General features: G+C 41.9%; 3 protein-coding genes across 10 annotated transcripts; 1 reads left to right on the forward strand and 2 right to left on the reverse strand.

Annotated features, from left to right (window-relative positions):
- The first annotated feature begins 373 nt into the window (after nt 1-373).
- On the forward strand, nt 374-86,081 carry LOC114938928 (uncharacterized). Of its 7 annotated transcripts, none has more exons than XM_029313087.1 (10): nt 374-1,026; nt 30,809-30,907; nt 31,015-31,310; nt 31,462-31,503; nt 71,923-72,701; nt 72,843-73,073; nt 77,461-77,586; nt 81,562-81,756; nt 83,856-84,149; nt 84,531-86,081. In XM_029313087.1, exons 5-10 carry the CDS (start codon nt 72,383-72,385, stop codon nt 84,875-84,877), a joined length of 1,512 nt encoding a protein of 503 aa, XP_029168920.1. In that variant the 5' UTR covers nt 374-1,026; nt 30,809-30,907; nt 31,015-31,310; nt 31,462-31,503; nt 71,923-72,382; the 3' UTR covers nt 84,878-86,081. The 7 variants fall into 7 exon arrangements, with proteins under 7 accessions (XP_029168920.1, XP_029168919.1, XP_029168921.1 ...); XM_029313086.1 differs by lacking the exon at nt 374-1,026 and adding an exon at nt 4,970-5,327; XM_029313088.2 differs by lacking the exons at nt 374-1,026; nt 30,809-30,907; nt 31,015-31,310; nt 31,462-31,503 and adding an exon at nt 66,455-67,353.
- On the reverse strand, nt 38,972-43,409 carry LOC114938930 (uncharacterized). Of its 2 annotated transcripts, none has more exons than XM_029313093.2 (4): nt 42,078-43,409; nt 41,877-42,008; nt 40,439-40,549; nt 38,972-40,046 (listed from the first exon to the last, which is right to left on the reverse strand). In XM_029313093.2, the coding sequence occupies exons 1-4, from the start codon at nt 42,397-42,399 to the stop codon at nt 39,595-39,597; spliced, it is 1,017 nt and encodes a 338-aa protein (XP_029168926.1). In that variant the 5' UTR covers nt 42,400-43,409; the 3' UTR covers nt 38,972-39,594. The 2 variants fall into 2 exon arrangements, with proteins under 2 accessions (XP_029168926.1, XP_029168927.1); XM_029313094.2 differs by having other exon boundaries at nt 41,877-41,990; nt 42,078-43,404.
- Nucleotides 86,082-118,337: 32,256 nt separating the features above from the next.
- On the reverse strand, nt 118,338-139,757 carry LOC114939013 (uncharacterized). The gene is made up of 7 exons (XM_029313232.2): nt 136,419-139,757; nt 135,905-136,135; nt 128,142-128,255; nt 127,845-127,931; nt 120,587-120,790; nt 120,258-120,440; nt 118,338-120,165 (listed from the first exon to the last, which is right to left on the reverse strand). Exons 1-7 carry the CDS (start codon nt 136,726-136,728, stop codon nt 119,438-119,440), a joined length of 1,857 nt encoding a protein of 618 aa, XP_029169065.1. The 5' UTR covers nt 136,729-139,757; the 3' UTR covers nt 118,338-119,437.
- Between the last annotated feature and the right edge of the window lie 4,422 nt (nt 139,758-144,179).

Consider the following 144,179-nt stretch of genomic DNA (forward strand, 5'->3'; position numbering starts at 1 on the left):
TAAAATTATGTATATAATATGAAAAATGAAAAATTAAAATTAAAATGTGCAGAAAGTAATAGAAAGTCGGCGAATTAAAATTATGTATATAATATGAAAAATGAAAAATTAAAATTAAAATGTGCAGAAAGTAATAGAAAGTCGGCGAATTAAAATTATGTACATAATAGAAATTCGGGAATTAAAATTATGTACATAATTAAAATTCGGCGAATTAATATTATGTACACTTGCTGATTATATTATTTAGGTACTATTTACGCGTGGAAAATTCCCGCGCGTAGTAATACGAAATCGGCCGATTCTGACGTGACGTCACGACGCGACGTACTTCAGCCAGCGCCGCCACCGATTAGTGCCAGTCCAGCGGCAGAGGAGTGAAGTGCGCGTCGCGAAGCTCCGCGTCTCATCTGGATTTCGTGCGCGAGTAACGCAAATAAACGGGAGTGCAAGTTCGGGAGTGTCGTTTCGACGCGATGGATTGAATAATCTTCTCGAAGAGCATCCGGGCGTCGACGGGGACCCGGGAGCCTTGGAAGCATCGCGAAGTGATGGGCGAGGGAAGGGGGAGAAAGATGTTTTTCGCTTGAGATACTGTTCCGCCGTGATTTTCGCGTATATTTCGACGTTCTTCGCTGACCTCGCGAGTATTCTTCATCGTCTTGAAGGGTATCCCGGCGTCGACGGGGACCCAGGAGAATTGTGGGGAAGTGGCGGCCGTTGGGGGCTTGAGATATTGTGGTACCGAGTGTCGCCGCGCAGATCTGTCCGCCATGACACTTCCGTTCACTCGTCGCGATGTCACGAAATGCATTCGCGAGTGATCTTATTTTTTTCGTATCGGCCGTTCATTTCGAAGTGCATCTGTGTGTAGTGAAATGCGATAAATAATTATTGCAAATATAAAATAATAGAAAAAACAGTGCAGTGATCAGTGCCAAACCATATGGGATTATAGCAGAGTAGCAGCGGAACGTTAAAGCGGATATATTAACGCAGAGATTTAGATAATCGACTCAACGCAATGTGAGTTTATTTTTTGTTTACATTGTTAGGAAAATAATGATTTACTGTTATTATTAGGAACATAATAAAAAATTATAATTCGTGTACATGTTTGTAATTTAAAAATATAAAAACATTTTTGACACATTAAAAATTAAATTATAAATTTTTGTCACTAATGAATTTAAGAAAATATTAATAAAATAAGAAAACGTAATTTCAACTGAAGAAAATAAAATTAATATTAATTTGAAATAAAGAAATTTAGAATAGATAACGCAAATAAAATAATGATAAAAATAAAAAGTTTTAGCAACAAACAACAAATTAATTTTTTTTATTATTTTCCGAACAATCAAGTTCACGTAACTTTTAATTAAGTTTTGCCGATGTTTAAAATTTGATTAATTTGTCTCTTTTCACGTTTCTGTCGAATTTATACGATACATTTACAGTACAGCTATTTACTTAAAGAGCGAATGGAAATATGTTTTAAATTTGACTTGTGTATTTAACAATATTTATGCTATATACCGATGCATTTAATGTGGCTATTAAAATGTTGTCTCTCTCTATAATTATATATCATACCTCTTATTGAGTTTTCTAAAATAATTTATCGATGCAGATTACACATTATCAAAATAATATTTGAAATATAAGATGTACAGCATTGTTGCTATAAGAATATTTAAATTAGAAAATACTAATTTTAACGTATAAGACGGGCAACAAGAGCCAAATCGCGGATGACAATGCGTTATCCTAACGAAACTAAATAATTTTCCGTTAGAATTAAATACCGGTGCACAAGGCACCAAATTTTACTTGGACACGGCCAAGATTTTAAAATATGAAATAATCTCATATTTGAGATTTAATTTCAATACCCCCTTTAACCCCCCCCCCCCCCCCACGGAAAATAAATAAATGAATGCAAGAGAAAAATATAGATCCGAAAATCGCTGAATCGGGAATCGAACCCGAGACCTTTCGCTTGCCGGGCGACTGCTCTTCCAGCTGAGCTATTCAGATCCTTTCGATTCTATACTTTTCTCTGTTATATATATTAATGTTGGTAAACAAACGCATTTTTAAGCCAGCGTGTATCAATATAAGAGTTTTAACAAGGCTCCGTAATATAAATATAAATTTAACGTATAAGACGGGCAACAATTGTCATCCGCGATTAGAAAATACTATTCATTATTTTATAATCTGAATTAAATTTCAAAATTATTTATACATTATAAAATAGAAAAATTATTTATTCTATCTATTTAAAAAAATGTGAAATAAAAAAAAATAAAATTTTTAGAGAAAATTTTATATTTAAAATATATTATTGTAATATTCTGAAAAATATATATATATAGAGAGAGAAGCATCTATACAATTCTCTTCGACTAATTACCTACGTATACAATGTAACATTTCTGCCATTCTCATTCGCAACATTTCATTTTTATTTATTCGAGACACCGTGTAGGTGTCGAAAAAGAAAATCTCCATTGTCAGAATAGCAGATGAAGAGAATTGACGTCGTTTGAATTTTTCGATACTCGTTAGAGTAGTTGCTCGAATACTGCGTTATTAAAAATTAAAATTTAAACTATATTTACAGAATAAATTATATATTGCAAATTCGAGAGAAATTGGAAAAAGACAAATTAAAGAAGTTTTGAATTTGATCTTATTTCAATTTTTTTTAATTGCGATTGTCTTGCAATCACGAACTAAATCTTTATTGGAAAATATCTGATTTATAATATAATATTGCATAATGACACTTTTGAATAAATATAATTAATGAATATATATTATGTAAAAAAAACTTTATAATTATTTAAATGCTTAAATGCACTAAATTTTTTTTATTTTTTGGGAGGGAGTTACTGCAGTGACTCTTTTTTCAATTAACTAATATTAAAAACTATAATATCAGGAAAAATAAAACTAACCTGAGGAAAAATAATATTAGGAAAAATTTTAATATTATGAAAAATAACCCTAATCTCTTAGAAAAAATAATACTAATCTTAGGAAACATAATACATTATGAGAAATAAAACTAATATTAGGAAAAATAATATTAATATTAGGAAAAATGTAATTTTGGCGAGTTCTAAAATATTTAAAGTTAATATATAAAATTGAGAAATGCCGCGCGCGTTTTTGTTGTTCTAATTTCTCAAATTAAAAAAACTGAATAAACTAATAAAAATTTGTGTGTCAATTTTTTTATCAAATATTTTTTCAATACTTAAATGTTTGTTGAAAAAAAAGTAAAGTTTATTTTTCAAACAATCATTTATAGAAATTAAGAATTTTAATTAGCATTAATAGCGCGTCAATTTACATAAGAAAAAAAAGGAACTAATATATTTCAGATTATTTATAATTAACTTGTTATCTTGGACAACATATTAAAATATTAACAGTTATTGCATTCGAAGTATAATAGTAATTTAATTTTTGGTAGGCAGAGGAAAAAAATCTGGTCGAAAAACGCGAGAAATAAAATACATCGCACTTTAAAAATCGTATTTCTATCCTTCAGAAATCTCAGACGCTCGTCTCGGTTAAAGAAAAAAAAAAGAAAGACCGCCAAGTACTTTTTATTTCCAAACTCACACATCATTCAAGTGTATACGCAATTTTACTCGTGTTTTTACACACACACACACAAATACATAAAGTAGGAAATTCAGTATCGAGTTTCTTTTTCTTCCCCACCTCCCGTCCTTTTTCAGGATCGAGCGCTTATCGCAATTCAAAGAAATTGTCGAAGCCGAGCTTAGTGAACACGTGCACACTCTTACCTCCCATATAAGGAGACAGCCGAGCTCGACTCGAAACTCCCCATCCCCCTCCCTCCCCTCGCTTCTTTTCGTCTTTCCTTATCTATATAACTTGGTTAACAATTTGTTTTCTTCCTCGAGCCACTTGCACAGTCTTATTCAGTCCCGTCCCGGGTGCCATCGTGGTAAGATGTTCCTGCGATTTTTAACTCGGCGATAATCTTCGTAATATTTTCTTTGCATTCGACGTACACGTCGCGTTAATATTACGTGTTAATAATTGCTGAAAAGCTCGTGTGACTCACCTTGCAACGGCGGCGAAGTACAAACGCGCGATGGCGGTTCAAGGTGACAGTTTTTTCTGCCAACGAAGAGTCGAAAATACAAAGCAGATATCGCGACGGAATCCCGCGAGTGTCGAAGGACCGGATTAATTAATCAACTATGCTGGCTACCCGGAAGTGAACCTCGCCCCGCATAGACATACCGGAAGTGCTCGATCGAACGGAGATCCCGACGATTCTCGCGATACGATTTATATCTTGCGCGGTATAATTTGTACGACATAACCAGACGCATTTTCGTAATATAGTAGACTTTCGGAAAACCGCGTGCTTTCCGCGGCGCGATTTATTTGCGGCATCTTCGCTCGAACCCTGTAAGCGCATGATATTATTTAATATTTAAGCAATATTCTAGACGTATTTTTAGAATATTTAATATTCTAAGAATACGCCTAGAATATTAAATAATATCACGCGCTTGTAGAGAAAGTGTATACGCGCGTGTCGGAAGTACGCGAAGTGATCGCGGAAGTCAAGCGGATGGTTTCGGACGATGGAAATTCAAATGTTTTCGTCAAATATTATATATGAATATTTCGGAGACGGTCTTCCGCGCAGCCTCCTGCGCAGGGCAGCGGCGACCATTTTATCTCGCGTTTCAAGTCGCCGCTCCGCTTCTTCGCGGAATTTTTACGTTTTACTCGAAAGTGTACGCGAGTCTCGAAAGTACGCGGAAGTCAAATAGATTTCGGGCGATATATTCGCGACACGCTGTTCGTCGTGCGGAGCAATAAAAATCGTTTCACCTGCCGTGTCGTTTCGTGTTGCCACTTGTTGCAACGACCGTATATACATATGTATATATGTATGTACATATATTGCGTTGCTCGTTTTTTATTCGGAGTGTATCAGGAACGTCGGGTGCAGCATCATTGTCGACGGCATGCGATAATTTATCGCTCGCGCGTGAAATTTCGATCGAATAAAGATGCAGCCAGTGCATTTTCGCCGCGCCGCGCCGTCTCGTTCGAAATCGAAGTGAAATTCTCGGCAGTTTTCGGAAGTATTCGGGAGTGCTCGGAAGTGTTTACGAATGTCGAGAGTGTCGCGAGCGTCCAGAGAGAATATTGTGAAATTATTGAGAAATATATTAATGTGTGATTTTCGTGGTGCCTTTTCTCTTGGATTACTCAAGACCTTTGGATTACACGAATTGCTGAGCACTTTATTCGACATGGTGAATAATATAATAGTAAATTTTTTTAATATATTTGCATAATGATACATTTTGTAGAATAGATAAAATTGAAAGATCGTTTATTATTGGTTATATTTTAATGGAACCGGTGAATAATATAATAGTAAATTTTTTAAATATATTTGCATAATGATACATTTTGTAGAATAGATAAAATTGAAAGATCGTTTATTATTTGTTATATTTTAATGGAAGATTTGAAATTATTTCAAAATTTATTAACAAATTTTATTATGCTCTACGATATTTTAATTGCAATCGACGATGGATAAAAATCTAACATACTGGAAAATTTTCTTGTTAGTTTATCGGCTGGTGGCTGTTAATTATTTTTCATTTACAGTAAGTTGATAAAATAGTTCTCTAAAATTGTACACGACTTGAAGGTTTCGATGTTACCTACTCTACAAAATGTTTACTTCGTGTTTGCATTCTCCGTAGTCGTTTGATGGCGCCACTTCTCTATATGCCGTGATAAATACTTCCGGTCGGAAGTTCCGACAAAAAAATATTCGATAATGCATTGTGATAAAAAATTGTAATATTTGTTGATCCCATAAAACGCTATTGATATAATCAACATACAATTTAAAAAATTCTGATTTTTTTTTTCGGGTAATTTACATGTTTAATTCTCATTTTATATACGTATAAAAAGAAAATTTTTTATTGCTTTCTTTTTGTCGGAATTGCAGTCTGAATTTCGCGTTAATCGCCGATAATTAGTCTCAAAAACGTAGCCCAAAAAAATCGCAGTTCGCGACATCATAGGTCGTTATTTTTTGCGAGAATCTTTTCTAGTTCGCCGGTCAGTGAGTTTTTCGATCGAAAAGCACGTGTCGTTATTAAGAGCTTGATTGTACCCCAGACCGACACTCGCGTTTCGCTCAAAAGTTTTTGTTCATTATTTTTTTTGTCGTCTCCTTCGGTCGGCGGCGAGCCGCAGGGATTTTACAATCCTAATAAAAATCTCCGCAAAAGGAAAATTTTACTTTGGTCAGTGTACATAGCGCGTGCGCGCCCAGGTTTGCTTTTTAACCTGAAAATCTCATAAAAATTAAAAGCATTTGCCCGGGCCGGTGTATCGAGAAACCATTGTCCCAAGCGGTCCCTGCGTTTCTCTTTCCTTTGACCTTTTTTTCTACACCAAGAAATCAAACCTCAGCCATCATAAAGATGTAAAGTTCAGACGAACGGCAAAAAATCTTGTTCTAGACGTCGTAGTCGATGAAAGAAAGATTTAGCCGAACGAAGCGGCACGAACATAAAAGAAACGTGCGAAACGTTTCGGAATGTTTTTTCTTTTTTTTTCTTTTTTTTTTTACAACGACTGTGTAAAAACGAAGCAATCGTCAGTCGACGCTGCAATTCTGTAAATCGTCGCTCGGTCGTATATCATCCAGTTAAAAAATAATATCGACGCTACATCCGCGTTTTTTTTGCATCCTACCTTCGTCGCATCGCGCTTCGTTGCATCCTTCTCGTCGGCATCCTTTTTCTTTTCGAGAGGCACGGGAGATCCGCGCTGTATCGCGCGACGCTTGAAATTCTAATTCGTGCAAATTTACTGTCTAACGGGGTAGAGATATTTCACCGCGCGTCCTAATGAAACTGCCTCGACGCGCGTTTTTGCGGCGCGTCGCAACGCTTCGAAGACGTATTTTTATCCGTAGTTGAATTAAATTATACGTGGGAAAATGGATTCTTGTAATTCCGCAGGAGGATACGTTCACGGATTACACTTAGCAAAAAAAAAAAAAAAAGTATCTTGTGCAGAACATACACTCGATGCGGCCGCGCTACAACTTTCTCTCTCTTTCTTTTTCGGTATTCTAAATCGCCGGATCTCGCTGCATTATCCCCTTCCTATCATCCCCCGGCTAGGCGTAAGCCACATTATACGACACCCGAGAAAATCGGGAGCACATCCTGTGCACCGAATGCACCCCGGTCGACAACAATGGGCCGGGTTTTGCGCCATTATGTTGCTGGGGGATCGCATTACTGACCGATACGATCTGGCGCGCTTTCAACGCGGCTCTGAGATTTTATCGCGTACGCGCATGAATGGACCGATCTTTTTCCTCTTCGGCGACCGCGCGCGCAACCCTCGCGAAACTACTGAATTCTCGCGACCCCGCAATTACGCAAGGTAATTACGCAGTTGCATGGCATTTTTTTCGTCGCGCCCGTGTATATATAAGCTAATGGGGCAAGAGAGTAGAGGAGGCAGAATTATCGGAAAGTTTCGGGCGACTCGTTCGGTCATCGGAATTATTTTCGTGTTTCATCCTCTGTGGAAAAATGCAGCGAAGAAATGTAGAATAACGTGTTTGACCGAAATTTTTCGTATATATATATATATTTGACGAGATTTGTGCTTTCGCGAATGAAAACATCCGGTACTTATATGTTTATATATATGTGCGAGTCTTCTTGTGGTAAAAGCGAATACGCCAGACATCCGCTGTATTTGTCGTTGTAAAAACTACATTACGATACGATCTCGCGTTCTCTCGACAGCGGAATAGATTTTATCGTGTGCCATGAATGAATGGTCGATTTTTTATACCCTTATCTCTAGTTCGCTTTCGCGCGATCTGCCGCGATCACTAGTACCTACTTTGAACGTTCGTTTTGAAAAATTCTTTGATATTTATCAAAAATTCGAAAATTGTGAGAGTCAAAATTAATTTAATGCTAGCTGCGCAATCGCGGATGCAAAGAATAAAAATATTGTTTTAGAGATCCTCTAAAAATACTTAATTCTAAAAAATAAGAAGAGATAGATTAGGTTTTAGTTTCTTAAAGAGAACATTTTTTTATATTATTCTTCACTTTGACGATTTTTGCCGTAAAAAATTAATAATTAAAAAAATAAAATTTAATTTAATTCTGAGAATGCGTGAATCAATAGCATTCATTTATACACACACACACACACACACACACACACACACACACACACACACACACGAATATACATACATTTTTATTTTTTTCCGGTATTATTTTAAATATATAATTTGAAATTATCTCATGTTATATATATTCACGATGTAAATCTGGGCGTGCTTCACTAGATTTTTGCTACATACATGCTGAAGATTTTATAGATTTTATTTTGACGTAAAATAAATCTGCGAGAGGAAATTTCGCGTTGTGTCAAATTCCTTCGGATTTCGATTCCCTCAAGACTATACGCAAATGAAAAGTCTGCTCGTACGGATCGATATTTTCTTGGAGGCTGTCTCGGCTCGTTTGCTCCTTTACTGTCTGACAAGCATAAATCGATCGGGCACGGCGTTTTCAAGGTAGCGTATAGTTTACTGTGCGTGTTTCAGAAACGTACGAGGAGGAATCGGGTGATCTACTGCTTTTAGGTTGTGTTTACGTGGCGATCACCGCCACCAATATTCCTCTCTCTTTTCCCTTTTCTCTCTTTCTCCTTCTCGCGGAGTTTTCCGCGGGGAAAGCTCTGAAATGGACGTGCAACAGCTGTTACCGTCACTCCCGATGGAAACTGGCACGCGTTGCCCGCCTATATAACGTTCGCGAGCACGTACGACTTATGCCAGTTACAAACGACGGATATTGATTGTTCTCTGGGGCTTTTCAGCCAGCTTCGAGTAATTCGTCACGGTCTTTTTCGTACGTTTCGGTTATCGGATAATGTCAATGTTCGCATCCGGAGACTGAGAGACTCGCGTCAGATTTTATTCGATATACATATCACGTGTTTCGTGTCGGAATGCTATAGCTGGATCAGCGTTCCGAAACTCTGTTTGCCGAGTGCTTCCTTCTGAATTATCTGTATCTTTTCTGAGAAATATATAAAGATTTTTTTTAACAGAAATACTTTATCGAACGATCAAATTAATTGATATTTGAAAAAGTGAAGTTGAAAAATAATAATTAAAGAAAATGAAAAATAAGAATTAATGAGAAAATCTTTCGATTAAACAAGCCAGAAGATTTTAAGAAGGATAAAAATGATTTAAAAATGAATATATTAAAGCCTTTTTGCTTTATTATATTTTAAAAGTGATAAATCTGTTCGGTAATTTGATATGCGTATTCACAGAAAAATGATTTTCTGCTACCGCAAATGATTTTCTTTATTGAAATAAATGTGAAATCGTTGACAGATCATAGGGTACCTTAAGTGGTCGGCGACGTATCGTTTAAAAGGCCGGATGTTGTCGGCGCGAGATCTTATGCTGACGATTCGCAGACGTTCTCGAGAGTGTCGTGGGGCCAACTGTTTCGGAGCGCGACAGTTGCAACAACATAGGCACGCGCGTGTAATGCGAACCGGAAAGGTCCCCTGCGATCTTTCTCTGTTTTATCGTCTACATGACTTTAGCCGAAAGAGAGTCTGCTATTTATCTCGTCAGTTTAATTATACGTGCTATCGGAAATAATTGCTTTATTGTATTGGCTTACGTTCTACGAGACTATTATTTCATTTTTTTACGTAATTTTCTTTGCGATCTAATACATTATTTTTAAAAAAACATTTTACAAAACACAGACAAAATTTTCTCTTAGAATTTACCCTGAAAATTATAGTAATCGTGGGACAATATGGTATTGGAAGAATTTTATATAAGTTTTACTGATTAATATTTACCACAACAAACATATTAATATCTACCTATTAATATTCTTTATTGTGGTAAATATTAATCAGAGAAACTCTTATAAAATTCTTCCAACAACATATTATCCTACGATTACCATGATTTTTAGGGTAAATTCTAAGAGAAAATTCTCTCCGCGTATACAATTGATCAGAGAGAAGGCTCAAAAAGAAGCCTCGTGGCTTTCTTCGCGATTCGATTCGATGGTTTTACGATGACTGGCTCCAGTTATATACAGGTATCGAGAGAATTCCGTATTGTTGTTCTCGCGGTATGAGTAGCGATCGGGATGCGCCAATGGCGATGTTTGCAGACAGAACCCGAACAGGCCCCTCGACGATATCGCGAGCTCTTTATTCCGCTCTCTTTATTTCCCTTCTCGCTCTCACGAGTGTGCCGGTAGCCCGACGTTGACACGCGGGGTGACAACATAAATATAATGTCACGCTTCCGCGCTTGCCAATGGCAGCGCCTCACCGACATCTTTCTCTTCTTCGGGGCTTGCTGAAAGGTTTGGGGGTCCTATTCAGACCGGCCATACACGTACGACGATTTTTATGGGCCATATGAAAAATGAGGTTAGCCTACTATTTATCGCTCTCCTTCTCGACGTTTCTTCTTCGGCGAGTTACGTGGAGAAGCTATAAGGCCCCTCTCAATATTTTGGCACTCCACGGGGTCGCCTTTGCAGTCATTCAGAATTATGCGCATTGTTATACAAGTCGACTCTGACAATGAGCCAGTTCTTTACTCTATGTTAAATTAGCGTGCATATTTTTAAAATTTCGATATAATTAATAGAATTCAGACTCTTTCTCTCAAAATTTTAAAGCTCTTTATACGTTTTAAAAAGTTCTGTCAATTAATAAAAAATTAGTAGGTCTGAAGATGTAAGGTATTTATTTGATATTTTTGCAATACAAAAATCATAATTTAGTCATAACTTTTTTGTTTCAATTAGAATAGATTTAACTTTACATATTTTTTCAAAAAGAGAATTTTTTGATCGAAAAATCTTAATTCTAAAAATAAGAAATTATGAATGAGAACTTATTAATTTCAATTTTATCAAATCAAATCTTAAGAATAATTAATTAGAGTTTGGGAAAGAATCTAGAAGAAACTAATAATAAGTAATTAAACTTTTTTTAGCAGTAAAATGATATTTTATTGTGTACTTCCAAGGGCGAAGGAGTATGATCGCGTAACGATTATTAATCATAAACTATTGCTCTTGTATTTAAATATTTCCAGCGTTTAATATCGAAAGAAATAACTTTGTAAATGTCAAATTGCTTATTAATATAACGCTTGTTTTATCTCACATTAAATTTTCACACAATTTGATACAAACTTTAATAAAATATCAGCATCATATTTGATGTCAACAAAAATGAAATTCTCGCGCGCAACGTGTTATAACATACATCTTTGTTGGATTCCATTGATTGTGCGAGCACTCGAGGCATGTTACTGTAAACGAATCTCGCGAGAACCATTTTCAATATGTAGGTCAGAGGCCCAATTATGCATTAGAGCAATTTAGAATCGGGCGAGCGAAAAGTTCAGATCGTTTTTTGAGAACTTTGTTGATTTTACACAGGATTTCGATTCTGCCGACAGTACAATACTAGAGATCGACATGGTTTATGTTCAACTTCCGCGGTCCACCACAAATGTAGTCCATGTGGTACGGAAAAAAACTTGAAGTTGACACTTAAGCTATGAAATCATAGTTCTATGGTAAGAGTTCTGGTTCTGAGTTTTTTAGAACAAAAGAAAGAATTTTTGATAATATTTAAAAATATTTTCGTTTATTATAACAACAAAAATAAACTTTGACTGAGAATGCCAACACCTACTTCACGATTTTTTTTATATACAAGATGAATAGTTCTGAGCATAATTTGATGTTGTTTTTTATTAGTTAGATTTTGATAGTTCCTGATATTTTTTGCAAGAGTTCCGCGGTTTGTAGTTTAAAAAACTTATTTCCAATATTAAAAATATTTTGGAAATAACGAATTCAGATATAAAAAATATTGAAGTTTTGAATTACATTCGATAAGTATAATCGCGAAAACCGACTTGGCGTTGCATTTTAAATATTAAATATTAGTAACATTGTACTTTATTTGTATTGCATTTTCCTTTGCTTGTTTCTTTGTTTCTTAAAGGATAAAAAATATAAACTGATCATAAAATAGTAAAAGTTATATTTCATCTTAAAAAATGGTCATACTACGGTAAATAAAATACGTGTATTGAAGTGTTTTTTGGTTTTTACAAATTTACAACTATTAGTTTTTCCATTCCTTTACAGCCATTAGTTTTTCTATTCCATATATATATATATACACACAATATATAAAATCACAACTTTTGGTAAAAAATGATTTGAGTTTCGATTACTCAGTAAAAGAAGAAAAGGAATGGAAAAACTAATGGTAAAGGAATGGAAAAACTAATGGTTGTAAATTTTTAAAAACCAGAAAATTTTACTTTTACACGTATTTTATTTATCGTAGTATGACCATTTTTTAAGATGGAATATAACTTTTGCTATTTTATGATCAGTTTATATTTTTTATCCTTTAATCCTTAATAAGAATCGCAAAGTTGATATTCTTATTTCTCAAAGTCTACTTTGATTTTTATATTGAGCGGAATAATTTTTAAAAATGATTAAGAATTCTTTTTGTGTTAAACTTTCGTATGTACTTTTGAACTATGATTTTGTAGTATATAGGCATGTTAATTTCACACAACTCAACAGAAGTATAGGTAAAAAAAATTTCGTTCAAAGTTATTTCACAAGTCAAGATAAAACATAATCATGCCATGAAATCTCTTGTCTCTTGTGCTTGCCAACTGATAAACCAAAGTGCTTAAAAATACAAATTCAGCAATCAAAAAAGATATGCGCTATCGTCTCTACGGGACTCTTGGACTACTCCATCGATTCTGGCAATCGGACCATTGTCACGTATATACGGGAAAAGACATTGTACACACGCGCACGCTCGCACACGTATACAAAAAGGGACTATATTACACAAAAAAAATATTCTTGAAAAACCGTCGCCTCATTATATACTAACCCCCCGCTGTACTGACCTCGAGAGTTACATGGTGACCGTTTTGCAATCTGTCTCCTGATTCCTATTTCTTTTTAAACGTCGCTTTATGGTTTAATATGAATTGTTCTGCTCTACATTTTTGTGATTAGTTTTTCTAGCCAATTGTAGCTCATCACACAGTAGCGATATAATATGTACCTATAGTTATATGAAAGCTACGAGTTAAACTAACAAACATTGCATTTGTAAATCTACGCGTGATCAAATAAAAAATTTCAATTTAAAGTTATAAATTTTTCCATCAAATAATTTTGTACCAAGTAGTAAATTTCTACATAATTTTCTATTTATATAAAAAATATTAAAACTATAATTTTACGACTAAAATTATCCCTCCAAGATTATTAGTATGTTAACGAGATATGAAATACTATTAAAAATTTAGAAAAATATAATTATTTTTGCATATAAATATATTAATCGCGAATATATTGTAATATGCGTTATACTGCAGTTTAAATGCAATTTAGTTATAATCTTTCGAAACAAGCCTTTGCGTTGGTGCATTCTGGGCCATCGGTCATCCGCAATAGAGAGATTCCACGATGCGGCATGGAGGTTGGGTTTTGCGGGTGTTTATGGAACCAACAGCACGCCCATTCTGATCCCTCTCTTACCCATCTCCCGAAACCTCAATTGAATTCTCTTAGGACTTTGACTCTTATATTTTCGTCGCGTATGAGTAATATTCCAACGATCATGTTAGCAAGTTTTTAATTTTTTTATTTTTTTTTCCTCAAATGATAACATGAAAAGAAAATGGAAAATATTCATAATATTTGAAGGCATTATTTTAATTTGAATGTACATTTATGCTAGAATATTTTTAATATATACTCTATAAAATGTTTAAATTTTTCACAATCAATATCAATCATTGAATAAGTGGGAAAATTCAAGAGAATCTTTTCTCTACATTATCTTAATAACATACATGTAATCTTTTAAATCAGTTCTTCTATTTATGGAGTGTACGTTATTTCTTCCGCGCAGCTCGGTATTCAGAATACTACAGATGAATCAAGGGTTAAGTGGGAAATGAGAGAGGGTCGTAGGGCGCGATCGGCGCGGAAGATAGGGCTTGCTGAAACGAGCGAGAAAAAGATACAGAGGAAGCGTAAGAGAAAGAGAGATGGTTAAAGGCGACGGAGTATTCGTGGTGCGGCGCCTTAGTGGCCACGAGTGCGGTACGAGTCCCTCCCGTAACGAGGGCCAGTCTTTATGACCCGTAAAGATACGTACCGTCCAGTTTACGTTCCCAATTCTCCTTCCTTCGCCGCGACCGTCATGCCGTCGTTCCCCCATATGGGGTGCCATTGTCTCGGACAACGTGTCCCCGCCATCGCCATACGTAGTTGTAGTTACGTAGTAGCCGTTCGCGTATATACGCTGCCGGACACATTATGGATCCCCTCGAGATGACGAGATCTCGAACGGAGAACCCGCCGCGCGATCCAACCTTTCCCGTTAACCATATACCCGCGCGTTTCCACTCTTTGACCTTCCCCGTCATCTTCGTACAGTGCCCGAGTACGAGAACTCTCCCTCGGGGACAGTTTTATAATACGGGCCGTGATTGCGCGTGATTGCTCGGGCAGTTCTTGCGGAACAAGGGCCGCCGATCGCGGTTCCTTTTGATCCTCTCTTTTAGAGAGGATGGAAACGGGGGAGAAATTGCGGTCTTTTTCAATAAGGCGGTCACGTAAAATAGCTTTTTCAACTATGACCCAAAGATTTTCAGATTATACATGTCACATTTGGGAAAATTAAGTTATACATGCACTGTATACATTATTATACGCGTGTGTGTGAAGTTGACGTCTCATTTTGTGGAAACTCAGAAATAATTAAAAGTTCTAACTTATTCGCACAATTATTCTAGAATTTTTGATAGTTTAAACAAATAAGTAGTTCTAGCTATTAAAGCTAACTTCACGCAGCGTTTCGCTTTGTCCCATGACAATTATTTTATTAGTAATTATCAGAATTGAAAAGATATATAGTTCTATATGAGTTATAAGAAAAATATTGATTAATTAAAAATAAGATATCTTAAAGTTAATTTTTTTTTATTTTTACATTGACTGAGAAACGAATTACTATCATTTTCTGTATTAAGAAATTAATTTTTTGACAGTTAGATATCAGATTCATATAAATGAACGCGCGACATTTCTACGTTCGAATAAGTCTTTAAAGATCGATGTCGATCTTAAAGCAAAGAAATTTTAAAGTGACCACACTTTAAGATATTTCAAATCCGCATGCGCAGTTTTTTTAGAATTGTTTGTAGTTTGTATGTAGTGATTTTCGTTTCAGTGGTTGTTGTAGGGTTTCATATTTTCAATTGTTTAAAAAAATGGTCATTAGTGAAATTTGTCAATCTTAAAAATTTTTCAAATCTGCTTTTTCGAGGTTATTTAGACTCGTTTGTAGTTGTTTGTGACAATTGCTATCGAAATTTATATTTATGGAAAATGCAGCTTTGAAAAATCTTTGAGATTGACAAAAATTACTTTTGATAATTTGTTTAAACAATTGCAATTTCTAAACCGTGCAAGTACAGAAATCATTTTAAAAACGTCTGCGCAAGTAAATTTGAGAGGCATATCTTATTGTTAAAGTCGGCTACTGGTTATATTTGTAATTTTTTTTAAATTGACTACATACGTTATTATTATTACTATACAAACATCTACGTATTACTATCATTTTTTTAATTAAAAAATTAATTTTTCAATAGTCGCCAGATTTACATAACTGCATGAAGTTAGTGTTTGAATTTTGTTAAGGCATTTTTGTTACTTTAATCGCTAGACCTATTTGTTTAAATTATCAGGAACTCCAGAACTACTCTAAATAAAGTCAGAACGTTTAGTTATTTGAGTTTCCATAAAATTAAATTCCAATTTTACACTTATCATATTTGTCATCACCTATTGAAATGAATAAGTTAGTTACTTTTTCGTTCGATCAAAGATTGTTATAATTTTCAATGAGTTCGCAGTATGTAAGATTTTATTTTATTATTTTCTCTGTAATTTCTTTTTCCCAATGTCGTCGCATATTTGTTATCGCATTCAAAAGAAGGTGTTGTGCATTGTTTTTGCTGGGATTAAGTGGTTTTTTTATATTTGTTTTACAAAAATGATAGAAGACTACATTCCAGTTGTTCCTCTCTCTCTCTCTTTCTTTTTTACACTTTTGTATTATATAAATAATTTTTATTATTAATCTGCGATGCTGTGAAATTATATAGAATTATAGGAACGAACAATTATTAAAAAATCCGAGTTTAAGAAGTGACTGAATAATTAAATTACTTATCGCATCGTATGGATGGGTTCATTGTCAGTTGTGAGCGAAAATAAAATCTCGTGGAGAAATGAAACCGAATATTGAAGCAAGACGTATTAATCAAAGGATATCGGGCTCGTACATTACAGTGTGCTTCTTGCATAGAAATGCATCCCCTTTTCCGCTTTTTCATTATCTTTCCTTACGCTCGTCTCCCCCTCCTCCACCTATTTATATTATATATATATATATATATATATATATATACCCTTCGGCGTCAAATACATTTAGATAGTTGTACGCGCACACGCACGTCACGCGAGCGAAACAATCCACCCCGACACGTACGCAGGCTCTGTCGCGCTCGTATCGCGCATATACACATATACACAAAGGCCGCGGGGTGGTTGGAGTTCGGAGGCCACGTGCATACATACACGGAGCCTATCTAGCACGGATGTATAGGTGACGGTATCGGGAGGGGAGGGAAAGAGGAAGGGGGAGAAAGGGGGGTTTGGCAGGGAGGTATTGAAATTAGCCGACCAGTCGGTCGGTGCTCTACGTGTATGCTCCAAGCGCGACCGATAGAGTAGGGATAGAGATTGGTTCGGCGCGGGGCTTGCATATATTCACACCGAATTAAGTCACCAACACATCGTGGACCGCCTGGCCACACTCTTTGTGCAGCCACGAGCCCTTTCACGCATACCACACACTCGCAACTACGCGCTCGCGCGCGCTCTTCGAGATTGTACGTGTGTATAGAAACGCTAGCGGAGAGGAGGGATGTTTGAATTTGGATGGCGGTAGACCTATGATGAGAGTGAGAGAAAGAGAGAGGAAGACAGAGACAGAGAGATATAGAGGTGGTTGGGAAAGAAGTTAACGCGCGTTGCGTGGTGTATTCTAAAACGTGTGCATTAGGTGCGAGATTTTTCCCAAAACGGAAGCCGGAAAATGCCGGTATAAAAAATTGGCGTTCGGATACTCGATATGTTCTTTTAATTTTATTTAACATTTATACTGGAATAAAATTCGTGCATTCTTTAGAGTCCGTATTCTGGTTGAAACAATTGTGTATTTATTTTGTTTCTCTTTCTCATTACATAAAATATATTTTTATGTTCTATACACATATTCAAACTTGATTTTCTTAAGTTCTTAGAAGGATTTAATATATATTTTTTTAATAATGTTAACAATGTTGGTATGAATAAAAATTTGACATAATTACGTGTCTCGCAGCATGCGTTAATACAATCTGTATCTTTGGTCCCGTTCAACATCGTTAGCTTCGCACGTGCATGTATGATATCTCCGCTTTAAATAGGAGCGTTAGAGCCCCGATGTGGCATGTTTGACTTTGGTCGGCGGTGCGCTGGTCTCGAAGAGGTTAAACGTTGCGACTACCGACAGCTGCGATGCAACATGCATCACGTCGTGAATCTTAAAATGCGTATTAGGGCAGATTATTTCTCGATTTAAAGTCGTGGTGATCATCGCTCTTTGAATCGTTCCATCTAGAATATGATACATTCGAGGTTCGAAAAGATAAATCGTGATATGAAAACCGTTAATACATTTCCATTTCAATATGTTTAAAATGTTTTCCTTGTTTCTTTTTTTGAGTATTTTTTGAAATATTTATGAGGAACAAATGGTCACACATTAAATCGTAAAAAAATTGTGTTGCAGTGTTTCCCAATGAAGATATAAATAGATTTAAATTTATTCGTAAATCATTTAACGCATTGTAGAGCATATTGAATTTTCACCTTTTATTGTGAAAAATAATGTTTCAGAGATTAGATGAAATCGGTCTCACAAAATACTGCCTCGCTCTGGTTAACGAGAGTTTATTTCTTTATTGCGTGTTAAAAAAAATGTTTCACAGATTCAGCAAGGTCAGGCCTAAAAACCTGCACTGTTTTAGTTAAAAATTAACACGGTGTGCACGCGTAAAAAGCCTGTGTGCTGCGTGGTTGAAATAGAGAGGCGGAAAAAAGCGAAGCATCCTATAAAAATATACGACACTATGTTACCGTTGTTTAAAAAAATGGAACAAGACGAAAGTTTTACTAGAGAATTATAGAAAACGGGATTTCATTTTTTGTATACCGCTTTTGACCTCGCTGTTCATTGTCCAGCCGTAAAGATTACCATAATATACGATAATGTTGACTGAAACTAGGTTATATCGTTTTCTTGAAATTTTTCACGCAAAGAAATGGTCTTTGGGAAAAAATATAGAATTCTTGACACTTTTTCTTATTTTCTGCTGCGGAAACAATTGTTTTATCATACTTTACTTGAATGTTTTTTTTTTTTTGGAAAAAATTATCTCTTTTAAATATATTTTTTTCCTATCTGGATCAATCAATAAATAACTTTTTTTGTACTGATGTCTATTTAATAATGTTGGCAGTTTTCAATAATATTCTAATTTGAATAATATTGTAATTTAAATCATATTCTTATATTTTATTTTTATTTCTGAGTAGTTTGTAAAAAAAGGATGCAAATAAATAATGTAAAAATTTTACTTTTGTGTTTAATTCTTGTTATAGAACAAAAGTTAGGCGAAGGATAAGAAACGGCAAAAAATGTTTTGTGTCCGTTATATGACGACTGATCCATATAAAATATATAAAATATTACCTTTCTCGACCGTTTCTTTAAAAAATCATAAAATTTCAGAAAGGGTTATAGATCGCTGCATCGCATATCTTTCGTTTCTTTTGAATAACGGAAAATTGAAAGAAAAGGGTTAAAAAACTCTCCTTGTAAATAAAGTTAATCTTTTACCGGAGAAAGCAAAAAAAAAACAATAATAAAAAGGACGAGACAGTTAATATCGCACGGGTTCACCAATATTGGGGAATGCTCTGGTACCACTGCAATATAACCCTTAAAGTTAAAACCGAGGACGGATTGCCGCATAGTAAAAAAAGTCTCGGGGAAAAGTAACTTCGCATAAATTCATAAAAAGAATCTCGCTGTGCGCGACCGAGCAAGTTGTCGCTCGTAAAATGTACTTCGCCATTTTTACGTTGCCGACGTTCCCATGCTAAAAATAATATTTCGGTACGGTACGTGCAAACGGTAAAATTTTATGGAAAAACAACTTGCAAAAAGAGGCCGAAAAAAAATTAACGGCACCACGCCTTGACCGATAGTTTTTTTTCACGGCGAACCATTTTTTTCAAGACGATTCATAAATTTTCGACATCGGAAAAGAGAAAATCGCGCGATTTTCGCTCAACTGTGCAAGCAGGATCGTTTGCTGCACTTCTCGCGAATCTATTTTCCGATCAGACCTATGCTTTCGATCGAAGTGCTTTCGCGAAGCGCGTAGCGAGTTTTTCGAACGTGATACTCCGTATCGAGAAATAATTTTTCACGAGGCTCTCGCTAGAAAGTGTCTCTGGTCGAAACTAAAAATTGAAGCTTTCGAAAATATTGTCTTTGGAATCGAGGTTTAGAAAAAAACATAAGCATTTAAATAGTAAGTATATGTCTTGGTAAACTTTGATGCTTTTGCTATTATTGTTATTATTGCGAATCTAACTGATTTCGATTCGCGCGAAGTTATTTATGGAAACTAATTGTTTTCTAAAACTACGTACCGTATAAAAAAAAAAATTAAACGCAGGGATTGTTTGAGATAAGCACCTTCTAATTAACGAAATAACTATTGACCTATTATCGGGGTTTGCGAGTCTTCCACATTTTCGAAAATTCTGTCTCTATAATTTCTGGATTTAACAATAAAATTATGCAGCGAAGCATTACATCATTTATTGCAATAGAATTGATGCAACGAATATTATTTTATCGCATTTATTTGATTAAAGTTTTTCAGTTATTCTAATAAAAATTATTACTTAAATATTATGATAATATAAGAAAAGCAAAATTAGATTTATACTGACACTATTCACACTATAGTATATAGCTAAAAAAAACTTTTCATGCGGCAGTGTAAATTTTCGAGGAGCTTTACAGTTATATAGATCACTGGCCTGTTTTGTGCCCATTACGAAATAACTTTATTGCAGTTTTAATAGATTTTCTTTGGACACTTTCAAGTTTATGACCAGACTAATGTTCTCACAATTCAATTTGGTCAGAAACAATTACCATAATTTTCTTATTCCATTTATTTGTATCGTCTTTAAGAAAAGAAACGTTTCTTTCTTTAATACCTGTTACAGTTATTCCTTTGTATTTCACATAACGTTTATTTCACAGTATATATATCTCAATTTTAAAAAGCTATTTGCTAAAGAACGTTTTTATACATTAAACGAATATTTCAAAATTAAAAAAAAATTATTCTAAAAGCTATTAAAAAATTGAATTGTTATCAACACAGCGCAAATATTCCTAGCGATAAATTATATCAAGTATCAAAACCTAACAAAGTCTCAGTATAGATCGGTCGTAAAATAGGTTTACTGACGTCGCGAAAAATTTTCATCGGATTATAGTGTAGTTTCGATATTTCGTGAAAGACCCGCGATCATCGTTCTCCGACTACTTCTAAATTGGAGCGGATATGTCGGGGGTTGCGAATACCCGGCCGATGGTTTTATTTGAAGTCAGGTTAAATTACGAGACCGATGGACGACGCAGCCGGCGGGCGTGAGCGGCAAGGTGAAAAGCACGGCTCGAAGGAGATTTAATACGATCACCGCGCGAATATCACACCCCGACCGATCCTCCCACCACGAGAGAGAGAGAGAAAGAGGGAGAGAGAGAGAGAGAGAGAGAGAGAGAGAGAGAGAGAGCGTCCCCGACTTCATCGGCCCAGGTGCTCGTTGTCATGCACTCCCGTGTACTATATATCGCCGTGGGGGTGAGTGAGAGGGAGAGGAGTGGGAGGGCTGGTGGTTGTCGCAGCTCGCGCGCGGGCGTTCATTAGCGGCTGCACAGGGTGGATCTCGGAATTCGCGCAGCAAGGCTTTCCGCGAGGGGTAGGAGAGGAACGACGGTCGGATGGAAGCGCGGACGAGGAAGGAACGAGAGGAAGCCGGAGGACGAGGAGGAAGGAAGTTAAGCGCACTCCACTCGCCGGAGAGTTAATCCACGTGTGAAATTCGAGTGACCTCTGACCCCTGACAAAGTGCCTGCCTTTCTCCCTTCCGTCCTCCCGTGCGCCGTGCCGCGTTTCTCGCATCTCGCTCGGCGCTGCGTGCATCGGGCTTCAGCTACCGTGATCTGATCGGAATGAAGGAATGCTACCGGACACAAATGTCGTTTGTCTCGTATTGTATAGTTGTGCATCGCAGACATTCCGCGTACACGATTTTCTCGAAATACTAGGTGAAAAAAAGAAATCTTTGTATACGGTAATTAATTAAGAATTCAATTTCATATACATTAGGTATATGTATGTACAGTGTTGTGCTTGAATGATTTTTTTAAATTAGTTACATAAAGATGAGATCGAAATAAAAACATAAAGATCAAAAATATTTAGATAAAAGATGAAATTATATAGCGATTCATCTAGATAATTTTTAAAACTGCTCATGTAAACACAGTTATAAAAGAAAATTATAAAATTTACACGATTTTCTCGAAATACTAGGTGAAAAAAGGGAATCTTTGTACGGTAATTAATTAAGAATTCAATTTCATATACATTAGGTATATGTATGTACAGTGTTGTGCTTGGATGATTTTTTTAAATTAGTTACATAAAGATGAGATCGAAATAAAAACATAAAGATCAAAAATATTTAGATAAAAGATGAAATTATATAGCGATTTATCTAGATAATTTTTAAAGCTGCTCATGTAAACACAGTTATAAAAGAAAATTATAAAAGGGATAAATATATATGTATTTTCTCCTATTTAAACATTTTTATGTGCTATGATTCTAAACCAAAATTATCTGAAAATTATTTCAGATAACGTAGTAAAGATAATACTTTTTTTCATCTAAGATACAGATCTGATGATAATACATATTTTTATTATTTATATAAAAATAAGATGACGCCAAAGTTACATCTAGATGATTATCTATAATTTTATTTAGATAACAGCAAATACTGATTACGTACGTACATATATCATAGTTTACATCAGTCAAAAAAAAAAAAAAAAAAAAAAAAAAAAAAATTGATGCACTAATGCACGAATTATTATTAAGATATCGTCAAAGATGATGTAATAATTAAACACATTTTTCCTGCGGCAGTAAAATACGTGCAGCTTGAAATACCTCGCAATTTGAGACTCGTGTCCTGCTGAACAACAAAGTATTCCGATGGATTTTTGAACGATATAGCGATTCAAGGTCTCATTCTTTCGAGATTTTTGCATTTAAGGCGTGCGGACAAACCTCGGTTTTTCTTCGAAATGCTTCGCGGTCACTCGTGCTAGTCGTGCTCTCCATGATGCATTTATGACCATGCCGGAAGCCTGTGGTGCGCGCGGGAGGGAGCCGGATATCGTCGTATTGTTACCCATTGTGACCTATAAGTAGTTTCAAACCGGAATCCGACATTTAAAACATCTTTCTGAGAATGAGAAAAAAGATAAATGATTCACAAATTATTGGTTCAGATAAGAAGAACTTTATCGATCTATATCAGTGACACGCGTCATCTTACTTATTCTTAGGTTGTTATATATTATTAATTTGTTATGGATAGATAATCAATCACGTGATTCATTATAGTCTGAGCATTTTTGCGCAATCTCTTTCTTCTCCTTTTTCCAACGTTTTATTGTACTCGACTGCATTCATATACATAATTTTAATTTACGAATTTTTATTATGTACATAATTTTAAATTGCCAAATTTCTATTACGTTACATAAATTTAATTCCCGAATTTCCATTATGTATGTAATCTTAATTTATTGAATTTTTAATGTATACTTAATTTTAATTTGCCGAATTTCTATTGTATCGTTGAGAACTATTTTGTATATATGTATCTCATTCATAGATTTTTTCTCATTTTATTTAGTTTAATCGAATATAATTACGTGCGTGAAGCCGTTATATACTTTAATGACAATAACACCTTAAAAATTCACAGAAAAAAAGGAATCTTTGATTCAAGTATATTTTTATTCTTGAACGCTATTTGATTGATTTAAGCACAGAATGCTCTTTGTAATCACAAATTTTCATTTGTCTTAATAATAAATAAGTTTGTGTGAAGTATATTTTATTCTTAAAATATATTCTGGTTTTAAAAATCATTATATAGTAAAAACAAGCTTAGTCACATTTGTCACTTGTCCTTGCAATACTTATAAGTAAATTTCAGCTTCAACCAAGAATATTTTGCACTTTGTTTTAAGAATAAATTATCCTTTATCCAAAATTATTTATATTTGGCGCTATTACAAGGATCAAATATACTCGAATCAAGGCATATTTGCATTCTTTTAAGAAGATACCGTTATATTTAAACATGAGCAATTCTCGACAAATATTCTCATTCCTCCCTCTCCCCCTTCTTTCCACCGAAGTAAGGATCGCAGGATATTCGGAGACATTTGGGAAGGAAACCAGGACACGGATACCGCGCTGGTGGTGCGCGGAGCAGTCGGTTAGGTTATTGGGAAGCCGATATCTGGCCGCAGGGAGGATAGAGGAGGTCGGACGGAGAGTAGACTCGTTCGGTAGATTCGGAGAGGGTGGGAGTTGGAGTATTGGCTCCCGAAACTGGGGAATACCGAGGAAACGAGTTGTGTCGTATACCGTTGAAGCTCTCTTCCCGTCTTGCTTCACCCTCCGCTCCATCCGTTCTTCCTCCCTTTGTTCCTCTTTCTCTCTATCTATCGTATATACGTTCGCGACGGGCGGAGGGTGGTCCCTGCGTAGGATATGTATCCGCTTCCCCCTTTCTCTTTTTCTCCGTGGCATCCCTACCCAGCCATCACGCTATGGGCCCCATACCCCCCGATCCATATATTTAAAACAAATGCTATCTGATGCGGCGCCGCTTTGTGGAGGCAAGATGAGACCAAGCTCATCCCTCCGCTCTTTGCTCTCATCCTCCCGCGACCTCTCTCTCTCTCTCTCTCTCTCCGCACCCTCCCTTTCTCTGTGCCTGTTCTTTTTCCCTTTCACTCGCGCACGCTCTCTTGAACGCTTTGCTTGCCGCTCTCTTTTGCCGCTGGCTGCCACGGAAGCAGGGGTGCTTCCACGTCGCTTCGTCGAGAAGCTTCCTGTCCACGTTTTTCCGATACCGGAGAAACTAGCCTCGGATATGGTGTCCGGTGATACGGTTTCCGCGCTCTTACCGAGGATCATAGCCGGGATCTTTTATTCAATACTTTGAGAGACATCCGTGTAATTAATAGCTCGAGTGGTCGAATCAATTAATCCGCTAGAATTTTCTTTTTAATCGTTGGTGATTAATTTTTTTTTTTTTTTTTTTTTTTTTTTTCTCTCAAACTGAATCAGAATCATATAGTATCGATATCAAAGTAGAGAAAGAGAGAGGGAGAGAACGATGTACTTACGAAATGCTTTTAAATTAAATTAAGTATCGTATATATAAGTAGTGTTTAAAATCGAACTCTTATTTATCGATAATATTTCTAAAATAGGATATTATTACAATCGATCGAACGATACACAGCGATGTGTATTCGGAGAAGTTTGAGGATCGCTGAGGATTTCGTGAGAGCGTAGGTGTCGCGGGTCTATCAGCCAATGCGCGGGAGTTCGCCTATCTCCGCCAGTAAATCCGGCCGTAAGTTAAACTATTGGGGAATCGAGGCGGTTCTTCCCAGCGTCTCTCGAGCTACGTACTCCGGTAGGGTCGCGGAAGATCCTCCGGAATCAGGTTTACGTATATCTCGTTGCCTATCATCTCCATCACCATAGATTGCCCATAAAGAACCCCGGCAATCCGTGGTTATACGCGACGGGGTTATGGCTTCATTCTCTGTTGAATCTTTCGATCGAGAGAGAGAGAGAGAACTCTACCTTACATTTTTACTTTGCATTGAGCTTGTATTTGCGCTGGCTACGAACGAGAGAAATTAAATGAGGGAATATAGTCGCGAAAGAAATCGAAACGACATATTTATTTGTTATATTAATTAGTTTATTCTTATAACATTAGATTATTTTTATCGTGATATGAAATTAAGCTGCTTTTACGAAAGAATCTCTGAAGATAACGTAGTTATCGGAATGAATTTCGAACAAAAACTCGAGGAATGAGACTAGTAGGTATACGCGTGCTACAAATGGAGGTTAAATTCATCATCATATATTTCTCGGAGTTCTTCTCCGAGGTGGTCTGTAGTGCAGAAAACCAATTCTTTCAATCTTCTTAGCACGTTGTGCGAGCCCGTGCCCTTCCTTCGCCAGGGTGTGCCGGACGTGTCGTCGTAAGCGTACTATAGCCGAAACTAATTCGTTTTGTTAGCTCTGAAATTTAGGAAAACTCTCGGCTTCATGGTTGCATAATCTTTCTATCCTTTTTATAGTCGTACGGGTGAGAATAAATTGAAATTTGTGCGAATGACCGCAACATAGAAGGAAGAGTGGATAAGCTAAATTTAGAGAAAGGAAAGAGAATATATAGATAATTTATATTACAATTTTTTAGACACAAAAATTATATAAAAAAGACAATGTGACATATATATGTAACAGTATTCTGTTAAATTATTTTGTTAATTGCTCAATTTATATTAAGATTAAATTGTATATATAATATTCATGATTCTATTTTTTTAATATTTTTTTGAATTAGTTGACTTAAAAGATGATAATACTGGAAAAAAATTGATAGATTAATGAGAAAAAGAGATATATTGTAGATTCATAAAAAGATTATTATTTCAACATTGACATTTAATTGTAATGATACATCAGTAGCTCAAATTGATTTACCGAATGAAAAAAATTCTCCACTCGCACACTCTTTTGATGAATAATTTTTATTCTAAGATTTGCATCATCAATTTATAATTATTCAATTTTATGACTTTATATTTCGTACAATGTGCAAAAGTATCGTTCTTTATGTCCGTCGCTGGAAACAGGCGTCGATGATGAACATAGATTACCATTTCATCTACAAATATGTGAACTAAAAATAGAGTACCCTGTGGCTCTGGTATGGCATTTTAGTAGCGAATAAAGTTTAACATGAAAATAGCTTTTGTTGTGACGAGATAGAAGAAAAATTTAACTTGAAATTGATTAGTAAAATATATTACTAAAAACATTAATATTTGAATTTATATTTATTCACTTGGATTTATTATTACTTTTTTCTTTTAATTTTTTTTTCGTTTACACATTTTGATTTTGCGAGGAAAGTTGGCAATTTTCTATTCATGTTCATATATATTGATCTCTGCTAATACCATAATTTATCGAACAATGGTCGTCAGGTCAGTCTCCGGCTGGGCGCACTCATTGAGATGAATCTTAAGAATAATTTGTTCAGGTTTTTTTGACAGAAATATCTCGATCTTTTTTTCCACTTTGGAACATATAATATTTTGGAAGTTGCATAAGGTAGGCTATGAAAATAGTTTCTTGTGTCCTGTAGGTACCATGAATAAAGAGACGGATCGTCTCTTTTCAATTTATTGGCATTTGCTTTCCCATGAAGGCGGTCCCCTGAACAATTACGTCTTACAACACTTACATTTGCAGATGCTTCATTTATCTTGCCAGACCTGTCATATCATGTTTCAAATTGATGAAATTTATAGCTGCCGATATATTTATAATCACGATATATAAACTTTCTCTACAAATTCACTTTTTTTTTTTTATTAATTTGAACTTAATTTTCTTTTATCAGAGATTTATTCGGAAAAAAGATTAATCGTAAAAAAATGTTATATAGCCAAAGGCGATAGACAGTATCTAGTGTTGAATGTTTTACACTCTTAGAATGAAATCGCTTAGTTTGCATCGTGAGAGAGAGGTTGCAGTCCCTCCGGGAGCGAGCGATCGGGAACACGGGACAGGGGTGGAGGGTGGTTGGTGGCGATCCGTGTGTGTGTGTGTGTGTGTGTGTATATATATGTGTGTATATGTGTGTGCCGGGCAGTGTCCATTTATCTCGCGTTTTGTCGAGTGCCAGAATACGTCCTTTATTTACAGGCGACTCGCGTTTTCCAGGACGTTGCATCGAGAGTGCTGACGAGAAACGTGTTTATTATGCGATCCGCCTCGAAGTTACGCGCTCAGAGGGCGGATTGCTATTGTCGATGAACCCGATGCGGGGAGGCGGGTCCGCCGCTGTTTGCGCCCGCGAGCATAAAGCAGATTTTCAGTGATTTACGTCGAGTCACCAAACACACCGCGCGGATCGCCGTGAAAACGCCTTCGGCCGCCGTTTTCCATTCATCCGCGCGGTTTTCATACCCGGACCGATTTCATTCATGCCTAGCCAAGGTTGGGGAGACGCATCATCTCTCGATGAAATCCAGAACATTCGGCCCGAATGTAGAGTTGCGACTGCCGAATGTATATCTATGTGTCTGCATATTCACGAATGTGTGTTGGATTCGATAAATTATTATATTTCAAATCAGTGATTTTTCTATCAATCTGCCAAAACTATACGTAGAACGTTTGCACGTTTAAGGAAGTAGATATTAGTTTATTTTGTAATATTAATGGTTATTCTCTATTAAATGTTTATTATTTTTATGCAGAGAAAATTTTCTCTTCAAATTCAACCTGAACATCGTGGCAATCGATCTATCACAATAAGATATAAAATATGTTTCATTAATTTTATTACTATGTACCTACATATTAATATTTTTTATTGTATAGTAAATATTAATCAGAGAAACTCTTATAAAATTCTTCCAATACCATATTGTCCCACGATTACCTCGGGGTAAATTTTAAGACAGCATTCTCTCTGTACTTCTCTGTGTACCTTTGCTTAAAAAAAAATGATAAAAATATAACCTGGATCTTTTTAATCATCAATGCAATTCTTGATCGATTTGTGTCTGCTCCTGTGGAAATATATGCCATGAATCTTTCGGTCAACGGCACCCACGCATCCCGTGAGATGATCCTACACTTGGCGCGTCGCTCGTCGATGAATGTCCCGGAAGAGACATTCTTTCGGGCCGCGTGGTTCGCACCAGGATGCTCGGTATTATATCGTTGAATCGTATTGTCCACGAAAAGATCGTATAAGATTTCGTGTGATTGTACTTTAGTATCTCGACGACATCTCTCATTCGGGGACAGAGATGTCTCAATTACCTGATCTTACCTACTTTTACCTGATTCACTTATGTGGGAGATCGCGTTTGCGCGAATGGGAATTGTATGCGTCTAGAAATGCGAGCATTCGTGGTGACAGATTGAATAATCATTCACAAGATTGCAGAATTCGGACTGCAATTCTCTTACTGAATTCTTTTACTGAATTCGAATATAAAATTCTATTGAAATTTAAAATTATATGCAGAATGTGGAGCGTAAAAATCCTTTTGTTTCGTCGATGGAAAAGTTTTCGAAAAATGCGACCAAAATCTATTCATATCCGAAATATAGTCCAGTCCTTCACTATTCCAACAGCGTTAATGGAGTCACCCCATATTATGGTCAAGGTCATATTACCACGACGGCAATGTATGCAATTTGGGCAACCTTCACCAAAGACAACCCACGGGTTTCGGCTTAGCGATATTTTCTTGTATTATCTCGTTCGTGTGCGGACAGTCAAGCAGTTAAGGTTCTTTGCTAGAAAAAAAACAATTTGTCTCGCTTCTCCACTACTGCGCGGAGCCACGCGCCATAGAATTTTCAAGCAGAAATATGAAAGCTATTTTGCTTATATTATATCGTAAAAGTTTACGAAAACTTTCTAACGGCAAGGGACGACGCCCGGACGTACGCCTCACATTAAATTTATTTGGTTCTTGCGCAAAACATTTGGAGAAGAGAGAAAGAAGTATTCGTCATGGTGTGCGTGAGGTGAGGTGAAGCAAATGTATAAGTGATTACATTTTTCAAAAAGGTTTAAAGAGTTAAATATTGCATGCCATACTGCTGTCTTTTGCGTGTGTTATTGTCCTTTTCAAATTTTACTGGTCAAGCTGTTCTTTCCTTTACAATCTTGGAAGAAAACAATTCTCTGCCTCTTTATCCTTTCGTAACTTGAATATGGCAAGGCTTAAAGGCAGAAATAAATAAGTGTCAATTTTACAAAGGGTTTATATAAATGACGTTAGCACACATAAATATTCGTGTCTCCTTATCCGTTGCAATGTTACCTTACGGTGGAGACCTACTGACCTAAAGTTCTCGTTTTTTTATGGCGAATAGAGGACTTACATCTTTATCCTTTTTTTTTCTTTCGTTCTCTTTTTCCACTCCTCTATGTAGAGAGCTCATAAGCTAGGGGAGCGAACTGGATCACGATTCTTTCCGACCACCCTCTTGCTCGCGTCACCCTCCGCTTCGCGTCTCGATAGCGTCGCGCGAGGGTTGCCTCGATCTTGCAGAAAGAGAGAAATGCGATTTGGGATTTCCGCACTGGCAGTGGTTAGATTAAAGGGATCTTGTAAGACATCCGCTTGAGTTACTAATAAAGTATCTTGTCTGCAATCTGTTCTCGATTGTTTCGTGACGTTTTATGTTTGCGCGAATTAATATAAAAATTGTAAAGCAAAAGAACCGTTTAAGTAATAATTTTATGAATTTTACAATTTATATAATACCTACATAATATTGCAAAACTTATAAAATTATTAAAGATATTTATTTGTAACAACGCTGCTAGATAATGCTGCTGCGTATTTGTTCGTGATCTCACGTAAATATGTCAGTCGGTCGTTCTAGGTGTATTTAAAATCAAAGACCTCGTTCCAATTTACAAAATTCGTCACGCGTAGCCGACATTACCGTTATGCAACGATTTTTTATGATATAAAGAAGTTTGTTCCACCATCTGCTTATACAAAGACTAGGCGTATCGAAAGATTTCTAACTAAAATTTAGTTAGTTTACGTATCTATATTCCAAAGTCTATTGTGTTACATATTTGATGACCAATTTAAAAATATGGTATAGCTTTGAATAGAATGAAAATTGGTCTACATACACATGTACGCGTGTAACATGAAACAACCTCTTATTGACATGCCTAATCAATTTGCATCACATATAAATCTATCATAAATCTTATCTTTAAATTCAGTAATTTGTTAAATGCGACGTAACAAGAGGTTAATAAAAAACTACTAATAATTTAAAATACATTATTTTATTATAATTTTAAATATTTTATTAAATATGTTATTTAAATATATATTATATATTAATTTTAAATGAGAATTTTTGAAAATTAAAGAAAAGATTCTAATATATATATATGTATTTTATTTGTTACAGATTGCATCCTGTAGTTTCGCATGTCGTGAATGCTACGAAGGATCACGAGAGGAGGAGGAGGCCCGGAGCGGCATCGGGCGATAGCGGGGCAGCTGTAAGGTGCGCAAAATAAATATATAACAATTTTGAAGAAACATATAATTTTTATTACACTTATTTAAGTATTTCTCTCTCTATATATATATGTATTTTATTTGTTATTACAGGTAAGTTTATTGATAAGCTGACCGTGAGATTTTTGATTGCCGAACGGTTTGTTACGTCGTATGATTAGTAGTTTTCGGATTGTTTTTCTTATTGTGCAATGTATGCGAGATACGCGTGCGGTTCACGCGTCGCGTCGGAAGTGTCGCGTATCGGAAGTATCGTATAAAATGTCGGGCGGTCGTAATTATTCGTATTTTCGCGAGTATCGTAAGTGCTATGAAGGAGCAATAACAGTCGACCAAGAGAGGAGGAGGAGGCCCAGGGAGGCATCGGGCGACAGCGGGACAACTGTGAGGTATGTAAAATAAAAACATTTTTTTCTAAACTGCATTATTTACGAGATTTTCACGTTCGTTTCCAGACTTTCAAAACACCTTGTATATACACACACTCTTCACGCATTCCCACATATACGTATATACATAATTTGAATATTTTGTTTTCAGATCAAGGTGCCGTGTACTACAACTTGGCTATTGCGCGTATCGGTGAGTGAGAAATTGTTAATTTTTTAACATTTCTATTAGCGGTAATAGGGTAATGTGCGAAGCATTTCATTTCGTGGAAACTAATAAACAATTATGAGTTGTAGCTTTATTTTCAATAGCTCGTGGTAGTTTTAGAAAATATTAATTGAATTATTTTTTATCTGCCACGAAATGATATGCTAACTTCACACACATACATACACATACTGATATTTTTAATTATGCGAAAAATGAATGGAATAAATGGAGTTTAATTAGTTTCATCAATTTCATTCAAGAAACAACGCGTGCGTTCACATTGATTATTATAACAAAATTTAGTTTCTCAATTTTACGCCGGAAAAAGAGATCGATTTTTTTTTTACAAAACAAAAAGATTGCATTGAAGTTTTGAAACGACCGTGCCAAAAATTTTCGAGAATGGCACGATGCTGAGACACCACATATGGCCGTCGGGGAGTATTAGATAATGGTGTTAGCTCTCCCCAATATATTCAGCTACCCTATTTCTAGTGGTAGCTTTTGTACAAAGAACCCTGGGTACGCAACATGCACACAAGCAGAACGCGCATATTGTCACTGGTTTCGTTGTTGCGTGCGTGTCTCATTAATAGCAGAGATTCTATTTACAATGTCAAGAATCGTTGACATGTTTTTTAAATCAGCTTTTGATACACATCTATTTTAATTGAGACATAAAAATTATTTATAATAACATTACAAATTTTTACAATTTTGACAAACAATTTTCTGTAGAATTCTATAATACATAATCTATTTATTTTATAAATTCATAAAAAAATTTAGAATTATATAAAGAATAATAAGGTTTCTTATTCTCTATATCAACCATTATTAGATATGTCGCGTGCAGTATCGATATCGAATATTTTCAAATAAGAATCCGAAGTGAATGGATACCCACGAGATATTAACGTCTATAGAATGGATCAGGAGGTTTCAAAAGGGAGTAAGGCGGAGGTGCAGTTGAAAGGAGAAGGGGGGAGTTTGGTTGATTTTGAGGGGTTGCTACGGGGGTTGTCGCGGCGTACCCCTGCGGGCTCCCGCTCTCGGCTCCTAGAGGCCAGGGTGGTTTACCCCCGACGACCGTAATACGCTGTACGAAGGGTGAGAGTGCAGCGAGTGTGCGCGAACGTGTGTGCGTGCACACGCGTTAGAATGCGGTGTTATGTACATGGGTAGCCGCGTATTTCGTGTACAGTCGGTGACATTAATGGCAGATGCGGGAAGGAAATGCAATATGATATAAACAAATACCACGTGTATAGAATTTTTTTAAAAACCCAGACAATTTTATTCTTTATTTCTATTTTTAATTAAATAGGTTTTTCTCTCTCTCGAATTACGAGTATATGTCACAATTATTATATATTTATTAATCAATAGAGAAAAGACATGATCAATGCTGATTAATACTTGTTTATTACTCAAGTTACATTGGTCACTGACAGAAGTGTCTTATCAGCTCGCATTAATTTCTTTGTCACGATATAATCAATCGCAGATGTTTAGAATGTTTGCCTTCGTAAACCTCACGCGCTATACACGTACGCCATCGAATAAGGCACGCCGCTTTCGATGAAAGGGGACCACTGGACCAAGAATAATCGATAAATCTGCTCTGGAAGGGCGAGCTCATCCCTCCCCTGTAGTCTGCACTATACGTCCAAGCAATCTTTAGGATCAGTAACGACACGCTTACTCCTCGAAAAAGTGTGCCGCGGTGTCGCCTTTGAAATATGAACGCGACGTTCGTAAGCAGGATTTTGCGCCACAATATTTTCAAGTTTTTTTTTTACAAAGGATTACAAGACAGATGCTCCTTACAAAAGATCTGTTTGATATTCAGTTCACGTCAATGCGTGATGTAAGCATTTGTTGAACGAAAATTAAAAATCAGACAATTCGATTGAAATAATAAAAATCAAACGATTATATTCAGATTATTAGATGATATCTCGTTTAGATCGTCAAAGAAATCTTTTAATCTGTAGAATGTCATAAGAGAAATTGCGAACAAGCGAGTTTAAAGCTGAGAACGCGAATAGCATTTCTCGTTATCCGCCTAGTCAGTGTCACCGAGAAGGGCGAGAAGCTCGTAATCTATGTGAGAACCTCTGCGGGATAAGTCTCACCCTATCCAGTCATGTGTGATGGACCTAAATGGATGAGACGCACCCCTGCAGCGGCTGCTGGCCTATCGGCTGTCCATAATTTTTGCAGCTATTCCAAAGGGTAATATCTGGAGGGTGGGTACACGAGGTTCTCTCTCTTTCTCTTTGCTTTCGAAAGGATAGGTACTAAGTACCTACTTGCTCCGGCATTAAAAATGCCGGGATGCGTTTGTCACGTACGTCTAGACCCCCATCTAACTCTCCCGCATCTTTCATTCTCTTTTCGTTGATAGCCAATAGAAATGGTAAATATATCTTTATCAATACATATCCTCGATCTCGATAATTTTTCCGCGAGATATATATAATGCTATAATTTTTCATAACAAAGTTTAATATCTTCAACTCTTTTCACGTTTATAGAAACAAATTTTTATATAATAATTCTTTTAATAAATTTCAAAAATTGATTTTTTAAAATAGAAATATGGAAAAAGATATGTAATTTTTTAATATTATATTTTTATAGTACCTATATACTTTGCCGATTAAATTTCTCGGCTGTAAAATGATTAATATGATTTTATACCATTTTCATAAAATTTTCGAAATGCAGTTTTGCATGCATAAAATGTCATAATGCATTCGACTCTCGATGATTTCCACATTTCGAACACTGTAACGAAGCTTCTGAGTTATGTAAAGAAGCGCGTGTGAGGAAGAGAAAGGGAGAGAGAGAGAATCAACTGGAGATATTACGTAGGTTCATTTCGACGTGAATCGATTTGGCAAATTGGTCAATCGCTGAGGGGTCAGAATTTCAGTAGCGGCTGCGATGACGAGGTAGAAACGAGGCTTCAAGGGGGTGGTGTCGGGTTGTACGAGGACGGTGGAAGGAGAGACGGTGTAAGGAAATTGTTCCGACGTGTCCACTTCCTCTCGGACTGATGAGTTCCGTTCTGTCGCTGGATGGAAGCTGGGTGAACCCTCGCAAAAAGAAATCGAGGGTCCGGCCCAAACGCTTCGAACTTAGCTAGGAATTTGATCGAGGAACCGATTTCGTGGATTTTCGGGTCAGCATGGTAAACGTCAGTAAACGTGGTAGAATCGCGGGATTCATATTCGAATCGCGTAACCCTGAATGCATAAAAGTCGCTTCGAATTGCGACAAATTGTAACGCGGAGAAAGCGCGAGTAAATTATTCGTACTTGTTATAGAATAAAATTTGGAAAGATTTATATGTATTTGATGTATAACTTGTATTTTAAGTACTTTTTTATCTTTTTATTTTTTGGCTATATTTTTTATCAATGTTGGTTTCCCAACAAAGAAAAATACTTGGCTGGTTCCTTTGATTTATTTATTTTTTCGATATAAGAAACACACAAACCTCAATAAAGGTCTGTCAAAAAAAGAACTGTTCTAATAGAATTATATATAACTTGAAATTTTTGACGTATATTATCTTTTTGTTTGTTAAGTGTTCTTTCATCTTACCTATAGTATTTCCCACCAACAAAGGTTTTTTTTTCAAGTTAGGTTTTATAGTCTTGTGTAAGAGCACAATTGCGGTCTGCCAAATATATGCATACTTGAGTGATTTTCAAATTTTTTCAAAATATTTTGCTATGCTGTTTGTCTTCAATAACCCTAAGATCTAACCTTATCTCAGTACTCGTGTTTGTATAGTTTGTGATATTGCTAATGAAAAAAAGTAGGGAAATGAAAAAGAAACGCATAGGTTGGTCGGAGTGAGCAAAAAAAAAAAAAAAAAAAAAAAAAAAAAAAAAAAAAAAAAAAAAAAAAAAAATTACCAACACGCAAAGGAACAAAAGAGCGGCGCGGGCAGGCCACGAGCGAAAAACAAGTTTCCTCTCGGAAACAAATGCGGAAAGATCGATCCGCGTGTTTCGCGGGGCGACGGCGCGGCCTCGCCGATTTAGCGGTGGAACGCGGCTTGAAAATCGGCGGTTTCCGCCGAAACGATTCGCCTTTTCAACGAGCTCTCTCGTGTGCCGCCAATCGACGCGGTCAAACGGCCGCGCCTCGGACGGAAACAAACGTGTGCGTGAACGTGCGGCACACGTAGTACACGTGACTGCGCGACGCAGGTTACTCTTTAATCCCGCGACGGCGGCCGCGAACGGGTCGATAACCGATAACGAGGTCGAGGCATTGCGATGCAAAACAGCTCGTTAAACCGTTTTTTTTTCTTAAGGTCGCGCGTCTTTACCTTCGTCCTTGAGCAGTCGCGAGTTTAAAAGACGTTTAAATTTGAAGAGGCGCGCCTCCCGCGAGGACGACGGTTCTGTGCGTCGTCGAGGGAAGAAGAAATCGTCTTCGTTGTCGTCGCCGAATGCCTCTCGAAAGAGGCTTATTATTTCCGCGGTCTTTCCCTCTTCCTCCTTCTTCGGATTCCTGCGAGACTCCGCCGTGTAATCCTCGACACGTTTCATCGCAAGAACAATTAGTGTCCCCGCTCGGGAGAGAGTCTGTGGGGACGATTCTTTTATAGATTAGTTCGCGAAGGACTCGCAGAGATGATTAAGATCCTTTGAGTAGCGCGCTGCGGGCGTTCCTTTGTTCATTTCTGTTTTATTGTGTCGTCGCGTGTCGCGAAATTCCTCGATGCTGATCGAGAGAAATTTGACAATCATTCACGAAAATTATAGACAAACTTGAGCTATTGATTTGTGTTGAAAGTATTTAATAAATAAATTTATTTGCTCTTCGAAAATAACTTTTTCTCTTAAAATTTACCATGAAAATCATAATAATCGTGAGACAATATGGTATTCGAAGAATTTTATAAGAGTATCTCTGATTAATATTACCACAATAAAAAATATTAATATCTATTACAATAAGATATAAAATATGTCCGATTAATTTTACTATGTACGTGGTAAATATTAATCAGAGAAACTCTTATAAAAAATTCTTCCCAATATCTTATTGTTCCACAATTAGCATGATTTTCCGAGTAAATTCTAAGAGAAAATTCTGTCCGTGCACGACGAAGAACGAATATCTCGACTCTTTTTCGCGGGAAGTCATTTATTCTCGACGTAAACGGGGAAATTTGCGCGAAGTAGACCGATCGCGTTGACATTGCCTCCGCAACCGTGGAGAGACCTTTACGAGCGCGCGCGCGTAATCCTGTGCGTACAACGCGATCCACGCGTAGCTACGTAAACGTAGCGTCCCGACCCCGCCGCACATCCACAGTGGCCTCTTTCGCATGCGTAACGCCTGCGGTCGGCGCGTTGTTGGGCAGGTGAACCCGGACGAGAGAGCGACACGCAGGAGAGGACGGGCGGGGAAGTTACTAATTGTCCGAGCCCTTTGCCCCTCGACCCGGCCCCCTCATCAACGCTGATTGCCTAACTCTAGGACCCTCGAACCAGGGTCCTCACGATTCTAGACTAGCGAAGAGGATCGACGTCCTGTCCTCCCTGTCAACGTGTCGACAAAGCGCGCGCGTGCAAATCAACCGCTCCTTCCGCGTCGCATTATACTTTGATCGCTCCCGTCTCGAAGTCCTTGTCGTCGGCTTTTTGCCTTGCCGATCTACGCGTTTGTAATAGCAAAAGTAATTTTATTTACTTCGATGTACACACAGAGAGTAACTGGAACGAATTTGATTTGATATTTTTCAAATGAAATTTTCGTATCGTGAATTTTTTATGATAATGCACGCGAGATATGGACCATTACACGGAATTTTCGCATATACTCGTATGCACATATACGTACACACGCGCGCGCGTATATATGATAAATCTGGTTGCGCTATAATTAATGTAATTATCTCGAAAAATGTTCAGTTCCTGTACCTGTATACTAATTGCGAGATTACGAGGTCAAACGCAATCGCTCGACATCGTGACACGTAAAATGCCAGAGGTCCTTCTAATAAGAGCGGTTTGTCCCGAAAAATCGCGAACGCGCGCGCGGAGGTCTGTGTACACCGAAAGTCGATTATTCAGTCCCGGATATCCGCACGTCCGCTCGTCGTTGATTTTTCCATCCCGTGCCATCGCGGCTGACTCAATTATACATGACGATTCTTTGAGCAAACATTAGTTAGCGCCGATCGCGCTCGCGCGTCGGGATTGGCTTGGATCGGTTCGCCTCGTCGGTTCATGCGGTGACCCTTCATGGTTGCTTGGTTCCGTTGTCTACTCGTCAACGAACAGCCCCACGGCTACACGGGGTGTCAACGCGGTTCTCATTTTCTCGCTGGGGCTAATCCTATTAAGCGCCGTGCAAACCTACGTCAAGCCGACCGACCGGACGGACGGTCGGTAACCGGTTTAGGTATAACATCGCGATTCGATCGCGATTTTTAATCAAGGCAATCTGATCAAGATTTTACATCGCGCGAACACGTTACGTGCCGCGTATCGAATTTTTGCCACGGGGCGTTTTCTCGATCCGGAGAATATATATATCGGACGTATATACATGTATATGTGTGTATCGGTGACAGCGCGTGCATACGTCGCACCTGCAACCGGAATGCGAAAATTGAGTTATTCGACGTCACCGAAATTAACTGCACTCGTGCTCTGTGCACCAGTTGACAAACACGACCGGAACAATTCAGAAAAAAAACTATCCCTTACCCCAGGTCATGTTTCAGCGTGATGCAGGGACACAATCCCGACGGGCATTTCGCGTCACGCGAGACGACGTCTCTCGTTGAATAAAGCGAACGTTATCTATCGCGCGACAGTCTCATTTTTTTTTTTATGCGCAGCACTCGAAATAATTTATAATTATTCGCAAAAAATAGGAATTTCTAGAAGTAAGTGATTCGTGCCGATTTCGGCGATCGAACGCCGAAGAACCCCTGACTCGTCGGATTTATTTTCGACATACTTGAGAACCGCTGATATCTCGAGCTTCTATAGGTACTAATACAGATCTCACGCAGATCCCCTCGATATAAACCATTCTCCACCCTTGTGTTCGCCGTATGGGATCCCCTACGCACACACGAAAGAGACGGAACGATTGCGCGGCGGTACGACCATTCAGATTTAAATCGCGACCGAAAAAAAAAAAAAAAAATATGGATCCCTCTTGCAGCAGCACGACGCGTTCCGCTTTCTTTCATATTCTTCCTTTCTGCTCGAACTATTTGACGATACTTTCTCGACACTTTTGAGAATAGATTTTCGCGCGCGCGCGCGCGCGCGTCGATATCGATCATTCGTATATAGATATTTATATGTATGTAGGATCTATGAATAATAGTGATCGATCGATTAAATTAAATTTGATGAAAAAGGTGGTGAAAATAGAGGTGAGATTAAATGACAGACTGTTTAGACGTATAGATCTCGATTTTATTCTTCTCTCGCGTTGCATCTCTATATTATATACCATCTCTGTTTACAGTAAATCTTTCTTATAAATAATATCGATATCTTTGTCTTTTGGTCTCTGTCTCTCTTTCATCACTCATTCACACTCATTTATACTTACACATAAAATTCCATGAACACACGAATGCAGATAAATTCTTATCTCTTTATAACTATTTTATTGTCCACGAACTATATACACGGTTATATACAATTCGTTTTCGGATGTGTATACATTTGTTTAAATTTATAGAATTCATGACGAATTTTATAAATTTCTAAGTATTAATAAATTCAGGTTCGTTAATAAAATTAATGAAAAATTCTGAACAGTGCTTTTTATACTTAAATGACCTCTTATAGCTTTCTACCTTCGTAAAACCGAAGAGAGAAACGCACACTCGCTAAAACACTTCGGAGTACGATCCACTAAGAAAATTTCGCCATTTGTTTCCGAGCTAAAATCTGCAGTCCTCGTAATATCAGAGATGCGTCGCTTATTAAAACACGAAGACGAATAAATCTCTCATCACTAGCCTTTCGGGACTTGAATTGTCATTGTCGCACGAGTTTGTCCTGGACCCTACGGCTTCGAGTACGGCCTCCAGACCGGTTTCGTGGATGGTTTCGTCGGCGACGGACTCCTTTCCGATTGCGATAGCCTCTGGGAGATGAGCGTGGTCGGCGCCTTCAGTTCGTTTCTCACGCCTTCGATCGGCTTCTTCGTGTTTTTGTCCTGCGGTGGCGACGACGACGACGCGGACGTGCTCGGCGGCAGAGGGTTGATTCGAAGGGGCACGAAGGCACTTCGGACCTCCTCGACAGGGGAGTCGTTGCTGGACGTGTTGCCACTGGATGGCGATCTGGACGGGCTGGTCCTCAGAAGGCCGGCCGTTGCTGGCGTCGAGGCGGTTGTCATCGTCGCGCCAGACGTCAGGGCGTATTCCGAATATTTGATGTGATCGAACGTATACGGCGAGAAAACCGGCGGAAAGCCCGGATTGAACAGATCCGGCGGTGGTATTGGCATCGCTCCTGATGAAGAGAGAGAAAGAGAGACGGAGAGAGATAAAATCGGTTAATCTCGACTGATCGTGTTCGCGGGGGCGAAAACGTAGCGTTGTATAAGTCGCATTGTTGTTTCAACGACGAAACGGGACATACGCGCGTGGAGAGGAGCAGGCAGGGCGAGGAGAGAGCGTTAGAGGGGTTCGCTGTGGGAAAAGAGAACTCAGACTCACCCCTCGGTCCAGCTCACGGGGGTATGAATCATCGGCAGGCGTCGCGGACTCGACGAAATCGATAACGCGGATTCTCTCGTAAGCGCTCCTCTTTCCACACTTTTTCTTCGCGTTCGCGATACACCGACTAATATTTTTTCCCCCGCATTTATTTTTCTCTTTGTTTTTTTTGCAACGCGACTTTACCTTTAATTAGAGCAGGATGCTGCAAATGCCAGGCCTGTGTGATATATGTGGTATCCAACCAGGGGTTGAGTATGGCACCCAATGGGGGAAATCCGGGACCATATTGATAATCTGTAAAATAAATCGCAGGGATGAATCGCGATTACAAATTTATTACGCTAATTATTTTCGATCAAAAATCAATTCCATCGTTCGCGCGATCTACGCGAGATAGATTTGTTAAAGACTCTCTCTCTCTCTTTCGCAGTTTATATCGGCGGCTATACGTACAGATTATAAATCTGCAAAAAATAAAAGTTATAGACCGACTTGTGAAACCGTTACATGATCCCTGCCGCTTCGAAGAGATAAAGTCTCGGTGACGCGGGCTAACGAACCGACAAACACCAGAAAGAAGGAACCCAAGACCTATAAAAGCGAAGATTAACGGCGCTTCAATCCGGGCGATCCGGAGAGGAGCACAGCAGCTAGTGTATCTCTGTTTATACGAGCGTGGCATAAAATCCATTATTACGACGTGGCGCGGCGGGTTTTCGTGGCGCGGCACATGCTACCGCCATATGCGGTGCGATAAACAAACGCGTAAACGCGGCTTCTTTTGCAGACGTCTATCTCCCCCGACGTCTCCCTTCCCCTGTCCGTGTCTTCTTCCCTTTCTCGGGCACCGGCTGATAAACAGTTGGACTTGATGCGCCGCGGCGACCAACCGGCGGCCGGTTTCAGGGAAAATAAACGCGAATATAGAGCTCGGAAGAAGAATGCAACGCCGACGAAGATCTTGATCTCTCTCTCTCTCTGTCGCGGATTTTGACACGCTGCCAAGGGAGGAATCGTTTGACTGTGTTACCCTCCTCGTGTTATGTCGCCGTATACGCTCTTGCGCGGTGCATATGTGCATGTGCGCGCGCTCGCTCGCTCATTCGTTCATGTGCACGTGCGAGAGCCCGCCGACGCTCGGCGTCGAGGGCTCGGGCACCGTTTCAGCGCCAACCGCCACCACCTCGCGGTTTGAGGTCCGCCAGATATACGCCGAATTATTAAACGCCCGCGAGGCCTCGTTTGCGGATTCCGCGGTGGTCACGGAGCTTCCGACGACTTTTCGGCTGCCGACCGAAAACACACCGATAACCGCCGCTCCTCTTCCCCACCTCCCCCCTCGTTCTCTGACTCTAATCGCGTTTCGGGATTAATTATCGTTTATTGTATTTGTACGTAAACATAGTCCCTTTCTCTTCGCGGACGTGTATTCTTTAAAAAGGAAAGAGAGAGAGAAAAATTGAGAGGAGTAAATTAATTGAAAATTTTGAAATATTACATTATCAACATGCGCGTTGTTTGTGTGTATAAGATTTTGTTTTTCGACATAGTCGTCGTAAGATTGATCGATAGTTACGATTATGATAAAATTGTAAATATTATGTTGTTTATATCGACTTACTCGACTTAGATCTTGGCTCGCGTGGTCCGTCTACTGTGACCTTGATGGCTTTAGCATACGTTGCAATTTGGTTCGGCATCGAACTGATCTGGATCGTCAGCGAGAAGGATTTTCCTGAAATAAAAGCGGAATCTAATCCTTAAAGTTTAGCGTATATATAGAGAACTTATGTTTATGACCGTGTACAAATGCTCGACTCACCTCTTCCACTGCGCCCGACGAATCTTAGATCATTGAACTTGGCGATTTGATTCTTCATGACGGCCGTAGAATTTCGTAGTTCACCAAAACAGTTCTCGTCGTTGCCAGCCCTAATGGTAACCACGGTGCCGTCGGTGACCTCGTCCAACGATATGACCTTGAACGCTACCGGAAGAGACTTGTTTGATCTCCAGTGGGACGGCAGTGTAGAACATAGGATGGAGGGACTTCCAGTCTGCACCAAATCCCCGTGACAGGTTCTGAGAGCTTCGTAGATTGCCTTGTAGGTTTCCATCGCCACCGGACCATCCGGTAGATGCATTTTTTCTCAAATTAAACGAAAAGTTCAAGAAAAAAAAAAAAAAAAGAGAAATTCAATGATTTTTTCACGAATTTGAACGTGCAATCACTAATGAACGGCGAACACGATCGATCACTGCTCTTCTCATAATTCACTGCTCTCACGTTTGCAGAAAAACGATAATCACGATAAACGCAAATGATCTCTTTGTGCCCCCTTTCTCTCTCAACGAAGTAAGTTCATCCGTGCTCCAGATTCGAGTTGATGTTTCGATCGCAACTTCGCACCGCGGACTCGTAAAATAAATCGTACCGACGCGCACTCGATGCCGGCTGAGCGGATTCTAGTTTTTCGTGGCCGTAGCCACAGCTATTTAGGGGGGATTTTTCTCCCCTCCAATTTTTCCGGAGCCCCACCCAGGACAAGCGCGTCGACCAATGAGGACGGCGGTCGTGTTGTGGCCTCCGCGGCTCGCCGCCTTCGCCCCTAACCAGGCTTAGGGGGTGCTTTGCGAAAGGGGCTGCCTGCCTGCTGCCTGGCTTGCCAAGGGTGGCTTGGCGCCTCTGCTCTTCCTTAACATATCCACTCGAGCTCTTTCTCGCTCCCACTCGCTACTCCGTCTCTTATTCATCTCTCTCTCTTTCTACCCCGTTTCACCTGTCTCCCTCCTTCGGTCTCTCTGCCTTCTCGTGTTCTGCTCTCCTCGTCATGCTGGCCCCGTCGCTACCTTTCCACCTACCGAGCCACCTACGTGCTCACGCTTACGTGACGACGTAAATTCTCACGCGCACGTGTTCGAACTACCCCACCACTAGCGAGCGATCTCTGCGACCCGACTCCTCCGACAGCTGCACGCGTTTCTTGACCTCCAAGGCTAATGCATCTTGCCCAAGCGGTGAACCGACGAATCTTTTGTGTGTGTTATATTTCCTTTGTAAATCTTACGAGTACTCGTATACGCGATGTATTTTTCCGAAATATTATTTGTACATCTAATTTTAGAATGTTGAAAAAAGTATCTAGTATTTTATCTATTGCAGTCTCAGGAACAAATCGTTTCACATCTCTATGAGAATTCATATTTTTAAAAAATTTTTATTTCATTTATATTTTATGCAAAAGTTAAAGAAAATTTAATTAACCGAACTTGAATATTTTTATACGAAAATATTACACACATGCACACGCATACGAACATATGACAATGAGTATACAATATGTCTTGATTTCACGAGATTGATGACTATCTAAACAATTATTAAAGCTGCATTCTAGAAGTCGATTTATTTCATTAAATTTAATTTTATTTTGTTCTGTATTATAAATAGTGTTCTTAAAATGAAATTGATTTTTATTTCATTTCCATTTTTATTTAATGAATCTTTGTGGCATGTAATATAAACGCATAACCCTGAAACTTAAAAAGATTAATTGTTTCTTGAGATTTATGTTTATGGTTATGACCTGTCTTTTCAAGATTTACATATAAAAGAGTTGAAATATTGAAAAGAGTTGAACTGAAAACTAATTGTTAAGAGTTAAAATTGAACTTGGTCTTTACAAAAATTAACGAAAAGAGCGACTGGCGGTCTCCCTCGTAATAAATCTTGTCAGTACTATATAGTCGGTTTTTTTTTTTTTTTTTTTTAAACTGAAATTACAAAGAAGCTTGACCGAAATATCTAAATATTACCTACATGTTCTTGTTTTTCTCACATATACATCAAGCGTTTTTATATTATGTGTCCATTAATTTAATAGTTTATTTCGAAATTTTCCATGTCATGTTTGCACAATGTTTGCATAATTTTCAAGATTTTCATAAATTCATTTTAACGATCATTTTTTAAGAGTAAAGTTTAATATATTTTTACAAATCATTTTGTCGTAAATAAATCGTTAAAATTTATGTATACATATGCCTATTTATATGCAATTCCTATACTGATGGTTGTCCTTTGTCAAACAAAAACAGATGAGTATGTAGAAAAAAAGGTTGAACATGTGTTTCAATTTTAAATGTTATTTTCTGACATATACGATCTAGTCTGCGGTATTTCTGTGATATATTTCTTTAAAGAATATACATACTACATTTTCAAAGGTGTTTTATTAGTGTCGATTTTTGAATTTCAATACGTATTAAAAAATTCTGATTGAAATTAATTCCCGCAGTACTCTGTATATGTATACACGTAAAAAATAAATACATGTTAAAGATAATATGACAAAGAAAAAAGAAAAATTAACTGGCATGTAATTACAGATAATGTGATACAGAGGAACAGAAAAATCCTGATCTCTTATACACGAATAAATTTCACACGCGCTTTCATGTTTATACGTAAAATCAAATTACTTTATGAAGATTTAATATAACGTTTATCCAAATATTATTAGATACCATGTTCTTCGAGAAATAATAGAGAATTAATTCGTTATTAAATCAAATTATTATTTCGATTATTAAATCAAATGCATAGTTTTAAAGTATTGCAAAAAATATTTCTCGCTGAAATTATTTTGATCATTTATTATATTATAAATAGTATGTTGAAAAAAAATATCATCTTTCTACCTCATCAATGATGCAAATTGTAGTCATTAATATCGCGTATATCGAATGCAACAAATTAAATTTTTTAGTCAAATTATGACGAAAATTTTTAATTTTATCATTTTCAAAGTCTTCAAATATTATACGTAAAATTATTACGTATATTTGCTCTACTTAAATGATTATTATCTTAAAAAAAAACTACTTTTCTAAAATTAAAAGAAAATTGCAATCCAATCTATCACAATCCATTTGACTTATGTTGATCATATGTAATTGTTTTATTGTACAGGTGTGTTTTCGTATTTTAATAGAGTCTTTTAGTTTTTTATTTTATATTAAAAAAAATAACACGGACATGTTTTTTTGTTATATATAATTCATTTTCGTACAATAAAATCTCTTAACGCAAATTAAAAAAATTTATTGTTATTTATGTGTGTATATGAAGTAAACTAAAATATATTACTTGTTCAAATAATTGCAAAGAAACTTATCATAATTCTATATAAGAAATTATTACTTTTAGAAATTACAAGTTAGATAAACGTTAAGTTACAAAAAAATGTTTTGCGGTTGTACTTTTGTTATAAAATAATATCAGTATTTATTCGCAAAGATTGGAAATGCGTATTAAACGACAGGCTACTATCCCCTTTTTTCGTTCTTGTAGTATCAGAGAAATTAAATATCAGAATTATATTATAACACTAGCTTCAATTTTTAGTACGAAGCTCCAATATCACGTTGGTCAAATTCTATGACTTGAGTGTTGACTTTTATAAATATCTGCTTTAGATATGACATCGGTTTAAATGTGTAGGTATATGGAAGATAACGCATATAATACAAACGTGCTAATTTGTAGTCCATTAAAATGGATATATTTTGCGAGAGATAATAAATGAACAGTGTGTTTTATGCGCGTTGAGTTTTTGTGCGTGTGCGAAAATGTTTGCTTTACGCGTTTTACACGATTGTTCCAGGATACCAAATTGCTCGTCTTTTTTCCCACTTTTGTACTCCCGCTTGTGGCATGATAGCTTTGTAACGTATGTCATAAATTTTAGTGGTTACTATAATCGGGCTGCATCCTTCCAATAGTTCTCAGGACAATTGTTCGATAATAACGTAGAAAGAGTTTTGGATAAAGCCTTTCTGTACCCTCATTATTTTGCCGCTTTCACTTTTAAGTTACCGTGTATAAGTTTAGCCTTGAACGAGTCACATAAAATGCGATTCTTCTGCTTGGGGGGTCGAATATTGAATTAACCCTATTTTTTCTTTGATTTATTTATTTCTTTTTAAATTGTTTTCTGACGTTTTTTTCATATCGTGTCAGAAGTAGAAAAATGAAGAACTGCCAGAACATTGTGAATAAATATTTCTTTGTCAATTTTTGTATTCAGTTTGACAAATGTATGCTTATATACATAACTTTCGGTTTCATTTTATCTGGGTTACAATAAAAAAATTAAACTTTAAATTCGTGTCAATATTTATATATATTTAAACTCTTTTGTAATTTTAATGTATTACACATTTCGGCACGGTTCGTTAATAACAGAAGAATTTTAGATAGAAGCTTCTTTTATATCTTTATTTTTTTCATCACATACAACTTTGTTCTTGAGCAAGTCGCCATAAAATTCGCGATGCTTTTGCAATTCGAGGAAGAATCCTGAATTAACCCTACTTTTTTTCGATTAAAAATGATTTAGAATTGTTTATCGACGTTTTCTCATATTGTATTTAAATTAATTGGAAAAATGGAGAAATAAAACACCACCATTCTGAATAAGTTTTGCTTTGTAAATTTTTGTATTTAGTTTGAAAAAATGTACGGTTATATAATTTTTTATTTCATTTTATTTCATCCGTGTTATACAATTATAAAATTAAGCTTTAAATTCGTATCAATATTCCGACTCTTTTGTAGTTTTAATTTATTACACATTTCGACACATACAGTTGGCATATTTCCGCAACTAATGGCGCTTGACGTGTCGCGAAAAGACGAAAGCTTTGAGCGTTAACTCGGTATTGTCGCGTAACAGAGAACCGACTGTGACAAGTAATTATAATAGCGCCACTCTCGGCGAGTCGTAAGATTGTGTCATTTTGTCGACTCACGCAACAATGAGGACTAATTTCTTAAAACATCTCGGCACGTTAGGTTTCCGTTTCCTTGTCAGTGCCCAGCAAAAGAGCCATCGGAGCCTGGTTTAATATTGTCTAGTGCCTGCCGTGTCAAAGACTATAAAGCAACTCGCGTCATGTGAGGCGTTATTATGATTTCATGGCTCGAATTCTGTAAGAGATTGTTAACATTGTGATTATTAGCATCAATTATCGTTGATAAATCTAATTACAATCATGCAAATGGAGGATTCTTTTTTTTTTGTCGGAATAAAGTAATCGCGAAAAGAGAGACGGTCCCTTGAAGATGCGGCCCTTTTAACGGTAGCTTACGTAACACATCGCGGAATTTGGCGGGAATGAAGATGCCTCTCCGAGAAAATAGCTGAGAGATACGCGGAGACTGTGTAACGGGTGGAGAGAAGAGATGCGCGACGAGGCACGCAAGTTAACACGAGAGGAGTGCATTGTGTGCGGTGAGCGAGCCGGAAGCGTCGCCATACTGCGTATCGCCCCCGCGTCGCTTTTGTTTCCGTTTTCGTTTGCCCCGATCATTTTCTGCCCCTGCGCTCATCCTCGCCCGCTTGCCGTCACCACGCTACGCCCTTTTGTTTTAGCACGGCTCTTTTTCGCGAGTTCTCCTCTCGTCAGAAGCGCACTCGTACGTTAAGTTTGGCGCGGCACGACAAAGGGGTGTTATGTACGATCTTACAGCGCTTTCTCTCTTTCCGTTTGCAAAGCCCCGGCGGAAAAATTGCGAGTTCGCGCGATTCTTATGCTCCGCACGACGCGACGCCAAAAACGTTTGACATTGCAGTCTGACTGGGGGATGGTTAATAGATTTTCAGTTTTTCTTTCGTTTACTTTTACTTGTCTGGGGCGACTAACTCAAAATTTCACGTTTCCCGACAATGTTACACATTTTTCGCGGATTTATGTTGAACTGTGCTCCGGCTGATGGAAGTTTCTCGGCTCTCCGTCCGAAAAAAAACGCAAACACGCATTAGGGACGCGCGGATCCGGATTGCGTCAGGCTAATAGCATTATTCCATATTTTTCCATAAAACGCGGCAAGTAAAAGCCCCTCGCGCGCATGTGGTGGGTGTGCGTTCGCGCGCCCCATCGTGCCGCATCGCTCTGCGAGATACCTTTGATACCCATTATCACCGTTCGGTTACCTGCCATTAATACGCTATATCGATGCCTATTAGTCGGCGCACCTAATAACCTACAACCCGACTATAATGCCCTCAACACACACGAGACAGTCGGGATTCCAGTATTACCCGTGGCGCATTCTCGGACCGAATGCCAGACTCGCTTACCAATAAACGTATCTTCATCTATATCGCTCTCTCTCTGTCTCTGCACGTTCCAACTTTCCCCTTCCCATCTCTTCCTCTGTCCTGTCCCTTCCTTTCTCCTCTCCGTCATCTCCCGCTGTCCTTAATTCGAGTCAAGATTACAAATTGATTCCGTAGCAGTCTGTGTATGAATCAGGCGTCACGTGTACGGGACGCACCCTTCGGGGACGCTGTTACGCACCCTCGTACACGCGCGCAATTTACCCACGCATGTACAAACGGACACATTTGCGCTCACCAAAATAGCACACGTGAAATCTTTGTAGTGCATATATATATATATATATATATATGTATATATATCGATGGCGGAGATACGCTATATTCCGCCTCGCATCCGCGTGTTGTAGTTAAAAACGCAAAGTTTTGGACGTTACTGCACTCCGACGATTTTCGATGAGTTTCGAGATTTTTTATCGGGCGGATGATTAAAGTCACGTATATACACGCTTGTTTCAAGCGATTTTGTGACCGCGGTCATACCGATTTCAATCGCGGTTGGAATTTTCGTCAACACGCTCCCTTAAATTCGCACTCCGCTGTTTAATATTCAACGAAAAATACGTCGCTATAAAATTCTGGGCGACATGGAATAGGACCCGGTATGTAAAGTCCCATACAGCCCGATAGATGAAGATAGGATTTTTATTTCAATCTATCCGGATTTGCGTGGACTTCCATCAGTTTGATTTCGTACGGGTATAGAGTTTTTCTCGTGGCAGTTTTAAAAATTTGGATACGTTCACTTCCGTTCAAATTTATCAGACCTATGTCGCAATAGTCTATTAAAATAAAAATAGTATAGTCTATATATCTTATCGCGTTGCATTGGGAAATGTACAAAAGGTTTAAAAGTTGATTCGAAGATAGTTGGTCTTGTTTTGGAAATTATATATATATATATATATATAGATAGATAAAATAATAAACGTCCGCTTGCATTCGTGTTGCATGATCGATGCCCCGGGGCATTATTGCTTGCAGCCCCTTACCTAGTATTGTTACGGACCCCATGCGGAGTAGATGCGGAACGAAGGCACGATCGAGGCGAATATAGAGAAAGAGAGGGAACGCGATATGTGTGTGGAACATCGGCACTACGTGACAAATCCTGATTGAACAATTTTAGTGTGAGATGAGTGACACGTGCTACTGATGTAGTTTAGGAATTCGATAGCCGTCGTCGAATTGAGATGTCAAATATATTTTTGCTTATCATACAGCTGTTGTTATATCGCTAAAATATGATTTATTTGAAACACGCGTTCGCAGTAGGATTTTAGTATAATAAATAATTATTTATAGATTTTTAACATCTCGCGAATATCGCAACGAAACTTTTCCGAATTAACCGCGCTATTATATATATATATATATATATATATATATATATATATATATATATATATATATATATACGAAATCGTGTTACGAGGATATCAGAGACTATCTCATAATCAAGTAAGGTCGAAGACAATGTAATCCGGGATGGCTCATCGAGTCGGGATGGAACGGAGTTGGATTCTCTCTCTCTCTGGGTATTGCCTCATTAATGCTCGTGCCCTGCCCGCGCCTTGGGCGATGCGATAACCCTTCGACGGCCCTTCGTCCCTTTAAGTTCTAGCGCCAACTCCTAAGTAAGGTCACCCAGCAATTTCCGGTAGCCATCTTCGCCACGACCCACCATGTATTTCCCAACTGTGGTAGTCGGGAATTCGCAGGGACACGCGTCGTAGGGGTGGAAGCGAGATTTCGGTGACGCGGGTTGGAGAGCGGTTTGCTTGAATTAGACGGGACGACGTGTCTGAGCAGCTTGTTTGGTACCATCTAGTTAGATTAGATGGTCCAAGCACGAGGAATTTATCGATTAATATTGCGATAGAACGCACATTTTCAGTATGCGTGTAATTATAGGAATACTTTTAAAACGGATATAAAATAACTAGAAAAAATAAAATATAATAGTATGTATCTCTAATGTTTGCTCTTTCAATTTTTTCAAAAATTTATAAATGCATCTATACATATACAATTTCTCTCTTTTTTTTTAAATTCACGTCTATCACGTTTTGTATATGTAGGTATATTTTTGTATATAATGTTGAAGAATATTATGTTCTCTCTCTATTGAGGATTGAGTTTATTATTGCAAAAACCATTATATATATTTATCTATTAAATTTATATATATACTATGAATTCTTTTTAAAAATGTGAAAATGTTTAAAAAGCCAAATCTAATGTTGCGTAATGAGAGGTAGTCTAATTTTCGAGAGAAAGAGCGATCTAAAATTTTGCGATTTGTTCGAATCGGCGGAGTGTTTTTTACAAAAAGTAATGACGGTAGCGACGATAATAATCCGTTTAATTGGCGCCCCGACCAAATCCAGGCACAATGGGATTAATTTGAACCGGCAGCGCTGTTCGCAGCACCGGTCTCTCTCCACCGCGCATGATTTATTTTATTAGAGTAGCTCCGCGTTTCGATCCAACAAGCTGGCCATCATTAGAATCGTAAAATGCGCCGCGGAACAGCGTTCGCGTAAACGCTAATGAGACGCGGCTTATCGTTAGCGGTTATGGATTTAAAGCGATTTCAACGGAAGGAGAGATCTGGCCCGCAATTATTTTATCCGAGTGATTCCGTCGACATGGATATACGCATAGTTAGCGTAGATAATAAAAAGTTTATAAGACATCGCAATTTCGCTTTGCAATATACATTTTCAGTCTCTGGATAATAATATTTATTATCGAAGAACCATATACGAGAAGGGAAAACGCTTCAAGGATATGCCAAGTCCTTCCGAACGTGAAAGGTCGGATGATCATCGCGATTAGTTTAGGGTGGATTCCCACCCGGGACTTTAAAGCGGACGGGGGTGTTAATTCCATTTTAACGCTCGTTCCTTCTCTCCGACGACGCCGCGTCGGATCGAAACTACTCTCTAAGACGACTTACATATTTCATGACGTTCGAGGAGAGAGAGACTCGAAGTCGGAAGACTCGGTCCGATTTATAATTCACCTTAGCTCTCGACAAATATCGATTGGCGAGAGTGGCTTTGATGAACTTAGTTGGGTTTCTCGGGGATGCGCACCCTTTATTTGCCCCTTATCTTCCCATCTTGGTCCCGTATATCCTCAAATGATTTCGGAAGAGCGAGCGGTCAAATATTTACCGAAATAGTTATCTCTCCGCGGAATGCTTTAAATGCTTTACGCGAACTACAAAAGAGATTACTTTCTTTTTACGGTACAAAAGAGATACGATGCGATAAAATATTTAGTTTCGAGTTAAACTCTTTTCTTGGATCGAGCGACAACAGAGGCGCGCAGCGCGTTGCGAAGAGGATGACAAAATAATCGGGTAGGATTACATCGCAAATGCCATTGTGGCCTGCTCCGATTTCAAGTGGATCACTATGGACTCTCGAAGGAGCGTAAACATTTGCCGAATCTCTCTCTCTCTCTCTCTCTCTCTCTCTCTCTCTCTCTCTTTCTCTTTCTCGATATCTTTTCTGTGAGACGAGAAACGGTCCGATGGGTATATCATGGTACCCCACAGACAAACGTTCATGTGTGCAAACATAATCGAAGGGGTCCGCTTACTCTCGGCGCAACGCGCGACAAAAAAAGGAAATGATTCCCATGACATATCCCGAGGCCGCTTTTGTGTCGTTCTGATGTGTTAATCGTATAGGTTGTGTCTGCGGGCTTTGCTCGGCCGTGATGAATTCTTCGAAATGAAAATACGAATGGAGAGAAAAAAATGAGAGAAGCAGATGCGCGTGATGACTTTGGAAGCGTATCGACAGAGCTATATACGCGTGTACCCATGTATCGGTTCTTTTACACGATCTCGACTGCGCTGGCTCGGATCAGCTGATCAACTTGATTATGCATTTTTGCATTTTCTACGTGCAAAATGAATTGAATTGTCGCGCGACTTTCAGCTCGGTCACCACCTATGTATGTACATCTGTCGTGTCATTTAAAATTTCTTTAATCTTCCGCCGTGTCGAGCGAAAGAATCGGATTTATTTCGAAACACGGAAAAATTCGATTGCATTTCGTCAGGTACACCGGATTGAACGAAAACGGCGAGAAGAGCGGTATTTTTGTGTTTAACTCGATCTCGTAGGAATTTCTTTAGATTTGATTTGTCGTAAATTCGCGTTGTCGATTGTAAGCGGTGATTCTAGCAGAATTAATCAACTGCAATTGTCTGTACGTGATATCTGATAAAAATATATTGTATATATGTATATGAAAGCAACGTCGCGGGAAAATTGTGTCAGAAAAAAATTAATGAATTTTTGCGATTCTCAGTTAGGAGTTTGACGATTGTTTGTTTTTGCAAGTATAAACACGGGATTTAATACGCTGGAAAAAGATTTCGACGCCGACGATCAAATCGGATTAAGGCTGTGAAGGCATGCGCCGAAATCACTATAATCTGTTTTGCAAACGTTGCCTGGAGATGAGATTATGCTATTTAACGTCAGCTCTAAGAGTTTTTTTGTACCTGAAGATTCGTGGATCTCTTAATTCTCGAGTTTTAGGGTTTTATTGTTAGTAGAGTTTGAAGTTTGTGAAAAGAGTTTTGCGTACAGGTATAAACACCGGAATACAATGGAATAGAAAAAGGGATAGGTTATTTTTAGGGCATTTTCCAAGGTTGACCATCTGTGTGTTACAACAATGTGTCGTTATAAAGGTTGAATTCCACGTGTTACAACAAAGAGTTGTGGTCAGACGTCTTTAAATTTATTATGCATCTTAATAAATTATCCGATTTATAGTTTTGCTAACATTTTCAAATGCGTTAGTATTACTTTGAATGTTTTTTTTTTTTTTAATCAAGATATAATCTTTTGTTAACCCGTATTATATCGCGTTACAATATTATCTTTTATCGTAATATTTTTTTGGCTGAACTTTAATGGTGGAGGAAACATTCGACGCACAAAACACTCTGCGTCTGTTGCACACTCTGTTGCGTCTTGTTATACGCCGCACGCAAGGAAGCCTTTATTAACAAAGGAAAATTAGAATCGCTCTCGCGAATGTTTCTTGCTTGGGCCGGAGAAAGAAAAGTACGAGGAGAAAAAAAGGGAGGCTTCCGCGGCGATGCACTTATGCGGCGCGTTTAGTGAGAGAGGGAGCGCGTCTTTGTGCGAATAGCTCACCTGATTTAACGCGGACACAGCGGTGCCGGGAGGAGTGATACCTGACAGATGTTTTGGGATTTCGAGTATTCTCGGTTCCGCGGGAGAGACCGCACCGGTGGAGACTTTGAAGTAGCCGTTTTTCCCTCGTGTGTGTTACGGCGATTTCGAGGCGGCTGTCGACCTCGTAGGCCTCTTCAACGAGGTTCGGCCGATCGAAATCGTCAATCGAGGCATATCCAAGTCTCTTTCTCTGTTACCCTCGATTCCCCCTGTCGCGAAAAGAAAAAAACCGGTCGCGTGGCTCGCAATTCGAAAGCGACGATAAATGCACGCCAGATGGAACATTTTTTACGAATAACTACAATTGTGCGGCTTTAATAACCATTTTCTCCCTCTTTTTTTTTTTTTTAATATTATCTCGATCTGTTTTTCTCAAAGTTTCATTTAAATCAACACATCTCTCTTTCCTCGTCCGTCTGTTATTTTTAACAAATCTTGTTTGCAATATAAACGGTGGCATATTAAATATTATAAAAACGACAATCGAGAAGCGATTGGCAAACTGAAAAGATAATCTGTAAGAATCCACTCGCTGCTTTGCATTTTTTTTTTTTTTTTTTTCGTAACTCGGGATATAATACGTACATCGGCATTTAAACGTATATGTATACGGTACCGGCGGCGCGTAAACCAGTAATTCCATTGCATATGAATCGCAAAAGCCGGCCGGGTTGCGACTGCATCATTTCCCTCCGTTCTTCCTCACCCCCCGCATCACCCACTTCGGTCGCGCGAAAGTTATCGAGTAATCAGTCGCGTATTGTTTTACGAGCCGCTGAATCGGAACGCCGATTGGACCGGCCCAGCGATCACACGCGCGACGCCGATGATGGCCGTCGACTAATTTAGCGGCCGGAGAGAGGTAGAAAGTAAAAAGGAAAAAAAAGAAATAAAAGAGAAGAAGCCACACGCGAGACATTTTTACTGGTAGCGACCGTTTTTTGGCGAACATTTTCCAAGTGGCTGGCCGCCGTCCAAATCGCGGGACGCGATTAAAATCGCTGGGCGATTTTTTATTTGAAAAATCTTTCTAATCTATGCGCGCGAAGTTCTCTGAGATAGAGAGAGAGAGAGAGCGAGAGAGAGAGAGTGACTCTTGAACGTTTTCGGAACGACACCGCGGCGCTCGAAGACCTTCAACAGGTGGTGTTTAAGTTTCCTGAATTTAATAAGCCGCCCTCGTAAAAGTATTATTCCCCCTCTTATGAAAATAGCGAGTATCGAAAGCGATAGCCGCGGGCGTTTTCAATTATTACATCTGTAATATATTTAATCATATCATTCATTTGTTTTTTTTTTTTTTTTTTTTTTTCAACTTAACAAAGCGTAAGCTGGACACATTTTTCATATTAATCATATTTATTTTGAAATTAATAGTTGATTGATTAATTAGCGAATATCTTTTTTCTGAATTTCGTCGGCTATAAGCGTAGTTAGTGTGTATAAAATAATTGAACATTTCTTTTTCTCTCGTTTTCTCCTGTACAAGTAGAGCGTCGCGAGTTATGGGCACAGTGATCTATATAACATTTTCAGATCGTTTCGAGGATATTTGTCGGCTCGCCGGGGAGAAAACCACTCGCCGTGCCGTTGATTAGCGGTCGAATCAGTCGTAATTGTCCGTAACCGAAATAGAATTATCGATCGATCCTCTTGTCCAACTGTCGTGTAGTTCGCAAGTCGCGACTCGTCGAGGTACAGATTGATGAAAAAGTCACAGTTTCGATGGACAAATAAAAATATACATACAGAGATATAAAAATACATAAAATATCTTGCGAAACGTTCGATAAAATCAGTTTTCACTTCATCTACTATTTATAAAAAAGAAGAAATCATTCTCATTTTTTGCTCGATTTAAACGGCGAAAGTTCTCTTTCAGATTTTGAAAAAGTTTCAACATTATAATGTAATAATTCCTAATTTTCGTCACAATACATATAACGAAACGTTATCCATCTCGCGCGTCGTTCACTTTCGCTTGAAAATTCCTTCGTAGATTTAAGGAACAATCGAAGCACATCGGTATCAGTCGCGTAGAACTTTATAATCACCCTGTACAGAGTCGCGGAGAGGAGGCAGGCAGGCATTGCGAGAGGATGTCCGAGGGGAGGAAGCGAAGCGGATACGGCCGTGGGGTCGAGCGGAGTGGAAGAAGAGTGCAGGGGAGGAGAGTAAGCGAGCGGGGGAGGGGGGACGCGGACACATATACCTACCCGTGTTAGCAACCCCATTGATCTGGCGGTGGACGCGGCAAAAACGAGCTCGAATAGAGGAAGAGGGTCGGCGGCGAGGGCGAAGAGAAGGGAGGGTCGGAGGATGAGACGTGGGGGAGGAAGGGGGTGGGTGGTGGTCGAGTGGGTGGCGGTTGAAAATTTGCGGAGTGCACTGGCAGTATCGCGCGCGCCTTCTCTCTCCCTCTCTCTCTCTCTCCGTATATGTGTGTATACCTACCTCGCGCACTTTATATTTCTCTCTATCGCTCTCTCTCTCTCTCTCTCTCTCTCTCGACGAGGCTTTCGTTGCTCGTGTGTGACGCGGTGCGTCGGTTACGGCGCGCGTCCGCACACCAAGAGTGAGAATGCGGCGTGTCTCTCTTTCTTTCTCCCTCGTCGATGCGTGCGCGGAGGGTGGCGACGATGAAAACGCGGCCTACCCGTCCTGTCGAGATTCGGTCGGTTTGTTGGCCCCGCGATATATGGACGGATTCGGCTGTGCCGCATCCTGCCAGAACTCACGCTCTCTCACGCTCTCTCACGCTCTCTCACGCCCTCTCACGCTCTCTCACGCTCTCTTTCCCTACCCTCTCTTCGTCCCTATGCTCTTTCTCCGTGTCCATCGCGGTATTAACCAGAAATGGCTATCTATCTCACTGGGTTAGCGTTACGGGTCTCGTCTCGTCGTCATGGGGGAGGAACGCAGGTACGCGTGAATCATCTCCGAGAGAGATAGAGAGTTTCTCCAGCGAGCTTTTCCGCATGGAAGGCCGAAATCGAAATTCGACTTGCTGGCATGCGTGCTTTCGGCACGGAGGTTTCGATACGTTGAAATTTATTCGGCTCGTGTGCGCCTCTTTGAATCTAGTGCATTTGAAGTGGTGAAATCGGAGCCGCCGCCAAGCGTACTCGACGGAGATTTTTTTTTGATAGGTTAAAATTATTTTCCCGCGCACTCGAAGCCGCCGTTTATCGAGGCGGTGCGCGAATTCGGTAAAGACAGAATTCGTTGCCCGACCGAGATTTTTCTTTCCTTCCCCGATTCAACGCGTAACCGCCGCTTTTTCGATACGCTTTTTAATACGCCAGAAACAATGTATTTCCGTAATTGAAATGAATGATTCGAACGACTCCTAATCGTGTCACGAAGCGGCGATTATTTTCGCAGGCGCATAATTTCGCGTATACGTACAAAGTATCCAATTTCAAGCAGCGCTTGTTGCCAGAAAGAAATAACAGTTGTACGCGAGAGATAACGGCGATGTTAATTACCGGCAACTTCCGTAAGGATATACGCAAGGGGGAAGTCGAGCGACTCTCGCTTCCGTTCGAAATATTTCATATTCGGTAAAGGCCAGAAATTCCAAAATGCGAAAAAACAGACTTAATTATATCCGCGCTCTGTAAACGCAGCGCGTGTTCCGGTTAATGAGAGATTGTGAGTAGTGGGAAATTCGATTTAAACGGTCGCGATAAAAACCGGTTTTGAAGCCTCTAACTATATCGATAAACTTTGCGGCCGAGTGGAGCGATAATAACGGTAGGTACATACGTTCGACAAACGTTATGCAATCAGTGATTAAAAAAAAATTATCTTTCCACGAGCTCTGCTGTAATTATAACCGTATCGCATGGGACGATCGATCGAATTACACTTTAATAGAAAATTATTAATTCCGTGCGATTTCAGCTGCAAAATTTCAAATGGCGCGAAACATCAAAGGTAGGAGGTATGTATAAATGCAGGTGGAGAGAGAGAGAGAGGAGATCGGGGGGAAGGGGGAGAGAGATTGTTTCGCGGAAGAAAATCCGTCATTTTGGGAAACCGACAGCTCGCGAGAGATGAAAAAAAAAAAAAAAAAAAAAAAAAAAAGATAGAAAAGGAAAGAGAGAGAAGAGACCAGTCGTATTATAAAAATCCACAAAATAACCGACGCGGTAGCCATTAGCGATGCTCTTTTAACCCTCGCCATTCAGCTTCGCCCTCGTGATGCGTGTAAATTTTCCAGCGGCGGTCGCTCTCTGGCTACATTTTTCGTCGAGTGCCACTGTATGTGTCGCTCGCGCGCGTACCCATACCATACCGCACCGCACCGCACCGCACCGCACCGCGCCGCACCGCACCGCACCAGCCAGCCACCCACTTATCCCCTCGCCTCTCTCTCGCCACCGTCGTCCATCCGAACGCGGCCACCCCAACGAGAGAGAACCCCCCTCGAATCACCCTCCCGGTGGTAATCCGACTGGCTAGCCACTCGCGCCAACAAATACCCTCACCGTCAGCCACCCACTGCCACCACCACTAGCCACTTCGCTCCTTCCGCGCACTCCCCCGCGGTGCTCTCTCGGCGCTCGGAGCGCTCTGCATCACTCGCGCTGCGTCTCCCTCCCGCGCGTCCAACACCGTTGAGGACTCATCCCACCGTGACCCAACCCGCGGTACGCTCTCTGGTGAACCACCCCCGACACCCCGAACACCGCGAAATGCGCGGTCCTGGCCTCGTACGCGGGCCCACCACACGTCGACGGGAAAATTTTTCACGGCTACTTCCGGCTCGAGAGGAGCGAGCGAGCGAGCGTATCCCCCCTCCCTTCCGCCCCGGAGTGGATCGACCGGGATTCCGCGGATCCAACGATCGCCCCCTCCCCTCCCCCCGCCCCGGCACACACCGACGGCGCATGATTTTCGTCTCTCGTTGTCAGATGCTGTATACGAGTGAATCGCGCGAGGCCGGCCGGGTTTCCCGTTCCTTTTTTTTTTTTTTTTTTTTTTTTTTTTTTCGCTCCCAAATATGCGGTCGGCATCTCGCCTGGGCGGTATTTAGTTTTTCGCCCGGTAATTTTTCGTTTATTCTGCGGCGGGAGGATTTTTCTAACGTTTCGGCTCGGATATAAATATATTATTCGTAATCAAAATTAGGTCGATGATCGCGTGGAAATCTGCTCGCCAATGGAAATTCTGATTGTTTATTTGTATAATATATGTATATTTATATCGAATATTATATATATATATATATTTCGATAAATATCTTACGCGAGGATTAAATGGGGAGGAAAAATATGAATCGTTAAATCCAAGGGTCGTAGCGCGATATTTACGCGTTAGTATATTAATTCGATCAGCGGCGAACAAAAAGTTCGGCCCTCGTACTACCGACTGTCGTCGATGGCCCCACGATGAACGCGCAGCGATCGGCATTTTCCAGCGATGTGTGTTCGGGCTGGATACACGTACGCGCGCGCTGCAACGAGATCCAGAGCGCGATGCCTGTCACGGCCCTCCAGCATTTTCCACACACCCCCCCATTATCTCCTCCTCGTCTCTGATCCCCTGTCGCGCCGGGCTGAACCGTTCGGTTCGGTTTTTAGTTAATGCCTCGAACCCGCTCGCCTAGCTCCCCGGTCACGCCGATGGACTTTAACCCATTAAGGTTTATGCCTGTATCAGGGCTCGTGCGCGCGAACAAAAAATTTCCCGCCCATGAAATTTGGCCGTGCGAGAGATTCCGAAATCAAAGGGAAAACCAACGATGGCCATGGGGAATCGACGTCCATTAGAGCGCGAGCGCGGGAGATGAAATGCATCGGGGATATCGCGACGATATCGCGCGATAACGTAAGCGAGCGCAAACGAACGAATGAACGTAGGTACATACGTGAGAGCGAGCGGCGTTACTAGCGCGCGAGAGACACGGGCCGAATGAATAACGGGTGAAAACGCTGGAAATAAATGAGCCGATGAATCGGGCACGACATCGCACACGGCTCGCGGACGTGATAATTGGCCTTTTGCTTTTGTTTTCGACCCCGGGCGAAATTAAAGTTTCATCTTCCTAAAGCGACGCACACACACAGAGACCGACGGGGGAGAATTAGAGACGAAATAGCAAGTGACAGAGGGAGAGAGAGGGACTCGTTTACCGACGATAACACATTGCGGCGACGAGTCGGTTCAGCGGCGCCTGTATCACGGTTTACGTTTTGGTGGTCTTTACGGGCTCCATATCACACGGTTGTTTGTCTTCTCCTATCTCTGACCCCGCGCTCTCTCAAGCGCGCGAGCGTGCACGGGGGAAATTAAAGTTAAACGAAGGGCCGTTTCGCGCGTACAAAGAGACTAAAAGGAAACGATACACTTTGCGAACGTATATACGGGGTTGATTCGGGAGAAACAAACCGCCGACGGATATCGCGATACAATGCTGCGCGAGAGCAAACGTATCGTAAATATTGCATTTCGCGATCTCCTCTGGTTAAATTTCCTCGGAAGAATACATTTTTCTAGATTTTTTTTTCGTATGAATTGCATTTTTCAAACTGGTCGACCGATAATCGCGAACGTGTAAGAATCGCTTTTGGCGAACGGAAGTTTACGTCGGGGGTGAGAGTCGGAAGGTAACGGCTAGTAATTAATGTCAGTGCGCGCCCTTTCGTTCCCACGAAGAACAACGGTTACATCGGAAGGGAACAAACTGCAGCCAGGTACTCGCCGCGTTCGGCCAACCGGTTAACCGGCAATTAGCCGATCTCGCTCGTAAATGTAAATTAGCGCCCGAATCGGCGATCGAAAAAACGGTAAATTATCATAAGGCGAGAGCAGGTGAACGGATGCTCGGAAAAGTGTACGGGAGAAATCGTACGTGATAGATTTAGGATTTTCAAGCTGTTATATATTTTTTTAATAGAGAGATGAGATGTGGAGCGGGGATTTCTCACATCGATCAAGTTTTCGCTTTATTTTTCTTTTCTAAAGAGCTTGTTTTTATTGCAAATATTTTATAGAGTTCTTTACATCGAAACTGTGAGAATTATTTATAATAACATATAATGGATTATCAAAACATGAGAGCAGTTGGAGCGCAGATAAATTGCAGTGAGCGAGTTTTTAATACAAGATTCGATTCGCCATCCAGTACCATTCACTCATCATTATTGTATAATGGCGAATCGATCGATTTATTGCATTTTTAATGAAATAATTTTACACGCGCGCGTCTCTCATTGGGGCCGGAAATCGAATTAGTTTGATGCGCACGGTTTGAACCAACACTGACAATTTTCATTCCGCATCTTGATTTCTGGCCGTTTTTCTTTCTTCTCGCGCTTTATTTAGCAGCGGAGAGACCACCGCGTAGCCGAATCGTTGTCGGTAGCTGACGGTACAGATTTCGAGGTGCTGATAGGAAGCTTCCGCCGCTGACCCCGTCTCTCGTAGCCATCTCCGGGGACCCTTCTTCGTGGAAAATCGTTAGTGCGCTTCCGATCCTCTTTTCTTCTCAACCACCGCAGTCGTCTTCTTTCAATAAATTCGCTCATTTTTTTAAGACTAAAAAACATGAAAAAGTCACGTTTGATGTTAAATCGTGGACGCACACTTTTATATAATACCACTTTATCATTGCGAATTAAAAAAACATTTTCCTATAATTTCTCACGTGAAAAGAATGCACTGAAAGCACGTACGTGCAACAACTTACACACGGCGTTACATCGGATTAAACAACACCATCTCATTGACGCGAGGATTAATGAGTCGTAATGAAAGCCAGGGTTAATTCTAGTAGTATTCAGACCGTCTGCGTATTCGTCAGCCTTATGTCGTTTCCCCGAGCTGGTTAGTAATTTCGGGTATCGTCGCAATTTCATACGGCAGCTGTGCGGTGTGGATGCCTTTCTTATAATTAGCGCGCGTCTTAAAGGCCGGTTGCAAAGGGAATCGAAATTCAGGATGTGGGCTCATGCGAATCCGAACAGGTGCGTCGAGAGTCTGGGATCGATTAAGACTCGATCGATCGATCCACCTCCACTTTTTTTAGAAAAACCTACTTCTCGCAATCAAATGTGTTTCGGTTCGCGTAAATAAACACATCGTCGGTAATCGTCGATAACGAACGAAAAATTCTCGCAAAAGCTGTGGAAGAAACTTTGACTCTTTTTTTCTTTAAAGAAGAAAGAGATGGAGTTTTTAAATCTCTACTTATTGTTATATCATTTCGCATTTTAAAATTATCGCGAAGCAGGAGGATCGAACATGCAACATTAGTTTATTTACTCTAAAAAAAAAAAAATAAATAAGGCTGTTTACATCATTTAAAATGGAACACACGTAAGGTTTAATTCGTGTTAAATATCAAGTGTTTGTATCTAGCATCATCGCGCGCAAAGTTGGGCCGGCGGATACGGTGGCACCGATGCAAATTATGCTACTCGTCGTAAGTATGATACTCGTCGATTTACCGGGACGTTTTTATCGTTGTGGAAAAAAGCAGACATGAAGTTTCCATACCTTCACATTTTCTGTCATCTCGCGACTTCGCCGCTAACGGCGGTCGAAAAAGGTAACGAGCAATAAAAGCTCTAGCGAGCGAGGAGGAGAGAGAATGAGAGCGAAAAACAGAGTGAGAGAAGAGAAATTGCACGCTAGCGAAGGACAGAGAGAGAGTAAGAGAGAAAACTCGCCTGACGTCACACACTGGTAACGGCGCTTTATCGAACTCTCATTACCACCGGGAGGAGGCTGCGGGAGGACGGTGCAGAAAGGGGTAGGTTTGGTGGAGAGTGTGTTTTTCGGCCTCGTGTGGTCGGCCGCCACTCCCTCGTTGCACACCAGCGTTCTCCTCTCTCCTGTACCTCTCTTCCTCCTTTCTCTCTCTCTCTCTCTCGCTCGCTCGCTCGCTCGCTCGCTCGCTCGCGTCCTTCCGCCCTTCGATTCCCTCTACAGCGTTGCCTAACCCTTTTGACTCCCCTTGTCCGCCCTCTCCCCCGCCGTCCTCCGCTTTCCGTTCCCCGCGGGTCCCGCACCCTTTCCTCTCGTAAACCGCCCTGTACCACCCTACGACCGCTGGACGCAATAATAAACAACCGCCGGTCGCTATGGCGACGCGTCCATCGCGCGCGAACAAAACACTGGACTCTCTCTGTCCCTCTTTCTCTCTCCCCCTTGCTTTTCCTCGCACCCTTTCGCGTTCCTCTCTTTCGGCTACCCTGCCGACGCGGTCCCGTTAATCGTCGTCCTCTCTTTCTCCACGCACGGTAGTCGCGCGGGTTTGTCGCTCGCGCTGTTACACGCGTGCTGGGGCCGAACGACAAAGTCGTACGTATACGGGTGACGTTAAAGCGGGACCATTGGCTCGGACCAGATTGCATCGGATGTACTCTTGGTCGGATTGTTGAGGTTTTGGGGTGTACCTGACCGCCGAATACGCGCGCCACGGCCGGTAATCCGCGGAGAAGTAGACCTTTCGCTATCGTTTAGATTTGGATAGTCTGACCATCGATAGCTTGGATTATCTGCCACAATCGTTTAGGCGTCATGAACTCTCGACGTGTTAAAGATGTATATGTCGATATTCCGTTTCGAGTTTGCGGAAGTTGCTTTTACCAGAATTCGTCGGCAAATACATAGTTTCGTTTAAAAAATGTTGGAGCTTGAAATGTTCAACTCGATAGAATTAAGAAGGAAAAAATACAGTTGAAAATTAAATATACAATTGACAATCCATAAATGATGTAAAGTTACACATCAAATGGTCCAACGATTCACCCACTTTGATTTATTTATTTTTTTTTTTTTTTTTTTTTTTACAAAATAGACTAATCGTCTTTCCAATATTTTAATAGTCGTATCGTAGTACGCTCAAAGTTTTGCTCTCGCATGTTTGATTGATTTGATGACAAGCGCAACCGGTAGCTTATCAGTTAACATCTCGACATGCGTACTTGTATGAACGGATAGATTATGCGTTTACCTGTTTATTAAAGCGATACGACCACCTCTTCTCGTAATGGCGCGTATATCTGATACGAGCCTCGTGTGTACAAATACTCGTATCAGGACGAGCGGAAAAGTGCCTCCGTGTCGCCATCTCTGTGCTTTGCTCTGAACAAGAGCGAGAGTCGTTTCCGTTCTATGCCGGGAATGCATTTTCCCGGGAAGATGCAAAAAATATTTATTTGTGTCAAATATTTAAAAAATCAAATAAAAAATAAAGACACGATCGATCATCATTAAACGCGTCATCATTGCTTACATCATTCTTACAAGATGCTAGTTGGCATTTAATTGACAGTACGTTAACATGAAATCTGACGAAAAATATATATCTTTCGTATATTTGTATGTGTATATATAAATAATAATAAATATAATTGATTAATTTTTGATATAAATAGAGACTAGGTGACGATATTTTGTACTTTGCATTTAGATTTAAACCGTGACGTTGAAATATTTTTCGCCAACAAATTTTATTATTGGTTTCTTTGAATTCGTGCGCGTAAATCTCTCGTTTCTAAGTCTTTTTATACGATAGCTTTCTGTTTCAAAGTTTTATTCATTAAACATACTACAATATCGTGCTCGCGTTTGTAAAGAATTGCGTATTTGTGTTCCGACGAACAACAACACCCTTTTCCTCTTTCATCTCCGCGCCCAGCTTTTAGTAACTACTTTTAGTTGCTCGAGAAGCCGTCTTCTTCTGCCACGTGTACACCACCCACCCCTACGGTTCTCTCGCTCGCTCTTGCGAAGTCTGCAACCATCCCCGCTGAAACCGCAAGCCTCCCCTCGCTCGCCTCTCACTCTCACACCACGTAACTACTAACCGTTCAGGAAATGTTTATTCTGGCCTTTTACGAAGTGTTCCAAAGGATTTTTGGATTTTGTTCGTTCCCGCAATCTGGAAGTCAATGACTTCCTCCGCGTTGAGCTCGGCGAATTTGTTTGATTCTTGTGTCTCTAGATTATTAAATTTTTCTTATTTGTCGTAAAATTGTTTCTGCAACTTCCCATTAATTCAGTCACATCTTTCGTTTTCACTGACATGTAAGTGTCAAAATGCTTTGAGAAATGTCATTTATAAAACGATCGAGAAGACAAAAATATATGAGAGGATTAAAATTTTTGCTTTCGAGTTTGCTCGCGATTTCTTTCCACGTTAGCAAGTATGAAGTTGTATCGGTGAAGCGTGTATATTTTAATATTTTATGAACGAGCTAAAAGCTGCGGCGTCTTCGAAAATGGGAGTTCTCCGACGATCTTAGCTTTTACAGAAAGAGGAGAACGTGGATGCCGCTAGTGGGCTGGTCAGGCCACAGAGCACCGCTCCTTGACTCTCGACTTACTTTTGCCATCTTGCCTCCGATTCTGCGGTTAAGCCCCACTTCGACCAGAAACCAGGGAAGCCGGCTTGTATCCGTCGGTTGCAAACCGGACTCGCAGATCGGGCATAATATATCTCAAGTGCATCCGATATTTTTTCCTCGCGCCGAACTAAGCTTCCGAATCGACATTTGCCTAATTATGTTAAATAATCAATTTTATTCGTGCCCTTTTAAAATTACTTTAAAATGTGAATATCATATAATATCAGCGTTAGCTTCGAGAAGAAACTTTTCCCTAGAAACATATTAATCGAATTAGTGCGTAATATTTTATGCGCAATGTGCATAACAGATGAATGCATATAATGAGATAGACACGAGACAGACTACGATTATTTAGATAGAAACGAAGCAAAGGTTGCCACTCGCAATTCGCTGGCATGGAATGCTATGTAATGTGATATTTTTCCTGTACCCAATGACCAGGAATCAATGTGACTATACATACATCATGCGTATGTGTTTATCGAACGTTGCTTTCGCCAAGCTTTCGATCAATGATGCATTTTCATTACGCGATATTCGGCTTTTCCGCGGAGTATCACACAGAAATAGAGAAATACTCGCGTTTTAGCAAGGTACGCAAATTATGTGCATCAACTATAGTTTATACGACATGTCTATCATTTTTCTTACCAGATTTTTGTCGGCTTTTATGCATAAGAGTGCAAATGCAATGTAACATTATTTAAATAACATGACGATATAATGTACATGTTAATAACTAGATACATAATATAATTTTGCACGAAATTGCTGATGACACACACATTCACACACAGCTGATTCTTTTATATTTTAATTATATGAGAAATATGCTCGATGTAACGATATACGATAATTATATATGTGGAAAAGATGAAATCCAATTGAAGAGAATAATTTTTTTTTCGAGAACGGAATTCTTCGAGCGCTCTGAAAAAATCGTAGAAAGACGTCGCGCGTTTTGTGTTTAAAAGTTATCGGCCCGTTTGAAGGCGACAAGAGGAGAATCAGCGGTAACGAGGGCGCGGAAAATCAGCCGCGTCCGGTCGGTGCAGCGCGCCAGCGGCCATAATAATAATTTTTACAAGCCCGCGTGTAATCAAGGCTGCGCGTTACACATGTTTCGTTCGTGGGCACCCCCTACCCACGGCACGTACGACCCCCCTCGTCGGCGTCGTAGGGGTGGCTGCGGTACGTAGTAGGGGCGGCCACACGCGAGAGGGAGCGAAGCGGAGAAGGGTTTCGGATGCCTCGTGGGGTGTTCGTGGATGGCAAGGAGAGGAGATCGACGGTGGAACCGAGACGGAATACAACTCGGGGCGGACGCGGCGCGTGGGTGAGAAAGGGGGATGTTGGCGGAGGGAGGACACGGAAGGGCGGGGAGGGAGGGAGGGCGGTGTGTAGTATTCACGCGGCACGGTTGCTGGTGCTGCTGCTGGTGCTGCTGTTGTTGCTGCTTCTGCTAGTGCCCCGGTCCGCTGTTCTTCGTGTATTGTTGTCCAATCGAGCGTACCGACGAACCGGTTTTTGAGCCGGGCCACGCGCGCCAATATCACATCGCTCGTATATACGGTATGGCATGAGCTTTTTTTTTTGTTTTGGTGGGCGGTCATTGAACAACGGGATGTTATTGGTCGATCGCCGTGACACATGTCCGCGTGTATTTCACGATCGAAGATCTGGTGAGAGATGCTGTTTATCGTGACGATTTTATCGACGATTCGTGTTATTTGCGTGTGGATCATAGACTATCGAATCCTCCATAGATCGCCGACAGTTCTAGATCCTCGGTTGATGTAGTTGTTTTTTTTTTTTTTTTTTTTTTTAAATCACAGATCGGCGAACGTGAAAGCGAGGTCCCTCGAACAGCTCGTTCGCGACACGTGTGGTGCATTAAATTTTTATTCGATGATATGTGAGCCGTTCGATTTATTTGATTGTCGTTTTCATAGTGCTCGAATAAATTAAACTTTTATACGATTATCTGATTCAGTTTCTAATAACGTACACGCGATAATTACTCGTTTTCTCTGTCACGTGTTTGCGCTTGGATTCGAAGATCGGTGTGGACAAGCAGTGTTACCATCGATTGATTGTGGTCTTCCTGTAAAACCCATCAAGCTTTGATGGGGTTGTCACGTGTCGGTGGGACGTTTGTGAGCTCGAGAGTCATCGAGGAACGAAGAGTATCGTGCTGGAATTGACTAGTCGAGATCTGCGGTGAATGATGGTTCTTTCGATCGATCGTGTTGACTCGTGTTCGAAAGATCGTATTCGATTTACGAAGAAAGCGGATTTTTCATTTCGGACATTGAGTGAGTACTTGATTAGATTGTTTTAGGAGATTACAATTAAACTTTAAACGTCTATATTAATAATATTAACGAAAATACTGCAACGTGATTGCCAAGAATTACTTTCTTTCATAGACTAAGAATTGTCTCATAATAAATCAATTAATTTATTATCACATATATATAGTGCGAGATTGTAGATAATATTCTTGTAAATGGAGACCCTTTTACTTTAATTCCTAAACACACGCATGAGACATTAGCAACTCGTGGCAACAATTATATTGATAGCGCGGCTCGTTAATTAACGTCCTTCAATGCGCCGCTATATCGGCTAGTATCCTACAGCGACGTGATTGTATGTCTATGAATAGAAACGCGCGGAACGATTGATTACCTCTTTTAATGGACAAGCAAATAATGAAACGTTGCAAATGCATAACATTAATCAGCTTAATTCGATGATTTATAAAAGTAGCAATTTACATATATATATATATATATATATATATATATATATATATATTACAAGTTGAAAAATATCCAAAATCTTAATCGAATAAAACAGATGAAATATTTGAAAGGAGGTTTTTATAGAAATATACACTATTACACGGTCCTTTTATATTATCGTCGCGGTATCAAATGAAAACTAGATCGCTCTCCGTTGAGCCGAGGTTTATGATAAAATGAGGGAGGGGAGAGATTCGCGATTTGGAGCGCGCGGGCAAAGAAATAGCGGTGGAATAACGGAGTACCTGGTTTGTGCCCTGCCCGGCAGTTGATCGGAGCGTGACGAGCGGTAATTGAATGTAGGTATGGCATTTGCATTGACAAGCTCCAACAGAGATAATTCGAATCTCGTCGAACGCAATGGTCCACACGGGCGTTAGGTCGTTTGTCAATACGACGGCGGCCGTCCAGTTTCCACGTTTCCAGCGGTATCGCGCTGTTTGTCACCGTCTCGTCGACGATCGTTCGCCGCTGAATACACCCAGCGCATACTTCTGTAGCGCGAACGCGTTTCGTTCGGTTCCGTTTTGCGAGCCGCACCGTACTGTCAAATACACGGTGTATCGGTCAAGGATTATTGCGGCCGCCGCTGAAATTGTTGTTCGATTTTCTTTGACGAAAAAAAAAGAAACGTTTAATGAAAGTTGTCGTTATTCGATTTTCATCTCTGTCGAATATATATTTTTTTTTTTAACTTAAACTTGCAAACTTTGAATAATTAGCTACTTTATTTTTTATCAATGAAAAAATTCGGAGAGTATATTGAGAAAAAAAAACAAGCGAAAGAAAAAGTTGAGATTTTTAAAAAGAAAAAAGATTAAAATGTTAAAAGTTGCACTTTTTGCTAATTGAAGAGAGGTTATAAAGATGTCGTTTCGCATAAGAGCGCTAAACCGACGCGAAAAAACCTTTTTGAATTTGTTGGTTTTATACAAGTGGATCCGCACATGTTCGTAGGACCTCGAGTGTTTGCCTGCCGGCAGATTCGCGACCGGTTGGATATCGTCAGGATATATTCGCGCAGGAAATGGGTAGTTCCATTGTTTGCATATTCGTACAAACAGTGCAACTGCGAGGATGCGCCCGGGACCTCTGTTTGATTTTCGAAAGTGAAGCTTCATTGTACGAGATACTGTTGTACGAGTGTTCCGATGCATATGAAACAACGATGCGTTTTGAGGAAAAAAACGCGCGAATCTGTCGATGGGAAGGAACGATCGATTCGGAGAGAGAGAGAGAGAGAGAGAGAGGGAGATTGTTGAAATCGAACAAATGATATTTTTTTACAAACTTTCGCGTATATATATATACGCCGATATTCGATCCCGGAAGTTCTCCCTCGCACGCAAATTCAACATTGGATTTGACGTGATTAATTCCGCGGAAACTTTTGCTCGTCGAGCCTAATTGGAAGTATCGAGATGTTGCAACGCAGATCGCACCGAGTTACGCACGCGAGAGAGAGAAAAATGTTCGCGCGCGCGTACAGGCCGTAACGTAGAAAACCGATCAAATCGGGGTTCGATAGATCGATCGAAGTCTCTCCCGGCTCCCCACCGATGTCCAGCACGCGAGCCATACCGCAAAAGGGTCGAGGGGAAAGAGAGCGCGCGAGAGAGCGAGAGTGCCGAGAGAAAGAGAGCCGACGTCGCGAGAGGGAGAGATCCAGTCCGGTGGGAGATAAAGCGATAAAGAGCGGCGTGCGCGCGAGAGAAAGAGGTTACGCGAGGCGGAATGAGGGACGAAAAGAGAGAGGGCGAGGAAGAGAGCGAGGGAGGGAGCGAGAGAGAGAGAGAGAGCCAGAATAGGGAAGGAAGATTGGAAGGAGTGGGGTGGCAGAGGGGTGTGAGAGAGGAGGAACCAGGAAAGGGGAAAGGGATGCTGCGTGTGTTGGCATGGACCAGTGCGTCAACGGCTGTTGCCTCACACGAACCGCCGAAATTATAGTTAGTGACCCCCCAACGGATACTTGAGAAATACACTCCCGACTACCGTTGCGCTATATCGAACTGCCACTTTCGCGTTGCTGTTCTCGCGGGGAACAAAGATGATTCGAGGGTGTCGCTAACGAACCGCCGAAGGGGTCCCTTCGGGATCGCCTAAGGGGGAATCATCGTAGAAACGTCCTTCGAACTCGGTCGAGAGCGATCTCGACGAGACGCGTTTCGAGGGACAAGATCATTCCCGATCGTTACCGATAGGCTTTTTGTTCGAGTGAAGTGTTTGATGAGACATTTGTCTCGTCTCGAACAAGACTTTGTACATCGAAGTGCGTGATTATGCGAGCATTTTTTGTGTCGATAATTAATGATATCGTGAATGATAAAGCTTGATCAGTAATCGATTGTCGCGTTAAATGGATAATCGAGAATTCTTGAAATGCGAGTAAGTGACAATTTTTGAAAAGGTTACATTATTAACGCTTATTTTCGAAAAACGAATATTTCTCTTTTGTGTGAAATATTTTTTGATATTGGTTGTTGAAGGCGAGAGGAAGAGTGGCAGATACATTTGTAACATACCAGATGATTTAATAAAAATAGTGCATAATGCAATTTACAATTATTTTTTGTAACAGTAGTCGTTACATTGACTCTTTGAAGGAATTCTTTTGCATTTTTTTTCAATTTTAAAAACGTTCTTTGGTTTCGCAGAACGTTTAAAGATTATATTGCTACGTATTCAATTTACTTTTTAATTATTTACAAAGCTTTCGAAATCATATAATGATATGACGTTAGTGTTATAATTCCACCGGAAGAGAAGTAAACAGAACGAGTTTCGTAAGAGATTTGAATGCGAAGTTAAGCGAGAATCTTAGCCGTCGCAAAGTCGTTCAGCGTTCTTACAAAAGAATCGATAGAAAACGAACTTCGATTATTATTATTATTTCTGTTCTTAAGAGTGCGGAAACATTCCGCATTATTCTCTTATACAATAGAATTTCAGTATTGGCTTTAGAGAAATGTTGAACATGCAGCAATTACTTTACATAACAGTACTTTAGATAATATATAGCGCATTGTGTGATTATCCCCACTTATTACCATTTTGAAATAATCAATTACAACATGTTTGTTACATACGATTAAATTATCGTGAAATTATTTCTAATACAAAGCTCTTCTCGCTCTTCTCGTGCGGCCGAATATGACGGACAAGAATGAAAAAAAAAAAAGAGAAAAAAGACAGTCACTGGGGATTATCGATTAGCACGTTTACCGTGTAATAATCATATTCATAGTCACGTATATTTAACTTTAATTGTGTCTTCGTCTTATTATGAATTTGATATCGGCCGGCTCGCGATTTTCGAGTCGCGAGTCCGTCATTGACAGGAAGCAACGTAGTAAACGTAGCCACGTGCAGTTTGACACGCGGTCGTACGTGCGTAGGGGTTGGGCATTCGTGTGGGGGGTGCCTACCGTCGGGTGTTCTTTTTCCCCTATTTTTTCCGTCCCCACCATCGAGCCGGTCTGCCCCTCCTGAAACCACCTGGATCCGGCGTGTCAGCCCCGGTGACGTGCGCAAAAATTACTGAATGAACGGTGACGTCACGAGCCAGCCGCGTGAAAAGTGTGCGAGCCGTTCCTGTTCGTGTCAACCGTTTTCACCCTCTTTCGTTACTCTTCGCGCGTTTACCCGCCGTTCAACCACCGCCGCCCGCTTTTTCGCTTTTCCGTTCCCGAGTCGGTGTCGTGTCGTCGCGAGAGTTCGGACACAACTCGGTTAAAGGGTCCCGGTCGTGAGATAACGGCACGTAGAAGATTATTAAATGGATTAAGGGTGGTTAGAATACCCCCGCTTGATCAGCGACGGCCGCGAGGGTGCAATCGCATGGCGAGAATTTGTTTTGTCAAATCAGGCTTTTGCTTGTTTAATAATCTAGATTCTTGACAATATTCAATGCGTATTAAATTTGTCATCAAATTTTAGCATAAGAATATCAAGTTTTCAATAAAAATATATTTAATATATTAGCTATGAATAAATAATTGTATTAATTTTAGCACAGAAAGAAGACAGGGTAAAGTAACAGCGTTCTTGAAACATCGTTTTTTCTTTTTTCTGTTACAGATGTAGCTGCGGTTTGAAAGATGGAATATTGAAAAAGATTAAAATTATCTTGACTCTCATCTCGTAAAAAAAAATTTCAATTTCCAAGATTAATATTACACCAAGCAAAAGAAGTGATCCCTCGATTCTCGTCATAAAAGTGTTAAGAATAAACAAGTCCACTGTCAGATTTGCACGACGATGCACAACTCTATGGAGAAATTTGAAGAGAATTCTCACGTCGCGTTCAACATTTATCTCGGCGCCAACATTCGAGAGAAGAGCTATTAAAATTAACGACATCTCGTGAGCCACGCTTGCTTCCGAATTTTGAGAAGGATCTTAAACTTCCGCGAAGGAGATATCAAGCCGTTAAGCTTGATCCGAAAGATTATGCGCTCTTGAAAGATGCTCGCGAGACGCTTTCGGCTCAGCGGGTGAACCGAATGGAAGGATGTTTCATCCGGTGTTCTGACTGCCTATGGATATATTCAGCCGTTGCAACGGCGGCGGCAGCGGAAGCACGGTAGCCGGAAGCGGTGTTGGCTCGGTGAGGACGTCCAGCAACGAGTCCGCCGGTGGTGGTAGTAGTGGCACGTCGAGCGGTACCAGCGAGAGCGGCAGCAGCGCGAGTGGCAGGATGCAGTTGACAGGAGCCTCAGCTCCTGGTGCGGCGGCCTCGCCAGAGTCGGGCGTCTCTCCGTTGACCGACGCCTACACCAAGATGACTAGCGATATCCTCGCCGAAAGAACTCTGGGCGACTTCGTCAGCGAACATCCCGGCGAGCTGGTTCGAACAGGTAATTTGAGTAGAGAGATTATCGATAAATTGCAACGTATACGCGAAAAAAGAATTTTTTCAAATCGTGGAAAAATTTATACAAAGTTTACACGCGACAGCCATTTTGCTAATTGAATGGTACTGATATTTTGATCGACAGGCTCGCCGCATTTGGTTTGCACCGTCTTGCCGGCGCACTGGAGGTCCAACAAGACTCTTCCGGTGGCTTTCAAGGTCGTAGCTCTCGGCGATGTAGGCGACGGTACTCTCGTGACCGTTCGTGCTGGTAACGATGAGAATTGCTGCGCCGAGCTCAGAAATTCGACGGCTCTAATGAAGAATCAAGTCGCCAAGTTTAACGACCTGAGGTTCGTCGGCCGAAGCGGAAGAGGTGAGTCATTTTTTTCGTCACTTTTCTTGAAATTTCATCGAACGTGAGGAGAGATCTGTGTCGCCGTTTGCCAAACCTTACAATGAATGAAAATTGTAACAAAGAGAAGGTGATGAAAGTGTCGGTGATACTTCTTCTCTCCCTTTTGCCCTACTTTCCTCCTTTCCATTCATAAAATTGCAAAGTTCTTCAGTCTTTGCTTAGAGCGTGTCGCCCTTCGTCTTTTATGCCGGAAGAAAATGTCGGAGGGGTGAAAGATGACGTTAGAAACCCCTTCAAAGAATTCGGTGTATGCCGCGTAGTAAGGGTAGGTCGCGGTCGTCTTGAGACAACCCTCGTTTTTCCTCGGCCCTTCGGAGGAAAAGTCTTGCGTCTCTGCTCGATTCAGGGGGTTGGCTCTTCGAGCGGGCGGGGGTGGATCCGAGAAGATCGCTTGGGGTGGGTAATGGCTTTTATTTGTCGGCATCACCGTGCGACCTTCTTCTCTCGTTTTGCCGCCCAGTCTCTCGTCGAGAAAAGGGCGAATTGAGAGGGACGGAGCACGGAGCGTCGCTCGAAGAAGCCGGCGAGAGAAGCACAGGGACGGGTGATATTAATTGAGGTTTCAGTAGAGTTTTAATTAACGTTATTAGAGCCGGTATTTCGTCTAACTGCGTCTTTTGAACTCTCGCGCCACAGTTCTGGATTAACTTAAAGTATCTGCGTGTGCATCCGACCTACTTCTAACGATTTCGATAAAGTTGTTTGACTTATATAATTTATCACGGCGAGTTGTGATTTATAGTTTTACACAGTTGCATTAATTTTTTATCGAAATTGATATTAAAAGTTAACTAACGCGAGAAACAGCTCACGCGAGAAAAAGTATGGCTTGCTGATGATAAATTTGTTACGACTAATGATATGATATTTAGTGTATTATAGTCATATTTTCGTATCGTATTGATAAGGGAAGTCTAATCGCCTGAGAATCGGGAAACTCGCAAATTCTCTAGTTAGGAAGCGGGAAACTCCTTCCCCCAAGTTCACGGGAACGCGTCAGTCATTTGTCTGGGATTAGCTCTCAATTGTTTTCGCCGAGCGCGGAATTAACATAAGCTAGGATGAAGAATGTAAGAGAAGTGTCTCTCTCTCTCGTCAGGATTCCTAACGGTTTCCTGGCTCCTTGAATATTCCCTGGAAACCGATGTGCGCCCGGGAATTCTTAATGATCTTCTCGTTTGTCGAGCGTGGAAATATTCGCACGTACGGATTCGCGAGCACAGAATTTTGTCCTTTCGATTCGAAGAAAGATTAGAAATTCCTTTCATGTAACTGCGTTCTTTATTGCTTCGCTTGTTTAATTAAATAATATTTGTAACATAAAAAAATTTAATATTTAAAAAATAATAAATTATATGCATTTATCTTTCAATCTGTAAAAAGAAACGTTACATTTTAATATTATTACTATTGCGATAAACGTAAACGGATCGTTAAACGTATAGCGTCCCGACGCCACGCTTTTGTCTTCGCCTAAAACCGCTTTTAGTCCGGACAAGATTGAGCGTACTGCCACGATAGTCGAGAGCTTTGCAATATCGATGATAAGCCGTAACCCCCTTCCCGCACGTTCGACCGTAATGCCTGCTCCATCACTGCAAAGTCTACCCTGAAGGTACTGGATTGTTTCCACCCTTCGGCCCTAAGCCCTTTAACGAGATAGATCATTTGCGCGCTTATAGTTCCAACCCGTAGCGGACGAGGTATCCTTCGACTTTGCTATGCCGTGAATAAACTTCGTCACGCGAACGTCGCCAATCTTACCAAGTTGCTTTAATTCTACAACACACTTTCTCTTAAACCTATATTAATCATTGTACTTGTAATGCACAACGCGAACAAGGGAGGAGAGTGTGTGACAAAATTCAGTAACTATCGAAAATCAAAAAAAATTTATTGTCGTTCTACTTTTAGTAAATGGAGATAAATTGACGAGAGGGAGAGAGAGAGAAAGTAGATCTGTAATAATTTTCAATAACATTTATAGATTAAAAATTGTTCACACTCTTTTAAAAAAATGTATATCTTTTGAAGGAAAATGTGCGTGTATACGCAATGTTTAATTTAAACACAAATATTTGAATAATTCTCACTGATTCTCGCGCGAGTGTAATAAAAATTTATGAAATGCATCGAATCGGTGAAACGCATTCACTCGGGAAGTGTTGATTTATCGGCCGCAGAGCACGAGGCTCGTTTCATTTCGAAAAGAAAAACGTGGCAGTCACTCGCGGTGACGGCCGCAGTTCCTGGCCGTAATCAATTCGTTATCAGACTGCAATTGCGCATTTGCGTTTCGTTCGGGGAAAACTGAAATTAATTAATTGGCCCGACACAGTACACCGACAGTAGCGGTACATAATATCGGGACACGTGTACCGGCACAGACGTATAGTTTCACATACGCTTGCCGAGGACAGAGATATGCTAACGAGCATAATCAGCGAATGGCTCGGGGACGGGGTTTCTCCAACGTTCCATTTTCCTCAATTTACAACTCGACGATCATCGTGTAATTCTTTTCGAGATATTTCGAAAATTATATCTCGACGCGCGTTAATGCCATTACATCACGCACATGCGAACAATTATTATCAGAGAGCGAGTGTATGTCTCTAACAGAGGCAGCCGTCGAAGCGAGAACGCCGAGTTACGTAACAAGCTTGGATGAGTTAACAACAGGGCGAGCCTTCAAAAGGTACGTGTAAGAGGACGGCGAGCTTGATCGCGATCTTTAATGGCTGCAACGGCGACTGGCACCGAGGGTGATACCCGCGCTTATATCTATCTACCTAACCGGAATCATGGCAGTAGAGGTGAAAAGACTGGTTGGCAGGGCAAAAGCACGGCGCAAGAGAGAGAGAGAGAGAGAGAATGGCGTGACTCGTAGCTGAAATGGGGAATCCCCGCTGGAAAACGAAAGGCTCGCGTGGCGAACCGCCGTGTGGCCACGCTCGACACTCGCCATTATTTCTCCGCGATGTTTCTACCTCGCTTCCGCGCACTCTCATTTTTTTTCTTGTCTCGCCATCGATCATCTTACGTCGTGTACCCGCGACGGTACTTTGCCGTCTTCTTCTTCGTCTCGTGATGCCGACTCGTGGGAGGGTCCGACGAGGTGAACTTTGCTACCCGATCGATTATCGCCATTTTCGCAATTCGCACGAACACGTGTCTAATGGATCCGATAGAAAAATACGGTAATGGCCGCGCTCGAAAGGAGTAACGCGAGCGTTACAACACATTAGCGGGAAGGACTTCGTTTAGGAGCGGATATAAATAACATAATGTGTTATCCTTTATATATTGTAAACCGTTGGCGCGGGATAAAAGCGGCCCTACCTTTGCCGCATTATCGTATCTAATTTCAAGAAAACACATTTTGTGTCGAATATATATATATATATATATCCGTCGCGTGCGCGCGGCACACGCGATATATATGGGTTAGTAAGTAAGATAATCATTACATTACATTTCCGTCGCGTGAGAGATACGCAAAGTTGTACCGGTGTCGTATAAACGCGTCATGCAAATGCACCGTGAAAAAATTCAACGACATAAAGAAAAAAAAAACGCGCGTGTCCCGCTCGGGTCGGTGTCCGGGTACCGGATGTACGGTGATGAAAAAGAGAGAGGGTTAAAATTGCGGTGAACCTCCATTCGCGCGCAATTTTTTTTCCCCGTTGCGGCGACTTTTCGCATCGAGGAGACGTTACCCGCATTTTCGCGCGCTTTTGCTTTCGCGCTTGTTGCCGAATCGATCGCGCGAGCGGGGGACAGCTTTTCGCGGTGGAGTTTCGGCGCGTTCGCGGGATGAAATTGCGGTGGACCGTTGCACGCGCAACGAGGGGCTCGCTCCCACCCCTTTCCCCTTCTACCCCTTTGCTTTTTCCATGACATTATGTCGCGCGTAACCGAGGCTTTTTAACGAGAAGCCCTTTTCCCCTGTCGTCCGATTCTCTGTTCCCTTAACTCGGCCGCTCTGGCTGGCCACCGTCACCGTCGACGACGCCCTCGATACATTACCGACGTGTAATTCGGTTACCACGGAGTTTCGCCCGGCTAACCGCGTTTGCGAACTTTCGACGTCGGTTGAATAGGCGCGTCCGTGAATCGACGCGGTACCGAGAAATCGCTAAAAACGCGCATCTGACGTTGTGAAAGTTGAGTTAATTCTCTTTCTCCTCCGCGAGCATTCCCACATTTTGCGCATTGCGATGCGTGAGAAATTAAGATCGCGGGTTTGCCAACGAGAGAATTTGCCAGATAATAAATTTGACAAACCGATATATGTACTTCGATGAATCGCGTTAACGCGTGAAATATATGTTGCGTGTTTCAGGCAAGAGCTTTACGTTGACGATAACAGTGTCGACGACGCCACCTCAAGTCGCTACCTACACCAAGGCGATTAAAGTGACAGTGGACGGGCCGCGCGAGCCGCGATCCAAGACCAGTGAGTATCACTGTAAGCATTGCTATTCTTATATATATTTATTATTATACACTTTTTTCGCGGTTTACCTCCTCTACTGTCGCGTATATTCCTCCGCGTCGTTCTCGAGACTTTCGCGATTCGCAGATTCGAGCGAAATATGTATATTTATATTTATATATATATATATCTGCGAAGCCCAAGCTGCCGAGAAATCTCTCGAAACGATGGTAATGCTTAACGAACGAGCGGCATGATACCGGAGGCAGTAAAAGCCGCAAGTTCGAAATGGCCTCAATGTGCGGCTTTGTACTGGTCGTACGTTACCTCGGAGGCTAAGTTTCGCGCAATTGCCATTATTTATAACCAGCGGAACACCGGGCCTCCGCCATAACATTGACAAAGAACTGGCCGGGCGTTGCCCGCGGAGATGCGTGCGTCGTGTATATTTGTATGTATACATGTGTGTGTGTGTCTGTATCGCGGCGCTTTAGCCAAAACGCGGGGCAACGCCTACAAACTTGGCGGATATCCGATCGCGAGAACTCCTCCGCGAGCACCTACTGCCGAGACATACAATTACCGAGGATCCTCCATCCGTTATTTCGGTAGGTCGCATAGTCGACGCTCTGTCTGCAGGGGTTCCACCGTAGGCGCGAAGAGGAAACGCCTCTCATTCTCCGTTTGTTACCTACCTACCGCGTAACCTTACCACACAATGCATTGTACGCTTTTGAAATTTATTTCCAGACATGCCAATTTGTTTTGGGGAGGGGGGACACGAACCAGTTCTTTAAGAGAGTTTTGGTCTAAGGTAGGTTCTGTAACAAAGAGAGAAAAAAAAACATTTAAGGATTTACTTATATCGATCCCGCAATAAAAAGGCGTTAAAGAATTTTTCAGGTAGTCTGATTTTTTGTTTTCGAGTTTACTCAAAATTAATGGTGTAGCTTTATTAGGCTTTTAGTTGCGTTATTTTATTGCGACGCGAGACAGAATTCCGTTTTCATGTTTGCCGCCTCGGCTTAGTTAGATATTAGAGAGCGTCGTAATGTCGTCTGCGAAGGCGTACCAAAAATATCTGATAGCTTTAATATATCGAGGCGGTCTCTGGGTAGCACGGAGCATAAGTTTGGTACCTTGGGAAATTGCGACCACATCCGCCGGCTTGGCCGCATCTGCGGACCACCCACGAAACTTCCGTCATAAATCCAAAATATGAAAACGCGAAATTTCGGTGTACCGCCCGGAGACGCGCATCCAAGCAAAATACTAACGTGTAACGCGCTTCAGAGAGAGGGACAATTTCTCTTACGATATTAATGCTGCTTACTATCCGTTATCTCTCGTTCGCGAATTAAAAAAACGAAATATATTATTACAAGTGGAGCGCGATTTGTGCGAATATTATGAGAATCGTGCTTTTTTAACATATCGATAATTAATTTCAGGTTGAAATTAAAATGTTTTGCTTTGGTCTGACAATGAGAATACGTGTTAGAAAAAGCATTTTTAAAGCGAACACCGGATATGAATTTTTAGTCGTCGTTAAGGATAGCGTAAGAACGTCGGAAATAAGCGTTCGTCAAGTCGGCGCTTTGAATCTACTATGAAAACAAACATTTACCGAATCAGGGTAATGGTGCGACAATTTCAAGGATGGCGGCGCGAGATGAAAAGACTTCTTCCTGGGTGGTCCGCGTGAACTTTTTCCGCAGCCGCGATTCACGTGCCTCGTTTCGTGTTTGTGTGAACATCTATATAAGGGTTTTTTAACTATTATATATTTTCATGAATAACACATTTACTTTTGTATTTCATTTATCGAATTGTGTAATAATTTTTAAAAGATGCAAAACATATATGAGATGTGTACTATATTATATTTTTTTCTTTTTTTTTATAATTAATTATATAATTCAATAAATTATTTATAAAAATAACGTAAAATATATTTCAAGATTACTATAAATAAAAACTATATATATACAAATATAGACAACGTGCTTAAATGAAATTGCTATTCATGTGTATGAGCAAATATGCATCCAGAGTAATGCTACAAATTGTGCATTCGTGCATCCGAAGATCGAACGCGGAAACGAACGAATAAACCTTATCTAAGATAACACCGGGTGAATGCTTCCGCGCGAAGGGTTGTAATTAATTAAACAAGCAATTCATTACACATTCTACCCTCGTCTGGTAGCCGAAGGTGGTCGCCGCCGCCGCGGAAAGGCTGCGGGGTCCAAGGAAATTGATTGAGGGAGATTCAACCCGGGGTTCCGGATACTCCTCGCGAATGAGACTCGCCCGTTTGGGATCCGAAGGTTCGCGGATGTGCGCGCATCTTCGAACGAATGGAGAAACGGGTTGAATCGGCGACGATGGGAAAGATCGAAAATGAGCAGCGTCGCGCTCAGCATCCGTCTGGAGAGTGGAGCCGATTTCGGGACGCGGCTTGCGCGGGAGGTGGGGGAGGGGGCGCGGGGATTGCCGACGGGACGAAATGAGGATCTGTCGTTGCCAGCTGCTAACTCTCGAGAAATTCCCTGGCAGTCACGGCGCGCAAAGAGGGTGTCCAATGAAATCGATAGCCGCGACTTGCCGAGAACTTACAACTTTGTCCAATCCGCCGCCGGATTGCCTTCTAATCCGCGAAAGAATAAATCGAAAGCTATCGTCAAAGTCTATTGCGCGGGATTGTTGCAATGAATCGGGAGGATTAAATGTAATCGATGATAATCAAAGTAATTTTAAAAGGTCTCGGAAAAATATTTTTGACAAATACACTGTCATCGAGGAAACTATACAGAAATAACTGATTAAGTGAAAAATTGACCGCTGATTATTCGTTAGCTCGTTTAAACGGAGAAAGTAACATAGGGTTCCGACCGTTTAGAAAAGCGAGCAATCGCGCGCGTAACTATCAGAAGGGTCGCACGGGTGCTCGACGCCTAATGAAATACTGCGAAGAACGGCGCGCCGAATTCAAAGGGTTAGGCTGACGTGATAAATTCGTGGGTCGAGCGGCATAATTTATTAAATCTATCAAGCCAGCATCCTAGGAAACTACCGGAACGAATTCTCGTTTCAAGGGCCTCGTCGGCTCTTTCGATCGCGTTTTGGTCGCGTGTTAATTCCCTCGTCATCGCGTCGTAGATGTACGCAAGGATAACTTCGATAATTGAATCGACGTTCATATACGCGGCTAATGATTTAAAAGGCGAATAAAAAGGCGCTCCATCTAAGGAGACCAGTGTATCCGAGCTCTAGGATTTTCTCCCGGGGCTCCTCTCAGGTCCTGCAGCGTGTTCGAATCGCCGGTCGTTTAACAGGATCTCGTTAGTCTCTCGGTACCCGTCGGTATTCCGCCGTCGCGCCCCCATTGTGTCCCCGGATCGAGCGTACCCTATTCAGCAAACCGGCGGGAATTTCGGGTTGCCGAGTTAGAATTAGGGCTTCGATTGGATTATCAGGACGGCGGGAGTCCGCCACCTCCCTTCCGTCCTGCGACCCTCTCCGTGTCGGTCTCTCTGGCCTCCGGTACCTTTCGCGTTGCCTTTAGGGGAAGGGAACGAACCTGCACACGACTGTCCTGTGCGGTGACCTCTAGCCAGCCGGATAGGACGTCCGCCTATTGGGACGTCTTTAATTGGGTTGGCGACACCGTCGCAGGGAAATAAAATGTATCGATGCCTTTCTCTCTCTCTCTCTCTCATCTCCCTTTCGTTCAATCGGCTTTCGAAGGGACGGCTACAGCATTTAGTTGTACCTATCGTTCCTCAGTCTGTCGTTTCTCAGTAAATGAACGATACTTTTTGCAATCGAAAAAACGTATAAATTATCTCTACGCGTTAATCTATGAATCGTAAAAAATTATACCATTTGTATAAATGATGCGCGAATAAAATATTTGGTCTGAGACGTTTGCTTCCGAGCGAGAAAAAAAACGAGATAAGCGATTGATACCGGAGGTCCAGTGGACAGGCGCACGGTTGATCGCAGTGCTGTCTCTTTTAGGGCAGCAGCAACAATTTCACGCCTTCGCGTTCGCTTCGCAACGAGGCGGCCCGTTCTTTGCCTCGCCTCTGGTGGATCCGTTGCAACCTCTGCCGAATCCGTTGCAACCATTACCGAATCCGCTCCAGCCGAGGGATCCGTTGTCTTCCTTTAGACACGCGATGCCCGGTAATTGTCAGAGTAAGTAAATCGACCGAGTCCCCGCATGATCGCAACCTCCAATCGTATAGCTCGGCTTTGAATGTTGCATCAGTATATACAACTTGTTTTATGCATGCGTTATTTTTTCGTGTTATACCCCGGCATCTCTCAATGCTTTCATTCGATGTAAGTGAGCCTTTAACCGCGCCATTTTTCATATAAAATATTTGAAAATTCTAAAACCTGCAAAAACGATATCAAGAAACGTATGCAAAATGATGACTCGTATCCGCGAGAAGAAATATTTTTATTTGATTTTATTTTATAATATTTCGATTTTTTTTTAAGTCGTGTTACGAAATTTAGAATTTTTGTCATCGAGCGGGCGGCTTCTGTCGAGTTCGGGAATATTTCCAACCAGACTGGTCTGAGTACAGAAGCACGGCTTTTGGATAGGCTCGGCAGCTAGCTTCTCGGCTTCAGAGGCGGAAACCGCAAGCCTGTTCAAAGCTAGATTAAATATTATATTAAAGGGGTTGCCACGGAAGCGCGTCCCAGTCGGTTGGCTGCCTGTTTTGGGGGCGCAGCCTCACCTTCTCTCCGCGTTTATAACGTAGATTCGCGAGTTTGCGCGCAAAGCGCGTTGTCAAAGTAATGTCGAGAGAGAATGTTAGTTAATTGTAGGAAAAAAAAAAGAAGCTTTCGATCGTCGATTAATATCGCGTCGCTGATCGATTCGATCAAATCGGACCGACGTGCACGCGCGAACGATATCTCTCGGTGCACGATAAAATTTTTAATACTTTTTTCTCGGGCGCGCGATAACATCGATAAACGGTTCCGTTAGGCGCGCAAGAAGAGACGAGAAAAAAAGAGTTTAAACAATAATTCGAGATCGGCCATTTTAATGAGTTACCTCAGACGTGAGGGCTGACTGCTCCGCTGTTCTAGCTAAATTTCCCGATAAAATACGAAGCACGCCGAATATTTCCTTTATTAACTTTTTTCCCCCTCATCGGGCATCTGGTCGTCCGATAATACGCGTACGCGGCCGTATTATTCTCGCACTACAAGCTTGGCGAATTTGATTTCGAGAGACACTTGCCCTGCGGTTATTTTTCTCTAATAAAATTATAAAAGTTTATAGACTGCACGTTATGATGAAATTATCGATTTTCTTTCGATATAATTAATTAAGCTGTAAAATAAGATATTTGCTTGTTAAAAAAAATATACGGTGAAATTAATTTTTTATTCCGTGAAAGCGAAATGAGCTCGAGGCGAGGATTCAATTCGGTATTTGAATCCCGCAGCGATCCCCGCATATTTCGGACGGACTCGTGTGCAACTTTTCGGCGATTTTCCATAAAAAGGGAGACTCCTCTTCGGACCGCAAGGAATCCGGTAATGCCGAAGGACGTGAAAGCACGGACGTAGGCGGGTAGCAGTATTTAGGGTTAGCTCTCGTGACGACGGTCCGGTGGCGCTCGCCGAGGCGAGCTCGGTTATTTGAGTTGGCCCCAGCCAACGCAAAGGGGGGAGAGATGACCAACCCTTTGATCTCGATGTACCCCTCCGTTTCCCTCGCATCCCGCCGTGTCCCTCTCGCGCTCTCTCGTGCTCGTCCTTTCTGCATTCAACCCCCGTGACTCATTGGAAAATCTATCGGGGACGTTGCCTATACCCCGCAAAAATACATCCGCCATAAAGGGTCGCACAGGACCACTGCTGCTGCTACTACTACTGCTGCCGCCGCCGCCGCCGCCGCCGATGCATCTCGTGAAGTGATTTGAATTGGCATATAATCCAGCGAAAATTTCCCCGTTACCTTTTCATCCCTCTGTTGCTTTATCCGATTGTCGCGATTATTATTTATCTTTTCCGTTCGACTGCCGGGAATTGCTATTCGATATTTTGTTGTGTTAGTCCGCTTTCCTTACACGTGTTGTTTCTTTGTGCTACCTGTCTCCTCGCTCGTTGATTGCTTTTTCGCAGCTGGCTGATATTTCGATGACGCTGATGCTTTCTCGATTTACATTCTTGTATACAAAGGTGTTTCCTTGCTTTCATTTTCGTCGCCCGAATTATCCGTTCTTTCGTATTTTTTTGGCAAGACGTGCAACGGAAGGTTTCTCTAGACATGTCACAGTTTGGCCTGACGGCGAGCAATTCTTGGGGATACGGCAGCACGGCCGGCTACGCCGGCTACCTTCCGGGTCCTCTGTCGTCGTGTGCCGCACAGGCATCATTTCCACCCCCACCGCCGCCCCCTCCGCCGCCGCCGCCGTCATCCACGCTGGCGTCCTTTGCCGGCACAGCCTCCATGAATACGCCGACGGCACCGGACTCGACGGCGGGCTCGACCGTCACATCCGGCACCAGCAATACCGGCTCCACGCCGCAGCAGGACGCCTTCTCCGCGGTTTCGTCTCGTAAGTTCAGCCTGCTGCACGATTATTGTCGAATTTCGTTGTGGTCTCGACAAACGGACAACCATGGGGTATCGCTCAATCGTCACAATTTCTCATAATAACATCGCGATAAGTTTCACTTGAAAAATAAAGCTCCGATCATTTTGATCCAAGTCGCACACTTTCATTGGGATTAGACTCGCTGAATTATATAATCAGGACTTGTCGTTGTTAGACGACAGAAAAAAGAAAGATTCGCTGTGGAACAGCTGTGCCTCATGGTTGGAAATCTAGCTGATTCGAAGGATTCGAGGCTCTCTTAGCTCTCGGGAGCCAAACTCGATCGACGCGTTTGTCTCTACTCGAATTGAACGTAGCTTCTCGTTGCTCGAATTGTCGCAGTCGTACCGGACACCACGACACCGGGTCAGTCTGACCCGCTGGATCCGCTGAGCAGCCTCATGACCGGCGGTTCCACCAGCCAGAGGTATCAGGATTACGTGTCGCCCAGATCTCTGTCCACCGACTCGAGCACGACCGAGAGCCCAGTGCACGAGGAGCAGGGTTTCGGGCAGAATTACGGCAACTACTTTCCGACGCCCGGTGTACTGCCCAGTATACTCTACTCCCAGCTTTACGGGAATCAGTTCCAGAATTCCGAGAGCGCCGAGCAGAGGGCTGTCGCGGACAGTTGCAGCGTGAGGCAAGAAGAAGTTAGACCAGACAACAATGTCTGGAGACCGTACTGAGAGGCGGAGGAAAGTCATTTCTTATCCAGCGATTTGGCCGTCGAGAGACCGCAGAACTCTTGGAAGACGAGAGGAAAGTAACGCTTAAATAAAGAAAATAAATAAATAAATGATCGCTCTTCAAGCTCTCGGCCGCTACGACGAAAGTGGCCGATAATTGTAGTGTGACATGGTGATTCTTTGAAAACTATTCAAGTGTCAAGGACGATTCTTGACGACGAACACTAGTGGGCATTAAAACTTGATCCGAAAGGAACTCGGGGCGAGTCCGAGCTACGCTCTTCCGGAAAGTTTCGGGAATTTAAAAATTCTCTTACCGGTTGTGTTTCTCGCGCCAACGAATCTTAGGAGAGTGAATGAGCGGAGGAGGAGGAGGATTTGTAATTAAGCGGATTTGTTGCGTACGAGAGAGCGAGCGCGCGAGTGTGAAAGTGAAGCGATGACGACGACTATTATAACGATATCCGCAGGGTGTATATATGTGTACATAGCTAGACCATTGCCGTTTCATCGAATCATTATCGTTTTAAACGACGCGATACATTAATTTATTTCATTGATTACGTTTTCATAGTATAATTGCGAAACGCTGCGGGATCGTGCAATATTCTCAAAGCTGTGCGACGTCGGCGATCAAGCCTCTTCTTTTTCTCTCTGTAAATACATATATCTTCCACAGTTCAGTTTCCCTCTTCGCGAAGGTTTCCTTCCCCTTAAAAAAGAAAGAAAGATACCTCTCGGTCCGAAGGCTTCGCGCTTTCGGCGAGATTTTCGCAGCGACCTTAAATTATCTCGAAAGATCGGCAGCGAAAGGCTGTCACGTGCGGTCACGTTCGGGTCAAGCCGACGATAAAATCGAATGGGATTCGATTCACGTGAGGCGGGAAAGAGTTTAGCCGTCGCGTGAGAATGTCGTTGCGGGAAAGCTCTCGCAAGTATATTCAACGAACGAATGAACGAACGTGCCGGCATCGAAGACCTTACATCGAAATTTCCGCTAAAGAAACGAAACGAACCCCACGGGAAACGACTCGCGAAATGATTTTGCGAGAGGCACCGTAACCGCGCCGGCGAGAAGCTTATCCGTTTTTGTAAGCCGGCGCTCTGCGCGTTTCCGAAAATGATTTCCGATATACATATCTACCGATCTATTGTTATCGTAGTTTTTGACCGAATCGAAGTAAAAGTGTATTTCAAAATATGATACAGATGGACTATTTTTTCTTCGAATTTCCCTTCACCCCTGCGTTCACCCATTCCTCCAATTTTTATCGTTCTAGAATTTTGCATCATTTACATAGAGAAGATATATAGTATATTTTTTATTATGTCGACAATATATATATATATATATATATATATTATTATATTTTTCACCAAACTTTTTATTTCTTCAATGTCGATATATTCACACAGTTTTCTTTTTTCTTGTTTCTTTTTAGTGTCTTATTTTTTGGACGGTATCCTTGCTCTCTTCAAGTCACCTTTGCGCAGATTATTATCATCATCTCGGGAGGACGAGCAGCAGAGATCTACATAAGGTAGGTGGAAACGAATCTCTACAGGGGTCTCGGTAACGCCGAGGGTTCTAAAGCATTCTCACTGACGGAAGTGCGTATATGCAAATTTGCAAAAGATTTAATTAAACCTAGTCTCGGAAGGGGAATTCGCGTCTGCCTCGGGCCAAGTCATATGTACGTATATGATGAAGACACGTTTCATATTTAGTACATCGAGTTAAGTATATCAAATAGCATATACGACTTCGTACTATACTATACAGCGATGTATTTTTCAAGCGTATATATTAGGTAATACAATTTTACAAACGCAGAGAGATAGTAAACATAATAATTATATTTCTGCAAAGAGAGACAACAGAAAGTATCGCGCAAATTATATAAGTTATACAATATTAATCATTTCGGGAGGGCACTATTTGATTTGAAAGCTCTTAATAATTAATATGAAATCACATTTCCATCGTCTACAATTATGTCAAAAACATTCGTAATTAAAACGTCGATGTCTCGTGATACGCGAACGAGAAGTCGAAATTGATAGGTCAAAAGATACATTCCGATCTGCGTAAAGTAGCGAGTATGTACTTTTCTCATTCGATAACCGAGTCGAGAGACGCGCACGGGCCGCCGGTGTTTATCGCTGTTGCACACAGAGCGAGGGTAGAGAACGACGGGCGACCTGATGGACATACGGTGGTTCGCGTCGGGCGGAAGGTACCGACTCGTCGTTTATACGCGGTGCCGGCATAATGGAGTAGAGTGGAGTAGAGCACGGATAATGGAGTATGAAGAATAGCGTGCGGTGAATGTCGGGATAGTCCCTCTTGCCCTTCCGCCCCCCGCGGCGGCTCTCCCCTTTCCCCTCCCCGCCCTCTCACCCCCTCTTTCCCTCGCGAGGACACCCGAAGGGGCGGCAAACTGGACACGGCTCGTTGACTCGAGCGCGCAGTTGGCCGTACCGATTTATTGTCCCGCAGCCACGCCGCGTTACCGATTCCGCGATTTTAAATCCACGATTCTGTCGGCGATTCTTTCGCGCTTGTTTTTTTCGTTCTCTACCCTTCCGTTGGTGTCGTCGGGAGGTACGGCGATATATTGTCTCTCCTCGAACAAAGAGAAACCGAATCGTGGCGAATCTCTCGAGTGTCGAACACTTTTGTCGCAACTCTGTGCATTTCCTGCATAACGAGGAACAATAATTCGCTGTAATATAATTTATAATGCGGTCGCGACCCAGCTTCTCGATGGAAAAAGAAATTAAAGAGCGGAGCAGCAAGAGCAGTAAGAGAATATGTGCTGTAAATTTTTTACAACGCGCAAAATAGTTTATGAGAAAACTCCTTGATCTATGTAACTTGGAAGCATTCGATCGATAGGAATATTTAATTTTCACTTCCATAGTTATATTATTAAGATAAATAAGAAGTTGTACAAAAATTGCACAATTTTTCTGATATATATATTTTTTTTCCTTGAAAGGAATCCCTAAACAATTACCGATATTATCTATATTTTTTCACACAACCGAACTTGATTTATGCATTATTCAATCATCGCGCATACATTTTAATTATCATTGTGAAAACGCATTCTACTGATCGCGGCGATATAAAAATTAGGGACGATGAAGCACGAGCAAAAAATGCCCCAGAGCCCCACATACTGGTCGGATCGAATGCGTTGTACACACGTACGCACATCTCCCACATCTTTTTTACGCATCGAGCGCACGTGGCGTTCCCGTAAACGTTCGCTTTGGTCGACGGCGGCGGTGCGGGGGGAAGGGGGTGATTTTGGAGGTGGCAGCGAGGGGTTCGCGGTGACGGGGTGAGAGTGGTCGTTACACGCACCGGTCACTGCCACCCCCGTGGCTATCGCCGACACGACCTCCCCCCATGCAAAATCACCCTTTGTCGCGCTCGATGGGAAATTACTTTTTGTCCGTCGATTACGGGGTGAATTTTCGGACGACGAGACCCGATCATTTCGAACGAGATACGGCTCCGGTTCGAGATATCGCCGGATATCGTACGAACGTCGTATTCTCTTATTTATTGCGAAACATTCGGCTAAGTAATATAGTAGGTATATAATTAATCAATTTCTGGTTGATTTATTATTCCGAATATGACTAATCTTTAATTTCTAAATGATTTCCGAATATGCTAAATACTTCTAAATGGTTGCTTTTACAACGGTAAACTTGGATAAAATTTCGTTTGCTTTAATGATTGTGGTAAAAAAAAACAAGATTAATGATAATAAAATTAATCAAGCGCTTGTTTCATTCTCTTTCTTTTTATCACGATTATAGCAAACGAAATAATTTTTTTCAATTTTACTGTTATAAAAGGAGCCATTTAGGAATATTTAGAAATATTTAAAAACTATTTAGAAATATATTATAAGATCCGCCATTTAGGAATATTTAGAGTACTTAGAAACCATTTTGAAATATTTAGGACATTTAAAAACGCGAGCTCTTATCCCCGATATAAAATTTATCAGATTTATTAACAATTGCGAAAATTTCTTCAAAATTTCGATTCGCACAATTATGCAGTTCTTATTCTGCTATTGTAAAAAAATCGCGCGAAACTTAGACAGAGAGCACCATATTAAATTCCACGCCGATTCGTGCATCGCATGGCGATGTCTGGAAATAAGAGAGAGCCTTGACGAAGTATGCCCGCGGGGCCGCCAGTCCTTGATTACCAAGATCTTCATCTACATGCTAAACATCGTTCCACGGCACCGTCTTGAATACTCTTGTACTTACGTATGTATCTAGATCCACGGAACCCCCGTCCCTGCACGCGTACTCGTACTCGTAGAGCGCCTGAATATATTCCACCCTTCTCGATCTCCCTGACACCGCGTGAAACACATTCCCGTACCATCTATATGATGTTTGCTTAGATTAAATTAACCGACCGTGAAGCCGTCCTTTGTTCTTCGTGCGGCGTGGCGGAAACGCAGACATGCCGAAAGGAACGGAAAAAGAGGAAGCGTCGGGGAAAAAGCTTGTACGGAGGTTCTGGGATACCTCGCGTGTTCAGATTTCGAGGTAAAATTGCATTCGCGACAATTTAGGACGAGATGTTTAAATATAACGATGTTAATAACAATTCCGCAGCGAATCGCAGCCGGAAGCGATATACTGGTTTTATGTTACAAAATGCAGAAAAGGAGATTTTTTTCGACAGGACATAAAGGGTGTATAATATTGAGATTCTTTAGAATAGGCGCCATCTTTCTCGATAGTAACTAAGTGTACGAGTGGTTTCTTAAAAGACGCTTTGCCGGCGGCGCAACTTCTTTAAGAAAATATCCTTATTCTTTCTTTCTTACCGACTCGTTTCGCCCCAAGTTCAATAGCCGCGTTCACCCCCTAATCTTACGTCGATTCAGTAGCAAATATATAAACTAAAAAATATAAATTTTGAAATAGTAATCTTTATACTTCTCTCTCTCTCTCTCTCTTTTTCTAAATTCTTGAATATTTTTTTGAAATTAAAAAACAAAGTATTGGAAAAGAAAATATTTTTACGTTACTTCGTCGATTATTTTGGAAGGATATCTGGAAGATATTAAATAAAAGAACTTGCTGATAAATTGTATTGCATTTGTAGTAATTAATTTTATGCGTTTTTTTTTAAACTTGTTCCTTACCGACCTTTTGGTAAGCTGCCTTATCACGAGGGGTGACGTTTTCTTAGAACTAAAGAAGGGTGCGAGAAAGAGAGGAGGGTGAGTATTCTTAAATGTCTTTACTGTCTTCCTCGTACGAGGGCGACACCAGTACCGTCTTAAGAAAAAAGATTTATAAGACGGTGAGTTTCTTTTATTAAAAAATGTGGCCGTAATTAATAACAAGTTTACAAACTTCAATTTGTAGTGAATCATAGCGTGAATTCTTCTCTATGATGTGTTGAATGGTCTTGAATCTTAAATTTTTTTGTTCAAAAGCCCTAGAGTTTGTATTTGTTCTATTTTATTTGCGAATAATGCACTTTGTGATTTTATTAGACAAAAATGTATTTAACTAATTGTAAATGTTCTCTTTATTTAGAAAATTAGGCATTTAATTTAAGCGAATATATATATATATACACAAGTAATATCTTACAAAATATCTACTACCTACTATGTAAAAATAGATAAGTAATGAATTTTTAATATCATTTCTCGTAAGGGAAGGTATAAGAAAATCATTTCATATTTTGAAAAAAATTGAGAGAAAAAGAATATACATGTTAATATTAAAAATATATTTGATTTTAGAATCGGTTAGTAATGATGAATTCTGAAAAATGAGTGAGCCACTCGAGGGTCCTTTCGCCGCGTGAATCACGAGAGCGTCCTAGCGTTGGTTGATCGTCGGTTCGGTCGGTTAGCCATTTCTCTGTGTTCGATCTCCCGACTCCAAAGAACCTGGTCAAACGCGCTGGAGAAATATGCGAGCCTGACCTGAAGCAGTAGAGAGAGATCTCGAAGTATCTTGGCCGGGTCTCGCCGGTAGCTAGGCAACCCACCCCCGGGGCCCACCGTCAGTCCTCCTTCTCCTCACCTCTGTACTCTCGCTCTCTACCCCTTGCCACCTTTTCCTCCACGAGACTCTGTGCCTCCTCCGCCTCCTCTTCCTTCGTTCTCTTCCTTCTCCATCTCCTTCTCCAACAACCTCCGCCACTACCACCTCGACCACCGATCCTCTTTCAAAATCCCTCCTACGCTTCCTCGGCCACCCTCCGTCACCCCTTTCTCCCCAACGGCCGCGTACTCTCGCCTCCTTCCTCACTGCGGGTGGTGCGTGGGTTCCCCCAGTTGCTGCCACAACGGCCACGCTGGGGTACCTCAGAACCCCAGGTTGCAACCTGCCAGGTTGCCCACCTCCGCGAGGTGCCAAGACTCGTGAGAACTCTCGCGGAAAAATTCTAGTCTATCGTTGCGATCTGACGACGGCCATTCGGATCCCCCGGCGGGGAATAAAGCAGAAGCGCGACATGATTTCTGCATGAATGCGCTCCACGATCGCAATGAGTATGAGGCGGTTCGCTTTTTTCCCAAGATAAAAATGAAAGATATTGTTAGAATTTATTTTTTCTTCTTCTTCTTTTTTTTTTTTACGATACTTTATATATCGATTATTACATCAAATGAATAATATATTACATATGACGCGGTAGTACGTTAACGTACAAGACAGATATTCTCTATCAGAACATTTCTCTTGCGATTCTCTTAGACATGATATAGAATACTTGATCATCAAAAGACGAAGTAGATATTAATTATTTATCAATAAGCAGTTTGAAGATTTCCCAAGACCTTTCTACAAAATATGCTCCGCTTATTAAATCCTTCTCTTCGTTTAATATTCGCGATTCGTTGCGCTTGTTATCTCGGAAAGTCGCTTCCAATGACGACCGCCGCCGCTGAAAATCTTAGCGGTTTCCTAGGATCCATTTTGTTTTGCGGTTGGAATGCGCGGTGCGTGCGTGAACGAGGCGATTCTGCGCATCGTCTTGCGGTTGGTTTGTGGTTCTGGGGGTGGCTAGGCCCGATCATTGGCCGCGGGGGTGTCAGGGGTGGTTTTTGGGGGTGTGGTGGCACCTTGCGGTTTGCGGGCTGATCTGCCACCAGAAGGGGGCGGCCCTCTTATCGACCTTCCATTGGTGCTTCTCAGGATGGTGACGAGAAATTGACTTTAAGACGAAGGATTCGATCGACATTCCGACATTGGTATCCTAATTTTTGAATGCAAATTTTTCTTCTTATTAATTAATTATTACATAAGAATCAAATGTTGGTATAAATTTATGAATTATCGTAGAATAAATTTGGCACAAATGATAAACCAGATGTAGAAATGATTTTAAATCTTGAAATAAAACGTCGATAGAAACGTCTTGATATTTTTTCAAGTACAAATAATTTTCTGCAATTTTCGAAATTATATGTCAAAGCTTACCGAGGTGTACGTTTAATTAGTTCTGGCTGAGGATATACGTAAGAATGCAAATTCCGTCTCGGTTAAACCTCATGGTTCTAGTAACGCGACGAATAAATCATGCGAGACACTCCGAGCGACCCTAAGAGGGTGAGTCGGTGCAGGATGGCCTCTCGTGTTTATGTGCTAGAATCGACATATTTCAGATGCGCTTTTAAATATTAAATCCACCGGGGGGAGCGCACACCCTACCTTCGTTTCGTGGCAGCCGTTCCTCGCATAAAGCACACTAATGCGCGGACTGCTCGCTCGAACAGGGAGCAAATGTTATACACTGACACGTATATACAAACTTGTCTGCGACTTTCAGGTTGCTCTGTATCAGGAAAAACGACGGCTCGTTTATTACGTCGAGAAATACTTTATTACCTCTACATAACGCGCTCTCTCTCTCTCTCTCTCTCTCTCTCTCTCTCTCTCTCTCTCTCTCTCGTGTGGTATAATTTATTCTTTTTGATAAAAAAAGGAAAAATTTATTTATTTGTACAAACTTGAAAGTATCGATCGTTAACTTGTGGCGGTAAATTTTACACCTGCACAATTTTTTTATTTCACAATTTAAAGTTTTGTTTATCTCGACCACTGTTTGAAAAACTCGCGCGTGCGATAAGCAACAACTGCGAGTAAATATTCGAATGATGTACGCGCAGTAAAGCGCGCTCATCGAATCTCCTTTGCTCTCGTCTTTTTCCGTCCGGGAAAGATAATTCTCGCTCTTCTCAGATGTTCACTTCAATCTCTTGGCGAATATTTGAAGAGGCCAGATCAAAGCGCGTCTGGTCAATTTCATCAACATTTGAATACGTTGCCTCCTTTTCCTTCGCGTGCCAGTCTATACCTTTCTTTTCCTTTCTCTCGTTCTTTCTCTCTCCTTTTCCCTCGGCTTTTCCGGATCTACCTACTAACCAACTTTCAGCCCTTTGGATCTTTTTACGTGGACGAGCCGCCGGCTACCGTAGAAAACGAGATGCGCGAGAAGGGACGAGCGGGTTGGAAAGTTTTTCAAAAGTGTTGGCTGAAATGAGAAGCGTTAAGGAAACGCGCGCCGATAACGTAGCCTTCCAAAAGACATTCTGCTTGATACAACGTTTTTTTTCAACTCATGAATTTCTAGTTCTTTAAAAAGATACTATTCTCTTTCTGTTTTCGTTTTTCAAGTTCTTACAATCATCTCTAAAAAAATGATTGCGATCGAAAAGCAGTTATATTAAATTAGGCACTGCTCATGTTTTGCGTGTATCGAAAATAGTTTATTGATCGGTCGCTATAATATTTCAACAGATTTGGCATATCGCTGAGAAATAGGAAGTCGTGAAACAATACATTAAACTGGCAGACAGTGCAAAATGCCTTCGGGGAAGCGGTATTAAGTAGGGTGGGCGCGCTGTGGCGCGATCAAAGCGTAATTTTAATTAGGCAGATTATACGGAAAGATAAAAATTATTAAAATTATTGCCTTAATGAAAGGGAACCTTCGTCGCTTCACGGGAGGGACGCGTAATTAAACGTCGGGAGTAGCTTCCCCAGGCGAGGGTTGTTTCTCGATGCTCCGGCCGGATAAGTCAAATAATGTACAAGCCTACGAATTTGAAAAGATCGTTTAATTTCTACCTGCCTGCGCTGTTCTCACGCTGGATCTACTTGTCAGCGGTAATCATTTTATTTCGTGTAACACGCAAAAGATTGCGGTATCGTTTACTTTCAAGAGCGTTTGAAAATGAAGAATGAAAGAAACATTCTAGTTACCGGGGCTAATACATATTTTGTCAGAGTACCACCTAATTAGAAACTCATTTCACCCCGATATTACGGCCGGGAAGGGGACACGTACCCCAGAAATTCCACGGCAGACTTGGCAGGGATAACCAATAAGAACTCCCTCATTTCCTACGAAAGTTATGCGCAACGTTTGGCTCGCCCTACAACACTGTAAATTCTCGCGTAATGTACACACATGAGACATCCTTACGTGGCGTCGTAGCTTTTGCAGCCCCTCTCTACCCATCGACCCCCCTTAAACGCGAATTTGATATTCGTAAATCTGCCGGCCGGTCTCCATAAATCAAAACTACCCTCCCTCGATCTCGCTCCGCGGAGAAATCCGCGCGCGGGTTGGCGAGAGGCGAGTAAAGCACCCTCTCGATAGAGTCTGCAACATCCGCTCGACATCTTTCGTTCTCTTAAAAATTGATTTCTTGCGCGCGCGCTTTGATGCCTCGACGCGGAAATCTGAATATCTTTTGGACAACTTAGCGTATACTTTATTCGTCGATGAACTCGATTGGTGTCTCATCATTTTAATATTTCAATCGTTAAAATCACCAACGCGTTTTTTATTATTACAATAGCAATGTTGTCATTAATTCTCTCATTTCTCATTTTCTCGTTGTTAGCGTTTATAATTAATTTCGCATCGTTTTATGATGCGAATTTAGGATGCGACGGCGAATATTACTTTTCCAATTTATCTATCACGTTCGTCCGGCACAATTTAAATTAATTACTAAATTATTTAATGACACGCGACGACATAATAGAAGAACGCAAACTTCCGTAAAATCTTCTCTTCCTGTCGATTCGGAAAATTAATGAATATACATACATATATGCCTGTATACGCGTTAAAACCTTCTAATCTACCTCATTGTGGTTCATCTCTGTGTATGATAATTAAGGATGGCGGGGATTACGTGAGTCAGATATATTAGACGGTCTCGTATTTATACCCCTTCAGGGTATTCGTATTAACCTCCCTTAAAGCGCCCGCGCTGCCCTTGAGTTTGTTGACCAACTAAGTAGGAAGGGCCAAACTTCAGTATCCCTTATGTTTGCCGGAGCAATTCGCAGATTACCTATTACATGAATATTAATTCTATCTCACACTATATAAGTAATAAATAACTTTTAATGGTTCAGTCTTTTCTTATCGATATCTCTTTTTTTTATCTCTTTGATATTTTAATTCCAATTAAACTGTAATAACAGTTATATATAAAAAGAGAACGAAGAGAGTACGCGTCGTTGAATATTAACTCGAAAATCTCACGTACAACCGCGACTACCTTTCTACCTCTTCGATCAGCTCCCTTCTGCCCTTCGTTTACCCTCCGCATGCACACCGGTCGTCATCGGAAAGCTCGAGACGTGATAAAAAGAAAGCGCGGAATTCATGAAGAATGGCGATACTCAATCACGCCAAAGACAACCGCCTGGGAGTCTGGCGTCCGAAACAATACGAAACAAACGGCCTCCGGGGGCGGATATTAGTTTTTCGATTTCTCGAGCCCCAATCGGCGACCCTTTTTCCTCCCCCCCCCCCCCCCCCCGGTCGTCGCTTTCCGCTACTCTTTGGCCCCTTCGGCAACCCGCTCGCCTCCGAGCGCCTCTCGGCGTTATTTTTCTCAGTCATATTCCCAGCTGCGCATTTATCACTTTTAAACGAGACCGGAGAAGCCGATGGTGCGGGTGCTCTTCTCTTCTTCGGCCGTTCTTCTCCTCTCTGTCCCTTTCTTTCTTCTTTTTCTTTCTTTTTTTTTGTCACGGGGCGCCGGATGCAAAAAAGAGAGGGCTCTTCGAGAGCCAGGCTGGAGACAGGCTCTCCAGCGGCACCTCCAAGGGCCATAACTCTGCCACATGGAATTTCCCCCTTCGTGAGGTGGTGGTTGGTGTTTCTGTGTTCCACGCGCTTTAGTGTACGGTCATCCCTATTCGTTCCTCCTCTCTCCCTTTCTTCATCGACGATAGGTGGGTGTATGTACGCTGGTTTGTTTCGCGCTTGTGATTCACCGCGTATTTTGTTTTAAGAGTCTGCTCCGCTTTCAAGCACGCGCATCGATAAATTCGATAGCGAGAATTCGACGAGGTGTTTATACACGCTTCGCAATTTACGCCTCGCAAGAGATCATCTCTACACTCTTCGTTCTTTAAATGCTGATTGCAATAACTTGGCAATTTTTCCGACAATTTGTAGCGGCGAGACGCTATCGTGAATAAATCAGTCGGAGTGTATTACTTCTTGTCAATAATCATACATAAATTAATCGCAATAAATCGTAATGACGTTATTATAATATTAGTATTTAATGAAAAAGAGCGAAAGTCTTCTCGCTTCGAGATAAAAGTACCTCGTAGAAGAATATTACGATTATTCATTGATTCATTTTTTCCAAATTGATTTTAGCAAGTATATCTTCAACACCGCGCTACGCTTATCTCGATGCGATAATTTTCAATATAAAATACCTAATGATTCGACGATACATCCCTCTTTTGTTTCAAAATTACGGCATTTGAGTATCAAATAGCAACCGAGGCTCGAGATTCTCGCGTTGAAACCTGCAGCTGAGAAGAGCACTCGACTCCGTTTCTGCTCGACTCTCTTTTGCACTCGGCTCGCGTGCACTCTGCCTTATTAAGGGCTGATCCGCCCCTTGCCATCGTCTCCTACCGATAGACCTCATCCTCCGTACTGTCCCGCAACCGCCGTACATCACCGACACTGGCTCCAGAGGATGAGTTATGCCCTCTTCAGGCGTACAGTCCTGCCATCACACCTATATACCCCCTTTCGACTATCCCCCGTTCTCGATTCTCCGAGTCTGCGAGGTCTGTGTGGATACACACCGCTGTTTTCGATATATATATATATATATATTAAGATCTGTCTGAGGTTTGCCGGTCGAAGATTTGTTGACCCTGACTGCCTTACCGTCGCCCACAAGTATTTCAGTGTCTCGGGGGAAGATTAGGATCGATTTCTCGATTAAGTCTCGCGCCAATGTGAAGCACGCGGATAATTAGTTCTCTTCGATATTAATCTTTTCTTAATTGATGACGAATAGAAATGATGATAGGCACAAATTAGGTATTTTTAATTCTATTGCGTTTCATTGCGCTCAATGTGTTAATTTAATTAAATTGTTGAATTATGCAACGTAATGTGTAGACTGTATAAATTGATAGACGAAGATGGATAATCCCGGCGGAAATGTGCTTATCTTGAGAGCCTTAAAAGCAACGCGATCTCCTATGAAGTTTAGCGTTAACATAGAAGATCCCGATGCTAGCCTTGAAATCGAGGGATCACTGGCGCTGTTTGCCCAGGACGGTCACTTATTAATGCGGGCGCAGGGCCAAGCTAATTCCCTAGCCAGAGCGCAGCTTAGAAAGGACTTAGCCGATATTTGGATCCTCGCTAATACCCGACACGACGTACTCGCGAGCCGCTTGTCTTTCAAAATAGCAACGGTTCTATCTAAATTTACGCAGTCATTTGAGAAAATTGAAATCTCGAATTTTCGAAAGGAGACGAATCAACAATAATTTAGATAGCTAATCGTCGAAACTTTTTTTGAAACAACTACGAGTTAATCGCGAAGAATCATCATTACTTCGGTAACAAGAAAGATTTAAGGACGTACGAGCGAGAGAGCGTTCCATTAAAAACAGCCGGGAAGCCGATGTTGACATAATCGCCGATAATAGTCCGGCCGCTTATAAAAACGGGAAAACTTTTCTCCGTCGAGTCGGCTGCCGCCGAGTGCCCGACTTTCCACTTTCTCCAAGGCGGTAACGTCCCCCACGCAGCGCCAACCGAGAAGTTGGTTTACCACCCCCGGGGGTGGTTAGCGGGTCTAGTTAAGGGGCGTCTTAATTACCCACGGTAATGAACACCTTGTCGTAAAAACTTGCGTCGGTTTAATTATTTCAGCTGGCTCCCCTCCTCGAGAGAGAGACCGTCTTGCTCGGTTACCCTCGTTCTCATGAGCCTCCGTCTTGGTTTCCCTCGATACTAAACGACGCCGAGAGAGAGAGAGAGAGAGACAACGAGCGACGTAGATTCTTTTCTCGATTATCGAACGATATTCTCGCTACGAATACGCGGGCATGGTTTTTTTCGTTTTGTATTTTTGCAATATACATCTCTACGGAAACTGAATAAAAAGCTGTCGCTAAAGTGCGCGTAGAGTCACATCGAGACACAGAGGGAACAATGAAGGCGTGTGGTCCTTCTACGACAGGGTAGGATCCAATTACGGCCACGTGGGACGGCAATACTTTTTAAGGGTGAGTCCGCAACGAGGAGAAACACGGAAAAGTCCGCGCAACGGCTATTGCGGCACGGTTTGTCGTCTCTCGCTCTCCTATAAATTCGCGGGAATTAAACGAAAGAATGCGGTCTGCCTCGACGTACGACCCCTTCTCCTTCTCTCTTTCGCGGAGAGAGTGTGCCCTTTCTCTCTGGGCGCGCTACCACGGGGCTCATTTTTGGGGGTTCGTTGGATTTTTAATTAAGGGCGCGGCGGTGACTCCCATGGCAAGAATGCGCGGTATCGCGCGAGGTATTTCGTCGAAAAACCTCCCTCTTGTTCTCCCTCCCCACTATTTCCCGGAGATTTCCGGATCTCCGCGGTTTTTGGAGACGCTAAATAGGCGTAATGATAAGAAAAATTCGGAGAAAGTGTATGTCCGCTTTGAAAATTGACGCGATACGTGTTTCGCGGAGAGGCACGGCGAACAGCAATAAGGCAGTTTGTTCCGCGAGACAGTTAATGACCATTTAAATGCATGGAATTAACGTACCTAGACGAGGAAACGTTCTCGTCACGTATGCGGAAGTGGCCGCTGGAGCCGAATAAAATTTGCGGCGTTGTACCCGCGTGCCTCGTTTTATTCCCCCCTTTCGTGGGCCGCTTCGATTTACATGCACACATACGTACGAACTAACTAGAAAGTCATTCCCAATCCCGACCGCGAGGGCTTAACCGGAAAAAATAACTTCGGACGACCGTTCAATCGACACTCTCGCAGATTTTTGCCGATCGATGAATCCGCAAAGCGATTCGCGATTTATATTTCAGGACGCGTGGCGATGCGGTTGCTCGCTTAAGTGTCCAATTTTTTATTCGCGAAATTGGCGGCCGCTTGAATTCACTTTTAAATTACGGCTGTTGCTTTTATACACTCCCGATTGATCGGCAATCTTTTCTCCGCTTCTCAACGGCGACGACGTGACTTTTTAATTTGACGGATTTCCCGACTCGATTGTGCAGACTACTTTGCCGCAATCGCGTGGGGTGGCGCGAAATGAAACGGCGCGGCGTCTGTGTAACCGAATTTACTGATTTTTAATTCCCAGGATCGGCCGCGTTTCGAGCCAATACAAGGGGCGGCCCACCCTAAATCGCTAATAAGGCTTCCCAAGCCTTCGTACATCCCGCCGACAGGGATTTTCCTATTCGGTTCTCATCGCGGATGCTGCACGCGCTCGTCCGATTAATCGAGACGAGAATCTCTCGATAAGACCTATTATCGCGCGGAATTTTTAACGAGTCAATTTTGAAATTATTCTTTTTCTTTAACACGTGGCAAAACGTTTCTCATAACTCAAGATTATTTTTTGCAAAATTGCGCAAACGTTTGGTGCTTTCGTTGGAAAAATTTTGTTTGTAACTTTTTGCGCGATTGTCGCAATTTTATCGCTTCCGCGCTAGCTTCAAACAAATCCTCGCTGTATAAACGTTCCGAGAAAATTGGTTTACATCAGCCGTAATTCGCAGCCGCAGCAGCTCGGCGCAATTAATTTTCTTGCTGCAGCTGCATCCGTAGTCTTTCTGCGCTTTAGATACGTTCTTGCTACAAGAAACAATCTGCTTTCTCGCATGCACATTGTCGATCGATCCTGTTCCTAATTTCTACGAGGAACGAAATATTGTTTCCAGTCGACAATTGATTGGGTTATGCAACGCGATACAATTATAACAAATGCAAACAAATACAATGCAAACATGCATCTTTGTCACAAAAAAAAAAAAAAATTTTTTTAACCTTTGCTTTAACACGACAAGAGAAACTTTATTGTGAAATATATTTAAAGTTAACGATTATGATTATGCAATGACAATAATTATCATTCTCATGCGTTTTTCTTACTTTTTTAACGAAACAAACAAGTCGTATAGATTATTTAATGTCTCGTCTTTTCGAAAGACCTGAGAACCACTGGGTATTGATGCTCGATCAGGCAGCCCCTGGAGGTTTAATTAAATACAACCCCCACTCCCACGTGGCTCGGCTTCTACCGCCTGTAAAACGAGCAATATTTTTCACGAAAACCATCTCGTCTCAGGATAAGCTCATATCTGGTCTTGAGTGTCAGAAGTCAAATTCGAATAATAAAATAATCGTTAAATGTTTAAGTATTTTAATTCGCGTAATATTATTTGTATTTAAATATTTGTACATATATTTTCTCTCCACATTTTTCTCTCACGAATTTAATTATTGGAGGATACACATATAATTATTGTATCTATCTCTCGTGCCGCTTCTCTTTCTCTTTCTTAATAAATATAAAGAGGCAATTAAATAATATTAATCGCAGTGATTCCACGTATAGGTATTAAAAAAGTTTCAAATTTCGCGTTTGCTTTAATAAGTAAAGTATTATTAGTTTATATACGGACCTTCAATTTTTGCCGTTATATCTACATTATTAATGCGAAATAAACAGTGTCGATTACTTTTAAGTTGATCGTCAGTGGGAGGTTTATTATTCACAGATACTCGAGCTCAGTTATATATATATAGCGGAAAGGGCGTTATCCTACATTAGGTTGATCGCGTCAGCGTACGATCCTATCGTACCGATCGGCGCGTGACGTTGGCAGCAATGCTGCTGGGGATATGACAGGCGCGCATGGCACGGGGTGTTGCAACACCCCCCGCGTCAAGAATTCATGCAGGCCCGATGGGGGACCATAATTAACCGAATACCGATACTCGCCCGCTTACCCGACTCCATCTGCGACATACGCGACGCATATATAGCCACTACCATCGCGTAATTCTACGCACACCTGTCTGTGCGTGCGTGTATTATACGGTCAAACGTATTTTTCATAAAAAAGACAAGTTCTTGTGAAATTTTCACTCAACTATTTCCATTTTTTCATGCGATAGCGGAGAATGTTACTTATAAACGAATAAAATGTGCGCGGATCGTAATTTTATGAACAAATTGTTTTGATAAAAATATATTACACAACTAAGAATAGATACAGATATGTCTTTTTTTTTTATATTAGATAACTTTAACTCGTAGTGCAATTCTCGCAAAGTGTTCGAGTCGATTCAATGTTTTGCGTGTATCTAATCGAAAATTCATGAGAAACCGTCGAAAAACCGTAGTGACGTTAACGTCACATTGGACCGCGCTTGCACACTCTCTCGTAAGAAGATCGGACGTAGAGGGCCGATTAAAAATTCCGTCTATCCCCGGAGTAGCGCGCGGAGTCTGGGCGACGCACTCTTACGTATGTACGTCCGTCGGTGTAACATCTGCGCCATCCGTGCAAAAAGAAGGTAACAAAGCGAAAAAGGAGGAAGACCTCGCCGAGTATCTTCGTCGCGCTGCTCCTTGCCCACGGTTGCGAAGGAGCGAGGTTACGTCTCTCCTTCCCTCAAGCCCTCGCTGTGTCGTCTCTGCTCCCGGTGAGGCAAGCATCCCGCTAACCCCGCTCCGAGAAAGAGAAAGAGAGAGAGTGAGAGAGAGAAGGAGAGAGGGAGAAAAGAGAGAGAACCCCCGCCCCTTTACGGGTCTGCTGGCGGTGGCGGCGGTGTCGTATCTTGGCCTCCGTGGCGCGCCGCTCTATCGACGTACAGCCACCCTCGGCTCACCTCCTCACCTTCTCTACTCCGTTTCCTATTCTCTCTCTTGCCGACTTGGTCTCACGCTACCCCGGTCCTTCTTCCGCTCACGGCGCTTCCATCCACGTCCTTTTCTCTACCACCTAGCCAGCCGCGCTCTTCCCGCGTCCGTCTATCCGGCTTTCTCTCTGGCACATTCGCTTCACCGACCTCCGTAACTCGCGATTGCCGAGATAGCGAGGATATAGATGCAGTCGGAAGACTGCCACGGCTGGTTGCCGCCTGCGAGCGAGCGGGATCTCTCTCGCTCTCTCTCTCTCTCTCTCTCTCTCTCGACGCGTTATTGAGATGTCTGTCGGCGAATTAGGGCTTTGCGCGTCTTATCATTTCGCCGGTGTTTCGGCGGAGATTAGGTATAGGCCGACCGTGGATCGAGAAATTTAGCGAAGCGAAAGTTTGACGGAAAATAATGATCTTGTTAATAGCGAGAAAAAGCGAGACGGATACGGGGTAGGTCTTAATGAGATTTTGAAATGGAAAAAATGAATTCTGAAATTAAAGAATTAATTAAATTTGAAATTAAATTCGCGAGATATCAAGTATCTTTAATAGCGCAGAATTTGCTTTCTTTCGCTATTATATAATCTTCAATAGAAAAATTCGCTTTATACATCTTTTTCTCGATTCATTATTATTATTATTATTTGAAATCCGAGATTTTCGTTAAGAAAATAATGAATACCCTCTTAAAGTATTAGCAGCAAGAAACTCGGTCGCGCGGCGTTCGAATGCGAGCAACCCGTTGGCGACACTAACAATAAGTTAAGCTGACGAGACGAAATTTCGAAGCGAGGCGAGAAACGCGAGATCCGCAAAACACTAGAAGATCACGCCTGCTGGTCAGGTAGTAGTCGCGGTGTACTTGGGGAATACGCGTGGCCCTAAATCAGGGTTGATATCCTCGAAACAATTCGACCCTCCGAGGATGGTGTCCAGCAGCAGGCACTGGCTCGGGTAGCACGGAAGAAGATTTAATTAAGCCGGGACCGATTTATCTCTCTGACAGCTAACCCCGTCCTTTCTAGGATCGCTCCCTCTTTCCCTCCTCCTTCGGATTGTCGGCCCCTCAAACCTCGCGACACTAGATTCTCTGGACTCGCCGAAAGGGCAAAACCCTTTCAACCTGCAAACTACAGGGTAGGTGTTCCGTCGGCATCCACTTTCTATCGATACGATCAACGCGGTTTTAAAGCGAGGTTCCATAAATCGACTGTAATCGATCCTTATAATCGTGTAATCGTTAAGAAAGAAAAACGCATTCTCTTTGTCGAGAAAAACCAACATCGATCGACCTTTATTTGTTTCTTTCATCACGATGTTATCGCGATTACTCTTGAAATAAAAACATACAAAGTACTTCCGCGCGTGCATATTTTTCATCCTTTTATAAAAGTATTGAAATTGCGAAGATAAAAATACGCGAACATAGCGACGCGGGGGAATGCACTTTGCTGCGAATTATTGGCGAGCCTTGCGATGCACCGACCGACGGATGCACTTTGTAACGAGATAAAGATGCGACTCGAGGAAAGAAAGGTGAATGTACTTTGTTGACGACGATCGATGATCTCTACTTGCCGTTAGCTGCACGTATGGCTCTTACCTCCCGGTCTTTCTCTTTTCTCTCTTTTCTCTCTCTCTCTCTCTCTCTCTCTCTCTCTCTATCTATCTCTCTCGCTTTCTCGTGGGACCCTCCTGCAATTATTAATTAACGCTCCCCTCTCAAGGCATTAACGCGGCTAAGAGCAACCCCTCTTACGTCTCCGCCAGCCTGTACGACCTCCTCCTCCAACCCCTTGCCACTGACTCAAAGCACCATGAAGTAACGATACACCTTGGCTAGGGAGACGACTCGTAGAAGGAAGGAGGAAGTCGGAGGAGGTCCGACCTGGCGACCTCATCGACTTTGCTTCACAAAGAGAAAGACCCTTGTTATGGGGTGAAGCGTTCGGATACGTACGGCGTGAAAACGCGTCCGTCCGATGGAAAGGGTTAACCCATTCGCGGGGAAGACCACTGTATTTTCCATTTTCCCATCTTTGTGCTATTGTTTTATTGGTTGTCGTTTGAACGCGAAAAGTATCGGAGAATCAGTTGAATGTCCTAGTTCACTTCTATTTAGTTCGACAAATAAATGATACCTACATGTTGAAGAAAAATTAGATCGCGAATTAACTCGATATAATTAAAATCAAGAGATATTAAGCGTCTCGTGAATCACAAAAAATTATTTAGCGATATATTGCGTTTAAATTCTTTTAAATTTTTCTCTGCTCTTCTTTCCGTCTTCTCGTTACATTAAATACTTTTATGATATTATTAAAACTTTTGATCAATTTCGTGTATTTTTACGAAATCCAATACATTAATTTACAACGGCGTCATAAATCTAACCCAAGCCCGTTCATAAATATCAGGTCGATCACCGTGGTTCCATAGTCGGGCGAAGATCGCGGTGAGCGGACAAAGGGCACGTGAATCCACCAACATAACGCGAATCCTGCGACAGAGGACAAGATCCTCGACGTGCCTGGCGGCCCGTGTGTAGCGGGATAAGGATTTATAGTTTAATATCTCGGGGCGGCCGGGTCGCGTCGTCACATTTTCAACCCTCGGGAGAAACTATACACACGAACCGCCACCATCACGCTACTGCTTCTCTCACCATTCCTTCCCTTCCCCTTTCTGTCTCCCTTTACGCCGTCTGTTCCATCCGCAAAGATCGTCCTAGACACTGCTTTAGCCGGTTCTCGCTTTCGTGTCTTCGTCGGCCAAGGATTTCGAGAAAGATTTGTTTCGGTTTGATGGGGCCATTTAGACGTGTAGATGCGCTCGTTAGATTGGAAACGCGTGCCCGGGATCGATGTTAAACCCCGTGTAAGAGAGAACGAAGGCGGGTAAGGGGAGATGGATAAAAAGGGGGCGGGTGGTGGTGGCGGTTTATTGGAAATCCGGAGCTATAAAGCCGACGCTAGATCGTACAGGACGCGCTGAAGGACGCGCGGAGCAAAAAGCGGAGCGAAATCGTCTGAAAAAAATTTACTCTTCATAGCGGCAGATTCATTAAGATGATTTTTATAGCGTCCCGTACGACGAAAGCAGTTTCGGACGCCGAAAAATCTTATATTAAACGAATTCAACTGTATCGTAGTACGGTAATTAATCACACAGTGTCGTAATCGTTTTGCGTGACAGACTTTTCAAAATATCTTGACTATAAGTTTAAGATTGGTGAAATATTGTCGTGGAAATTACTTTGATGGTTTTTAGTTGAGAGGATAGTCTACGTTTCTCTTTCTGGACCTTTTTTGCTTTAAAATCTACTGCACCCTTTCGCTCCTTCCCTTCATTGGCCAAATCTCTCGCAGCACACGCACGTCATTAGAGCGTGCTCGGACTATCGATACCTAGCCTATGCCGGACGCTAGTGCGTGGATCGTGTTAAGCGAATAAAAAGCCTATTGCTCTCTTATATAACGACAACGGTCACGTTATAATGATCTGGTAGATCCGGCAGATAATTGAATGTAGTTTTTGCCTCGTGTCGGTTGTCGAATAACAAATTATCTAATAATATATAAAAAAGATAAACTCACGTTTTTCGCAATTTAACGCAAAAAATATCTTTTGCACTATTTTTAATTTCCTATATTTGCTAAACTGCAATATGTCGCGTATAAAATATCAATCAGTAAAATATGTAGGTCGTATCTTTTATAGAAATATAAAATACATTTTAAGATCCCGGAAATATCTCCGATTCGTGCAACATAAACATAACAATCATTTTTATATATGAAAAGCAACGGAATACTAATAATGTACATTATTAAAAGATTATGTAAAGTTCTTTGAATATTTTCTGTAATCTGCAAACTTGTTTGATAAAATCGTGATAACATGTGGGAAGAGATTTTATGTTGAAATAAAGCCCTCGATGTGCGTAAGTCTCTTTATCGACGTCTTTTGCCCTTTGTACGCGCGGAGGTTGAAACATTTAGACGCCGGATGCGAGATGCCTACTGGCACGAATCCGCCGGAAGTTCCTAAGACTCGCGAGAGTGCCGCAGATCGCCGGGTCGGGCCTCCATAGGGTGGCCCCACCTACGGATATTAAAGGAAATGGCGGTATGATTAGTCGAATACGTGCGCTGGTTTCGTTTTAAGCAGATCGGTTTTGACACGGGATTACAGATCGAAATATCTCGCACAATTTATTTGCGACAACGATATCGTGACAAACAATATGTTTTTAAAATTTATGTATTTTGCATAATCAGAAATTTGTAATGAATATTACATTCGGTGTCGTTACAGCAGGTACGAAAGCAGACCGAACGGCCGAAAAATCGGCGACATCGTAATCCTGGACATTGTCGAAACCGCAAATGACCAACCAGCTGCGTAACTGCTCGGGTTCCCGTGTTTTTGGGGGTTGTTTGCTTGATTTAGGGGCAGAAGAACGCGTACCCCGAGCAACCCTTTCTAGCGTACATCAACGGAATCGTTATATTTGCCAAAGATGCCATGTCTTCGAATCGTTCGAAATTTATCCGATCTTTCATATCTGTCATTGCAAGATCCAGATCTATGAAATTCTTTGTCGTGATTTTTTTCAAGTATTTTTTTAAATTTTACAAATGATTTTAATTGTACAAAGAGACATGTTTTATTACTGTTGTATATTATCGCAGAATTATCTCATTCGCGAATCCTCACGCGCAATAATTTGTGCTCGATTTTAGAGTCATTAAATTCTATCAGATATTTCCGGTCAATGCAGTTTGAAAATCAAGATATTACAAACGCAATTAAAGTTCGAGTTCTCCAGAATCCAAAGAGCAAGTCGGTTCGTCGTACAAACATCCTGGTTATTTACATACGGGCGCATCTCTCTCTTCCGCGCCCTGGCTCTCCTGGTTTGTCTTATAATATTAATAAGGGTAGTTTCCGCCCTGGCGTGCCGCGGAATAGGGGCGGGAGGGAGGAGGGTCTGGCAAGAGCTATGCTCGCAATGTCCGGCAAGGGTGGTATGTTGTAGATAGTCCTCGACGCAGCCCCCTGAGGGATGAAGTCTGGACCTTGTTAGAACGAGAATGCTAATTTATTAGGGAGCGTTGGTGGGATGGGAATACTAACTGGAAAGACCGCGATTTTGCGATTTTTTATCACGTACGATTGCTTCAATTATAATAACGTACATTATTTAAACGATACTATTTTTAAACGTTAAAAAAAAAAAGAATAGCAAAAAAGACGCTGGTCTTTAATATAATGCTAAATGCTTTTTTATATTTAAAAAAAAAATAAAATACGGAATAGAATAAAAATCTGCGAGCGAGAAAAAGTGCAAAAAAAAGTACGACGCTATATGCATGCTAGAAAGATCAAAGTAAAATTAGCATACACGTGCTTCGAAAGGATCGTCAACAACGTTGAAGGAGAACACGTTCTACAACACGCGCCGAGAATCCTGTGAACGATGAATACGAAAATGTACGAAGTCACTTTTTCCAAGAAAAAGTGAAATCCAATTCGATCAATGCCGATGAGGGGGTAGATATCAGAAGTTATACTTTTAATAAAGAGATCTCCACGTGTATGTACACACATATGTGTACGCGTGGGTGTAGGTATACATGTACATCTTTATGAGAGAAAGACGATATCCACTATCATCAACAGCTTCGGGATTGCCGGCACACCAATGTGCTGGTCGGATAGCGTCGACCGGCGAGGGAAAGGGAGGTCGGTTGGATGCGCGAGCGCCACACGTGTCTTGAGGGTGGTAATTACGCGGCATCTGCAGCCAGCCCGCACTACCCTGCGTCCGCCACCTCCGTCTCCTCTTCCTCCTCCGACACAGCCTTAGATGGGATCGGAGGGGGAGGTGAGGGGGATTAGTAGGAAGGGGGTGGAGGAGGGTTGGGGATGAGGCAAAGGGGTGTCGAGGGATGGGTGGCCACAGTATTGATTTTGTCCAAGACAGCCGACGCCGCCGCCGCCGACGCCGCGGCCAACCAGACCCACCTCTGGTGGTACCCACTCGGCTACAACACCGACCCCCCACCCCACATTCCACCCCGACTCGTCTCTTGCTCCTTCTCCTTCGAGCACCACCCGCCCGGCTCCGCGCTCCTCTCTCTCTCTCTCTTCCTTCTCTGTCCCTTTTCCACTTTGTCTCTCTTCGAATCTACGCTATCCTCTCGCTGTTCGTATTCGCATCGGGCGCTAGATAAGATGCTTCGTAAGCCCTATACCTCTGCGAAATACCCGCTTCGTCGGGTTGTTTTATCGATATGTACCGGGATCAAACGAACCGTCCGTTCTATCTATGGATCTCGAATCGCGAGAACAACTCGCGATAATTTTGGTAACATACGTCGGCAAAGTTTCTTTCAAAAAATATATACAAGGACAAATTATCAATTATACATGTATATATTTTTTTTTCTTCGATACTTTATATCGCCGCTAATACCTAAAATATAATAATGTAATAAAATGAACAATTCGATCTCAATTTCCAACGATCCAAGTTAGCCAAGGGCATTCTCAGTAAAGATGCGTTCGCTTATTGTTTGACGAGCTTCTAACGGGAATCGCTTCCATGTCGAGCGTAACCAGGAGTTCAAAGTGGAGAGAGGCCGTCTTTAGGATTCAAGGCCCCCACATCCTTGGCTCCAGTAACGATAGTTTGGAAACTTGACGACGACGACGACGACTAGGCGACGGGGCAGCGTGAGAGCCGCGGCATCTGTCCGGTAGTTAAAATGCATGTAGTCCTCCGAGAGAGTCCCGTATTCAAATACAGGATCAGTCCTTCTTCGACCTTACCCCGTAACTGATCCCGATCCCGCCGGCTGCTCCGGGAGAAGAAGAACTTTCCGTCTTGTCGTGCGAGGACAGGGGGGAGGAAAGGGAGAGGAGAAGGGGTGAGAAGAGCTTCGAGAATTCGCGACGTGCTTTGCGCGCGACTTGGATTTTCCCACACGGGGTTTCTGCTCTCGACGAGGTTCGCGAAAATCCAGCCGGAATGACCGGCGATCAATCTCTCGTGGATATAATCTAGATTCTATTTCTATTTCTAAGTTAACGTCTGCGTCGCGATCAAACTGCGACGAGATTAACGTGTGTGTATTAAAGGGTCGTAACGGAGATTGAAAATATGAGAATTTTTCGAATACGAATGGAAGCGCCGAAGGCTATTTCGTCGGGGCCGTTTTTATCGCCAATCCTGACTTTATCCCATCCGGCGCAGTCAGCCCTGCTTCTTACCATTTCGATATTGTATTCATAGCCGGTACTAAGAGACAAAGATATCGAAGTGATTCACGACCGTCCACTCGACGGAATTCATATTAGGAGAAAAATATTTCTATTCGCGCGGCCACTCCTCGCGAAGCTAACTGGACGCGCCCATCCGTAGCAAAATATATTGCTATTTATCTATTTATATCTTTTGTTAACATATATCGATTTGTTCACTCGCGAAGCAATTTCATTTCAACTACAATTAATATGTTTTTAATACATCATTGATAACAATCTACTAAATTAAATGTCAAACTTTCTCCGTTTGACGTATGTCATTTTTAAGCAATTATTTATATCAAATTATATAGAATTCCTCCCGTTAATATAAAATGTTCAATATACCATATATGTATCTATATATTTATTTATATATAAGTTTCATATACCTATACAACGTTATATTTTAATTCGTAAAAAGTTATTTAAATTCGCTGGTTACGCAAAACAATGATAAATGAAGGAAACTTTAATTAACTTCCCGCTTTTCGGATGCCTCACGAACTTGACTAATGCGCTCATCAAATAAGCTAAACATAGGCTCTTCGGTTCAGTCTTGTGTCGCATCGAGAGACGTTGTTACGTGGCAGTTCGCGAAGAGTAAAGAGGATCACGGGGTCGGACAAAAGAGCGAGAGCTCTGGCGCAGGCCGTTTCGTGGGACCCTCGTATGTATCCAGCTTAGCCGCGACCGCAGTTTAAGGAGCTTTGGCTTTTGTTTAATCCCGAGTGAATAAAAACGAGAGGAGGCGATCTCGCCGCTCTCGGTGCCGCAGTCACTCCTGGATCTCTCATTCGCGAGGAAATCCCCGCTGACGCAAAGGATCAAGTCAGAAGCTGACAGTGTCGACAATGCGCAGCCGAGGAAAAGTTGTTCTCGAAACTTTGAGAATCCGTATCGAGCGTTAACAAACACGTTCAATAATATTCGCTTTTATTTCCGCGTGCGTCGAAAATATCTCTCTTTTCTTACGCTCACGTTTCGTAATAGCTAACGGGGCGTAATGTTCGATCGTTATGTAATGATACAAAGTTAGAGAAAGAAAATATATAAAATTTATGAGAGCAACGTGTCACATTTCTAAAATAATTTTTTTTCTCTAGAAATTGCGCATCTGTGTAATAAATTCAATTCTTCGTTTCATATTCTAATTTTTTTTGTGGTTTATTTAAAAACGAAATCAAAACGGAATCGGCCGTTTTAATGATAAGTCGAGATCGGCTTACGTACGATTGTTCGGCGATTGAATGGCGCGAGCGTGAATGTGATTTTTTTTTTTTTTTTTTTTTTTTTAATTGGACGGATATCCAGAGTGCGATCAAACGCGCGAAAAGTTGGCCGACCATGGATAAGCCGAAAGTTGATTAATCGCGGGTCAAAACGCTCGCGGTGAGGGGTGGGAGGGAGAGGGGGAGGGGATATACGAGCGTTACTCGACTCTGCCGCGAAATGACGGTTTGCATCGTGTTTTCTCCTCAATTACGCCAATCCACTCACGACCCCCGCGTAACGGAGCGACTACTCGAATCGAAGCCCTCCGCTTTGGTCCTTAATCGGTCAAGTGATCGCAGATCCCACCCGACGACTAAAGTCCATGCTAGAGTCGTAGGAGGACGACGGGCGGGAGGTAGATGGGAAATTCAAGCGAGTACGAGGAAGAAGAGAGACATAGAGAGAAGCTAGGAGAAATGGCTAATTCCGGATATTTATGTGGGGGGTAAAGTAGGGGTTGTTACGGGCCTCGAGATCGCCACTATAACCCTAGAGAGCCAGAAGCGACCAACTGACCAGAAAATTAACCCTCCAGTCGATCCGATGAAGCCGGACCACGAGAACCGGACGAATTCTTGGTAACTGTTTGCTTGTTACTTTCGATTCCGTTTCGATTCTACATCGAATCTTTCTAAATTACTCGATTTAGGCGAAAAATATCGTCCGTCGTCAATTTGACGTGTTAAGCTTTCGCTAAGATACAACGAAATTAGCTACATTCTTACCGAAATTAATCATTCGTTCGCTCAAATAGAAGCGAAATGATGGTCCGCGCGAAATTACGTCGCGTTGTGAAAAAGAGATGTCTTACTTTATTAATCACGGTCGTGCGCCACGTCGGGCACCACGTCGGGTGCCACGTACCAACACAAGCGTCGCCCTGCCAACATCCCCCAATAAAAGTCAACAAAAGACTAACGATTCATCCGGCTAATGGAAAAGTCCGAAAACAGAAGCGTGCCCGCGCCAGTTCGCCTCGGCGGATATTCCCGCGTCGCTCGCTACCGCTCATAATTAAGCAAACAGACTTTTAGCAGATTACATGTTCGCGATCTCGCACACGTTCCGCGCGCTGTCACGACGAATCGTCAAAGATTTCTTTTTCGGAAACGTTGCGCGCTCAGGAAAGGCGCAAGATTACGACTGTTTTCGATATCAGAACTCGACTCGTCGACAGAATTGTGAAAACGTACGCATTTTCCGCCTCTGTTGCATCGCGTCGCACGTATGTTACATCGTTATTTTGCGAAACGTTGAGCGATGCCGGGAAAGTCTACTTCGGAGGACTTCCGTTATTTTATACGCGTGAGACGGAAAAACAACGCGCGATGATAAAAACAAACACGATACGTCTTCGTCTATTTCTCGGAATCCTTTTGCGTCGAGATATTCGTCAAGCAACTTATATCTCTTGCTTCGCCAAACGATTCTGCAAAGTCCCGGATTACGCGAACTTAATCCGTTCGACGAGAGTTCAGGATGAACAGGGTTGAGCGGGAAAAAATCCTTGCACCCTCCTAATCTGTTCTCTGAGTTTCTCTTCGAGGCGGGTGTCGTAAGCTCTTTGTCGGCATATTGCGACGATTCGCGGCTATAAAAACTCACGAAGGCGGCACGAGCCGGGAGAAGAAAACGACGGCGCGCGCGAGGGAGCGAAAGGGGTTGTCGACTTGCTCGAGTGACAAATGGTTCGGAATAATACCACCCAGCCGAACGCGCGGCACCCAACATCCGGCGCTGGTTCCCGTCAGCCACGGCTCGGAGGAACCAGCTTTCTGGTTCCCCTCCCCCGAGGGAGATTCACCGTGACAATATCGTTAAACGCTCGTCTTTGTTTTCTGTTTCGAGCGCGGCATTGGACGACCGATCGATTTTTTTAGCTAAGCTTTCGAACATTTTTCCCGACTTGCGGCCAACTCGAATCTCGCCCTCGTTCCAGGATTCATAATGGAACAAATAAGATTAATTTATTTACACAGATAAGCGATAGAAAGAGAAAATGTTTGTATTACTTGAATTAATTTTTTTCTCCCCAAGCTTGTTACATATTAAATCTTGAATGGTTGGTGAACGTTTCTTTTTTGCTAATTTTGCTGGTCATCTGCACGGAAAAGCGGATCCGCGAGTCGAATCTATCTGATCTAAATTTAGATCTAGAGATCCATTGGATCAGAGCATGAAGAGGGTTCGGCAGCCGGGAGGACACAAAGCTACTTTAAATAAAGGAACGCTCCATCTATTGAGAACCTATTGTCAACCTTTGACGTTGACTGAGCGAGCGGCAGGTTCGCCGAATTCATCATCTCCATAGAAAACCTTAATTATTTTCTGATAAAAGAAATCCCCCTGGCGTGGCTTGCTCTTTTCCTACTCCTGCGTCTTTCGTCATTGTCATTTTCTTCTCTGTAAAGTCTAGAGCGCCTAGGACGTTCCGATATCTCGGAGTTTGAATTTTCCTCGATTCCATTCGCCGCTAAAATCCGATTATGATTTTCAAGTACTTATAATTTTCGAAAGAGAGGGAGAGAGTTAGTACTTCTTCCGAACAAAAATTTTAGCGTATACGACGAAGTGGTACGAAGAGTGACACGAGAAGTCTAGATGAAAGAGCGCTCCCTCTCTTCCGGTGACATTCAAATGTGGCCTTTTCTAACCATGCAACCCTATATCTCCCGCGTTTTTCCCCCCCTCCTTCTCCGAATACGCCGCAAACCCCCTTTTTACTCCCTCGAGTCTCGAGAAGCCACGAGCGAGCCCATCCAGATCGTCAAACAAATGACGCTTGAAACAAACGAAAGACGGCGGCGTTTGTCTTTTGTCCGTGTTGGCACGCACGGAATTCAACCACCCTCGGTCGACACTCTTTTCCCTCCCTCCCCCTCTCTTCCTACCGCGTTTATCACGGGGAAGAGAACGGAAAAATATCGTTGCCGGATTTTTGTTTCGGTTAGCCAAACGCTTCTGCTTAATGGTTCGCGCGATGCTTTCGAAGGGACGCCTTGAGAAAAACGGTGATACTCCGATGAGGAAGAATTTTCTAGGATGCACATGAGAAGATGGGGAAAAATTTAATTCTTGACGCATCTCATTTCATCCTGTCATTCGCGAGTCCTTCATAAAAGCTTTAGAATAATTGCTATATCGAAACTCAAATGTATTTCTTCTCGCGCTGCATTGCATTGAGATTTCAAAATTTTATCTATTATATCTTCTGTACGATGAAATTTTATTGTTATAAGATTTAGTAAAAAAAAAAAAAAAATGTAAATGATCGATAGACATATCGTTTAGTGCTTACGCGCCTCCTTGTGCCCTTCTTCCTTTCAATACCTTTATGTCAGTCGGCGCGTTACGAGTCTTTGTCTTGGATTTGTCCCCCTCCTGCCAGCGGTGCAAAGGGGTTTTCACCATCGCCCGAATCGTACTCGAGGATGAAGCTTTATTTAGCAGATGATATTTACGACTTCCAATCCCGCGAGACCCTCCCAACTTTTATATTGTCTTTGGCAGAGTTACGCTTTTGGCGATGCTACTACCACCTCCTGCTTCGCTTCCCCTTTCATCGACTCGTTTCGTTCGATTCGTTCGTCTGTACCATTGAAAAGATGCTGCCGACGATTTGGAAAGCGCAGCTAAATGGAATTAAGGTCGTTCACGGTTTGCCGTAAAGCTCGATTTTGCCGTCGAACGTTCGCGCGCAAAGAGTAGAGGATTTTGAAACTTGTCAACGATACTTAAAATATAAAGAAAAATCGCAAAGTCGAGATTTCGTTCATCTTTCTTCTTTTTTTTTTGGATAAAAATCTAACCGCGATACAAAGAATAATGTACTTCCCCTAATGACTATAGATTATCGTATATCGCGCGGATCATTAAATATTTCATTCTCGAGAAACAAATACAGGGATATATCCGCCTCACCGTGTCGAGCCACCCCTCATTTGAGATATCGTCGTCCGGAGCACGGGGAGTCGCAAACACCAGAAGCAAACATAATATGACGAGCGCTTCAGGCTACACACGGGAGAGGAACAAACCTCTTCTCTTACAGTTATTTCTGCATTGACATCGGATCCGCGTGACGTGAGAGTCATGACGGGCTCGTCGTCCTTTGTAAAGTAATCCTCGAGTCGGCTTCTCGGCCAAATTGATCATCGTATAAGCGCTAAAGAACATATAAATTTTATGATACAATTAAGAACGAAAAATTAATTTCCCAGAAAATAAAAGCAATTCGAGTAATCTCGTGATTATAATACGCGCATAGGAAATAAGTCTGGCTTTATCGCGAAAGAAATTGAACGACCGGCTAATCTCCATCGCTGGGCCGCCGATAGTAACGCTTCATTTTTCATCCGGCTAACCGAATTTGTCGAACTCGGACTTGCGCCAAGGGGTGGGATCTAATTTCACGGCCATTCCGATGGATACGAGCTTCTACCCTCGCCGACTGATAGTCGTGAACTATCATTTGTACGAATTACACCGCCATCCCTTCTCGCATCGCCGATCGTTTGTTATTATTAGCTTCAGCGTGCAACTTGTAATGGTTTCGTTACATCTCCCGCAAGCGATCGTCTTACATTGACATTGACTTCGTATATACATGTTTCGAAGTGCTTGATTGACAATTCTTTGCGATTAAATTAAATGTTATATAACTCGACAAGAAAAGAGATTATTTTTGATTCGCGCGTAATTGATCTAAATCGAGTGTCTAGCAGCTGAATGTGCTGAATATCGAAAAGATATCGATAAAATTATATAAAATTGCGGCGAATCGAACTGGAACAACCGCGTCAAAAGAATCGACGAAATAATTACGTCAAGCGGATATCTTCCAATCTTCCCGTCAGGTCGCCGCCGATGCTTTCATCTTCAGAAAGCATGAAGAGGCTCTGGTATCCGTTGATAGGGTCCGAGCCTGTCTCGATCCGTTGGTAAGGGAATGGCCGGGAGGGGGGAGGGGAATTGCACGCGGTGCGATGGAAATTATACGTACATAAGAGGAACGGAAGGTGAGAGACTAGTACGTTAAAGAAATTAGAGAGATAATTCCTCGGACGAATACCCAATTTACCCTTTCGTCCGTAGCGAGCGCCCTGGCCTTATTATCTAAAGTGCTCGGCTGGCGAGAGAGGGTAGTGGAAAAAATAAAAAAAAAGAACGCCCTCTCCTAACGGAAAAGGCGGAGGGTCGGGCGGGGCCGATGGCAGCTTGGAAGGACAAAAAGTACTAAAGTACATCTACGACCTTCTCCTAGCGAGAGCGTCGCGCTATCCGGAAACTCGGGACGCCGGCGTGCTGGTAAACTTTTTTCGGCTCCTATAATTTATTTACGGCTGAGATATTTTTCTCTGAGCTTCAACACTTTCCCCGTGGTGTGGAAAAGGGGTAAACGAGCGTCCTTTAAGCAATTCGCCTTTCTTCTTCTATATCCGCGATTGCATTTTTTTCCTCTTTTCTTTTTTTTCTTTGTCAACATGTCCGTGTCTATCGTTATCTCTTCTTTTTCGGTGGTCGTATTTTAATTTCGATACCGTGTGCGTTAAACTTTTCGCCTGATATTCGTTACTCGAAAAAGAATGCAAATGAAATAATCAAATCGAGGTAAATAAAATAACTTTTTATACCTTTATATATTTTTAAAATTGTTTTTTAAAATTAATTGAAAGTATATAAGGAACAATATAAATCTCGTTGTGGATAAAAAGTATACTTGCAATAAAAAATAATCAATCTCTGGGCGATTTAGTGTCAAACGAGTGATTGCTGCGTCTATATATAAAATATCTGTCAAAATCTGTGAAAGACGCGTAAAACACCGTTCGTCATCGTGATCGAAAGAATCAGCTGGTCAGGCCACGAACTGTCCTGAAATGCATTTTCCTATATCCGGCGACTTGCTGGCGGCGGTTTTAGTGTCGCGAGCCTGTGTACGAACTACGCGCTATGAGAGGACTAGTCTTTGTCGCTATTTTGGGGAATGGACGCAGGGACGACGCGAATACGTATTCGATCGATGAATCACTCAGTACAGTGTGACGTTGACGCGGCGCGTTGGCGCGAGGGAGAGACGAGGGCTGTGAGTTCCATGCCGGAAAAGGGGGTAAAAAGGGGATCGCCGGCTCGCGTAGGAAGGGTTGGATGCACCCTGTCGTATATATATACACGGTAGCGGCTCACCGGTTGCGGGTGCAGTCTATGCAGGTGCGGGTGTATTAAAAAGCGGGGGTGGCTGCGGTCGCGTACCAATCACCCGACGGGGTTGAGGGGGAGACCGAGGGGGTGGATGAGAGAGGGATCGGATAGAGCGGCAACCGGACGATCGGGAGGCCAGTCACGACGCGCAAAGAGAGGGATCATATAGAGATAGTTCGTTGCGAGAGAGAATGAGAGAACGTTCGAGCCCATGCAGCTTGCCGTGAAATTTTAATCGTGTCGTCATTGGGGTAGTTTGTTGCGATAACTCGACCAGTATGTATAAACATATACGGATTTTGGGGAAAAAAAGGGGACGCAAGAAGGCGGAAAACCGTGTCGCCGTCAAACGTTACCGCTCTTTTTTTATTTTTTTAATGCGTTTTCTCGTACTCTCGGGAACGGTACTTCCACCGCACATACCAAGAGCGACGCGTGTTTTACCCGTTGCATTTATTAGCGGTGTGAAAGTAAAAGTCGGTCAGAATTTATATTCACATTGATTTTTTAATATCTTTAAACTATTTTGATACTATTCATACAAATTACTTTTATCTTACAATTAATTTTTTTAATCAATGTTCGAAAATTTGCGAAAATGTAGAAATGTTTACAAAACAAAGATAATCGCGACATAAAGATGTTACGAACGATCGCGGGACATAGATAGATCGATTCGTTGAAAAACGCGAAAAGATTCATGAGGGTACGACGTGTCCGGCATTATTGCTCATTTGATTCGACGCGCATCGGAAAATAATGTAGAAAATTGTTTTGCGGTCTTTTTATCTCGATTTCAGGGACACTGGTCAGCGCGCGGGGTCGACGGGCGCTTTGTCTGTTTTCCATCAATCACGCGGACCTTTTCACCGCGCGGATATCGAGCCTGCCCGTTTTTGCGCGCGGTGCATCCCGCTCGATTGCAATCGCGGCGAATTATTGAATCTGCTGCATCTCGTCCGGCCGGATTAGGTTGCACGCGGATCGTTCGATACACGATTGCAATTTGTCCACCACTTTATCACGAAGCGGCTGTAAGACTATTTCAAGTGCGCAATGCATTTTAAAGAAATATTAGAAATAATATTATATATTGACGAGCGTATATAAATTTTAAAAAATAACACTGATATTAATTATTGACATTAATTATTAATTATTATATTGACACTAATTATATGAATTATTTAATATGCGATGTGTTGACTAATTGTCGCACAACAGGAATTTTTTTTATTCCTTTATAAATTAAAGTTTATAAAAAATTCCATGTTTTCTATTTTATAATTATTATATTCATGAAAAGATAATGTAATTGCCAAATATAATATTTTTGTGTGATTGTGTAATACATAACTAATATTGTACTTACCAAATTGAATATCCTCGGCAAAATCTATGATCATCTATCATATAAGAGAATAAATCGATATCGTGGAACGGATGATATTACTTTATTCGTGATGACGTACTTAAACAATGAATGATTTTGATTAAGGCCAATAGTCACGCATACATACAATGTCGTTAAAACAATTTGTGGATCTTATGAACGATATAATTATACAATGAAGTTTTTCCATATATCGATATTTTTTTCGCCTCAAACGACGACGACGTTTAGTCTCCAAAAAAAGAGACAATTCGATAGAGGATGTGACTTGGCCAGGATTTGAAGTTTTTAGGATTGTGGTATTTATTTACAACGTCAACTACTCGTAATTTCGCTTGTACCGGGAAACTAAATGTCATCTGCTACACGAGTATTTTCTTTACTCAAATCTTTTTTTCAAAAAACATTGATGGTACAATATTCTGAGGAAATAACTTGAAAAACGATGTCATGAAAAATACAGCCTGATTTAAAAAAGATTATTTTTCAGAATCGTATGCGCGCGCAGGCGTGTTTTAACCGCGTACTCGTGTAGTCGATGAGACATTCAGCAAGTTTAAGTATTCTTAATCGGAATGACGGGAGGATGGTGCTTAACGTGTATTTGAAACATTAACCTAGATAATAATCGGACGTTATATTGTATATGTACATACTATATGCGAACGTAAACCCTGGTTAGTCCTCGAGTCCATGACAGTTCTTAGACGATACCGCAATGGGCATAGGGATAGATAAGTAACTCCGACAAAAGGTTCGCCCGAAAATTTTGATACATAATTTTCAAGTAGACGTTTCACCGCGGGGGTTACATCGCGCGAGATGTTCTATGAGCGTGTTCCATTTATTTCTCAACAACTTGACGATGATGATATATCGCTTAGCATTGCTAAACATTTATCTACAACATCGTGCAAGCTCTGCTTCCGAATTTAATCTCGAATCATCGAGACGAGATTAATCAGCGCATGCGCTATTTCTCGATAAAAATCAAGTTTTTCTTTTCGAGAGAAGAACACACGATAATAAAATTTATCTACGGACCATATTTATTTTAATCGTCGTCTTGATCATGGAATTCGTTAAAATCGTCGCGCTCGATGGATTCTCGCGGAACGACTATATTATTGTTTTAATTCTTAATAAGGTCTCCACACCTGTCTAGGCTTGGGACTTCTCTCTCTTCGTGATCGGATGGCTTCTCTCTCGACGTCTATTCCATCCTCCTTTCTTCGCGTCGTCAGATCCTGACCGACGTTTTCTTTATCCTGGCCTTTCTTCGTGCTAAGATCGACCGTGCCCTCTAAACGAATTTTCACAGTAAGATCACCGCGACGAGCGACCTGTTCCTGATCGATCTGAAGATCCGAGTCATTCAAATTCTCTATGCTTTGCCGTAAGTGAATCGACGCTTCCTGGAAAGTAGCGTCCGTGGACGCTGCGTCTTCCAAATCGCTTCTGATCGGCGAGATTCTCGGAGAATCTTGCTCGGGTATAGATTCGTCACTTCTCACGCGGTCTCTATTCAAATCCTGATCGTTTCTATCGTCCACCTCGATGCTATCGTCTGGACTATCTAATCCGGATTGACGTAAAACGCCTTGATCATCTCCCCGTCGCTCTTCGTCCTTCGTACTGCTCTCAGGACTGTCGCTGCTGCTTCTGAGTTTTCTGAGCTCCTCCAATCGGGCCTGATCCGGTCTCTGAAGTCGCTGCTGGGCCATCCTCAGAGCCAGAGCGTGCCATTCCGGCTCCAGGATGTACTGCTGCGTATGGTACAGAGGGTTATAGAGCCAAGAGGATTGCGGTAATAATGGCGCGAATATCGATCCGAAGATAGATCCTGTAGCACCCAGTAAATGAAAACCTGCGTGTTACGAATAAGACGTCAGTTTTTTTTTTAATTCACGCATGAAGAGGCATGGATTATGTAGGTCTCGAAAGTATCTCGACTTTTACCTTGAAAATGTGAGTGATGCCCGGATGAGTTGGGCGTCGTGGTAGTGGTCGACTCGGTGGGAGGCGTCGACGCTGTCACGGAGGCCGTCGTCAGCAGGCCTGGTCCAGGGTTCCCGGGTGATGTTGTCGGCGTCACTTCTCGGACGGACACGCTGATAGGACCCAAGTCGCCCCTTGCGGATTCTTTCAGACATATCAATTTACACGCCTGTTAATCGTTTAATTTTCTCTCGCTTGAGAAAAAAATGCTGACTATTTAAATAGGATGCGTTCTCTTGAAACTTTCTCCGAAATTTTTATTTTTCCCTACGAATATCTCGCGTCATTACCGGCGTTAGGTCCAGGCAGCCTCGGGGATCTTTGTTCGATGGCATGGTGGAAAGGGTTGAAGGCCGATGCACCAACTGTTGGTTGTGGATGTGTGTGCGGATGGTGGCCGGGGGGAGGTGGAAGACAGTGCGGTGGTAGAGATCCTCGGGGTAACCCGCCCCATCCCTGGCCCGCTCCTTGCTCAAGACCCAGGTGTTGCAATCCTGTGCAATCAAAGAAATGCAGATTACACGTCTCCGAGGATTCTGTTTATTCAGCGTCTCCGCTGTCATCACGCCGCGGTGATCTCCATATCGCATGGAAATGTTTGCAGTGGAAAATGTTCGTCTACATGGTAATTTATATTCTACGCGCGTGTATGTATATATATATATGTATATATGTATTTTTATAAAAATTCTTTGCTATATCGTATTAAGGATGGATATTTTTTAAAAAATGTGATTTGTTTTAAGTCCGAGTAACGCAATGTAGACGACAGTATCTGAAAATGACTGATACGATCGTTTTGTGACAAGACAACGTAACATATTTCTGGGCATCACGGTGGGCGTTGTATAATTTTCGGCAACGGTGATCGACTGGCAGTTCGAGTCGTAGAAACGCATCCCTTTGACGTAGAGGCGGTTTTTGACGTGGATGGACAGTTAAATTTATCCAACAGAGAATGCAGAGAGACGATCGATCATCTTTTTTTCGATAATAGCCAATATCGCGTGGCCGCGCAAGCATGTGTTTGAATGCAATTAAATTTATGACATCAAAAAGTTTGTCTGATCGTGATCGGCTGACACAAACCAACTGACATAAGTCGCACCGCTACCTTTGTTGTTCGTTCATTTGTGAAATAACAATTAATTCTCGCTATTTTTCGAAAAGCAAAATTCGCTCCCTTTGTTGTTCACATTTCACGAAAGAAAAGAAAATGTTTTTTTCTTTCAATTTTACATTATATACATATACGTATAAGCAATGTAATGCGATTGATTTTCGGCACGTTGCGCGATGCAAAAAGAACGATGCAAGAAGCAACTCCCGTGGTTATCGACGTGTTATCGGTTTTTCGAAAGACCTTGATCAATAACAGATTATGCCGTCATCTGTGCGGAGCAGTTTAAAAATTCCGTGAAAGCTGCCGCGCGAAGCCACCGTGCGCGAATATAGGGGGTGAGGGGGTGGAATGGGGGATGGTTAGGGGGTCACGGCGGGGTGGCAAGCAGGGGAAAACGGTTTTGCCGAAGCGGGGAGAATTGTCCGGTCACTGGCACGAGGGCGTAACCACCGAGACACGCGGATCGCCCCATTGGTCGCACGTACGCTCCCACCCTTCGCGTTATACCGGATGGTAGGGCGCGAAAAAGCTCGGTAGGGGTCGTAGGGGTGATTTTTAAGCTCTCTTTAAGCCGCGCGCGCTCGCCAGAAAGGACACCGCTATCTCACGTCCTACCACACCGGCGTGGCACACTGAACGGGCCAGCCGTGAGGGAGCTCGTAGCCCTCCTACTTTATGAGGGGGATTAAGAAAACGATAAGAGACGCGCGAAAGCACCGCTGCCACCGAGCTTACGAAGGCCAACGGACGGCTTTCGTTGGCAGCCAGCATGAATAAGAACCGCTTCCGTAAGCTCTTCAGGCACCCGGGATTCTTAGGTGACGGCCACGACGTGCGAACATCCTCCGATAATAACTGACTATGAGTTTCTTCATCGCTTGTTTAGACCGCGGTCTTAAAAAATAACTTTCCATCAGTATCATCAGTATCATCAATATATATACCATATATAGTTTATTCATAAATGTCAAGAAAAAAAATTAGATTATCGTCTTTTGTAGAGATGAAATACTTGGACGAGAAAATTACACACATTAAGATAAAAAAATTTTATAGGAATTCTGTTAATTTTTTATAACTAACAAGATTGACGAATATCGATAAGATATAATAAATTAATTTTGGAACACTTGGCAGCTTCTCTGAAACAACTTGTGCACGAGATGAAAATTTTCGATACCGCCGCACATTCTTTCCAAAGAGAAAGCGCGGACGTAACATATTTTCAATTTAATAAACCCTGAAAATGCCGCGCACCCTCTTTCGACAGACCTCGCGTGCCGGGTTCGGGTTCGGCTGGCGGGCGATAATTCCGAAAACAAATGAAGACTAATGAGGGGTGGGCCCCGACGAGATCTCGGAAAGAGTGTGAGAGCGAGGGAGATAGGTCGCGGGGGACGAAGCTGAAAGGGTTCAAGGAGCCGCCGTTACCCTTTAAGGGGTGAGAAATGTTGAGCTTAAACGTTACGGCCCTAGGGTTAGTTGCCTTTGCGTGTGCCTTCCATCGGGGGCTTTAAGGGATGATGTATTATCGAGCAGCGTGCTCAAAATGTGCTACGTACTTTGGTCGCGCCGTTCCCGAGATGCGGTAATGTGACGTCACGTGTAATATGAGCTTTTAAGCGTAGCTTTATATACGTTTCGCCGCCGACGTGCCCGCGGAGTGAATTAAATTTGGTCACGTCGATTACAGAACTCTCGTCGGCGCGAGACGCGTTTTCGAATTTCGCGATTGCACTTTTCATTCGCAATTATTATTATTACCGCAATATTACATGACAATTTTTAATGAATGTGAAAATCAATCGCGCAAACTGTCTGGCTTTTCCATGACGATATCGTTTCGAATCTTCGGCGTTTTAAGTTTTACGCGTTCGCGGCCATGAAATTTAAAGAGCATCTTAAAGACGTTGATTCGAAGCCTGACACGCAGCCTGTAAAATGAAGGAGGAAGCCCTTCAAGATTTCTCTTTGCCTTAAACCTCCCTGATCTCGCCACCTCGAGATACATAATAAATTAATTCGCGTATTTTCCTGTCTGCCTTATCTATTCAAATCTATGCAAAACAGGCGTTAAAAACGCCCTTCTTGGTGCTAAGGCGTTAACCCTTGCGGAGCTCGATTTCCCCCACTTTCTAACCTCTTTGCTTCCTCTATCTCTCTCTTTCTGCCTCTCTCTCTGACACACACACACACACACACACACACACACTTACTTACTTACTCACTCACTCACTCTCTCGCTCTCCGACTTGTTCATTGCTCCTCTTTCCACTCCGCGTGTTCTATCCTCTAGCTACTGCCGGCTGGATGTCTTTGCACACCCACCCTTTGCGCCCGTTCTCATTATCGCGTCGCAGCAACCCCTAAAATGCCACCCTGGAAAGGTCCCTGGCACCGATCTAAGCTCCACGAGGAGATATTTCGAGAAAGGACGAGAGAAAATTGCTATCTCTCTCTCTCTCTACTTCTCTATCTTTATCTCACTGCCGCGAGATTTTCTCTTTGAAGTCGAGAAAGAGTGCAAAAATGATGGATCTTTTAAGAAATTGGCGATGCTCAGCGATGCATAAATTGTTACTTATCTTTACTGTATATTACATTTTATGATTCTGTAAATAAATCAAATTTTGATTTATCAAATATTGATAATGTTATCATTAATCATGATAATTGATTCTACAAAAGTATACATTTGCTAGAAAATTACATCATTTTGTTGCTGTTAGAAATTAATGATATAACTAATAATTGATTTTATCGATACATAATGTAAATTTTATTATTTAATAATTAAAATTTTGTTAGATATTTAGTTTTTTATGTACAATTATTACGCGCACATTATTTTAATAATAAATGCTTTTAATAGCAAGTATCGAATCTATATAATATCTATATAATAATGTATATTCACTTTCATTACATACGACAATAGGTGCGTGCAAAACTTAGGAGTGAGAAAATCAGATTGAGAATGAATATCGATTACAAGGACATTGTGAGACGCTATCAGGTTTCTATCTCTTAGGCTCGGTGGATTTTCGTGTCGACGATAGGAAAGGAGACGAGAGAGGAGTCCGACGACTAGAGAGAGCGTCATTAGTTACCGTCGTTTCCAGAGAAAGGTCCCGGTCGCCGGACCTGATTAAAAGACGGAATACCCCGGGACGAAACGCCCTTGCAAGACGCGCATGGGGAGGTGAAATGTGACGCGAATTTAAAGGATCCGCAGTGATTCGACACGGGGGGTGGACAGGAACAACCCTTAAAAAGGCTGCTCCCTTTAAGGACCGTATGCCCGTACGAAGGGTTGTCGTTGCGTTCGATTTTCCGTATATATGTGAAAGAGGCCTTTAAACGCGTCGAAAATCAGGTACATCCAAGGTGTCGTAAGAGAAACGATTATCGTAGCAACCCGCGATAAAACTTGTCGCGATTAGGCTAATCAGCGCTCGCAATAAGATTTACGCGTATTATGTATTATCAAAATAATAGCGATATATTTATAGAATATAAATCACAACGTGAAAAAATGTGTAGAAAATATAAAGTCTATTTATTATCTTTTAGAAATTATATGTTTGGTAAGAAGAGGGAAGCTTCTGCTTTAAAGAAAGTCACGAATTTACTGCAAAACGATCCAGGAACGAAGCGACAGTTTTAAACTGAGCGTTCCTAACAATCTCCCCCAAATGAGGTAAAGGCCACCTTATTGAAACAGGGGTCGCGATTTTTCCGGTTCTCTCTCCAACTCCTCTACCCAGCCTCTCCCTCGTAGGCGGTTAATTGACACGAGAGAGCGGAAAGAGGGAGGGCAGATTGGGGCTGCACGAGCTGTTCTTGTTAACTCGAATCTTGGCACCTCGCGATTTTTCATCCCCTTAGCCAGACTGACAAAGACGACGGATTCGGCCTCCCGGGAAACGCGTGATCACGGTGTTTTCGTTCGTGGACAATCTCAGCGAGGATCTTGTGTGATGTCTGTCACCGGATACATTAATTTTCCATGAGTTTGCTAGCGATCGCTCCTAAGCGTATTGCGAAACTTAACAACTGCTATAACGAAGAAAGAGTCGGAAGCACTTTACCCTCTAGTCTTTTGAATTATTGTCATATCTTTGTGACATTTGAAGCTATACTATCTTTACATAATAAATATTTTAATAATTTGTGACAAAAAAAGATACGCTATATAATGTATGTATCATAAAATTCAAGTTTTTTGAAAAGGATGTTTTTGTGCAAAATCATAGACATTGTTTTTTAATCATAATACGAATGTATTTGCGCGATAGAAAATCAATTATACCGAAAGAATGAACGATATGTGAACGAACGATTTCGATATATTGAGATTGACGCAAAGGACGAAATTAGAGCGGTGGATATCGGAGATCGGAGGGAAGTAAAGGCGCATTGGCCCGTCCATCGGACTTCAACGCTCTCACGAAGCCCTTAGGGAGCCCATAAAATTCGTCCCTGCTGTCGAGGTAGGCCCGAACGAAATTTAATAACATCCCCCTAGTTACACCTCAATGGGCACCTTAACAACCCTGCACTCGCCAGCCACTCGTTCTCGCGCCCCCGGTGATGCTGTCCCTCTTTCTCCTTATCAACCTTCCTAGCGTAGATATCTAATAAACCGCCTCTTTGAAAACGTTCTTACCTAGTCAGCGATACCCGACGGCTGGACGATTTCGAAAGTTGGAAAGGTGCTCGACTGACCGACCCTCTGTCGGACTGAACGGAGGCGCAACCTGTGAGCCGACCGACGAACCCCGAGCGAAAGGGTTGAAAAAAACTCGCGAGCACATCCCTTGAAATAAACCGATCGATATTTGGTCGAGAGTACCGTTTGCACTTAACTCGGAACACAATGTAGGTGACCCAATTGCGCAAATACAATTTATCCGTCGGATGTGCTAAAATCGTATATATCCTATAATAAAACACGTATATCTCTGATATAATTTGAACCTTTTAATATTGACAAAAAACTTGAAGATGGCTTTCAATGAAAGAAAGATTATTGTAATCAGATTTTCTCACATTTTTTGATATCCGATTTAAAAATCATAACAAACAATTTCTCACATTTATTTGTTAAATGTCGCACTTATTTCTAAATGTTGCGCTTAATTTCTGATCGATTATTGATTTAAATGTCATCGATCATCAATCGGTGAGCAATTGTTGTGAAATACGAATCCGAGGAGACGAGGAAAAATCGCTAGAGCGAGATACGCAAAGGGAAGAAAAGTTAAAGCTCCGACGTATTACCGGGCGCGGCAGTGGCTAATTCTTGATTGAACAGACCGGGGATACGGGGAATGGACGGGGTAGCAGCGAGAAATCGACGGCAGGACTGCCATCCCGTAGTACGCCTCGGGGATAGGAGGGAGCGAAGCTCCGTTAAGCCGCTTATCATGCCGAAACAATACACTGTCGGTGCACCAGTATCAGTACCCGACCCTCACTGCTCCGGGCTAGTCCCATCAAAATTTGGAGCTTCGAACGAGTTTCAATGGAATTCGTGCCACCCAACTGTCCTGTCGAACCGGTTGGATACCTGAAAACTTTTTCGAAAACGTTCGCGACGATGAAACGTTTAAAAAACCATCGTTTATATCACAGCGAATGCATTATCGTCCCGAAGAAAGAGGCTGATTGATTGCGCATTTCTCAAAGCAATGTCGATGAATGTATTTTATAATTTATTTGATGAAACGTTTGGTCTCATATTTATTAAATTTTTTTTCGCGAATAATAGGAAAGGTCATGATGCGCAATATATATATATATATATATATATATATATAAAGTTGTAAAAAAATTTTATATATATGCAATATTTGCAATACTATATATATATATATATATATATATATATATGTATATAAATTAAAGCTTTGAATTTGTTTGGATTAACAAAAGGGAGAATATTTCGTCACATCAAATAAGAACCGCTCGATGACAAAGTTAACAGAGCCAAAGTTTATTCGAGAATGACTTTTCCGTGAGCGGCAATCGAGCAGCTTTCTTGAAACGAAAAGGCAGAGTTCGCACGCCCGGAGCTTAATCAGAGTCTTCTCCACTTAGAGGCCGGTGGCAAAACTCAATTTTGAGTCGGTGCCTGCCGACGCTCAATTTTGACACCCTTCGCAGCCACGAAGCCAAACGCGCGCGAGAAGAGGGCGTCGACCCGCCTGGCCCGCCAAAGTTACCTTCCTCTCGGGAGGGGCACGGTACAGGGTTGCAAACTTAGTTATCTACGACGGGGAGACATGCCGAGAGAGAGAGAGAGAGAGAGAGAGAGAAGAGAGTAAGGTTGAAGGTGAGCTTCATCGGAGGCAGGTATTCACGCAAACTCGTCGCGACGAAGGAGGCCGCGCGTGTCTTTGATTAGAGAGCGTCCGACTTACCCGACAGCTTAAATCCCAACGGGTCCTGCGGGTGTCCGAAAGGGAACGGACGAGGCCCGAAGTGAAAGGGATGAAAGGCCTGATGTCCTGCAACGTGCGGTGAATTCATAAATCAATGTCAATGCGACTCGTGAGCCTATTCGGCAACATCTTATTTATTTTTCCATTATGTTCTATATTTTTTACGTCGCGTGATATTTCATAGTTGTTGTTAATTGGATTCCTCATTGGTCGCATAAAAAAGCTTTAGTATAATAAAAAGACCGCATTATCCTCCGTGGATAAAGTTGTACTCACGTGTCTTTGAACGCGGCTCCCTGGGACCGTCCACGGTCACCTTGATCGCCTTCGACAACGTGGCCACCTGCGGCGGCGATGTCTGCAGCATGATCGTCAGGGTGAAGCTCTTCCCTGAAACGAAAATGAGAATGGAGGCGTCGGGAGGCGGGAAGAAGAATTATCGCTCGGCGGTAAAACGAAAGATGAGATTCTCCCAATGGGAGATCATGCATATTCTCCGCTTTGGCTCCAGATCAAAAACCATAAAGGCGTAGACTTTATATCGCGCTCCTTGGTTTGCGTAGACTCTATTATTCATGTCCAATTGGCCGACCGCGAAAGAAAGATATTCTCGAGTACGTTCAATTTTTCGTGAATCTCTTCGCTTTCGCGAACTTGCGTGCCGCGCGTTGCATTTAACGAAATTTTGCTCTATAAAAAAATGTATATACGTTTAATAAATAAAATAGAAAACAAATATTTGTAAAAATAAATGTTTGATGATAGCTACGTCGCGCATTTTAATTGAATGAAATAAACCGACGTTTCCGCGATTGATATTCGCGGATTCAGAGTTTCTTGGCTTTGGATCGAAACTCGTTGCTATCGCGAAGGATATTGCTCGATGACACGCACGAACGGCAATGCGTTCGCGCGGTGCGTTCGCTGGAAACAAAACACAAATGTCCCGGAAGTAAGGGGTGAACGAGTGACGCCACTGCGTCGATGTTTGTTCCCGGATAGGCTGGAATATGTTAATGCCAGCGTTAAACGCCATCCCCTGAAATACGCCGGTTTCTCGTCACGCGCGATTTCGCCGTTTTACCTTTCGACGTGTCGACAACATTCGGTAGCTCGATAGATGAGATATTTTGTCGATTATCTCGAAATTTTCAAACGATAACGTGTCTGAATAACGTATTTTCAAATACATTTTATATGTTATTAAAAATATCCTACATATATCATTTTTGGGGATAATTATAATTTGTATTTTCTTATGTTATGTATCTTTTAGAATGAAATTGCAGACTTTTTTTTGGACTGGAGAGAGAAGAGACTCTCGTAACATATAGGTATATCTCTTATCGCATATGTTTTTCAGTTCGCTTTCGCACGTTGGCGCATTTTTTTGTTCACCAAGTCTCGTCGATGACCCGAAACAATATACGGCGAACGCGTATAGATGAAACGCGACTCGCAACTGGTCCGGCCGTTTACTAAATTTCGATGTTTTCGGCACAAATATTTCAATCGATGACGCGCGCGTCGCGCGGAATTCGTCACGCGTTCGATGTGCGTCCTCCTCTTCTCTCCTCCCTCCGATAATCGCGCGTATACGCAAAATAAAACGCGGGGGAGAGAACAGTCATCTCGTCGCGTCGGCAATACCGAGCGAAGAAAATAGCGGCGACAACGGGAGAGAGAGACATGTGAAACAACACGGCGTTTACGCGCTTTTTTCCGCGTTTCTCTCTCTCCGCGACAATAAAGTTATACAGCTTATAATGGTGTCGCCAAGTGCGACACCGGGGGTACACGCGTACACGCGCGCGCGGTCGGGTAGTTTTATTTTATGGCGGCGCGGCCGGGGCCCCCTTCCGGTAAACGACCGCGTTTTTACGGTGAACCACGACATTTAACCGGCTTACCGCCCGTCGCCGGGCGAAATACCGGACTTTAACTTCGCCAAGGGAGCCGTGCCATTTTCAGCGCGCCGCTCCCTTTCCCGGTGATTGGCCGCTATTTTCGCGCCACGCTCTGTTTCACAGATATCCTTCCGAATAGTCAAAATTGATTTTACACTTTGCGCGTCGAATTCTCAACTTTTATTTCCCCCGTGGGTATTAAGTCGTTCTCATCAATTTTCTCACATTTGTTGCTTTGGGGTTTATTCCGAGGTTGTGCGTCTCTTAAATAATAGAGAGTACTATCGTTAAACGATCGTTTGGAAAGATTATTTAGATGGTGGATAGTTGGAAATTAATGGAGGAAATTTTTCAAACTTTCTTTTGTAAAAACATTGAACCGAGATTATTTTCGCGTCTAAAGTCGAAAGCGATATATGTCGGAACGTTGTTTTGTGTAACACAAGTGGAAGATTTCGCCGCAGAGATTTCGTGGCTGAGAGCTAACGAGACCGAAGTTTATTGCAGGCGCGATGTCAGGCGCGGCGGCAACGCGAATCAGGGGTGATGGCAGGCATTTTGAGGGTGTTTTCATGAGGCATTATGTGTAACTCGCTGGAAGAACGATCTCCTCTACCCTTCGGAGAGGGTTTACAGCCTCCATTCTCCCTTTCCCCGACTCACCTACGTCTAGCGAAATTCTAATTCATCGGTCGTACACGAGCGGGGTTTGAGCGTAGTGGTCAATTGCACGTGAAAATCGTCTCTCCGAAATTTCATAATAATCCTATTATGACGAAACATTCTGATTTCCGAATCCCGTAATTTATAAGATTGGACAACAGTGTGCAACCTTTGTTTTTTTAAACGTTGTCTCTTTTTAGCGCTTCTTCATGCGCCGAGGATTTCGACGGTGTCCTTCGCACGCGCAAACAAGCCTGAAAAAAATTACTAATCCACGCGCGTCGTACGTCATTTTTATCCCACAAAATATTGCTCGGTCGCAGATTCGATCGAGAGGGAGGATCTATAAAGATTATGACGTTCGTCCGAATCGGCCGTAGAATTTTCGGTCGTGTTAGACTTTTTCGAAAGACCGTCGAAAAGAATTCGCTTTGCTTTTACAGCACGGCATTTCTCCAATTTCCACGAATATTTTATGGAGCAAAGGGAAGGAAAATCGCGCGAGTATATGCAAATTAATTTTGATATAAACTGTGATTGCATCCGAAACGTGTGTTTTTTTATTTAAGTTTTTTGCCGGAATATTCTCGCAACGATTTAGCAAGCCAAAACGAGTCGGGTGAGAAATTAATTTGGACAAGGTTGGCTCGCGTCCACTTATGCGACAACGATTGTTGCGAGAAGACACGGAAACGCGTTCGCGTTTCGCCCTAAGTTTACCCAGGGATCATGCAGTGTTAAAAACTCCCCTGTTTGCCGGTGAGGCGAGTGCGAGGGTTGCTCGGATCGTTATTTCGGAGTGTTTGTCGTGTTTTAAGATTCTGACGTTTTGACTACCCGAATCGCGGTAAACGAGGCCATGTGTATACCGCCGTGGCATGTTTGAAGGGAATTTTTTTTTTTCTATCTTTATACACACATCATGTATTCGCACGAAATCTTAAGCGAACGTTGGAGTTTAATATATACTCAAATATCGCGATTATCTAAATATTTAATTTCATATATAGTTTCATGAATTTTTTTGACGAAACGTGGCGCGTTGTTGTAAAAAAAAAAAAAAAATAGATCGCGAAAAAGAAAGACGTTCGGCGATTGTTTCGACTAGGACGAAATTTTGTTGCAGGATAAATTTCCACGGGAGGACCAGTTTTCGCTGGCAATATAATCACAACGTCGAGCATAACGACTTTCAGATGCGACGGCGCGACCGGGAGCGAGTGGTCATTGAAGCGTTTGTAAAAGCCTGCCTTGCTGCTGGCGCGACGGAATGAGGAGCGAAAAATATCGAGAAAATAAAGTAGGGAAACGTGGAATTAATATATGTGAAAGAAACGGATATGTGCGTATATGTACGCGGACTCGTACTACCAGACCAGAGCGGAAAATAATGTTTAATCGGTAGAAAATCTCGGCGCAGTCATCCGCCGCTCCTCGATCCCCCGCGCCCTCGCAATCCCTTCCGCGATCCCTTACTTGACCGAGGGGGATGGATTTTTTAATTTTTAATTGGCAAAAAACGTCGCCGAGGTGGTCGCCGGCGAGATCCGCCGACCGTTCTCGCGAATTTAACTGGCGTATTCGGGTTCTTCTCTCGGAAACACTAATATCTTCTAACATTGGAAGTTATCTCTCTGCTGAGAATTGTGTTCGTCTCGTTGTCGCTTGAAATTAATTTTCGCATTACAAAAAGATCAGATTAAAAAGAAACTTATCGTTTATTCAATCTCTTAAGAATATCGATACGCGTAATGATATATTTTTTACAAACTGTATTCGTTTGTTATTCGTGTAATTTTTATATAAATATTGCTAATGAAGTTCCCGTTGTTTTCTCGTTATAATTTGCGGAATTAGTAAATCGAGGAGAGAATTGTTTTGCGCGAATTGGACCCGCTTCAAAGCAAAGGATCGCCGTTGCAAAGGCAACGCGGTTGCAACAGCTGTTCGGTCGACCGAACACGAGAGCCGCTATTTTAAAAGGTCGACCCTTCTCATCGACACGGCAAAGACCTTTACGACTTATTAAATCATTTTCATCTCATCGTACGGAACTCTTTACGGCAGCTTCCGCGAGTAACTTTTCGCACAATCCTGTTGTCTCGTAAGTATCTTTACGATAATTCCGTGAATCCTTTCCACCGATAGATGACAATCAAAATTAATCGATCAAAAGAAATATCTTTGCGTGCGATTTCGAGGCGTCCCGTGCAACAATACTATATATAGATACTCGAATCGCGCATTTTTGTTCTTTCGAATCGTAAAAGAGATATCGAAGACTCGGATCTGCGCTCGCTCGCGTTCAGCGCTCGGCAGCGTTCATCGTGCGGCGGCGATTTAAAACGAGTCGTTCTCCTTTCACGAGAGAGAAGGGAGAGAGAGAGAGAGAGAGAACGAGAGATGCGGGCGAGACAGAGATCCGTTGCGCCAGGACATCGGTCAGGATCTGGCTGTCGATAGTCGGAGCTTTCCCTCGGATTCTCGCGCTCTCTTCCTGCCTATACCTCGGCCGGACCGTCATAAAACACAGGTAACTCCGGTATTTATGCCCGTCGTTTTTACGCCCGTCGCCACCCCTTCCCACCCCGTTCGTCTCTCGCGTACCAACACCAACGCGTAGCAGAGAAACATGCATATACAGTCGCGTCTCCGTACGGCCCGTGACTCCTAGCAGTCGGAGGTTGACGCTAATCCCTGTCGGGAGCGAAAGGGGTGGCCGAGTGATATACGTTCCTGCGCCGGTATGATAATATTCCGCCGCCACTTCCCCCCGTAACTCCTCGTCGCCGTGCATAGTCGTTATATCCGCTAGCCGCTTCGTACACCACGCACTAGAAGAGGTCCCTCTTTTGGGTCAGCGCGTAAGACCGAATGAAAGCGATTATAGTCGATTAAAGAGAGGGTCGCAATCGTCGAGTCAGGGGGAAAAAAAACGTCCAAGTTTTTCTCGCGCTCGACCTCATCCGCGTTGATCCGCGAAAAAATCAGAATCTCTTTCAGAAAATGATTGACTAACATTTGTATAAGAAACCGGATAAACCCTATTTCATTAAATTTATCAAATCTGGTTATTATTTTCGCGCACTCGTTAGATATTTCGATATATAAAGCTCTCGATTATTTCCGCAACAACGGAGGTTTACAAAATTTAAGCTTCTTTTCTGGTGGATATCGAAGTAGCAAATTCGACATCGATACAAGAAGCGGGTTCTTGCTCGCGTCTTCTTCGTCTCGCGTTGCGATCCCCATCAACGTCGTCACGCATTTCGACCACGATCAATTTCTCCTCGTCCGCATTCGCAATATTAAATTGGCCTGACAAAGCCCGCGGGCGAGCGTGAGACAAATATTTGCAGCTGAAAAAGTCGGCGCGCGCTCGCGTACGGGATGCGTGCAAAACAACGGAGGCAAAAAAGCGAGTGGAACGCGTGAGGAATCTGTATATAAAATGTACTCCGGGGCTCCTCGCCTCGCTGCGGTATTATGCAGCGATACGCGCGACGTGACTCGCCGACAAACATCATAAATTTTCGATTTATTCAACTGGGATCTGTTTGCCCTTTCTTTCCCTGATAATAACGATCCGCCTATTGTGCATTTAGTCTTTATGGCTAGGTTTTGTTTCTTTCTTTTATATTAAAATATGCTCTGTTTTTTGTTATACGTTCTACGTGTCACACGCGCGCGCGCATAATTTTCGAAGTATATTTCCGAGGCGCGGCAATGACGAAACGAGATTCGAGTTTTATCTCGACGCGAAAATTCATCGGCGTCAGATGCGCGAAAAGAAAAATCCACCGATCCGGCTCGACGATTGCGATACTCGCGCGCGGAACGATCTCGCGTTACTCTCATATGGAGAATCTAGAGGCAAATCGTTGCATACCGGTGGTAGTTAGGGGCTGCCCGTAATACAGTAATGAGGGCTTACTGCCATGGAAACCAAAGCCGCTTACAGCCAACCACTCTACCTCCATCTACCCTCTTTCCATTCGGTTCCTGTCTCTCTCTCTCTCTCTCTCTCGCGCGCGCTTCTCGCCCATCCATCCCACGATTTTCTCCTATATATATATATATATATATATATATCCGCGATATCCTCATTCGCGAGTCCCTAAAAAATTCTCGGAAATCGTTTCTCGGGTCTCCATTGTGGAGTATCTTGGATCTCTCCATTTCTGTAAGTGGAAGAGGTCAATGTGGGATGCGTCCGACCGTGTTTTAAAACATTTTGTGTGCCGCTGGAAACGGCGCTTCGAGTCGATTCGACTTTCATAAGTGGACATCGACACTCGGTAAAAATACTCGCGTCAACGGAAATGATTAAATGCTCGTGTGCGTGTGAGACACGAGGGGGGAACGATGGTCGAGATAAGTCGATGGGAGAGATTCGGAAAAAGAGAAGAGCGCGTTTAGGGTCTACCGTCGGGGAAGCCGCCGATATCGCAAACCCCGCAATTTCCTTTTCCAATTTGCCATAAACAAGTCGACCATCCCCTCGTTAACCGGCTACGCCTGGTGACTGCTCTCTCGAAAGTTCGACTTCCTCGGGGAAGGACAAGGAAAAGGGAAAGAGATGGAGAACGACAGGACGAAGAAAACGCTGCAACTCGGTCGAATTAAAGGAATTAAAGGACGCCTCGTTACTCGTATCTTTCGACTCTCCCCACCTCGACTCTTGTACGTGGAGAAAAGGGAGAGACTAGGGAGAGAAAAAAAAAACAAGGACGTTGAAAAGTTTGCTCCTTTTCTGCTCCGCGATTCTGCCGATCTAGGTCCTTTCGCGTCGCTTCTTTTCCCCGCCGCTATCTTCGGCTCTTCTCTTCAAGGAACGAACGTTTGCATTAACCGTTCGTAATGGCTGCGATTATTAGGGAGCATTATTCAGAGACCTCGGACCCCAATTTTTTTCTCCCCTCGCCCACCCCTGCGCCGACTTCCTTCTTCGGACGGAAAGGAACATTGAATTATTGAAACGCGGAGCCGGGAATTAAAAAATCTCCGCGTGCGCCTCTTATCCGCCCCCTTTCCGCGTGGGTGCCAGTTCGCGAGAAGATACCGGGTCACGGTATTTGTCGTGTGAATTAAAAATGAGGACGGAACGAGGGGCCAGGTGGTGGCCCGTGCTTGGCTTTCGACGCGGGAAAAACGAGGCCATCAGTCGGAGCACCACCTTAATGTAGCAAAGTCTGAATGATTTAAGACGCCGCATCGGAAGAAGGCGAACCGGCGGAAAGACCGATCGAGTTTTCGACGTCAACTGATGAGAGTTATTTCGGAGAAACAAAATTTACAAAGATAGTAAGAAGAGAAGATATTTTTAAAAGTATCGTATCGTCGTTTTATACAAAAATTGCACCGACGTAAATCAAGAGAGTTATATTTTCTTATTAATGTTATTTTATTATTAGCTTTTTTACTATTAATATTATTAGATATAAAAAGAGTCGTGTTTTTGAAACTTACCTCTGCCACTTCTACCGACGAACCTGAGATCGTTGAATTTGGCGACTTGATTTTTCATTAGGGCGGTAGAATTTCGCAATTCCGCGCAACAATTTTCATCGTTTCCGGCTCGTACAGTCACGAGGGTACCGTCTCCGACCTCGCCGAGAGCTACTACCTTAAAGGCTACCGGCAAGGTCTTGTTAGACCTCCAATGTGACGGCAATACCGTGCAAACCACATGTGGGCAACCTAATTAGAATATAAAGAGAACAATTGGAGATTTATTTTTATTCACATCATTTATTAATTATTCTCATAATTTATAATATATATATCTATTATCAGCTCTTCTATTTCATATTTTTTAAGCTTGGAATTATTTGGGGAAAAAAAAAAAAAAAAAAAAAAATATATATATATATATATATATAAACTATTTTTCTTTCTCCGAGAAAATCACATCTATTTTTGTGTCATATTTTTGATGCATAGAAATATGATAGAAAAATAATCATGCATAACGATTTTCTACCTGTGCGAATGAGTTCTCCGGGATGCTCGGCGAGAAGCCCATCCAGTGTTCTCTCGGCGAGCAAATCAGCGGTGAGAGCATAATCGGGGAGGTGATTTCCGCCGGTTGAACCTTGAGGAGGGACCTCGTTAGCCAGGTGCATTCTTCTCCTCGAGGATGAGGCCCGAGTTTTCCGTATTCTCGGCCCGCCGATCTGGCTCACCGGATTCGCTTGATGCGGCTGGTGACCACCACGCACTGACCTAGGATCAGGATAGTTTAGGCCGGCAGGCCGATCCTCGGGTCGAGCATCTCGCGAAGGATTCGTCATGAGAACGATATCATTAGTTCTCTCGCTCGAGATATCACCTTTCCCTGCAAGCTTTCCGGATGAGCTCGGTTGCTCAATTGTTTACGTGGGATTTTTTCCAAATTTTAGACAAAGTAATTGTACACGTGAGAAAATCGATTTCTTTCTCGATCAATGTCGATATGATGCTTGGTCCTTGGATGATACGTTTGCGTTTGTGATATATATATATATATGTATATAACTTTATCAATTTTTATTGCAATCTGTTTATTCTGCAAATTCAAGTTTCCTCATTAGAATCGATCGTTTGTCATATCTCGACGTTTACGATTGGTCGTGAATGTATCAGGCCGACTCGACGATCGTTCAAGTATCTCGCAAGCGTAAACTCGTGGTCTCGTCAACGGCAAAGAACGCATTACGAATGCACGCTGATATCTCCTGCCAGCGAGAATCGAATTTGTTTTCTCCGAGAGTGGCACGCGCGCAGTTCCTCGGCGGCTTTTCTCGGCCCTCGCGGGGCCCTAGGCTCCTTTGATCCTTATTTCATTATCCTGCCGCGAGCGGAAGCATCCGTTTGCAAATTCTTCTTCGTCTCGATTGCCAACTCGCGGAGAAAATTCGTTTTATTGGAATCGTCGGCAATCTCGGCGACCCTTATATCTGATTCTTTGATCGAGTCTTCCGTCTTCTTATCTTCGACGAAGAAACACTCGTGGCTGCGCACGAAACACGGAAATCCGAAGATCCGAACAGACTCGTACCTTTATTTTTTAATATCACACGTATCGTTTAAAACACCATCTCGCGCCAGCGATTTTTATCCTCGATGGCAATCAAATTCGCTCACCATTTTTTTTTCCACTAAAATTATATACCAGGATATATATATATATATCGAAAAGAGTTTTTTTTTTTTTTTCAAATCGCTATGTTTTCGCGCTCACCGCGCCAAGTTTCGCGAAACTTTGGCGAGTACCGCGCACAGCATCTGTCACGTGTATCTCTCTCTCGTCGATCGAAGTCTTGATCAATCACAGGAACGGTGTCAAACCGTAAATGACAATCGGAGAAACTTGAACACAGACTTTCGTGGAGCCTTCAACTCGTAATGATCCAGCCGACGATCGCGATCCATCGATGGTACATCTTGGTGCGCGCACGTCAACACTGCGATCCGAAATTTTTCCGCCGCGTGGATCGCGCGGAGATATCCCTCGCGGATGTTTTTCACCGGATGGTGCCAGAGCTGGTCGCGGTCGCGGCGATGGTGATTCTTCACCTGGCCGTTGCTTCGGCGGGTGGCAGGGCAGCTTCTACTCGGAGGAAGTAGGATAGGGTGTTTAACTCGCGCGGTCTCGTTTCGGTTCGGCGGTGGAAGATGGCGGCTTCTGCGGTGGAGCCGCGCGGTGTGGTTGCGGTGTATTTTTGAGGCTGCCGCCCCCAGCCACCACCGAGACCACCCTGGGTAACTCTCTCTCTCCTCGCCCCCTCTTTTCGTCGCCCCCCGCGGCCCGCCGCGCGTCTCTACCACGCCGCCGCCGCCACCGCCGCCTGCCTCCACGGTACCCGGGGGTCTGGTGGGGGAGTTGGTTTTTCCAAGCGGTGGGGAAAAATCTCCCTGCTTCTCTCTCGCTCTTTCTACCCTTTTTCTCTCTTTGTCCCGTCGCCGCCGCGCGCACAACCTCCTCTCGCAGGACCGACGTTCCCGACGATACTCCCGTCGATGACGACCCGCGGACTACGCGAACCTCGCGCTGTCTTCCGGACTCCGTCGTCGTTGCGCCGGACGACGGGGGACTCGTGGGATGTTCAGGGGGAGATGAACTTCCGAAGAGGAATCTCGGCGCCGCGTCTCGCCGCGCCGCATAATTGCGGCGCGAGATCGACGGCTACGGGGTTAAACCGATGATCGTAATCGTGCACAATCGCGCGAGTTCTATCTGTATCGCGGGGCACCGATGGAACGCAGCGTGATGTTCAAATTATTTCACTTTGCCGCTCGACGACGACAACGACTAAACATTCGTGAAAAATATTTTTGTCGGACACGTAGGTACGGCATTTGCGTTGGCAAAACTTTTTGCAAATTTTAGACAACTTGTTTTTAAAGTAACATAAGTTTATTTTAAACACCACGTGTTTCACTTTCTCAGCAAAACAAATTTGCACACTTTTTAATTATTCCGTGATAATTACAAAAAAGTAACGAATCTTCGATTATTGGTGTAATAATAATAATTTTCGCGGATGAACAATAAATATAATTTCCTTTTCCGTTAATTAATCTCGTGGATTCGAACGCGTACTTTTGTCAAAAGTAGAAAATGTTTTTGACGATTCTCCGGCTTTTTGCCCTTCTCGGTTGATTTCTTCCTGCTTCCGTCGTTCAACGACCACCCCGCGCGAGACTGCGAAACGACACTGGGAAGAAAGGGAAAACAAAGACGGCAGAAAGGCCCCTTGTGTAGTTGCGTTTAGTGCCGAGGAGTACGGGGGTTGCGCGATGCTCGGGGGGTTCTCGGAGAGTGCGGGCGAAGAACCGAGTCGAAACGCTGTCGGCCAGGGTGCGAGAAAGAGAGGGACGCAAGTAGTCACCCCCAGATTCAGCGGACCAAATAAAGAAATATGACAAATATTACTGCGCAAAACTGACGCATCTCTTATCGTCAATTTCATGCAAAGTAAAATATACAATAGTTTGCGAGTCTATATGACTAACGTAACATTTAAATGTATAATGCACGAGAGAGGGATGGATAAACGTTATAACTTTGCATAAATTGTGGTAAAATAAATGTTTCTCTTACACTTGTTTCTTAATGAAATTAATTCTTAAAGATCTCTCGTATCTTTTAAATTCATTATCGTTCACCGATGTGTATGACGAGAGCAAATTGTCGCGGACAGCCGACGGAACTTGAGAGATGGATCGTAGATCGTCGAATAAAACGGAACGTGATGCGGGAATTGTAACACGTCACTCTTTCGAGAGACAACACGAGACTATCGATCATGACGTATCTGTACCAAGCTGTACGAGAACCCCTAAACGAGTCGAGCCCCCTATATAATCCCTACGCCCTTGCGAGGAACAATGCGGCGCCTCCGCGTCCCTAAATGCAGACCTTCCGAGATGCATTTCGTCATGCGTAGGTTCTTTCACTGCATGATAATATCTCCCGTTTTCAATTACATCCGCTGGTATTTCGGAGTCTGTATTTTATTACTTCACGAGTACATCATTAATAGCGTGACATTTTTTTTCATTAAATATATGAGTTTTTTTTTTTAATTATTATACGTAAGATAAGAATATAATATTACGTGGAAAAAAGAATATTTTTTATAATATTGTAAGCGATTACAGGATTCAAAATCAATTGCAAACTATTGTGAATTTTTTTCTTACATTTTTTCTTCATGCACTTTAGTGTCTAATAAAAAACATGTTTTTCAAAACTATTCAACGCGATATTTATTTGACTTGTTTTAGCTATGAAAATGATTTTAGAGAAAGATCTTCCATATTGGCACGTGGTTTGTCTCATAGAGATATACGGCAAAGAGATCCTTTAATTATGCTAAGTAACGTCTCCCACAAGCGTCTCGTCGCAGAAGACTGAGCCGGTCATAATATTTAATCATTACTCGTTTCTTCTCCCTCCGCGAAGGCAGTTTCCGCAAGAAGTTCCGCCATTGCGAACAGGAAATGTATCGTCCGAATCGTGAAGACTGCGTTCGCGATATTTCATTAGATTAACACAGTTGAAACTAATTTATCGTTCATTACGACGTGTCGTCAAAACAAGTATATTAATAGGAAAGAAAACTGATATAAGCTGTGTCGATGACAAAATGTGTAAAATTGTACCATATCGAGTTTGACAATATTTTCGCGTTGAATATCTTGAACCCTTCCGATCTTAAAGATTACGAAACAAACAAGAGCGCGAAGCCGGCAAATGGGGTGACTATGTCGCATTGGGTTCGTGCCACCCCTTGAGATTGTTTCACAAAGAAAAGCGATCGTTCGAGTGAACCATGATCCTGCATAATAAATTTAAGAAAAACCTAAACGAAATTTCAGCAACCTTCGATATATAACTATTAAATAATAAATAATAGTGTTGCAATTTTGTGTCGAGAACAAACAACATTAGGGGGAAAAATCTCTTTCTTGATATCTAATTAAATCTCTGACGGAGGAAGAAACGATCTGTGATCTTTTATCCGCGGCGGTCTCACCCTATTACGGCTCTTCTTTTTCTTTCTTCCATAACTCACCATGATCCCATCCTCCCGTTGAAAGGGGGGTTGGCAAGGAACGCGGTAGGGTGGCATTTCATTTTTTGACACCCGGTGTATTTGATTCCACCCTTGTAATAAACCCCAGGGGTTGCCACCAGTGGGTCTCTCCTCCCTTCTTTCTCTCTCTCTCTCTTCCTACATGTCATATCGACACCTCATCCCGAGGGTAGGTGACTGCTAGGTAATTTGCTTTCTTATTTTCTCCGTTACGGAGCTCCTGCCGTCTCTTTCCTCTCCACCCTCTCTCTCTCTCTTTCTCTTCTCCTGACTTTCACCATTCTCCGAATACTCGTCGCGCGTTGCTATCCTTGCCTAAGAACCCGATTTCTCGCACCCCGCGGACTCTTGCTTCGCCAATTTTCCTCTCGATGCAGACAGCTGATGCCTGCGGAAACGCGTGAGAATTAAATCACGACGCGACTGACCCGAAAAATTTCTCTCTTTTCAGATAAATTATCTTGACATTTTGACTCGCGTCTGAGATATTTTTTCTCTCTGCGCATTTTTTTAAACAAATACAAGACACGAATCTATCTTCCTTGGAAATTTTGAAATAGTTAGTATAATTATATTAAAAAAAAAAAAAAAATAGCTTAAGACGATTGTTTCATCGTCCTGATAAATCTCATCCCCAAGACACGTTGTCCGGTAGCGCGCGCGAGAGACCGACGAGAAGCCCCAGTGCCGATTACTCGTTTCACTGCTAATCCGATTTTAGCTACCTCCAGACCGAGAAGTCCTTAACGCTACTCCGTTGGTTTCTCTCGATAATCTCGTTACCTCCATTAGACAGACTTCGGGGCCTCGGATCGTTCGCGCGTCATCTTGCGATTTATTTTACACCAGACAATCGATAATTGATACATCGAATCGAATCGAATCGATCGTAGATCGAAAAAGAGCTCGAATGAAATCGAAAAGTATCGTAACCTCGGCAAAATTCCAACGAAGCTGCTCTCGAGTTCGTAGCAAAGGCCGCGAGTACCGCGGCTAGTAAACCGGTATATAAACCCTTTCTAGAGCCAGACGAGCCGACGCATCCGCCGACTCCTCCGCGTTAACGGTGTGGGTGACTGTCGGGGTAGGTGGAGTGCGCCTCGCAGGGGACAAAACTCGTCCTAAGAAGCCTCTAAGAACGCCAAGGCGGCGGTGTCGCTTTTGGTGGGGCATAAAAGTATCCGCATGCGCAAACTCCTCGGAAAAAGTGCGGCCCGCCTCCGGCGCCGCCTCTACCGTCTCCGTCATCCCTTCGGTGCCCCTCGAGCCCCTGGTCCGAGTGGAGGGCCCCGAGATCCCTCTCATCCCCCTTCCCTCTCTTGCCGCCCCCGTGTTCCTTGCGCGCAAGACGTCGTCTGGAACGACCCGCGGCCTTTTTCGAGAATTGCCCCCCGGGTAACATGTGCTAACCGTGTGTGATTACCTTCGCTCTACAACGCGCCCGCGTTATCCAAGCTCCCCTTCTTCCCCTCTCTCACCCTCTCTTCATCCCTCTGTTGCGTGCCCTCCTTTCCGCTATCGTCGTTTTCTCGCTTTACTCGTCGATCGGTTTTTTTCTCGTCAGCGAAAATCAAAGTGCCACGACGGCGGACGAGAGGAATTGCGACTGACGGGCCGATAAACGGATTAATATTACGCGGTGTAAGTGGAGAACCGCCGAGGAGTGATTCCGCGAGCAGACGCCAGTGTGATCGGTCATTAATATTGTGGCGATATATGGTATATGTATAAGTTCATCGCGCGCACATAGGAAGTAAGAGCAAATTTTTCACTCTTGTATACGCGCGAGAAAAATGTTTTCGTACTTTGAAGCAATTTCTTTTTCGTCTCGGTCGCCAGTGTCAAATTATTGTCGTTACATTTTTGTATTTGTGGAAAATTTTGTTTTTTAAATTATATCTGGCAATTTTTCATTTTTTTAAAAACTAAAAATAAAGATTAACAGTGATTTTGAAAAACCAAACGCAAATGTCAAGAGTCGTTAAAATATTACGTTTACTCGTTCTCCCCTCAGAAATATTAACATTTTTTTTTAACGTCTAATAAATAGTCATTCGTCAGAATCATCTCGAAAATTTTGGTTAAACCGATTATCTATTTGAATAATGTCGCTTTTTACTAGTCGGCTCTTTTTTTTTTTTTACAACAACACATAAACTCCAATTATTCCTTGCCAGGCAACATGTCGTCGACAAATCCTGCCGATCTAATTGGTTGCCAGCGGATAATTGTTCGGCATCGATAATTGGTCCAATTAATTTGAACGGAAAAGTGCGTCGATAATCGTCGTGCATTCATCGATTCACCGATTATGTGAACCGTGTCGGATGTGGGTTATAGAATATCGTTACTGCCGAAAGGACATCTGCGAAAAAAATAGCCGAAACGCAAACAGAAACCAATCGTTTTGGATGCGCGTGGTAGTGAAGTTATTGAGTTTTTATTTTGTTGCTGTTCACATCGTATGATTACAGAGTGCTCGCCAATAGATATTGGAGGACTATTAGATTTAAGCGCGTATAAAATAAAATAAATATAATGTCATAGACTTGTATGAAAGCGTAATAGCTCATAAATTTCATTATAAAAAATATATAGAGGATATAAAATAGTGTGTAATATATATATATTTTTTTTTTAGCAATTTTTTCTTTTTAAGCAATTACAATGTTGGAATTTTTTTTATAAGCAATTTTTCACATGCAACAATGTGAATATTATATGCACAAATAAATTTCTTTTTTTTTTTTTTTTAAATATCGTACTTTGCAAATTATATATGCAACTTGATTTTGATTTCTTACGTTATATGCGCAACCTTTTAACGTTATTTGTCAACCAACGGTTAAATTGCCCTAAAGTTCTCTTGGCATGCCAATCGCATTCGCTACATTCTCACCCTAATTCACTTTCTCTCTCCTACGAGACAAAAATTCAAAAATAATGTCACGCGATCCCCAAACATTTTTTTTGACGCCCTCGAGGGGTGAAGCTATCTCTCTCGCCTCTAACATCTCCCTCGATTACCGAATATGATGGCATCATCGATCGCTTGTATATATGATAAATATTTTGTTTTTATTAATTTTATTATCTTTTATTATTCTCTATATATCTACACATTTTTATTCTCCAAAATTTATTTTCTATAATCGCAATTT

This window comes from Nylanderia fulva, unplaced genomic scaffold (genome assembly GCF_048542155.1).
Source record: "Nylanderia fulva isolate GAGA-0341 unplaced genomic scaffold, ASM4854215v1 Scaffold26, whole genome shotgun sequence".
Classification (NCBI taxonomy): Eukaryota; Metazoa; Arthropoda; class Insecta; order Hymenoptera; family Formicidae; genus Nylanderia; species Nylanderia fulva.

Excerpts from the sequence above, each read along its gene's own strand:
- LOC114938928 (XM_029313087.1), top strand. The coding sequence starts at position 72,383 with ATGGATATATTCAGCCGTTGCAACGGCGGCGGCAGCGGAAGCACGGTA. Across the intron at positions 72,702-72,842 it reads CGGCGAGCTGGTTCGAACAG|GCTCGCCGCATTTGGTTTGC; the intron begins GTAATTTGAGTA and ends TTTGATCGACAG. Across the intron at positions 73,074-77,460 it reads CGTCGGCCGAAGCGGAAGAG|GCAAGAGCTTTACGTTGACG; the intron begins GTGAGTCATTTT and ends TGCGTGTTTCAG.
- LOC114938930 (XM_029313093.2), bottom strand. The coding sequence starts at position 42,399 with ATGCATCTACCGGATGGTCCGGTGGCGATGGAAACCTACAAGGCAATC. Across the intron at positions 42,009-42,077 it reads CGTCGGGCGCAGTGGAAGAG|ATTCCGCTTTTATTTCAGGA; the intron begins GTGAGTCGAGCA and ends TTTAAGGATTAG. Across the intron at positions 40,550-41,876 it reads CGAGCCAAGATCTAAGTCGA|ATTATCAATATGGTCCCGGA; the intron begins GTAAGTCGATAT and ends TTTATTTTACAG.
- LOC114939013 (XM_029313232.2), bottom strand. The coding sequence starts at position 136,728 with ATGACGAATCCTTCGCGAGATGCTCGACCCGAGGATCGGCCTGCCGGC. Across the intron at positions 120,791-127,844 it reads GTTGGGATTTAAGCTGTCGG|GATTGCAACACCTGGGTCTT; the intron begins GTAAGTCGGACG and ends TTGATTGCACAG. Across the intron at positions 120,166-120,257 it reads GCATCACTCACATTTTCAAG|GTTTTCATTTACTGGGTGCT; the intron begins GTAAAAGTCGAG and ends CGTAACACGCAG.